The sequence below is a fragment of the Accipiter gentilis genome, chromosome Z (genome assembly GCF_929443795.1).
Source record: "Accipiter gentilis chromosome Z, bAccGen1.1, whole genome shotgun sequence".
NCBI classification, from domain to species: Eukaryota; Metazoa; Chordata; class Aves; order Accipitriformes; family Accipitridae; genus Astur; species Astur gentilis.
The window spans coordinates 5,712,618-5,856,796 of NC_064919.1; the positions used below are offsets into that span (position 1 = coordinate 5,712,618).

General features: G+C 38.7%; 2 protein-coding genes across 6 annotated transcripts; one reads left to right on the top strand and one right to left on the bottom strand.

The window, feature by feature from the left end:
- Nucleotides 1-21,390: 21,390 nt before the first annotated feature.
- Nucleotides 21,391-33,536, top strand: CCNH (cyclin H). Of its 3 annotated transcripts, none has more exons than XM_049796525.1 (9): nucleotides 21,391-21,681; nucleotides 21,865-21,987; nucleotides 23,356-23,429; nucleotides 23,691-23,901; nucleotides 24,204-24,367; nucleotides 26,640-26,710; nucleotides 29,412-29,523; nucleotides 30,109-30,169; nucleotides 33,194-33,536. In XM_049796525.1, the coding sequence occupies exons 1-9, from the start codon at nucleotides 21,565-21,567 to the stop codon at nucleotides 33,230-33,232; spliced, it is 972 nt and encodes a 323-aa protein (XP_049652482.1). In that variant the 5' UTR covers nucleotides 21,391-21,564; the 3' UTR covers nucleotides 33,233-33,536. The 3 variants fall into 3 exon arrangements, with proteins under 3 accessions (XP_049652482.1, XP_049652484.1, XP_049652483.1); XM_049796527.1 differs by having other exon boundaries at nucleotides 32,484-33,306; XM_049796526.1 differs by lacking the exon at nucleotides 30,109-30,169.
- Nucleotides 33,537-34,433: 897 nt separating this feature from the next.
- Nucleotides 34,434-101,234, bottom strand: RASA1 (RAS p21 protein activator 1). 3 transcript variants are annotated; one of them, XM_049796520.1, is made up of 25 exons: nucleotides 100,750-101,234; nucleotides 84,201-84,350; nucleotides 80,435-80,570; nucleotides 79,505-79,575; nucleotides 76,733-76,850; nucleotides 75,623-75,654; nucleotides 73,936-73,988; nucleotides 73,067-73,217; nucleotides 65,971-66,049; nucleotides 62,902-63,022; nucleotides 61,572-61,728; nucleotides 59,124-59,211; nucleotides 56,395-56,472; nucleotides 54,943-55,100; nucleotides 54,569-54,645; nucleotides 49,550-49,722; nucleotides 49,183-49,342; nucleotides 48,866-49,008; nucleotides 47,995-48,110; nucleotides 46,732-46,818; nucleotides 42,984-43,051; nucleotides 39,932-40,020; nucleotides 38,242-38,319; nucleotides 36,833-36,967; nucleotides 34,434-34,471 (listed from the first exon to the last, which is right to left on the bottom strand). In XM_049796520.1, exons 1-25 carry the CDS (start codon nucleotides 101,232-101,234, stop codon nucleotides 34,463-34,465), a joined length of 3,012 nt encoding a protein of 1,003 aa, XP_049652477.1. In that variant the 3' UTR covers nucleotides 34,434-34,462. The 3 variants fall into 3 exon arrangements, with proteins under 3 accessions (XP_049652477.1, XP_049652475.1, XP_049652476.1); XM_049796518.1 differs by lacking the exon at nucleotides 34,434-34,471 and adding an exon at nucleotides 34,922-36,090; XM_049796519.1 differs by lacking the exon at nucleotides 34,434-34,471 and adding an exon at nucleotides 36,126-36,590.
- Between the last annotated feature and the right edge of the window lie 42,945 nt (nucleotides 101,235-144,179).

Genomic DNA, 144,179 nt, shown 5'->3' on the forward strand with positions numbered 1-144,179 from the left:
AAGAAGAGGAGGAGAAGGAGGAGCATTTATGTAAAATAGCTTTCTACATCCAGGTCGACTCTGCAGCCCTCTGCAGTTGAGTAGCACACACAGCACAACTACATTGTTCTTGGATTTGTATATTTGCATACAAAATTTAGTAACTTCCTTCTATTTTGTTTAAATTTTGCATTATATAATTTCAGAAATGTATATCATATATATATATGCTGTATATTATACGTTATACAATATTAATGAATATAACGCATAATATATTACATGAATGGTACATTACATGAAATCACTCTACTTTTCATTCTTTAAATAAAACTGTTGCTTGACCTAAGCTCAGAGCATAATTTATTGAGTGACAACAGCTGCATAATTACACATTTAGTGTGAGCAGAAAATTGTTTTCCTGTTCTGTATTGCAATTTTTCCTTAATGCATTATAACAAAACCAACACCTTTTGGAATACTGCAGATTTACAACTTGCACCTCAAATAATCCATGTTCCTTTAAAAATAGTGGGTATTTTGAGTAAATCCTGAGGTATCCCACACAAACCAGAGGCAGAAACAGAGCAAACTTATGGTCAAGGTGGCAGCTAGGAAAGAAGGGTTTTGAAAAATATTTTTCCACTTCACCACAGCACTGATTTTTGAGCAATTAACACCAGGATTATAACATGAAAATATCTCAGAAACTCCATTGTTGAGCTGGTTTTAGGGTGTAGAAAATACTGTGGGAGGCAGTTGGACCCGTAATCCTATACGGACAAGCAACACTCATTGAATAACTGACTTCTGATACCAAACCTCTCCCTCCAAAACACTGGTTCATACCTTATTTTTCCTACATGTACTTACAGATCAAGTACCTCCCCATCACCATCTTCCTACATGTGTAGTATAGAGATTGTTTCAGAATGCCCATAATGAAACGCGTAGGCAATGGTGTGGGTTGTTGTATCTGAGCAATGTTGCCAGGAATGCCAATAATCCCTCAGGGCAAGGAGCTGAGGGCCTGTATTACTCTGTCAATTCTCATCTCTCAGGGCTGTACCAAGAAACATTCAATGCCATGAAGTCAGAGAACAGAGTACTGTAATTAGTTCATGCTGTTAACCCAATGATAAGCAGGATACACGCAGAAGACTCTTCCAGAGAAGAACCTTCTGCATTCAGACCTCTCTGAAAAGACTTTGTGTCTTTTAGGATTGTGTTGTACCAAACAAGTCTGGCAATCTCAGACACCAACTGTTTGATACAGGCATCTTACTGTATTTCAGTGATACAGTACTCAACATCCCTGATACCGTGGAATGGAATGGTTGGCTACAGACTTCACCTGGCGTTTCCTGCATATATTAATATATACACTCTTCCCCCCCACCCTCCTCAAATCTATATCAGCTAAATGTGTATTATCAGAAAGATTAACATATATACCTTTCTGATAATATTGTGACTGTGAAAGGACCAAGTGAAATACTATTAAGTAAGGAGATCAAACTACATTACGCAACTTTAGGAAGCAACATAGATATTTAATCCCCCGCTGAGGCTGAACTAAGGAAGAGAAACACAGTAAAGGTTCTGTTTTGACTAGAGTGTGACTAGAGTGGATTTTTTGAGGAAAATTATCAGTGTAACCTTTAAGAGGTTTAAAATCCAGGCCAATATCCTAGAGTCTTTCAGCATGTTTTTTTTTCTTTACTCAGGAAATTAGTTAATGGTTGTGTTTCTTGTGTGTTTCTGAAAATAATCTCTCGAGCAGCAAGTTTAGCTTACTCATCATGGTTCAAGAAGGGCAGCTCTCAGTCTTCAAATATAACACCATTCCTAGCTCTGAATGTCATAACTGAAAAGTACTATGACCTGCCAAATTAGAAAGAAGTTCTGCTCTTTCAGAAGGGTCTCATTGGTATCCAATGTAGCTCTGGAAAGCTGCAACAGTTGACTACAAAGCAGAGACGTTTAAGTTAATGACATTTAGTACAGACATACTTTAACACATACTATGCAATGGTCCTCTTTCAGTTTTTGGTGAACACAGTTACAGGGAATACACTTCAGGGGCAGACATCCAACAGGATGGTAATTACTACCAGGCAGACTCTGTGGGGCTGTATGGGGCTCAACAATTCTCCAATAAAACGACCTCCTTACTCACTAGGGAGTGATGTGATCTAAAAGTATCTGGGCAGGTAATATATGCACAATTTCACACCATCATTTTCAGAACATTTGTAGAAGTACCAGTCTTGGAGATTTTATGCGGACCACTCAAAGATATGGCCTCAGGGCAGGGTAATGGTGGAGTCTCTGATGCTGCTCTTTCAGGTACCCAGATGGAGTGGCGAAGCAACAGGCTGAAAAAATACAAGCGCTAGACAACCGGAGAGCACTTGGTAGCTGTCACCTAAGAACCTTGATGACTCAGCTAGCTCAAGCAAAAAGGATTGCCATCTCTGAGATTTTCTGTATACAGACATAATTCAAATTAAGCACAAACCTTGCATCATAACTTGAGCTAAAGCTGTAGTCAGTAAACACTTGGTGAGACAGCAGCTGAAAAATGGATTGGGGCTCATATTCCAGGCCCTTCCATAAGACTTGGGACGGTTAGATCCAGACACTGTAGCTCAGCCAAAATTGGAGGATGCAGGTAGGTCAAACCACATTGATTGGTTTGGCATTACAGTAACGTATTCCATTTGCTACACAGTCATTGACTGAATGAATAATAAACCGATGGAAAGGCATTTCTAAACATGGAGAAAGACAAAAACACCAAAAATAATCAGAGCGATTACAGAATATTTGTGGGATTTTTGTTTATGAAAACCTCTCTCTCAAATGTATACTAAGCTGTAACATAAAAATGGAATCATTGCAAAATGCCAACGATTATTCTGCAAATTGTGCTTCTCCCTGGCATGAAGCTGCAGCTGATTTACATACAGCATAGCTGGAAATGAAACAATGTGATACACAGGACTTCACAAACATCAGACATTCCTGCTACAAATTCTACCAGCTCCAACAAATAAATACTGCCACTTATAGATCAAAGGCAGCGTTGCAACTGTTATGTGTTCACTGTAAAATTCTAAAAATACTTCTTTTTCTTTAATGAGATTAGGACTAGGAACTTCGAGATCACAAGACAATAGTTTCTCAAATAAACTAACGGAACACCTTTTTAAGTTTATTACAGTTAGAAATCTATATTTTCAATCAGACTGCCAGGATTTTATGGAATGAGAAATTGTGCAGTAAAAGGATAAAAGTCTTCAGGGACTTGATACTCTGAGCAAACAATATGTACATGAAGCTTATTTTGTTAAACAACATTAACACAATAACATCCTCTGCTTGCACTGAAACACAGAGAAGAAATTATTTCCATGTCTTTGTACAGAAACATCCTGTTTGAAACCTGCTGCTATTTTTTTACCAAACACTGGCTATTTCAAATCATGTTTTAGGAAAGTGGTCAAGTACCCTTGGATGCTGTAACACCAATGCTGTAACACCAATAAAAAAGACATAAAATCTACCTCTTAAAATATGAGATTAAATCCACGGTAGATGCAGAAGTTACTCTATTATTTCTAAGGTAATTTCCAGGGAGATAAACTAAACAGATGAAATGGGAGCATGATCCTGGATTCCAAGGGCACAGAAATCTGAGATGTAATGTATTATTTTGGCACTGGATGCTAGATGATATTTGTTGTTCTATATTTGATAGCAAACAAGTGGTATCATGATTTCTTGTTAGTATTAGCATATATAACTCAGACTACAGAGATCACTAATTCTGCTTCTAGCAGTAGTCAAGAAAGATAAATTTAAAAATTACTTCTAGATTTTGCAAGTGCCAAATCTTTCTAATTTCCCAAGTAAATAAGCGAGGTTCCCCCAGCTACTAAATATTCACAGTCTCATGATTTATCACCAGGCATGAAAGCAGTAAGGACAGAGTGAGAAGAGTCCTTTGAGAAGGAAGAACAAACGTGGCAAGCATGACCAAGCCCTTCTGGCTGCTGCCATCATTGATGCTGCTGAACAAGGTAGTATTTAGGCAACAGTGTATGTATGGTAGGAGCCCAGCAAAAATTACAGAACACAGTCATTTTCAGCCTGAGGATCCCAACAGCACTTCAGGGACATGTGCTTTTTCCTCCAGGATAAATTCAACATAATTGTGCTGACTAAAATTTATTCCTCCTGGATTATCCAGTATACTACCTGCTTTGGCAATGAGTCTTCCCAGTTCCACATTTCAGGGGTTAATTTTGAATACAGAGATGGAAATGTGCAGCATCTATCACAGCTCTCTATCAAAGAATGCTATTCCTTAGAGTATCTCCTGAATATTACTGATTAACATGCACATAACTCTACATTGAAGAGGGATGACCAATAACACTGAAGTCCTGTCTTTCAACATGTAAAAAGTAACCCTGTGCTTTCATTTCACATAAGTCTGTTTTATGATTCTATGATAACGAACAGTAGCTACAATAAAAGCAGCCTCTAATGCCATAAACACAATTCAGACAGTGTCACTTCTATCCGAGGGAGAAACAGGTCTTCCCTTTTCTTGTTTTATGGATTTTGAAGGGTGTGTTGTTTGTTTGTTTTCAAACAACATCTTAACAGAGATGTGACACTGATTAATCGTATCAATACTCCTGATTCCAGCCGCTCCAAATGACGACACCAGCATGGACTGGTGGGGGTAAAAGGAAGCCAGTGCATGTTAAATTACGCAACCACAAAATAATGGACAACTGAGAGGGGATTTGGTTGAAAAGGAGTAGTAAAATATAAATTCCATAACAAACCATTGCAGAACACAGCTTTTTAAAATCCTCCATGTCACAGACATCTATATGTGAGAAACAGAATAACTCTCACATTTTTCTTTTGAAAAGATCATAAGAAGAGTGGAAGACAGTAGAATTTTAACCAAATGAGAAAACATGAAGAGAAATTTTCTGAAATCTGTGACTATGCTCCAACATATTTGGTAACGTAACTGCCTCTTAACCAGTTTCTGCTGATTTTCAGTAACACACAGTGGCTGGAATCTCCTCAGGTCTCCAACAGCTCAGATTTCTGCAGTAAGTCTATTTTGGAAAGTCAATTTCCTCTTTGAGAAAATCTTATCTCACTGTTCTGTGGATGCACTAAAAGATTTGCAGCAAGGGCAGAAGATCGAGAGAATACTCCTAAGGCCATAGAATCACAGAATTATTTTGGTTGGAAAAGACCTCTAAGATCATCAAGTCCAACCGTAAACCTAACACTGCCAAGTCCACCACTAAGTCTAAATCAATCAGTCTACAGTGCTTGTCCAAGACAATAAAAGGAGTGCATAATTTATGAAATTCCAGTGTAAAGACAAACTTATTCATATGCCAATTTACTAATAACCCATACCCAAATCACAGATATCTTCCCATTAGAAAAGAAACAAATCACTAGTTTCAGCAAGATGATATAACTTGATTAAAAGGAGAAAGAAATACCAGTTTTATGACTTCAGTCTCATCTCTCTACATTTTTTTCTGTTTTCTTTCTGCTTTTGTAATTAAGACAGCTGCCAAATAACTTTCATTCCTCCAGCTGCCTAAAAATAGTGCATCTGACTTTCGCTTGCAATAACAAAGCATGATGCTGCCATGATGTAAGAGAGAGTGAGTGGTGGTGCAGTAGCAGTGGCACATCTTGTGTTACAAGAAGACTGGATTTCGTTTTCTCCTTTCTCCAGTAAAGACACACCCCAAGACAGTAAATCAGTGTTCATGCAGAATCTGAATGAATTATGCCCATTTTAAGATCACATGCAATAAGAGTGTCATAAAGTAATCCTGATGGAAACCAGAAATCCAGAATGAATCTAGAGGAAAGAGAGACATGAGGATCTCCTCATACCTGGGAGAAAGATATGCAAATTTAGTTTACATCTAAGCCTCCCAAAAGCTTCAGGTCATTCTTTCATATAACAGTGTGGACAAGGAGTTGTGAGTTAGTGGTCTTTTTAAGGACTGCTCTTTCTACAGGTTATATATTATTTCTGCAGGCCTTTCATTAAACGTGTAAAGAGGGCACATTAGGCAGAATACAGTATATACAGCAGTACACAATAGAAGACTAGACAAACCTGACAGATTAATATATTTGTAAAGCAATTTTATTACATTTTCAGCATTTTAAAAAATGCATAAGAAATATCATATTTTTAACAGGTACTATATGCTATCACATGCGAAGTATTTGAAGGGGAAATCCATGTTCGCAGGGCAAACAAGTAGAATAAAAAAAGGGCTTGGAAAAGAGAATGTCAAATAGGTGCTGAATACAGAGAAAGAAAATGAAATCAAAACAATCCTTCTTGCCAGAATCATTATGCTTGTGCAAAGGCAAGCAAAACAAGCCCATCACACCTCATACAGAAGACCCACATTAAAAAAAAAAAAAAATTCCAGACTAAAAAGATTAAAGTAGTATCTTTCCCTCTTTCAAAATCTCATCTTAAAAGGTAGGTATGATCCCAACAGAAGCCTTACTGATTTCCATTTCTTTCTAAAGATCCTGTTTTGAAGAAAGGAAAGCTCTCTGTGAATAGTATGCTATAAATTTTTGCCACTATACTTTGTCTACTTCCCATCTTCTCTGAAATTCAGTTGCTCAACCACAATTTTTGTGTCCAATTGACAAAAATCACAGCAAACAACGAAAAAATACCCAATGCTGAAGGAATCAAAAGTAAATTTCAGCTAGAAAATAGTTTCCCTTCCTGCCACTACTTTCAGGATCTTCTCTTCCCCCTCCCCCCTGCACCAAAACAGCTAGGCAGATGAACTCAGGGTTATAACAGAAATTATTAAACAGCCTTGGCTCTGAAATCACTCCCATGGCTCCAGAATACAATACTAAACCTAAGCTTAACCAATCTGCATGCACCAGCAGCAGATGCATCTGCAGCTAGTGCACCTTGCACGGAGTAGCAATCTCACAGCAACCAGCATTGATAGCCTTTTAAGACCTTACAAAAAGTACTTTTCAGAAGACAGGGTGTGACAGTGATGAAATCCCATTTGGATTTAATCCAGACACATCCGTACAGACACAGAAATCTTCTTTCCAGAAAAAAATGCCTGGGAAGAAAGGTAAGTGGGATAAAGATTTAGGTAAGAAACGTTAACGTCAGACAAAACTATTTTAAAGCATTCTACTTAATTCTTATTTTCTTAACTTTCTTCGTATTGCCAATATTGCTGTTTATTGAATGAAGTTTTCCAGAGATCACAACTTGCAGAAGGAGGTTCCTAAGACACAAGTGATGAGTGCCACCTATCTACATACAGTACCATCACCTTTCCTTCTATTCAAAGGCAAAACCTCCTAGCTATTGCTTTACATTTTTTCTGCCTGCTGAGCTGCAGACCGTACAATAGAAAGTAGTTGTAGGACATTCAATAAAATGAAAAGGAAAAAAATACCTGTGGAAGTTCCAGGGTTGCAGAGAGTTTTACATTACATACTGGTATTAACCTCTATAAAGTAAAACAGCCTTCTAGGCTTTCAAGGGAAAAATACCCTTTTATTTGTGAAATACTTTTATTTGTGAAATCTGCACACAGGTCATAACAATCTGTCTTTCAACTATTCATTTGTAAACAACAGGCAAAGAGAAATACATTGAATAGTATAAGGTTTTGCTACAATTATTCTTGAAATTGGTGTCTTAATGTGTGTGCACTAAATGAGAAAATCTGATTTACTTCCTTAACCATTCAGTGGTTCCTGCATTGCCAGGGATAAGGCATTGGACTGTCCCGCACCTGAGGAGTACAGTGTATCACTTTCCTGGACAGCAGAAGCGTAAAGACTAATTCAGTGCTGGGAAGAGTTGGGTTACTTCTGCTTTGGTATAGTTTGCACATGCTCTTATAAGCCTAAATACTGCCTACATGATTCCTTACAACTATATAAAGGGAAATAAACCCACCTGGATGAAATGCAAAAATTTAGTGGCCAAAAAGCAGCAGAAAGCACAAGAATGAGATTGCAGCTGCAAATCTGTCTGTCAGTCCAGCTCCTAGGCTTGGGTTTTGGAGAGATCCTAATGTTACCATCCTACAGCAACTCCCTGGGTAGGATTTGTGCTCAAGGCAACAAGAAATGTGCCAGCAGAGGCATATTAATTTTTTCATTGCCATCTAATACTAAAGAAGCTTAAGTGACCTTAGAAAAATATGTGAAAATGGTAAAAACCACTGCAATAAAATCTTATGAAAATAAAAAATACAGCACTACCACTGAAGCTTTTCCATTGCCTCAATGAATAGTTTTTTTCTCACTAGAATTTTGCTACCTGTTTACAGAAATGTTGTTAGTATCCTTAAAAAGCATTTTTTCATTCAGTAATTGTTCCTTCCTTCCAACACCCTTGGTAACTATAATTATTACCAAGAAAATCACAGTCACTGAAAAAAATTAACCCTATAACAGTGCATATACCTACACAGTAGTCACCATACCTGCTGTGCCCAAAATGTTCAGTGTCTAAGAGGTCAGCCATGAGGATCAGTTAGTTGCCTGTGTGAAAGAAATTGTGCAATTGGAGGTTTGTTTAATGTGTTTTTGTTTTTGAGAACAGAAAAAACATTATCCTCTATATGCAAAATACACAAAGAAATCGGAAGAGCCCAAATTCAATTTTTCATTACTTAATTCTCTGAGTTACTGAATTGTATACATTCTTTGCATGTTATGGGAAACCAAAGTGGGAAAGGCATGTTATTTTTCAAGTTGGAAAGGATGGGTCTTGAAGTAACTAGAGAGTACCGTTTTGAGTAAACCACTTTTTTACATACCATTTTTTTCTACCTATACAATGTCTCTCAAGATCAGATGTAGTCTTTATCTAAATGATGGGTTAATAAATCTGCATTTCCGCATGATGTGACTTGACAGGATTAGCCTTTCCTTCCTCACCTAGCTCTCCTGCCTCCAGAACAAATGTACACTTTATCAGTCTGTAAAATTGCTGAGACACAAACCCCTACTTTCCTACTGTATTTTTTCCTTTTGTAGTATTGTCCTTGTACAGCTGCACCATCCTAGTTTTATGCCCCTTATGTACAGACTTGGCCATCAGAAAGGAAGAACCATCAGAAGCAAAGATGGATCTCAAAGCAAGACCTTTACAACCCTAGGTTTAGTAGTGGAAGTCCCAGTGATGTAGTGATGCAAACCTTTTTAGGATGAGAGTTCTTCTGGGCGGGAACAGCCTTCATTCGGCATGCCCAGTACTGAGTGCAACTATGGCCTTTTTTAAAAATTATTAATAGCTGTTCCTAAACACAGTTCAGAGCAATAGTGAATAGCTCACCACCTCTCATTGCATTTATAGTTTGCTACACTTGAATTATCATAGTTCAGTGCATCGTGTATGGCAGCACTACTCTACTGAAATGCATACTACTAGAGAATAGTAATACATGCTGTACAAACATTATAATACACATTTTTAGTTGCTTGGTCCTAATTTTAAGCAGCAATTCAAAAGCTCTGACAAACAGGCAAAACCAAATATGTAGGAAATACAAGGTTACTCATTATCACTGTTGTCATATACATTAAAAGATATGTATATTAATAATAGTTTATTGTTCTCTGGCATGAGATGCAAAGTCTCATTTAGCTCTGCCTGCTATGAAAATACTGTAGAATGTCACTTATGTAAAAGCTATAGACAAACATATCAGCTAGAAACTGATCAAACTCAGTTGTACAAAGTATAATGCTTCCTGTTGCCTTGATCAGTAGTTTTGAGATGGCACACATTTTGCAGTCACTGACTACCTATTAAAAAACTTTAGAACCATTTGTATAAGCTAGAAAAATGCCATGGAGTATCTATATTATTAATTATTTTTCTTAGACTAGTTTTGATTTGGTGCCACTTTGTAGGAACAAAAAGAATAAGAATTTCTGCTTTTCCATAACTCCCGCCACTAAAGGATATTTAGCCCAAAATATTTACACAGACGATCAGGGTAGAATTGCGTTTTACCATTTCTGCACTTAGTCTATCTAAAGGAATGCTATCATTGGTTAGTTTTTAGAGGTTTACATTGGGTTTTGCTCCTTATCTATAACATACATTTTTATTTTCCTATCACTGATGTCACTTTTTTTTTTTTTTTTTTTTTTAATTTAACAAACACTGAAATGTCTGTGTCATATCTCTCTGTTCTATTTATTTACTTAGATTATGGAGCAAGTATTATCTATGGGTTAACACACAGGACAGAGTTTAAGTTCAATTCTTGAAACCATCTACAGATTTTTACATGACCTTGGATAAGCCATTCAGTGATCATGTCTTAGTGCTTTAGTTCCTACCTAATACAGAAAGATGTAACATATCCCAATTTTATTGCAATGTTTTGAGGATAAATTCATTAATACTTGTGAATTTCTCAACTGTTGTTTGACCTAGGCATCAGCAGTGACAGTCACTGCAATACCAAATGCAAATGCAAATGAAATAGCAAATGACCTGGCAATTACCTTCTTGACATTATCATTGCTAGTGATGTCATGCACTTCTAAAAAAGAAAATTCTTAGGAATATAGTTCAGCTTGTGGCACTATCTTGTCTAAGTAATTGCTAAACGTGTACTATAACATAGTTTTAGAAAAACATTTCTCTACAGAAAGTTTTCTTAGAAGGGAAGTAAACCAGATCTCGACATCCTAGATCTCATGACTAGCATGATCTCATGCAGATGCATATCCACCATTTTTCCTGTCCACTGAAATTTCTCAAGATTTCCTCATTTTACATGAAGGCAAATACAAGTTTGAGATGGGAAAGAAACTGAAGGCAGTTTAAGTATGACCCCAAATCTAAACAAGTCTTGAGTTTTCAGTAAGATTGATGAAGTCTAGCATGAGAACGAAGACAGGAAAGTAGTTACTACGTATAGAATAGACGTAAAATTAAAATAACTTTCCATGCTAAAACTTGCATATATCTCATTCCCAAAAGAACTGATATATAAAACTTAAAGTTCAGTTGCAAGGATTTTTTTTTTAATTAATCTATTGAAACAAGGACAGAAACCTGACAAGAGGACAGAAAGGTTAGCACAAATACTTATGAAAATATGAGTGCATGTATTATATCCTCTGGAAGGCAAGTGGATAAAATGTAACATAAGATTATCTAATATATATTACAGTGAAATAACCTCCTCCCCTAATAATCAGTTACCGAGACAAAGGAATTGATCCCAGTGAAGCACCTCTTTCTCAGTAAAGCATTTGATATGATATCAAATGGGAGCTTAAAATGGAAAAGATGAGGATTAATACCAAGATAGTTAATGAACCATAGATTAGTAACAAAAGGGTGTCAGAAATGAATTTATTAGTGGACTTCCTTAGGATTAATCTTTTCTAATATTTCCATTAGTGACCTTGTCACAAAAAAATCAGAGCATGTCAAGCACACTTGCTAAGGACACAGGTTTAGAGTGTGAAGAGGAATATTCACATCATTCGGCATAAGAATCACAATGATTTAATATCCCTTCACAGACAATGGAGGAAATCAGAGAGGATTTTTAAAAAGACAGTCCAGAGTGGGATTTCACCTTACATGTTCTTTAACATCTCTTGTCTGAGATGATTAACATGATTTGTCTGAGAAAATGAAGCTTCTTAACCTAGCACCTAAGGTGGATGACATTACATTGTTGAGGTTGAAGAGGGTCAGAATATCATACAGGAATAACCAGGTGACCTTGAGGGAGAGAATAAGACAGGAAGGATGACATTTAATAGCTTGAAATACAAAGTCATATGTTTTGCTGTTAACCAGAATTTGTGCTAGGAATTTTGAGTCCACATTGAAAATGATAAGAGACAAAGGCAAAGTCCAAAACCAACACTTGAGGCCTTTGTTGATCATAGGATGACTGTGACATAATGAAGCCATAACAACAGCCCTCACCCCACAACCTCCCCAAACCCCACAATATAAAAACAAAACAAAGAAGAAAAAAAAAAAATTACTATAAGTGTCAGGAATACTCCTAGCACAGACAGGGAAGTGTTAATGCCATCACCCAAAGCAATGATAAGATGTTTGCCAGGACATACAGTTCTGATCAAAACAAATTTGAACTGGACTCAGTGAAGAGAAAGTATATTTGCATGACCTGAGAAATAGAAAGTCTGTCTTACAGGACACTAAAAATGTTAAGCCTGACAAATTGTGGGCTAAGGGTGAAGGAGAAGATCTGCTTAAGCCAATGAACTGTGCTGCTACAAAACCCAATACATTTAACATGGCCATGAATACATGTAGACTGAAAAGTGTGTTAATGACTTCTAGGACAATATATTCTACGACTACCTTCTACTCAGAATACTGGGTCCAAACAATCTACCAAGTTTAAGATGGAGAAGCTTATGAATGAGCTTTATGAATGGCAACCATAAAGCTCCCAGGATATGGCTCAGGGCTGTGATGGAACCATAAATAACTTTTTGAAAGGCATTCTGAAATCATCAGATAAAAGGTTTTGCATAATGTGTAAAATACTTTATAATTAAATATATCTATTCTTTCCTTATTAAAAAAAAATGCCAAACAACCCTTACACCTTTGTTATAAGAGGAGGAAAATGAATACAGTGTAACACTGTAAGAATCAGAATTGCTGCATGGATGGATTCACATGGGTAGTAGAAGCCAATTAGTCACAAATTTTAGGTACTCTCTATAACAACATTCCATAGGATCTATGGATTACAGAAGTCTTATTTCTCTAACCTCTATAGCAGCACAGGAAGATGCCTGCCAGGCTACATTTAGACATTTTGTCACTGGATGCTTTCAGTATGCAGCGCACAGAAAGTGTACAGTACTTTGGCTAATAAAGTAACTGTTCTTAATGGGATGTTGTGAGCAGTAAATGAGAGCTACGGACAGAGAAGATGTTCCCGGCACCCAGAGACTAAGTGTTTTTGTGGCATAATTTTACAGTCACCCCTGATAACAAGTACTGGTCCTGTTCTGCTTTCCAATGCTGCTTTACACATGCGGAACAGCTGAGCAGCATTTAAAAAGAAGAATTAGGATGGACTGGTTAGGGTTCTGACCTCTCTGTTTACTTCTCTTTATCTGTCTAATCCTTCTACACTATGGTCACTTAGAATACACCTCAGAAACTAAACTGCTGTAGCTTGACATGGTTTGTATAGCTAACAGAAAGGTCCACATACTGCAGCCTTTGTCACATTTTTGTCACCATCTTGAATTTACAGATTTAAGTCAGGAAGATGTGAGAGAAGGAAAACCAGTTGTGTGCCATTTCTCTGCTTTAATTATTGAATTTACTGTGTGATGGCAGGAAAAATAAACTGAAATATATCCCTGGACACACCCCAGAATAGCAATGCCTTTTTTTTTCTTAAAAGTTCAAGAGGGGTAACTTGGAGACATGTATCTGCTCTGTGCTTGTAATTTCCAGTAGAGTCCACAACTCACAGCTTGTTTAATGGAAACACAGCACATAATAAGCTGAAAAGTATTTTGGAAATATGAATCTTGAAGATAACATCCAAAAGCACTCAGGGAATAATGGGTTCAGAGGGGCTTCTCCAAGCATAAACTGATCTCCAAATCTTTTCTTGTTGGATCTGATGACACGGCTCACCTCTCAGAAATATTTATTACTTTAGAAGTAATAAAGGAAAGAATAAATTCAATAGGGTTTTATATTTAATTTATTGAAAATAATATACCTATGAGCACATTGAAAAATGATGGAATCTTGTGAATGATATGGTTTGTTTTCCTTCAGAGAAAAGAGCAACACATTATTGTGAGAATAAAAAGATCTTCAGCTGTGCAAGTTCTCTGTCATCATCATTTTCCTTTTACCGCTTTGCATGAGTACCACAGCGGTTTACACTGGCAGCATTGAGACTGCTGTGCCACTGTAAATAGCTCTACAAAAAATTCCTGCTGTTTCTATTCTTTGATTCAGCAACATGACTTTTTTTTGTAAACGAAAATGAGGACTGGTTCTGAACCATAGCTGAGATGAAGAACAACCTGCTCTACCAATTAAGCTGTCACATAAAGAATGGGTCATATCCCCCACAGTTTTGGGGGTGGCTTCAGTATGACACCTGTAATATTTTTCCCCCAAGAATCCTTTCTGATCACTTTCAAGTTACTTTCCAGTGAGTCCACAGACCACATAGTTTGAAACATGACTACAGTATTCTGATAAATGAGGCTCTTTAGGCACAAAATTTGGGGCCTGCCAGAAGTGGTAACTCCTATCCAGAACTTACTGATGAGATCTGGTACTGGTTTTGAACAAATAGAAAGCGGTTGCCTTTATTGGCCTGACACCTGATTTTACTGGGAAAAATTTTCTTGTAGGTGACACTTTTCCTCCTATAAATAAGCAGTTATACATTACATGCTTAGAGTTAATTTATGACTATCTCCTATTATTGGAAGAACTTGTCAGCCTGAAGTCACCTCAGCCCTCTGTCACCTTGCGAGGGAACATCTCTTCTACAGCAAACCTGTTTTTGCTAGCACCTAAACTGTTGTCCTTTCTTCTGTTTCAGCCCCATGACCTCTCCTTCAAAGACATACGATATTTCTGTCTATGACAATTTTTCTCCTCATATTTCTTTTCTATTTACTTTAGACAAATCCCATCTTTACAAGACTATCAGAATTTTCAGCTTTTCTTATTGCTTTCCTTCAGACCTTTAAAGCAGCCCCTACTTTTTTATTGGGAGTGCCCCAAACAGGGAACAGGTCCAGCCTTACCTGTGCTAGGCAGAGCAAAAATGTAATATTAATAATGACACAGCCATTTGCAGCAGCCTGATATTAGTTCATATCCACCTTTTCCAAGGTATAGCTATCCCACCAAGGAATAACTATCTAGCCAGATGTTTCACATCACATATTTGTGCAGCTGACTCTGCATAACCATATTTTGCACTTTCACAAAATGTTCTCAAAATCACTTTAAACCTAATCCTCTTTTCCAACGCATTTGCAGAGCATCCCAGGCTGCAGTTTTCTGCAAATGTCTTATCTGTACCCTTACTACATGATCAAGGTGAACCTACTGGAGCATACGAGATGCAGAACAGACTGATACAGAAGCCTACTCAATCCCACTGATGGGTTATTCCCTCTTTTGATCACAAATCATTATTGTGATAATTAAAATAATTTCATTGTTCCTGTTAACAAGAAAACAGGAGTGAACATAGTCAATCCCAAGTGGTAAACTGGCTTTCCACGCATCACAAAGTATTCCTATCCCACATGTTAGGGCTTATGTTCAAGGAAATAATAGGACAATTAATTTGACACTGTCTTTTCTGAACATATGGAATATGTTAGAAGTTTTTGTAGAAATAATTCTGAAACTGTTAATTATTTAATATAAAGGAGAAGAGAAAATACTTAAGAGACTAGTGTCTGTGATCATCAGAATGCCCTACTAGCAATTCAAGGCCATTCAGACATGCAGCCAACTTATCTCTTTCTCCATGGCCAAAAGAATACTGTAAGTACACTTGGGAACCACTTATATTTCTAATAATATTTCTTCTCAATCAGTCTGTTGGGAAAGATAGGGATTTCTTTCCTATGAAAAGTCTAGTTTGAAGAGAATCTATTCCAAAATATTCACTGCAACCCAAGGGTTCTCAAGGCGTGTCAGGGTCCAGGCTGCTGAAACCCTCTGCCCCACTCGCACCCTTAAATCTCTACTCCTCTTTGTCCCCAAAGAAGAGCTTGCCAGTACAAAAGGTGACAGCGAACATGAGGCAGTACAGTGAAATTTCACGATTTGCAAAGGGATTTCCATAAGTCAGGCACCCCACCTCTGCAATCCAAGCCCTATTCCAGCATGGAAGTTGCTTTTGAGTAACAAAAAGGAAGATCTATACCATTACTTGCAACCTCTTATGTTCTCAGGTCAGTGGTTATCAGGCCAGGAATCCTCATACATGCAGCTAGAAGTTATTTAGCCCTCAGAAAATTGCTCCCTGATGGGCTCAAGTTCATAGTGTATTTTGACTAATGGGCCAGAACAGTACTTTATATATATGAGGTTTCATATTATCCAATTTGCTTGACAATTTTGGTGCATCTATTTCTCAAATTCCTCATTCATTTTCTTTATATCTTTACAATGAAGCTAAAAAAGCATTTCCCAGCCTTCATCAGATTCCTTTATGTTACAGTTATTTCAGGCACTTTAGTTTAACAGGGATCCAGTTCCTTCATTTCAGCATATCCTACAGAAAAGAAGAAAATGTTTTCTTGCCAAATTTAATGCAATAAAGAAGTTAAATGGAAGAAAAAAACAGCTAAACCCACTTAAACAACACTGAGCTCTGTGAAGAGCTACTTCCGTTAAGTCCAGCAAAGGACAACTTTCAGAATGCTGTACACCATGAGGCATACGGGAGATGCTGACATGGCAATGCAGATGACATAGTGCACCAGCACGTGGGACCAACCATTGCTCAAAATGGTATTCTCTCTTCTGGCACCATGAGCAAGCGAAACAGGGAGAACACCCCACTTAAAACACGCTTATGGCAAAGATGGAGAAGAGAAAGAATGATTTAATCCTTGCTATTTCATGGACCACGAGGGGCTGGGTGGGAGCAAATATCTTAATTTCTTGTCCTGAATTTTACAAATCTTGTTATATTTCTATTCTCTTTTCTTCATTTTAAGAGAAAAAAAAAAAGACCAATGGCTAATAAGTGCCTTATTTCCAGTGAAAGACAGTCATCTCATCTCCTCTCTCCTTTTGCAGAAACACCTGCCCTTTAATAAAGAAGATGCAAGAGAAGGAGGGAGGAGGGAGAAAGCCAAGAAAACAAGTAACACAACACATCTCTAAAGTAGTAGAGAAAATGAGGATCTTTACTATCAAGTCTTCCAAGCAACTACACAGGACAGGTCAGGTTAGTCTCTCAGTAAAGGATTCTGGGTAAGATGAGACAGAAAACAACAAATACGGGAAAATATTTTAATTTAGAAGTCTACTTTCATCCATGAACACAGCTATGAATAGAAATTATGTAATTCCCACACAACATACAGATGACATAGGTAATACGGAACAATGTAAAAAGAGTAAATATCACAAACTATAAAGTACAAACTGCCAAACTCTATTAACTATATGCATTTAAGAAAGGAGTTTTGATTCCCCTGGGTCTGCTGTCAGCATTGAGCAGTTTCTCATCTCTACATAATTTTATTTCATTTATTTAAAGATATAAAGAATATCTTTCCTCCATTATAACTGCGACTGGTCATGTCACTGTCATGATCTGTAGAAGAGATAATGAATTCTCAACCTTGTCTCTCAGTCCGCTTTGTCTCAACAACATAGTGAAAGCAGTGACTTCTTCACAGGAAAAAGAGAACTTTCCTTATTATGGTCTAAAGGCCATTTGTCAATTTTCAGATGCTTTCAGCTCCTGTGGCTTGCTGCAATTCCATCAGGTACTAAAGATTCAGAATCAGATGCATAGCATTCAACTCCATTATCTGCGGCATTTAGACCAGAGGGCAAAAACTCATGATGAGCGCAGAAGTAGTTCTGTCTGCTTCCATGTGGCCATTGTTGCCAGGGCAACTATATCCTCCGAAATCCTTGTGTGCTCCACATCTGTCTGGCTTCCCACTGCCTCACCGAAAGACAACATCACAGCATGGCAGAAGCGCGGGGAAAAGGATGAGACTGGCACATCTCCCTTTCATATACGAGGTGCTCACATGTAAAGGCTTCTTAGAATGCCATGGCCAGAAGCACATGAAGTAATCACATAAAGTAACTTTAATTTTCAGTATTTTTATGCCTTAGGTCAGGAAAGAGAGCTCATGGATCTCTGCAGGCTGTACCTGCAGGGTCAACACAAGTGACAGATCTTTAATAAAAGTAACCTATCTTTATCCTTTCCAATCACCGTGCAATCACATAGCAATTTGAAGTAAGGTCTCAGAAAGAACTCCAGCAGCAAATAACACTGAAATTTAGGGGAGTTCACATCAAACCTTACCTTTGTAACAACTTTTTTCCTTTATGTTAAAGTGAACCAAAGCCCCAGCTCTGAGCACTACATTCTGGTACAATTCCTGGATCTCATGTTGTAGCTCAGATTTATTTCCAAAAGTGGTATCTGCCTGGGCTAACTACACCCAAAATTACTGATCCACATACTATCTTGGCTTTTCATGATCATAAACCTTAAAGTGTTTGAAATGCTGAAAAACCTAACCCAGAGATGTTCAACAGACATCTTCTAGGCTGGAAGTGGCCTACATGTCTTATTTATGTGGTCTTCAAGAAATTTGCTTATTCTGCAGTGTCTAAGTGCTCTCACTTTTAAAGTAAATTTCAAGTGCAGTTGGTTCCAAAGAAATCTTTGCAAACATGCCACAACAGTGCTTTCTGAATATGAAGACAGTTGCAGTGAATGACTCAGAGATCCACATCCTCGGTTTCTTACCTTCAGAGTACCATCAGTCCAGAAATCCAGTGATGACTTCTCAGCATCAGTATCAATAATTATATTCATGTGAGATGACATAATGGGAATGAAGTGGGTGGGAAGAATGGAATTGTGAAGAAATTAAAAAGAAAGGCCAAGAACACCAAGGCAAGGTCCGGAAGGGGAAGGGAGAAATAAGAGAAGGAAAAATAAGAAACAAGGGATGAAAGCAACAGAACTTTCTCCATGAATGATTCAGGACATGTCAGTGAAGAACGGCAAAAATAACCACTCTCCTCCATAAAAGCCAGCTTTGGCTCTTGGTCTTCAGGCAAATCTTCCACTGACCTCAACAGATGCCCTGCATGGTATCAAAAGGAGCATACAATTCTGATCGCCCTGAAGGAACTCAGCCCTCACTGCTGAATGAATGTGATGCCTTCACTTTAAGAATAAACAAACATCTCTGCCTCAGCATATTTAAGCTTTGGTCCCATGATTTGTGATTTCTTTGAGACTGTACATTTAATATGCTTTTGAAGTTGTACATTATTAAATGCAAAAGGTTTTCCTTAATATTTAAAAAATGCAAAGCTCAGGAATTGCAAACTGTTGGTTTTGGTCCTTTTTTGCTTATTTAAAGTCTGTGTTTTTGCTGAGAATCCTCAGATTTATGTCCCTATATTGCATATTCAATGTAAGTGAATTATAGCTATATACATATACATTTTTATACTGGTTTGAATGACCAGTACATTTGCCAATATAGTATAGTGCTCCTTCAACAGGATAATCTCACTGGTATCAGTAAGACCAAATAAAAAATAAAGTACTACACAGCATAAGCAAGAAAGGCAAGAATCTGATTTTAACTAGCTTCAGTGTTAGGAAAATTGATAGTCAAACACTGCAAAGTCAAGTAGAAGTCCCTATGATATTATATCCATATATTCAACAAAGTGAGGACTAAAACACAGTATTTCAAATATTAAATTTGGGACTACTGACAAATCCTCAGTAGCATTAAATACAGCAAATATTAAAATCATGTGGTAACAAATTGATGTGTTTTCCCCTCTCAGGCTTTTAATCCTCTCCAGGACCATCAACAAGGTTAACCCTTTGAATGTATCACCACCATGATTTTAGGCTAGTTAGTATCGCAGTTAGGCATAATAATAATAATTAATAATAATAATAATTTGATTATCCTTATACTCAGCTGAATTATGGGAAAAATGAAATATAACTCTCTAAAATTTCTAGAAATTGTGTCATTGATTTGAATGAGAACAGAATTAGCCCCTTGGATTCAAACTGAGGCACCTGTAAAGAACGTGAGATGAGGAAAACACACACAATGACATCAGTCTGATGGGGTCAACCCACACTGTGGCAGAAGCAGAATGTGTGGCCAGAACCACAGTCATCTGGTAACTCATTTTTTAACTTTCTCTTTTAAACAATAGTGTGGAAAAAGAGTAAGAAATAAGAATGGCAAAAGGTTTGCAAAGTAAGACCAGTATAAAGAAAGTACGGACAACTGGTGTCCTGGTTTCAGCTGTGATAGTTAACTGTCTGTGCTGTTTAGAAAAAGAGACTGAATAGAAACTCAAGTGTCTGTATCTAAATGTCAGTGCCATTGGCCTGCCTATATAAAAGAAGTGGAATAATTATCAAAAATGAAAGTGGCAACAGGCACAATATGCAAATTACTGGGGGAACCACACCACTGTTGAAGTGATGGGACAAGCTACTGCGACAAGTTGTTATATCACCTTCATAGAGACATTCATGGAAACCATGTATCAACTTGCGGGACATGAACAATAACTGAATCAACCCTGACATGAGACAGGACTACAGACTAGAAGAGCTGCTAGAGGACTGTTTTTTCTCACATACTTCTTTGAAAACCCACCAAGACCGATTTCGTTTGGTGTAACATAAAGGATTCCCTTCTTACTTTTTTTTCCTAACAGTATTGATGTTGACAAATTACACGGTTTCATAGCTACACGGGTGGAAACTGAACAGTGAATTTCTTTTTTTCATGTCAGCATGCTTCGCGCTATTTTGTAAAAGCCTGAAAAAAAGGTGAAGCAGCGTTTTACAGCCATGCACTATTGTAACCCGACGTACCCAGGGCCACTGTCAGCTAAAACCTCCCCACCCTCGGTGGACCCGGGCGGCCACGGTGCTCCCCAGAAGATTTTTGGAGGGGAGGTTTTGTCTCTGCTGGCACCGCCGTGCTGCGACACGGGGCTCTCCACGCCACGCAGAGCTTCGGTGCCGGGCAACAAGTCCTCTTGCTACACCATTTTCACGAGAATAAAAAAAAAAAAAAAAAAAAAGTATTCCTCGTTTTCAGGGTTTCCTACGCTGTAACGCATTCCACCGCGTATCCCCCCGGCCCCCATCCCACCTCCCTTACTCGCACAAGCTCGACTTTTACTCCATGAGACGACCCGGCGTGACAGACGAACGACGCCTTTTGTGCGGGTGTTTCGCAGCTCGGCCTCCCAGGAGAAGTCCCTCGCTCCGGCCAACTCCCGCTGCTCCCTGCCCCCAGCGGCGGCCAGGGCCTTTCCCGTCGCCTCCCTCAGGGCTCCATACCTTCACACGCAACCCCCTCAGCGCTGCCTCCCAGCTCCCTCAGCCCACGGCTGCCCGCCCCAGGCAGCCCTCAGTCAGCTCCCCGCCGCCTCCTTGGGCCCTCCCGCCAAAACTACAACTCCCGGCAGGCCCCGCGCACGCCATGAGGCAGCTGCCGCCGCCGCCGCCGTCCTCCTCCTCCTCCTCCTCCTCCTCCTCCTCCTCCTCCTCCTCCTTCTCCTCCTTCTCCTCCTTCTCCTCCTCCTCCTCCTTCTCCTCATCCTCCTCTTCTTCCTCCTCTTCTTCCTCCTCTTCTTCCTCCTCTTCTTCCTCCTCTTCTTCCTCCTCTTCTTCCTCCTCCTCCTCTTCCTCCTCGATCGTCATGTACCACAGCAGCACGCAGCGGCGGCACTGGACTTTCCGCAGCGAGGAGGAGCTGGCGCGGTGCCGGGCCGAGGCCAACCGCAAGTTCCGCGGAAAAGCGGTGACGAGCGGGAAGGTGCGGGAGCGTGAGGAGAGTTGGGGGGGTGGGGGGAGCGAGGGTGGCGGCGGGGAGAAGCACCGCGGCCTCCTCCCGGCCGGCGCTCCCTGCGCCTCTGAGGGGAGGAGGAGGAGGAGGAGGAGCGGGGGGGGGAAAGCGGTCGTGCCGGAGCGCAGCCCCTCAGTCAGGCTCCTCTTCTAGGTCCAGCAGACCGACCCTGTCCTTCTGGAGCCCCAGGAGGAGCTGGCGATATGCAAGTACTACGAGAAGAGGTTGCTGGAGTTCTGCGCCGTCTTCAAGCCTGCCATGCCGAGATCCGTGGTGGTAAGCAGCACTGCCTGCTCGGTGCGGCTTTGGTCCGCTGAGGGTCTGCGGTGTGGTGGGTGACGGAGCTCCAGGCCTTCCCCCCCCCCCCCCCCCGCCGTGACTCTGGTTCCTTCGCTTGCTGCTTGCTTGTCTTGTTCTTGGGAGCACCGATGGCTTTCAGGGTTTTTTTGCCTTCCAGTGCCGCAGTTTGTGTTTCAGACCTCTTTTTATCTCTTTCTGTTCTCTGGGCAGTGCAGCCGTTTCAAAAACAGAGGGTTATTTCTCAGTTTCATCCATTTCACACTTGCCTGGATGACTGCTGTTTTCGTTCCTCTCCTTTAAGCAAAGAGGAGAAGCAAACCTAACGATACATGGACTGGAGGATACAATGAAATGATCCTGCTGTAGCTAAAGGAGGCAGTCCCAAAGTTGGGCTGTTGTCCAGTTGTTTCTCAAGCATTGGTGCTTGTCTGACCACAAAATAAGCTGGCTCAAGCATCAGTACCGGCTGTAAACTAACCTACAAAGAAAAAAAACCCAAACCCAATCTTATCTCTGAACTGACTTACCTTGAAAGCAGAAGAGTGCATTTCAGAAGAGAGTGGGGACTTACAGCTGAAGCAGGGAATGAAATTGTGCTTCTTTTGTTACCTAGCCATTAAGATGTATAACCTATATTGCCCCCTGTCAGTCCTCCTGTTTTCTGACCGGTGTGGTGAATAACAAAGATGAAGAGTGTCTTGTCTGAAGATGCGTTTGACACATAGCAGTAGGCTGTGATTACATGCTCTGTGGAGCCAGACCTTATATTTCAGAAGTCGCCCCTGTAGAGTATGTGTGCTGGATCAGACTATCCAAGTAATGGTTTTGGAAAACATCTGCTTTCATGCCTATGGCGTTCAGATCAGCTCAGAAATTTGGCATTGACTGCAGTGCTTCTAGACACACAGAGAAGCATAAATGTTAAACATGTTGGGAAATTTACTGATCTGAAAAGTCACATGTCTTGGCTGGGATTACTCACAACTTTCAGGATAATTTTTTCAGTCTTCAGTTTTTAAGTTTCATTTAAGTACCAGATTTTTCTCATGAAGATATATTAGGCTTTTTGAGCATTGCCTTCCTAAATATGTCTAAAAATGGAGGAAGAGATAATCAAGCTGCCATTTTGCAAGGCTCTTGCAGGCATAAATGTATTAGACTTTGAAATATTTAATGACGTTAATTACATTGTGTGCATCTTGGTGCCTTAGTGTATCCTGTATGTCTATAGTATATATTCAAACTTGCCTGTTCTGTTTTGTAATTAATTTTTTAAATTTTTTTTTTTCTTAATCCATTTTGGCTTCTATACTTACTTTTCCCTCCTTTTATTTTTTAATTTAGGGAACAGCTAGCATGTATTTCAAGCGCTTTTACCTCAATAACTCGGTGATGGAGTATCATCCTCGGATAATCATGTGAGTTATCAACACATCCTGTCAAGCAGAACATTGTGGATATACTCTTTATATCTGTAAAGACCTGAAAAAATGAGAAAGGAAATCTGAGAGCTTAAATATGAGTAAAGACAAAGTATGGTCACTTTCAGTTTCCATTTGGAAAAGTTTGCTGTGTTCAGAATGTGGTGTTTAAATGATAAAAATTTTCTGAACAGAACTCTTGATAAAAAGATGGATGCTGCATCTGTGAATTGTTTGCTTTTTTTTTCCCTCCTCAAGGCTAACATGTGCGTTTTTGGCCTGTAAAGTAGATGAATTTAATGTGTCCAGTGCACAGTTTGTTGGTAATCTTCGAGAAAGCCCTCTTGGACAGGAGAAAGCCCTTGAACAAATACTGGAATATGAACTACTGCTTATTCAGCAACTGAACTTCCATCTTATTGTCCACAATCCATACAGGCCTTTTGAGGGATTTCTAATTGATTTAAAGGTAGTATTTTTTTATATGCTACATACTCTATTTACTAACATAATATAAATCTGTTGTGGGTTGTGTTAGAAAACCTTATTTCCTTTTGTGCCTGTGATCTGAAAAGATCTCATTTCTAAAGTGGTTGGCAAATATCTGAAAGGAAGTCAGTTTAGTTGTTGTCTTTAAGCACTTTATTTTTGGAATAAGAAGATGACCTGCTACTTTTTAGCTTTACCAAATATTGTTGAATTGTGTGTTCTGAGCTCATGAACCAGAAGATGAGGAACAGCTACTCACTTTCCTAAATACTTATTTTTTAGACTCGCTATCCAATGCTGGAGAATCCTGAAGTTTTGCGGAAAGCAGCCGATGACTTCCTCAATCGAGTGGCTCTGACAGATGCATATCTGCTCTTTCCTCCCTCTCAGATAGCTCTCACTGCCATATTATCTAGTGGTTCAAGAGCAGGAATTAATATGGAAAGGTAGTCTCTTTTTTTTTTTTTTTTTTTTTTTTTGCTATAGGTATGATTTAAACATTTTATTTGCTTCATGTATAAATTTGTTTTGGTTTAGACATTCTTAACTAGTAGAAGTGTGTGTTTACTGATTGTTAACACTCTGGTATATTCTTTAAGTATGTTTCAAAACTGAGATGGTACTGGTTTGGGGTTTTTTTCCATTTTCAAAAAGTAGGTGATAAATGCCATTAGCTGGTGTCTGCTTTTTATGTTCCTTTGCAAGAAGGAAAAAAAAGTCAAACTGATGACTATGCCCTAATTAGAACAGCATAAGATTTTCAGACTTACCTTGAAGATTAGAGTGAATGAAGTGGAAATACAGTAGAAACTAAGAGTATGAAACACTTAAAGAATCACTTACCTTAAAAATCTTACTTTTTTTTTATCTAAGGTTACAGAGTCAAATGAAATTACACTGAACTGACAGCTGCTAGGCCTGTGCAGCTGAGTGCTGTATTTGGCTGGTGGAACTGTTCACTTTCTGTGGAAGTGGACTAATGATAAGGTGCTGTTTGAAATCAGTCCCTTCTTTCCTTTGTGTGGTCTAGCCACTGGTGTTTGCAAAGGCATTGTCAAACACTTTGATGTCATTGCTGAAATTTATGGTTTGTTTGGTTTTGTCCTTTTTAAGGACAAAACATACTCTTCCTCAAAAAACAAGTGAGGTAGTTGCTGTAAGTAGCTGTATCTGGGAGTGTTTTAATCATGTGATGCTCTATGTGAGCATTTTGTATCTAGAGTGTAAAGCTTGCAAGCACAAGGGCTGATGCTAAATTCAAACAGTTCTTTTTAAAGAAGCTTTCCTTCTGCCTGCTCTAAATGAATCTCAAATCTCTCTTGTTCTAAAAGAGCGAGATGGTGTGGGAGCATCCTCTACAGGGTTTACCGTCCTTTCAGAATAGTGTAAAAACGTTCAGGTGCTGACTATAACTTGAAACTTGTTGATGTCATTCCTGAATTTATATTCCGTACTACTTGTGCCAAATTTCAGAAAAGCATGCTTACAAAAAGAACTACAATAATTTGCAGATAGTGTGTGCATCAAGGTATGTGAACTTTTATCTTTGCGTATTCATGAAGAACTCAAGTCTTCATTACCTGTCTGCACCATACAGTTGCTGTAACCTTGTCATTTGTTGTTTTATGTGAGTTTGAGCTGGTGGACATGAGAGAAGCTAATGCTGCAGCTTGGGTCTTGTGGACCTGTGAGTAGGTGTGCCTGCAGAAGAGGGACGGAACATGGAAGGTTTGGAAACCTGTTGCTTTCATGATGTCCGTGTATAGGTCAGTCTTGAAAAGAGCTCCAGGAAAAAAGAGGTGCCACAGTGCTCTGGCTAATAGGTGGCTCCAAATTAATCTTCAGTTCTGGTAACAGCACAAGGTTAAATAATACTCTACAAGAGCAATGATGCTAATGGAGCCGCTATCAGCTTATAGCAATTACTGTCTTCATGGTGGCTGATGCCTCAGTCTGGGAGCTGCAGGTGATACAGCTGTGTATGTCTATGAAGTAAGTTTGAAGTTAACACAGACTGAACAGATTGAAATACTTTGGACTCTTTAGATTTTTGTAATTTATCCATAAGTGCCCTTCCCAGGAAGGGATAAAGCTATTTGGTTGTTGTGGATCTTGGTGAGGATTGTTGCTCCTGTGTGTTGGGGTTTTAACCAGGTGATGTGTGTATGTATTAATGTTCTTACTAAAAGGAGGTTTGAATCTCTGAGGGAAGAGGAAGGGACCTGCCAGACTCTTACAAGACAGCATTTAGGATTTGCTTTCAGCTGCCAAAAGCAGCAGTCCCATCTTAAAAGCTTTGCTGTCTGTCTGTTGGTCTGTCTGAAGACTATTCCTCTGTAGTATTTGCTTTTCCTGCAGTCATATTGTGCAATAGTGTGATGTTAGCATGACACTTCATAGAATCTTAAATGTAAGTTGATTTAACTCAGTGAGGTTTACTTACTTACAAATGTTTTAATTCTGCAATGTTGGAACTTTGGTTCTTTACATGGCCGGGGAATACTTTTGTCACATTCTTATGGAAGAACATTGCAAGTGACAGATAAGCTTTTTATCATGTTATAGCACATATGTAACCGAAGTGTTCTTACTAAGTCTAATCATAAAGCTCTACCAGATGTAAATAATAAATAGTATAAGTTTTATTAACTAATCATAGCTGCCACAAATAATTATGACAAATAATTTAAGAACTTATTCTTCCTTGTATCTTTGCAGTTACTTGTCAGAAAGTCTTATGCTGAAAGAAAACCGAATATCCTTAGCCAAGCTACTAGATGGCATGAAATGTAAGTAAACACTAGAAAAATATGATAAACAGTACCTTTAAAAGAAGAAAAAACAGCTTTTCCCAAACAACAAAAGCTTTAAGCAGAAAGGTGTGCTTCCAGTGGTTTTCTTCACCTCGGAGCATGCGTAAGGTAAGTAAAACATGGGCAGTAGAGTGAGCTACCTTGCATGTGGATGCAAGGGAGGAAACATCAAGACCTTCCTATGGTATGAACAAATGAGATTAAAAGGCAAAAAGGGCCTGATGCTTCTCAGAACATAAGTCAATTAAGTGATAGCAACTGACACAAAAGAGAGAAATCTATTTGGGGAACTAGATAATGTTTTTTGTAACTCAGGATGAAATTACAGTTTTCAGTCAGTGTGTCTTAAATTACAGCTTCAGGCAAAAGCCTGCACATAACTGCTTCTACCACCAGAGGGTACCTTTTCTAAGCTAAATGATTAATGTTAAGTGATATGCCAGGATTTATTCTTTACTTCCGTTTTGCAGCTATAAAGGTGTTTCAAAAGATGTTTAGGTTTGCTAGTGTGAGAAGTGTATATGTATATGCACACACATATACATATTAAAAATACCAAGAATGCTAGCATGGTTTAGCTAAGATAACGGGGAATGTAGTACACTGATTATTACCTTTTTTTAATGAAATGAAAAGGCGGGGATAAGAAATCAGTAAGTAATCAGTTATTTAATGCTTTAAGGTAATGCACACATTTAAAATGGGAGAGTGGTAGCATAAAAAATGCAGTCCTTTGACTGAGCTGACTTGAGTAGTGAATGCATAATACAAGTCACCGGGGTCTAAAAATTCAATTTAAATTGAATTTATAAAACTTAAGCTGCTCTTCCCTTTCTCTTCCTGCTAACAAATCCAATCTTCAGGTTTTCATTGCTGAGATGCAAAGGGAATGCTGGGATCACTTATTCTTCACTTGCGTTATTCTGGACAGTAGCTTTACCCCAAAGGCAGCCCTTCTGTAAACATATGATGGCTGGAAGGACATTTTGAAGCATCTGTAAATTACTAGTTTTACAGAGAACTGGTGGTAGAGGAAAAAATCTTGTTTCTTGCAGTGTAGCTGTAAATTTAATTTGCATTCTTAACAAGACTGGGACCAATCTTTTCTTTTTTTTTTAAGACTGAGGTACAATGCTGAATACAAAAAAAATATCCGTATATTTTGATGATTGTTAGCAGAGTAATATGAACTCTGTATTATTGTAATTTCCCTTGAGGAAATCCAGAATCAACAATAACAACTTGTTTCAGTGTAGTACTTAGTGCTCAGCTTCTCCTGTACCTTGATGTTGTTTAGAATTAATCTTCAGATGTAAGAAGGTAGTTAAGTCTTACATATGCAGTCTTTGATCCTCTGAAATTTGAGTGCTATGTGGGATGAGAAGTTATGTAAGCAAGCAGTTTGAGAGGAGTTAATATTTTGAATGTCTAATGCTTGCTTTGACAAGGATTTTACTTGATAAGCTTTCTGTCTCAACTATTAGCAGTATGTTGCCTGTTGCCTTTTTGAGTCTGTTTAAAAACTAGACAGAATGCTTTCAAAACCTTACAGAGGTGTGGACTTCAGAACTTCTTGATTCTCCTTTTTCTCTATGTACCATTTTGATTTTTTTGGGTGTAGGGTGGTTTGGTTGTTTTTTTTTTTTTCCCCTAGTAGAAGCTGCTTGAAAATGTATACTGTGCTCCTGTTACAATGAGGGAAGGGAGGGTAAACTGTTGGCTGAAGCTTACCTATGAGGGATAAGCCATACTACTGATTGATAAACTTGAGTAATTCACACGTGTGGTGGGTTGACCCTGGCTGGAGGCCAGGCGCCAACCAAAGCTGCTCTATCACTCCCCTCTTCAGCTGGACAGGGGAGAGAAAATATAACAAAAGGCTCGTGGGTTGAGATAAGGACAGGGAAAGATCACTCAACTGATTACCCTGATGGGCAAAACAGATTCAACTTGGGGATATGACTTTGGTTTGTTACCAATCCAGTCATAGTAGGGTAATGAGAAATAAACCCAAATCTTAAAACACCTTCTGCCACCCCTCCCTCCTTCCTGGGCTCAACTCCACTCACCATTTTTTCCATCTTCTCCCTGCCCAGCAGCGTGGGTTGGGGTCAGTTCAGCACATGTTGTCTATGCTGCTCCTTCCTCCTCAGGGGCAGGACTCATCACACTCTTCCCCTGCTCCAGCGTGGGTTCCTCCGCGGGCTGCAGGTGGAGATCTGCTCCACCGTGGACCTCCATGGGCTGCAGGGGGAACAGCCTGCCTCACCATGGTCTTCCCCACGGGCTGCAGGGGAATCTCTGCTCTGGTGCCCGGATCACCCCCTCCCCACCTTCTTCACTGACCTTGAGGTCTGTAGGGTTGTTGCTTTCACATGTTCTCACCCCTCTCTCTGGCTGCAGTTTTTTGTGGTGGAACTTTTTCCCCCTTCCTTCTTAAATACATCCTCCCAGAGGTGCTGCTACCATCACTGATGGGCTCAGCCTTGGCCAGCAGCGGGTCCATTTTAGAGCCAGCTGGCATTGGCTCTGTTGGACATGGGGGGAAGCTTCCAGCAGCTTATCACAGAAGCCACCCCTGTAACCCCCCCGCTACCAAAACCTCGCCACACAGACACAATACAAGGTAGAGTAGAAATTATTTAATGTGCTTAGTGCTCTGTTGTTTCCACTGTAGGCATGAAAAATCTCATAAAGAAATATGAACTGCCAAGGCCTGAGGAGGTTGCTGCTCTAAAACAGAAATTAGAGAAGTGTCACAGCTTGGAGCTTTCACTTAATACAAACCCGTAAGTAGATACTTACTCTTTGATGTTTTAAACTTTTGCCTTTTTTATTGCTACAGAAACATTAATTTTTGGTGATCTGAGTGATTGAAAATGAAAACATCTAAATGTACACAGAAGGATGTCTGTTCACATGCTTACCATGTGAGTCTCTACTCAAAGCTGAGTACCAAGACTCAGTAGTGCTTTCAGTAATATGTAAATATGGCCTTTTGTGCTAATTTGCACTGCAAGCTGTAAATAATTATTTTGTACCATGGAACTGGAATCCTGGGTGGCTTCTAAGATCTGGCCACTTGGTGTCATATGTAATGACAATCAAGGGCTTTAACATCACATGATTAAAACAAGAATTGTGTAAAGGGTTAATGTTTTCTTAAGACTTATGTGGATGGCAAAGGACTTCCTGATTTTTCTTTTCTGCCGCTTTCACTTTACTACCCACTAGGAACTTCCAGCAAGTTGGTAGTTGAGGCTTTGGTATTTTTTTTGTGACAGATACATTCATAATCTAATCTTGTGGCCAAATAGAGAGACTGATTTAGAAAAATACCTAAACATTTCACTTTTTCTCTGGATGGGTGTTAGGAAGAAGAGGAAAGGTTATGAAGATGATGAGTATGTCACAAAGAAACCTAAAACGGATGAGGTCAGTAAACCTATTGTACAAGTACTTGTCTTTCCACTCTAACTGCCAAGACAAAAGTGACACAGTTACTGAGACAGACTTCTGGGAGTGTTCTTAAATACCCCAGTCTTTTGTGGGGAGGGGGAAGAACACACAGGCCATCCTTCCTGCTCTTTCCTGTGCTTTGAAAGTCTTTTGACAAACCATAGACAACATCAAGCTGAGTACTTTCAGCACGTCGCACTCAATGATCCCAGTGTGGGGAAATAGCTGTGAAGTTGAAATTTGGAATATTGCAATGAAAGGAGGTTTTGGAAGGCCAGGAACTGAACACTTGAGGAGAAATCCAACCTCTACAGGTGGAAACTCGCTCCTCAGGATGAAATAAATGAGTAGATGCTGAAATATACTCAGACAGGCTTTTTTCATGGAAGTTTTATGTGATGTTTTTTCTGCTGGCCCGTGTTTCTGAAACTGTTTCCATTTACTTTATTTAGCTTCTTGCACAAACCAGAAGTCAGCTGCTGAACTAAATTTCTACGTCAGCCCATTTGCTAGCGCGGCTTGCATAAATTACAGATGGGTAGCTAGTACCTCAGGTTATAAGACCAAGTATAAATAAGGTAGAGATAGACTGAGGAGGGTGACTCAACAAATGAAAACAGAACTAAGGTAATCCTTCAGATCTAATCTGAAGACCTTTTAGGGCTTCCTTTGTAATGTGACTGGAAGTTGGAGAGAATACAATCTGGTGGAAGAATAGCTTTGTGAAGAACCCTTTTTAACTGGACTCCTTGATACTGAAAACATTCTACATCCTGATAGTGTATGACACCTGAAGTATGGTGTTTAGAAAAACTTGCTAACAGCTAAAGAGAGTTGTCCATCAAAATCTTAACACAAAATGCAGGCTGTGTCTTTTTATCATTAAAGGAGTCTTGCTATTATAAATTATCATGATGCTATAATGTCAAACTAGAACCTAAATGATTTGAACAAGATTATGGTAAAATCATCATTGAAAGTATGCTGTAACAAAATGTGGAACCTCAAGCATATTTTACGGTAACTATTTAATGTGGTAAAAAATTTGACTAGTGTTTACTCCAAATGCCAGTCTTAAAAACCATATTGAAACTGGCAATTCTGTAAAACTACCACTTCCGTAACTTTTCACTTTCTCACAAAATGACTTGGAGAACAGTGCCAACTAAGCTCTGGAGACTTGCTTCTTGCCTGCCCCAGTTTAATTTGAAGGGGGTATTATTTTAGTTATGCTGCCATGGTTTAAGGCAATGTTGATTTGGGGGTTTCTTATTAAATTATATTCACAGTTCTTTTTCCAAATTAATAAACTCAATGAATTCACATAGTGTACAACATTTCACAATAAGCTCTTGCACAGTTTTAACAGCTCCTGAAACTTAGGATTTTTCAATACTGATTTATGTGAACTGCCAAGGGTTTGTACTTGTATAGTTATTTCTCAGTAATTATCACATGCAAGAGCAGATCTGAGCTGCCCGGACATAAGGGAGAAAGGGCGTTTTAAGTTTTTGAAAGCTTACAGTATGTGCCCACAGTTAGCTGATAGTAAGGATATTTATATCTGTAAGTAATCAGGCTGTAGTAGACAAGTGCACCATCAGTTCTAATGCATTTGTAAGATTTTGTTTCTTGACTGAATAGTTTACAGCTGAAGCTAATACAATAGCAGGCTGTAACTGGTATGGAGAGGTCATCAATTTGAAATGATAGAAGAAACACAGAGAGTACTGGTTAAACACTGATGACTCAGCTGCCAAAGTGATGAAGCCATAAAAAGCACAAGATACTAATGAAAGGTTGCAATATGTGCTCTTGTGGAGATCTCTACGTGGTTGTCCATAATGAAGAAGCACGAGCTAAACCTCAAACAGGGGTTAAAAAGGGGCTGATAAAATGACTGTCTCCATGACTTTAAGAGTAGGCATGGATAACTAGTTTTAAGGTTAAAGGCCTTAGTCACCAGCAGTTAAATTTTTAATTTTTTTTTTATTTTTATTTTTTTTTTAGTTTTTCTTCTGTTCATGGAATACTTATGTATGTTAGGTACTAAAGCCTGGCTATAAAGAGCACAGCTTTTTTTGGTGTGCGTTTGGTGGGGGAGGGTGGTGGTGTTCTTGGTAAGTATTGTGGCATGCTTGCAGAAGCAAGAAGTAGGGCTGAGTCCCAGCAGGCTTTCAATCCTGTGTTCTGGGATTAGCCCCTATTAGCTAGAACAAATAAATATATCAAAGGGAAGATTTTTTTATATATACTTGACTAAGTTATTTCTGTTTTATTCCCTGCACAGGACACTGAGCACGCTGGGTAATATTACCTGGGAGGGGCGCGCAAGAAACATTTCAAGTAAACCCAGGAATCAAAACTTAATTGGAGTCTCACAACAGACTAGGGCATACCTAAAGTAACTCCTGTAACTGTGCTCGTGTTTAGCAGTGGGAGCAGGTCTGAGCAGAAGTCCAGATCATGACGAGTCTCAGGAAAGGAAATACTCTTTCATGTTGTTCAGCAGTTCTTGGCCATGACCTTGGGTCAGGCATGTGATGAGAATCTGAAGGGGAACTTAAACACATTTTGTCAAGTAACTGCTCTGTAGGCCTTGGCATGAATTCTTATTTCCAGTTTGAGCTAGTCTTGTAATTTAACCAGGTCTGACAATTGCTACTGGTTGTCAGAAGTAGAGTGGAATGTACAAGATAAGCATGGTTGAGCATCCTGGCAGAAATGTTCATCTCTCACATAATGTGGCCAAGCACTGTGTTTAAAATCAGTTTAAACTTACTATTTAAGTCTATTACTGATGGCAGACACAGTTCAGAGATGTGAAAAGTTATCTGTGTTACTTAAATTCTCTTTGCCTGGCATACATAGCAGAAGTTACTGTGACAGCAGGTGCAGTAGTGTCATGTACTTACAGTTAGGTAGTGCCTGGCCCACCTTACTGTAAAATACACCAAATTCACCTGTTGCTCAAGGCATTGCTTTTTTCCCTTCCATTAGGAAGAGTGGACTGATGATGATCTTGCGGACTCACTGTAACCTCAAAGGAAGATGGAATTCTACCACTGTAGAAACTACTGTTTGGTGTCAAATGTGAACCTCTCTGCCCCAGGTTCCTTAATCTGTGGCATGGGGTATTTATTATGTCAGTTTTTGGTATCTTTGCAATAAAGCACTTGACCTTGCTAAAATAATTAGTTGCAGTTCCATTAAACCCTCATCCATTCAAGGTCAAACATTAGTAAGAAATGTTTGCTTTAAGACACATTACTCAGGGAAGAGTTTTGGTTCAGGAACAGTTAGAGATGTGACTAAGTGTAGGATTACAGCATGGCAGTTGCTAATGTCAAACTGGATATTTAGTGAACTGGATAATGCAAGCAGGAGACAGATCTGGTAACAACCCCTGTGTGGTTTGGATGTGCTCCCCTTTTCCCAAGCTTGTCATTGAAGCAGCTAAAAGAATACAGCTGTGCCCATTACACTTGGTACCTTTGGTGAGCTCCTCACAAATGTACTAAGCAGCTGCAGTGATGTATTTTACAACATGGAAAGCAATAATCATACCTTTGTGACTTACTCTGCAGCAGTGAGCTCCGATTAGGTTACTGAGACTAACTTATTTGGGGGCAACTGAGAAAAGTATTATTTCTAAAATCTTCCTAAGTAGTGAGATGTCTTCCAACTCTGGAGCAAAGTCTACTTCCTTTTCATACAGTGTTTTAGAACATAAGCAGTTCTACAGTACACCCACCTAAATGCAACTTTGGGAGTTTCCTAGTTTCATTCTCACCACTGCATTTTGTATGTATGTAATAGGTAAATAGGCAGCCAGATCTGTTCTCCAAAGTTTCTGGGTTTTACCATGTTATACTACCTGCACCCAGCCAACTAAATCTACAAAATAACTCATCCACTCTGGTTCTGACAAATCCTTCTATACCACCATCATCAGCTGACTAGTCAGGTAAGAAAACCAGCTATCGCAACTTGACATCAGAAAGCCTGACACCATTTACACACCCTCTTCAAAATCAGGTGAAGAAGTGTGACTTAGTAGAGTTTAATCATGTACTGAGATTCTGAACTGGTTGGAAGCTATAAGTTCTTCACAGAAAAAAATGTTACAGACTGGGGCTGTGACTTGTGCAACCTAACAGTATATAGAGAGAACAAAGTAGGGCAGAAAAAAAGACTGATAATTACCTTTTCCTCTGAGATGCAGTTTAATACAGGCTCCTGACAGTGGTAAGTCAAGCCGTGGTTTTATCAGACGATCTAAAAAAGAATTCAGTAGAACCAAGGTCTTGCAAACAGAGGTCTGCCTTCACTAGGCTGTATTAAGAGCCCCACCTGTCTACCACATGTAGTTAGTACTCATGACACTCGGGCGTGCTCAGCTACAGCACTGGGCACCTGCCTGCACAGAATTTGCCCCATCTGGAGCAAGAGCCAACTGCAAACCTAGAAGACGTTCACTAATGTTACACCAAAGAAACTCTACACAATTTAGCATGACAGTGAATGGACAAAGCAGTTCTAAGAGATAGGAGGTACAGTGCAGTTGTTCAGTGGTGTAACAACTGTGTTTGTATTACACAGTTATTTATATGATTATCTTATTAGTCTTTTCAGTGAATCTCAGCATCCTTTTATTCCTTATTAGATCGCTGCCTAAAAAAGTTACAAATGGTGATGCCAAAATACCTTCCAAATCAACTGCATATTTGACTTTTAATTTTTTTTAAACAGTTTTAACATCTGCTTTCTCGCCCTGTGAGAGATATGTACAAATTAAGGCATATGGACAGGGTAATGCTGTTCTGAGGATTCATGCTTAAAATGACACTGCATGAACATTTCAAAGTACATCATGTGCAGACACTGTAAAAAACTTCCAGAGCAGCCAAAGTTAGCCAGTTTCCATAAAGAGTTGATCTGCAGCTCGATTTATTTTAAAAACTTACTTTTCACTTATAAAAATAGTATTTATGCTAGACTTACAGTACACAAAAGACCAACCAATACATATTTTATAAAATGGTTTAATGGATGCATGCATGTCTGATACAATGATCAATAAATTTACTGAAGTAAAATTATTTACTGTTGTAAACATTTTACAAAAGCATTGTGATTTATCTGGCTATATAGTTCTTGATGGAAGAACTATTCAGACTGAATCAGTGGCACATCAAAAAATAAAGCTGACAAGACCCACTCTGCATATTCTCTCTCAACATGATTCCAGCAAGAGAAACAGCATGGTATAAAAAGTGTAGAGTAAAGATTGTTCCTACCATAACATCAAATTCTGGAAACTGTAAATACAAGTTAAAGTGGTTGAAACAGTCAAAAGTCATAATTATTGTAACCAGTCAGAAATTACAGTAAGAAATGTTATCCAGTTATATGCGGCTGTCAAAACAACACACTTCTTTTCATGTCAGTTGATCATCCTTTTCCAACAAGACAGCAAAACTTTGGCAATCGGAGGTGCTGAAAATAATTTTCCAAGTTCAAGATACAGTCACAGCATTTTCTTTGCGGAAGGTGAACTGTACACCAAGGCTCAGAGGTTGTGAAAACTGTTTCCAAGTGGAAAAAAGTGCAAATGTCCTGCACAGATAGCTTAAAAAGCTGCTGGTACAATCATTCACCAACAGAATCTTTGTTTTCTTTTTGCATAGTTCACACATCACTGGGAATGTGACAGGGTGTGCTATTTTTGGCAAGAGCAAGAAGAAAGTGATACTGGTGTGAGTCGCCATGTTGGGCATGCTGGATCCATGCAGAATTCAGGTAGAGGGCTGCTACCTGATGTTATTAGACAATGAATACTGATTTTGTTTTTGTTGAAGCAGTTCAGTAATAGCCAAAAGCTTCTTAAGAACATGCTGTGGAGAGTCAGTGAAACATACATTAGCTACTGGAAACAGAACAGTCTGGCTTGAGAAGCATTTTCAGCATCAGCCTATCAGATGTGCTACTAGATAGTTTAAAATATATTTTAAAAAAACAAACCCCCCAAAACCCCATCTAATCCCCTAGTCAATAAGACATTACCTTCAAAAGGGGAAGTCTAAAACAGCTTTATGAACTCTGCCTCTCCACCCATGCCATCTTTTTGCTACGTTGTTGTTTAACAGGGAGGCTAAAAAAGTGTACTGCTAACACACTGGTGGGCTTTGGTAGAAAAGTTTGTCATGTTTGTTTATGAATGTACTGGCAAATTAGAAAGCAGAAATGAGGTATCAATAGAAAGCTAACAAAAGTAAATTTAGTTCTCAACTGAAAAAAAACCAAAATCCTAAAACTAACAACCTGGAGAGCCTGTCAGGAGACAGTAATTTTGTGGCTTTAGGCTTCCTTTAGAAACTGAAGCATCCTCTGGAAGCTTTAAAAAAAAAAAAAAAAAAAAAAAATCAAAACCCAAACCTCTGGTTTTGTTGCATGAACAAACAAAACTATGGACTTAGTATTTACAGCTAATAACCTCCTGGCGGAATGCACATGTTTTAAAATATTTATCAGTCATACACCTAGCCAGAAATACTGTACAAGAATCCCAATATGAAGGAGTAACTTGAGACGTACTGTCTGTACCTGCAAATTGTTTTGTTAACTTTTGTCGCTTACCTGCATTACACCTCGCTCGTTACTGAGCGTCCGGAGTTCATCTGAGTGTGCCACACATATCTCATGCAAGGCTGCCAGATCACGAGATAGGTCAGTTCTAGAGTGTTCTGTAGTGTCTGGAAGCTCAGGAACATTCTTCAACAAAAAAGATGAGGGCAGATTTAAGACACCGAGTACCCGGGCACACAGGAAGATGAATTAAGCTCTACAGCTCTGCTGATGCAGTTGTTTTATACTGCAAGCAAGTGCTGCAATGTTAGTCTTTCCAGCTAAGTCTCCAGTCCATCTTTCTACTATGAATTATGGACTTCCTCCTCTCCACAAGCTCACAATGCGTTTTATGAGTATACTCCAATTTCTACTCCTGCTAGAAGGGTTCTTACTAAAAGATCTGGTAGTGCTACACTACACTGCGCTGACCAGAAAGCTACTGCATAGACTCATAACCTTCCCCCCTAAATGAGGGGGAATCCATCCACTAGGTGCTTTTTTTTCCAACCTAAATGAGAGAACAGCAGTAACAAGAATTCAGCAAAATCTGTAACTATCAAGTAACTCATTAAACTGGTCATAACAATGTAATTAAAACAGTAGATTAATTCAACAGTTATTTTCAAACCAACAGTTTTCAGACATCTCATGCAAAATCTGTCATTTAAAGGAAAGTGATGTATCATCGTATGCATAAGGTGCAATTTAACCAGAAAAAGGTGACGTATGGCAACCTATGCAAATGCCACACTCATTTTTATATCTTATCAAAATATTCTGAGATGTCTTCTAGGTTACTTTTAAGGCATCAATTCAGGAAGCTTGGCACAACTTTTCATCTTGTTATTTACAATTAATTCTTCGTTTAAAAATACACATACGTAACATGAGGTCCTAACTCCTGTTATAGCTATCATTCACAAAACAGTAACAGTTTAAAAGAATACAGTAACTACAGTTCACTTTCAAACTACAGTATCTAGAATGCATGCGGTGACATATCTGGTAATGCGTAACTGAAATTCAACCTACTATTTTTTTAAAGCAAAAAAATAATTTCAATCTCCAGTGAAAACAATATGACAAATTATATGTAAGAGGTTTTGTTATAAAACATATTTTTAAAGATTTGTACTTTGGGCCAAAATTCCTAATCCTCATAGCTATAAAATCTATTTGAGCTTCTCACATCTACAGAGACACCAAATGAATAAAGTCTAAGATGACACTTGACAGTTTTAATTCTATATGACAGGCCAGCAATCTGCAGTTTCTAAACATGCGTAAGAAACATTTATTCAGTTACATGCGTTCAAAATTGGGTGGGAACTGATGCATTTTTGAGCTAGTTAATAAGAAGCATAAAGAATTTTAATTTACAATGTAACTTCTACTAAAGATTTTTTTTAACCACTTACCCCAAGTTCATCCAAAAACATGATCATGCGATGTTTGTTGCTCTTGATGAATGGATTTACCCCTTCCATATATGGCTCCTAGTAATTTTTAAAAGTATTCATTAGAACAAATCAATGCCAAGATAATTGTCATACCTGAAGTGAACACAGTGCAGTCAGACAAATGACACTGCAGAACAACTATGTTATCTGGAGTGATTTTATTTTCTTCAAGTGATTTTCCAATGTCTGGTGTGCAGCCAGTCAAAAGACTACAGAATTTGGTATGTTCTTATATTCATAAGATTCAGGATCTCTGATTCAAAAGTTTTCTTACACATGCATACTGACAGGAATTTGCATTAAGATACAATAGTACCTAGCTGCAAAGGACAAATGCTCTACTTTCAAAGGTATGATTGGGAGTAAGTGCCCTCTTTCTTGTTCTTTCATTAACACTTACATTCCAAGTTATGTGCGTCAGAGAAATAACTTTATAATGCTAGCCTGAAGTCACTTTCATTATGCTTAAGTCAACAGATTTATTTTTCAACCACATTTCAGCCTGGGAACTGAAGACACAGCAATTGTTCCTGGCATTCTCTTATGTGTTATAATAGAAACTTTACTGAAAGCTGGGGCTTTTTAGTGCAGTATGTACACTCGATTTACAACATTAATTATGTCTAGCAACATGAAAGTGAGTACAAATAGAAGGGGTGGTTTGAAGTGCTTTACCACAGAAAACACCAATCTAGGGAGTAAGTAAAATGCAGGGTGAAAGTGGGGGAAGGGGAAGAGTCAGAGGTTGGCAGCTCTTAATTTGTTTCAATTTAGGCCCGATTAGCCTCAATCTGAAATGTAATTACTATGTATAGATAGACCGTGTGTGTGGAATGCATTTCAAGGTTGTGTACAAAAGCAAATCAATATTACTGAAAGATGCCTCCCCTTTGACATCAAATAATCAATCGAAATGCAAAAAAAGCTCCCATCATCTATTTAAGGCAAAATATTTATCCTTCAGATTCTTTCCCATCACAGATTACTGCTCTAGCAATTCTCAGTTGTCTTTTTGATATAGACATTCCAGAGAAAATGTGCCCATTTACCATTTTACCCAGGTGGGATGGCTGCCTGCCTGCCTTTCCTCTCCCACTTCTCCTCTCTAATGCAGGAAATACTGGAGTATGACTGCTACCTTTTCTGTGGCAAACGGAAAAAAGAATGCCCCACATACTTCCGCTGGTGTCTTTGGAACAAATGCCTGCTGAGTTCATCTGTGTTCTCACAGCATCAGTATATGGCTGCATCACACTCTGCAATACCTGCTGGTGTGGTCACTCATTCATCAATTTTTGTAACAGACCATTGCGGCTGTTCCTACCACCAGACTTCAAATCTTCATGGGATGTACCAAGCCATTAATCTGAGTTTCTAGGTCACTTCCTCTCAAATGATTATGGCTCCTCTTCCCAATTTGACCAGACTTTATGCTACTGCTCTCAGATCAACACCCTCTTTAGCTCTAAATTGAAGGGGGAAGAAGAAATTGCAGTAACAAGGCCTCCTTGCTGATAAGGACAAACAGGTCATGTGTCAGGCTTTGCACAAGAAAACAGCAACAGATTTTTGCATGTATTACACAGGAACATTGAAATGTACTAGAAACATAGTTCCAGGCTGTCTGTGTGTGTTAAATTATATTCACCTTAGCTCCAAATTCAACCAGATTTGCTAAATTCTGCACAGACTTGGCGACCAGCGTCAGTGTTCTTGCAGCAGTGGGCGAAGGAGAATCTGACAGGAATACAGAGCAGAGAGTTACTGGCCATTCCACTTAGAAATAACAGCAGTCACATGAAATTAAAGCTTTTCTCCAATTCATATTTTTTCATGGAATAAAATATTTTTAATATTGTAACAGAAATGCGTGTGGAAGATGTCACTTGGTGAAGTAAAACTTAAGTTGCTTCAGTAATGCCCACAAAAATTTATTAATATGAACATCTGATTTTCTGTAATAGTTGCATACAGAACAAGTATGCAAAATAAAGTTGTGTTAGTAAGAGGTGAAGCAAGAACCATTTTCACAGAAACGAAGCAGTTCTGTTGAAAGGAGGATTACTTGTTAGAATAAAAAAAAAAACCAAACTAATTTACCTTTATAATTTATAAAAAAAAAAAAAAAGGGCAAGTTGACCTCTTTCCTTGCTTGTGTATACCCACATAAGTGGGCTCTGACAAGTTACACAAATAATACTTTTAGGTTACTGGCATCAGGAGAACAGAGTAAACATTACACACAATCATGGCTTGTATTTCCAGGAAATTAACATCACTCGCTGTACTTAACTTTACACTTAGCACTTTACATTAACCATTCAGTGAGTTAAAACTTCCTTTTCCAACAAGTGATATTACCCAGTAGTATCTTACATAATTATTTTTCCCTCCAGTTATGGTAAATGGCCTGGTTGAAAGCCAGGTTTGAAGGGTTCCAAAGTTGACATGGTTATTATATAAGCCTAAATTTTGTAATTCTTTGTAAGAATGCTACACAATCTTCATTGTCTACCTGCATCTTTTGTTGTTCTGTCTTCCCCTCCCCCTAAAAAATCCATTGAAAACCAAGTTCTAATTTTTCTTGCATAGCTGGAGCTATGCAACTAATGTCAGTTTTTCATCATATCTAGTGCTTTGTACAATACAAGCCTTTGAAGCAGCAATGCTGGAAAACATTACTAGCCTTGGAATGTGGAACTGCAGGTTAGGAGAACAGATCTAAGGAAGTGAACTACTATAAAAAACTCAAAGATGCTTGAAACCAAAGATTTAAGTTTTGAAGCAAAGAAAATTTTTTTTCATTCACAGCTGTTGAGGTGATAGGATTGCTGCTGATACTGAGCCGTACCTATACACCCAGCCTTCAAAATGCTTTTTTCCCCTATTACAGGAAGAAGGTATGTTAAAAGCTTTGCTCCAAAACGACTGCCTCATCCCTTTTTTTTTGTTGAGTGTTTTTGTTTTTTGTTTGTATTGGGTTTTGTTTGTTTGTTTTTTTTGTTTTGTTTTGTTTTTTTAACAGCTGTAAAAGCCCTACACGGAGTCTGCAAGTTTACCTTAGCAGCAGTCAAGAATATCAGCTGGATGTACATGAGCAGGACTTTTAACACTGACAGACGAGCTTAAAGGATTACTCAAATTTATAGGTAACTTTTTACACCGGTCAGAGTCCAACCCAAGTTAGGAGGCACCTAACATGCAAATTACCTGAAGATGATAAAATCCTAAACAAAGGATCACTGTATACCAGGCCATGTTTGTCAAATGCTTTCTCCAAAGCATGTATAGAAATGATTACTGGGTAAGAGAAAGGAACTTCCTGTTCAACACAGACCTTCTCATTTTGGACAGCTTAAAGAGAGATGATAGAAAACATGCTACACTGTCTTAAAAACTGTCTATGAATAAAGAAAAAAGCTTTTCTGAATCAGATTTCTGACTTCCTCCGATTTCCAAATCTGCATTTTACTGGTAAAAATCAAGAAACTGCTAGGGAGTGAAGAAGGAAGAGCAGTGGCTAGTGCAAACTAAATGCCTTCTGGCTTGGGGTGATCTTTGCCACAGTAAAAAAAAAACAGAAACAAAGATGAAACATACGCAAACTTTTAAAACTAAGCAACTCAGATGTCTGAATATTTTAACTTCAGTAATACAAGTTTTCAGTAGTTTATGCCCTTCCTTTTTTCCTCCCACAGAAGTTAAAAATGCCCATTTTTAGGTGCTTAGGGCAATTGCCATGGGATAATCCATACCCTCCCTCACCATTAAAGCTTCACACAACAGGAAAGCCCACGCCAACAGCATGTCAGATGTGGTCCCTGGTGTGTGCCACCATCCCAAGCAGCCCTACCAGCTGTTTGGGAGAATGCTGTCTGACACTGGCCAGCACTCGGCCAACAGGCTTGTACAGCAGATCTGCAATGCTGGTGGTGCCAACAGCAATGTTGCCTGTTGCTGTTTTAGTTAACTACTATAGAGGCACTCTACCAAGACAGCATCAACAACCAGGGTAAGACTACGCAGTGAGAACATTCACTTAGGCAAGGCCATGGGAACTGTCCTATATATGGCCTTTAAGTCAACCGAGATCACCATCTCAAGTCTGCACAACCCACCCTTTCTAAATGCAGCCACCCCTCTCATCTTTAACATTCTGTATTTGAGATTGACTGTTATTAATGAGTCAAAGTAAAGACTTCTCTAGTGGCTAGAAGCTATCTAAGCAGGACATTTGAACAAGTTACTCAAGCATAATTTTCCAGGTGCACAAATGTATTCCAAGCTCTGCAGATGCTTTTTTAACTTCATAAATCTTGTTCATTTAAGAGATACCATTGAATTTCAGCCATTAACTTTCACATTGCATTGTATTCAAAGTGACATCTTAAGATCACACACATTTTTTACACAGCTAGAATATATTCCATGCTGCTAGACTAACTCAAATTGTATTATTAAATACCACAATGCATGTTTTTCTGGACTTTAAAATGACATTGGGGATAACGACAATCTAACCTTTAAGGGTGAAAAGCATATGTTGTCTGCCTTATTGGAGAAGTCAGTCAAGTGACATGGATAACATGTCTCTGGACACAGCATTCAAAAAAACTTTTTATTTTGCTACGCTAGACACTACAATAATTTCATGCCTACTACTGTATAAAGTAGGAATTGAAACTGAAGCATATAGTCACCTGAGATGATATTAAACATCCTTGGGTTCAGGATAGCAGGACAAATCAGTCGAAGAAAAACAAAGCCACTGAAATTGGAAGAAAATTATATTTTGTTCAATAAAATTAGAGAATTAATGAATAAAGCCACTGAAATGGGAAAAAAATTATATTTTGTTCAATAAAATTAGAGAATTAATGTAACATTGTGTAGTCTTTAAGGATTCAAGTTAGCCTGGTATCTTTTTGAGATAGACACCAACCAACCAGCCTGTGCTCTGTGAATATGTTAAGAAATCAAGAATATCATGCTATGACTTCAACTATGGTAAAAGCTGAAAGAATAGGCATATTGATTTCCCAATTAAGGTGAACTGTTGAAACCAGATGGGAAGAACTTAACTGTAAAGTCATACTGAAGCCAATCTCAGACCACACTGGCTTCAAAAAGGAGAAGCCCCTGTCTCTGACCTCCCAAACGTTTTCCATTGTCTGCTACTGCAAGGCATCCATCCCGCAGCCACCTGCTCCCCCAAGACAATGTAAGGAGTAGCATAGGAGCGGGTGGGCAAAGGGAACCTCTCTTTTGGTAGCAACGCAGCCTGAAGCCAGCTTAAGCCGATCCATATCCTGATGACAGTATGCAACAGCAGAAAAATAGTAAGAGATCTGCTACTTTCCTCCACGAAGCAATTGCTGCCATCTAGAAAGGCAGGAAACAAGTGCTCTGTTTTGACTGCAGAACTAGGAACTCATTCAACAGAAACCCAGAATAGCCTTCAGTAGCATGAGAAAAATCTAACTTTCTGCTAATAGCAGAAATAAAAAACATTCACCTCAGGTTAACCTCAATTCCAGCTCATTACTATACAATGAAGTGACACATGGACCAACTAGAGCAATCTAAGCCATCTTTACTTTTGTTTGGAGTGCTCAGACACTACCAGCACACTGGTTTTCACTACAGCGATACCAAAGCCTGACCACTTACAAAAGAAGGAAGGGGACCTTATACTACCTAGCCTGCTGATAAGTACACAGTGATGCTAATATCCATATTACTTGAAAATGACACACATAGTAGTGAGGTTAACGCACCTTCCATATGACCAAGACACCTAATATATACGTTAACGCACCTTCCATATGACCAGGACACCTAATATATACTGTTATAGATGTTTCTTACTTCTCCAGGAACCATGAATTATGGGCTGGTAAGACAACAACTCTCTGGCCATATGTGAAGCTAAAATATTTTCTATGGTGTGAATTTAAAGCTATGAGGAAGTAGTTAATTTTTAAGTCATGGCATATATACCAATTCCTCTTTCAAAGTGCCCGAAGTTGAAGGCCAATGAGGTGTGAATCTACCACAGACCTTGCTGATACAGAAGATGTGGTGCTTCTTACCCTGGTCAACCTGCTTAAATTAAGAATGAGTCAATATCTACATGGGGGTTTTACAACCAGAGAGAAATGGCAGCACCTTCTGGCACCACTGAAGGCTGTGAAACTCTGTACTCTAGAGAGAAATCCCTAGCATCCACTTGTGAAGACTAACATCACAAGAGTAAGGGATCCAATATTTATAGCATCCGGTGGAGACCTCTGGAAAACCCTGAATGTGAGCTGTGTCCACTAAGGAAAGCGACATGGCTCTCCCTGGAGCTGGGAAGGAACAGAAAGAGATATGGTATACACTGCTGAGTGTAAGAGACTGAAAGAGTTAATGTCTCAAACGTTGCGGTGGGGCAAGTTCTGCTTAAAGACAAGCCCTGCACAGCAAGGAACCAAGGTGAAAAGCCCATCAGCTCAGACACCAGCAACAGGAGGGGGAGGGCGTGCTGGAGGGTGCGCAGCTCCCCGTTCTGATAAACTGTTCTGATACAAAGATCAAACAATGGCTGTTGCTGCAGGGAAGAAGTTACTCCACAAACGACCCCCAAGCCCAAAGTCTCACAAACTGGTCATAAACTGAGGAGTTTGGGTGCCCACCCGAAGGAGGGGCAAGGATGATAAAAGGACAAAAACTGAAGCCCCGGGTGCGCAAGCCCACCGGGACCGGACCCCTCGGCTGACTGAACACCTAATGCTGAACCCAGGACCGGTGAAATCTTTCTCTCTTCCTTTCTCTCTCTGTGTCTTCCTCTCTCTTTCCTTTTTTTTCCACAATCCCTACACCTCATCCATTTCAAGATATAAACCGTTGACCAAGTCTGAGACTAAGAGTGGATCCAGCTGCTCCTAGGCTCTTCTCTGAGAAGGAGTCTAGAGAGCAAGGGGGTCTGCTCTGAACCTCGTGACCCAACAGGAGGGATCTCCTTATTCCCTGAACTGATGTATATGGTTACCCTAGGTTACACTTTTTACAGAAGTAGTCTTATGCCTGTTCCTGCTGTGAGAAACCCTGCCACCTAGTACCATGCCTCCGCAGTTCAGTTTACTTCTGTCATGAATAAAATCTTGAACCGATCGTTTGGTGTCATTTCACCTTAATTTAGCCTGACGGAATTTCAAATTAAACATGACTCCCTGGTCTGTCCAGTCATGACACTGAGCTCTACAGCCTTCCAGTAGGTTAGCCCCTCAAAGTGGGACTCTCACAATAAGAACAGCCTCCATTTGAAGGCAATGCCGCTGCATGGTACCCTGGATGACATAAGGCTTCTGGTGTCACAATGATAAACACATGCCAAAGACTCCCTGCATGAGAAATTGCCCTCGGCAAATTATATGACTGCCAGGCACTGCGAAAACGGAAAGATGTGGCTCCAATACCCTTAAAACCCCCAGCAGCGTTTAGAAAAAGTGTCAAGACCACATCTTTGTCAAAGATTTTTGTTTGACCTGCACTGGCAATGGACAGTGTTAGAGGAAGAACTTGCATAATTGCATTGGTTTATGAATGTACATTGGAGCTTTTGTGGCTGGTGTGAGTTCAGAGGAGCCAGGTTCAGTAACCTCCTGCAGCATTTTCAGAGGAGCTCTGCAATGTTTCAACATGATTGGGGTGAAGCAGAGAAATGAAACAGAATTGGGACAGCACAGAGTTACCTTTTTCTGGAAACCAACACAGTGTTGATTCAGAGTGATCAGAACCAGCAGCCCAACACCAGCAACCAGGAGCCTTCTCCAATGCGGAAAACTACATATCCCAATGCAGACAGCACCTCAGCAAAATCTAACAACAGTCCAATTATCTTTATGAGAAGGTATTAGGTTCCTTACAGTGCTGGGTCTGCTTTTTAAAGGGCATGGTTCTTAAACCATCTGAGATTTCTCCAGCAATTAACACATGCTACATAGAGTCCCTGGGTAAGGCACAGTCCTCCCAGATGGCATATGACAGGAACATGATCTTCAGAGATCACTGTTCTCTACCGGTATCACAAAGATTAACTATTGCTTTGAGAGGAGTTTTTCTTTCCCAGCATGAAAAAAGAAATTGCTATCTTAGATTAGTTTGTGAAACTGGACAAAACGCAAGTAAATTCCAAGGTAAAACTATTAAGTAAAGCTATACTGACCTCTATATTACATCATCTTATTCTGGCAAGGGTCTAAGAACACAATTAAGAGTCTAGCAAGCTCATAATCCTTAATTGGGCTATCATGCCTCAGCATTATGAATGTCTTAAATATTGCTGTAATCTATGTAAGTACTATACGGTTCTGTCACTGAAAGAAACATATATAAGCACACTTAAGTGTGCCTTCAACAAGACTTGAAAAGATTATTTTCAGAATAAAGTGCCAAGTAACTTACCTAACAACTCTGGTTCTCATAGTGGTATTAGCTGGCCACTTGTTTTGAACAGACTTCTGTAGGCATCCATAAATATACCTCAATGTCCTGCAAAAATAGTAGCTAATTACTTATTTCATTAAACTCGCAGAATCAAAAAAGCCTATTCAGAAAGGATCTAGACCAACCTCTTACTTGATACAGAACTATTATCCATTCTATGTTTATAATTTAGACATAAGCTTTAAATTAACTTTAACCAAGAGTTAATTTTTAAGTTAATAAATTTATAATAAGTCAATATCTAAATTTATAAATTTATAGTAAGATAAATTTATAAGTGGCAAGGAAAAAAACTTCATCCTTCATTAATACACAATTCTATATGAAATTCAGTGACTATTCAGACATGCATTAAGCGTTTTCTGTTCTTAACTAAACAACTATTCTTTCCATAAGTGAGTGTTAGGTGTTTAAAAGTTAAGCAACCCCAGCAATAATCCTCTCCCATAAAAAAAAATGGGAAAATTGTGGTTTATTTCAGAAAATGTTGAGAGCTGCATCATATACTTAAAAGGAGTTCAACTTTTAATGCTAACCTTGCCAGCACTAACGCAACACTTCGGTGCTACTTTGCCATCTCAAAATTGAGGATTTTGTATGCTTTAAAAGTTAATGACACAGTGAAAGGAAACTGTTAGTACTGTCCACCTTTTATTAGATGGTTCAAATCTAAACTATGAAACCACATTATTTTAGCAATGGAAAAAAAAAAAGCTGGGGGGGCAGGGCAGACCCTCTGCACTTCCCTAGCAGACAGAAGCAATCGCAGCATGGTATTGTTTTACTGCTACCTGCTTGTATTTTTAATATACTGTTAATAATTCCATCTCAGAGGGGGAGGAGGACTGGAAAGAATTTGTAATCACCTTAAATATATATAACTGTCCGCTAACTACTACTGTATTCTACCATTTTGTGGAAATATGATATTGATTATTTTTATTCTTCTTCTTTCCCTGACCTCTTGGGTCTATTAGCTTCTCCTTCAAAGAAAAGCAGGTGTGCTAGCCAGAGGCTTTTGCAAAAAGCCCTATTTATTCCTGAAAGTGGGGGTTTTTTCCCTGTCTGTATTTCTCTATGTGCATACAGCAACCCTAAAGACATTAGTCTTATGACTGATTAGCAGAAGATGAACCAGTAAGAACATCATTTTAAGGTGCAATGTAATTCACACAAACAGGCCTTTTCAAACACAAATCTGAACAGAAAGTGCAAACTTACGGAGGCAGTATCTCTGCAGCCATGAATATTTTCTCCACCAGTTCTGAAAGTATACTGAGTAGATGGGCCAAATTAGTGTTTACATCTTCATTTTTTTCTAACTTTGAGGGATTTAACTAAAAAAAAAGAGGAAAAAAAATATGTTTCTTCTTCTAACTAGAACTACATATATAGTTTCATAATACTACACACGGAATACTACTTCAAAGTAAATTAAATATTCTGCTGCTGTACAAGTCTCTCACAGAACTCACAAGTCTGTTTCAATGGCTAGTCAGGAAATGTGAAGAAGCAATGGTTTTAAGTTCTAATATACTAGGCTTTTAACAGCTCAGATACTCAGCACTATCCATCTGCATAATCTTTTTCTGTCTCTCAATCCAAGTTTCTGAGGACTCCCATCCTTTCCACAATTAAGTTATAGTGAAACAGAAGTTAGCGGGATCACTTTAAAAACAGTTTCAGGATCAGTAACAATCATTTACTACCCGGAAGCTTTAAATTAAAACTAATATTCAGACATTGACTTCTACAATATCTTGAGTTTACTAGAAGTTACTTAGGTTAGGACATTCAGTAACTGCTACAGAACAGCCTACAATTACCTAAGAATAAATAGATAATTTAAAGAAACTTTAATTAAAAAACTTTAAAAGTTCTACTATGAATATTGTTCAAAGCCAAAATCTAGGAAACAAAAAAAATCTCGTAATGAATTAAGTTTCTGTATTTCTCATGTACACGACTTTTAGTTCTGAGCTATTAATGAATGTCTCTGAAGCTAGTGTTTAATGCAAACATAAAACATAACCACCAGTAGATAATTGTGTCAACAAACGAAAATATTTGAAAACATAGTTCAAGGTACCACCTCACAGGACTGCTTGCTCTCCATTATCTTTAATATAGAGTCTTTCAGTGCATGGTGAACAAAACTTGTGGCTGTGGCTTTCATATACTGTTCCATAAGTGTACTTGCTAAAGTGGTCGCACGAAACAAGGTAGTAGCTTCATCTGGAAAATAAAGACAGTAAAGTTGAGAAAAGGAGACAACAAAAAGTGAAGGAAAAATGTGCTGTGTTTACACTTTGATGTATGTTTTAACTAAAGGAGGAAAAAAAAGGCAGGTGCCAGAGCCCTCCACCTGTCCACAGTTCCCATAAACGTTAGTGTAATTTAGCACAGTACCTTCCATGCTTATCTCCCTGTCATTTAGTGTTCGTAACAACAACGACTCAAGCTTTTCATGAAGAAAAATCTTCAATAAAATGCCAGCCAACAGTGTTCTGTCCTGTCCGCAAACATGTGATAAGGCATAGACAACATGAAGTTCTTTCTGGAGTATAAGCTGAAAGAAAAGCAGAATTTAAAAATATTCAGAAGCTTCTCCTAACATATAACAGTCTTGGAAAAACTAATATACATATGCAGTGATATACAGATGTCACTATAAATATTATTTAATGATGTCAAACAGTGTTACTGAGATCCAACACAAACAACCAACAAAATGATTTTTGACAGATAAACCAAGGAAAGTTAAACAACTTCATACCTCTTTAAACTCACTGTACTCCTCTTCTGGCATGATCTTCTCCATAGAATATCGTGCTCGAACACGCAAAGATCCTGGCTCAATACCCTTTAATGGTACATGGGAACTGAGTTGAAACCACTCATCTGTTGCATGTCCTTTTTGTAATCGGCTTAATTGGCAACGCATAAACACTTAAGGGAAAAAAGCATTGTTCAAGTGAGTTATCTCCAGCAAAACAGTGCTACTGTTGAATAAAAAAAACAGTTTATTTTGAGCATGCCATCTTGTTTCAGGAAAAGAAATTATTAATATGAATTAATAAAGTATTAATATGAGTAATCAAGATTTTTGCCATCAAAATACTGACAGATTCTCTCTTCAATGGGTTAACACTCCTGTAAACTGAAGAAGAAATATAAAGCATTCTGTAATGAATGGATACACTTACATTCAAAAATGCCACATGGATATTGACACCGTTTTTTTGTAACACCCAAGCAGTGAGTAAAAAAGCGTGCTACCTTGCAAATCCACGTAGCAGTCGGAAACTAAAAACAGATAAAATGTTCAGAATTCACTGTACTTTTTCCAGCTTTGGGCTGATACCACCATCAAGTCTGCTCCTTGACCACATTTTTACTTCTTACTATTTATTATTATAATGTTGCTATGGCTTTCTCAAACACTGCCATACGTATTTCTTTTATACTAACTCCCAGGATAAGGCTGTTAACAGTTTATGCAAATTATGTAATAAAGTGTTCCCAAGCAACTTGCCGCCTTGATAGTGATGAAAGTTAACTCAAAACCAGCCAAATCATTAATTCACCTTTCAGTGGTGTTGGTACCTTGAAATTGCCCACCAATGGCCTGGGCTGCAGGTGCAGTGGCGAGCTGCAGCAGTGGGAGCACGGGCCCATCTAGAGCAGGAACAAGCGCTCCTGAAGGGAGTTATTTCGCACAGAAAGGGCCCAGGCACTTGCAGAGGCAACACTGTGCCTGTGAAACACCCACCACGCTCCAGGAGGGGTCCACAGTTAAAGCTTCCCATTTAGCCTGGACCTTTCGAGAAAACACCCTCTCTTTCCATGCCTCTCAATGAGATCATCTTTTAAATTCCTTACATTAAACAACAAACAAACAAAAACAAATTAAGGCGGTTTTTTACCCCCACATTTCTGCAAAACCCATACACCACACTGCCTTGCAGAAATTGTCAACAGTTCCAGTTGACTTCCCATTGCCCCAGTGTTGCAATACATAGCAGGAAATCATCTGATACTGGAATAGAAAACCATCACATTTATAATTAATGCTCACTTCAGGCCATTCCTGTTGCCTACTTCATATTCTCTGGAGCTGATAAACAGATATCAAGCTAATGCATTCAAATCAGTCAAGTGGCATGAAAAACAATCATCACCTCCAACTTATCACCAGTGTGGCTGGGACTATGCCTTTAGATCAGATAATCAATTGACTTTCCTACAATATTTCTCCCCAACATCAGAGCTCCTGTACGCACACCTAAGCAATGTGCTTATCTTCTTATTTTGCTTGCACACGTAAGGCGTGTGTATCTCAGTGAGAAGAACGGTGAATGAAATACAGGACCTAGAATAATCTGACGATTTCATTTTTCCATGTGGTTATAGTAGCACTTCATAGCTATAATATAAATACTATAATCTTGATTTGATTTAAAAAAAAAAAAGTCGAAGACTACAGAACAGTTGGCACCATAATTTATATTCAATAACTTTAAAGGAACAAGACTTTTTCCTGTTTAGCAGCTTACACTGAATTAGTAGGCTACCTTCAGTGAGAGACTGCTACTAGTTCAAAAATTCAGGATATTTATACTTTGCAATTTAGCACATTTTAAAAGAGAAACAAATATACAGAATATCATCAAAACAAACATAGTTGATCTCTTCTCTCTGGACACAGATCAGAATTCTCTTGACAACAGTCTTGATCCAAAAAGAATCATGATATTTTACATGATAAACACTACTACAAAAAACCTCTGGGGTTTCATAATGGTTTATTTGTTAATGACACTTCGGGAATAATATTCAGTAACAAGATTGTATTTTGATTGGTAGTAATTATAACCTGGGAATCAAAGTAAGAAGTGGTTCAAACTTTGGTTTGTTCCAGTCCTCAGACTGGAAATGAACGTGAATTTACTATGAAGCCTTTGTCTAACCCTGCCAGGAAAATACAGAAGCATCAAATAGAAAAACCTAAAAAAAAAATCTAATTACAGATTGAGAATAAAAGCCATTTGAAATCTTGAGAAAGAGGAAATTGCTCAATACGTGGACATACTAAATCCTGCTTTTCGCAGCCACAAGTCACTGCCACGTTAGCACAGCCCATTCTCCTATAATCTGAGCTATCAGTTTCAAAACCAAGCTTTGGCACTACTGTCAATAATCAGTGTGCCTGAAAAGAACGAGATTGGCTAATACTTTGCTCTGTGGACTTGCCTGTATGAGGTGACTGCCTCCATTATAAACACGTTTCTTTTTCAACATGAACTAATTTGAAATTAACAAACTATCATGCTGCAAAACCAAACCAAAACTTCTACTCCAGTTCAACACTGTGTGGTATTGTTCTGAGAGACTTACTAATTCAACTGTCTGATCATACCCAAGCACCCTGGTCTGCAGTAGCAGCAGGTCAAGCCTACTAATACATTTTAGGGCTTTATTTTTTCAAGCCATAGTATATGTATTTATTTGAATAAATCCTTATGCAATCCACCATTAGAGAAACAATGAAATATTTAAATTGAATTGATACTAAACTGTTTAGTATCATTTCTGACTATCTGAAATACTTTTTAAAAACAAAAATACTACAGTAATTAAGGAATACTCATAATAGGAAAACTTCAAAGTTAAAGACTTGAAAAACCCAGGAAATATTTTAAAATACTAAAAAAATAGCCTTTATGTTAGTATCGTTTTGGTATTTAACTTCTCTGAGTTATCATGAAAGAAATAAAGCAGTGAGACCAATAACAGAGTTTTGGGCCTTCAATCTGCATTACATGGTGGGAAAAGCAAGAAGAAAAGCTGACTTAACCTAGTTAACTGGGAAGATGAACAGTACCAGCTTCAGATGACTCCCACTTCATAGCAGTCCACATTTAGCAGCTATGGCTGAAAATTAGAATATTCAGAAAAGGAACCAATTCTCTAGCTTTTGAAGAGTTCAAGGGTTATTCAGGCAACACTGCTCATAAGATAACGTCTTGTTTAGCTCAATTCCCCACACACACACGTCACCTATTTGGTAGGGCTGAGGATGTAAGCAGAGATATGAGTTAATTTGAGTTGACTTAGTCTAATCCTTATTCCAAAATGAAAGGACTGTTGGGTTATGCTGTAAGAGTATACTTAAGTGCAGTCAAGAACTCAGCCGATCCTGCTCCTGACCTAGCAAGAACACCTTCCATCTCCTCCCGTCAGCTGGATGCAACCAAAGCCAACACAACCTCCTCAATCTGGACAGAGAGACGGAAAACTACAAAAACACTTTTAAAGAAGTTACTGAAGTATCCCATTCAAGAATTAGCCTTCTAAATATTCTTTTACTAACCAGAGCTTTGTTGTACATAGATTTTGAGTTTTCTAGCTCAAATGACTAAAGGAACAGTGCAAGAACTTGATATCATCTGCAATTAGAGCCCTTTTGTCTGTCAGAGGGAATATATCTTTTTTCCTCCTGCTATGCATAAAGTTTTCTAGTCAGAGGAAGGAGAAAAAGAGTTGAAATTTGATTAGGTTCTGCAAGACCATTCAAGATGAGTAGTAATTCTTCTATTTTGGTCAAGGTTTCTCTACAAATATCAAAAAAAGAAAAAAAAAAGAAAAAAGAAAAATCAAGAGATTAGCACTGAGGCAAGCATATGTAACAGGCCAGTAACACAATATATGCAAACTGAAAAACAACTGCAATAGGTTATAAATACTCTGACAGCCTTTCAAAGAGACAGCTCTGTATACAGTGGAAAATAAAAAAATCTTGGGACAAATTTGAAGTGGGTGTGGAGGGTATTCTGCCCTACAGGCAGCAAAGAAGAGGCAAGGGGCTGAAGCTGCTCCAGAACAAGTATGGTGGGAAACTCTAGAATAAGAGTGTCCTGAAAAAACAAACAAATAAAAACCAAAAAAACACCCCCACATTGTATGTGGAAATGCACTAAACTTAAAAAAAAAAAATCCTATCTAAGAGCTCAGAATCCATGTTCTTCAAACACTTTCTTTTCTACAAAGCTGTCAGATCTTACCAGCTTGCTGTTGATTTGCTGTAACAGAAACAAAACCACAGTTGAAGAAGCAGTTGCCTGGTTAACACAAGGAAAATAAATTCCTGGGAACTTCTGTAAAAGGCAGAAGAAAATTTGGATCCTTTCCCATTCAAAGTGATACTGAGGTAACTTAGGTTTAAGCCCAAGACTGGTAAAAGAAAAGCAGACAGATGGGGCAAAACAGAAAGAAAACAAGCCAAGTTTTGTTCAGAGCCTGCCACGATTTTATTTTTTTTATTTTTTTTTATTTTTTTTTTAATGATGAAAGTAATACACAGTTCCTCCCTTTCTCTTTCTCAATGGAAGCAACAAAAAACCTGAAAAGGAATTCCATGCAATCAGACTTAAAACTCCATGGAACTTAGCATTTTATGGAGCAGACTAATACTAACAGCTTCTCTTTCTTCTTGCTTTTTGGTAAGCACAGCCATGGCGTAACACAATGGCTACTCTACAGCAGAGCTAGGAGAGCCATCAGATACACAGGGCTGGATTACTGTGCATTTTATTACCAAAAACCATGCAAGTTCTCACTATAAAAACATTAATGGAAATCCAGTACCAGACATCCAAAACATACAAACACAGCACTATGGTGAGCATAAAAACATACTTAATTCTCTTGTGACGACATTTGACAAGAGTAATAAAAACCACAAAAAGTATCCGTTGCTGCAATATATATGCATCTTTTACAGAAAAATACTTACATATATCTGGATCTTTACTTTTCTTTGTTTTGTTACTAAGACTTATCTCAAATCTATTAATATCAGATGAAAGATCACTAGGAGAAAAGACAGAAAGCCTCAATTAATACTATACTTGGCTGGCATTTAAGCTTATTCTAAACTCATTTCAATCCTGAGTTCTCATTATCAGCCAAAGACACTTAATTAACAAAGATATTTAGGTGCCTGCAGAAAATTCTGCCCACGCAGAATTTGGCTGAAAGGTTGCTGCTGTATAAACACATATACAGTATTTTTAAAAAGCATATGCAAAACAGTACACAGTGTTAAGAATCTTAAATGCAATGCAACTTACAAGTGAAATTCAGTAAATCAAGAAGATTAAGACTTACTCAAAGACAAACTCCTCTGACCACACAGGGTTCTGCCCTTCCCTGATGTGTGTTTTTGCTACCTGGACACTGTTCAGGTAGATGTTACAATATGGATTAGTAAAATGCTTTACTGGGAGCGTATGAGCTTCTTCTACATGCAAAATAAGACTGCTGACCTGAAAAAAAAAAAAAATACACAAAATTTACTTTTTGTTGCTAAAATAGAAATACAAAACACATTAATGATTTTTTTATCCTCTGTGTGGAGGCTTAATGTTAATACACGAATACTGAATACAAACTAAAATTTCCTAATAGGAAGAGCAAGGAACAGAAGTAATGGAACAACATTTTAAGAGGCACCAGTGACAAAGTAAGAGTAACTCTAATAATTACTGAAAACAAATCTCCGGCCCCATGGTTTTAAAACATTGTGTTTTCTTCTTTTAAAATTATCTTCGAGGCATTAGGATTTCCAAATACTAACTTTTCTATGCACAAAAATTTTACTGAAATCAAAGACTGGCACCCTGATTTAGATCCAAGGAAGATTCCAAACACAATGGCTTATTTAGTGTTTTCTTAAGAGATTACATAAAGTTCCATTGTGCAACACATTACATTCTATTCCTGTACATAGGTGAGCTTTTTCTTCGTTTTTTGAAGTAAAGAATTATTTTAGATTGTCACTCCTTCTGCTATGCTTTTGCAGCTTGAGGCCCCCAATTTCACCTGCTACTTTATCTGTGAATTCACCTAATTTAGTTCATTTATTCAGAAGCATCCAAATTTCTTTAATGTTAAATACAGAATAGTTGTGTGTCTTGAAAAACATCCGATTTTATTCCTTTCTCCACTGTCCGTTAAACAACTACATCCAGTGTTTCTAACATCAAAAGTATCAGGGCTTCTTGAAGTATTTTCCTGTTATTCTCCAATCATTACAGACTTTGCCATTTATGACTATCTATCCTCTACCTCTGAGGAAATTCTGGCAAATACAGCACTTTCACGAGGCCAAGAGAAATTAAGTCACAAGCATGGCTCCGTGTGTATTTGTTACTGAAAATGAGTAATATTAGTTAAACAAGTGTTTTGTTTACATATCACATGAGGTTGTCAAATTTTTAAAGTTTCCTATACGTGGTAAATTTTAAAAGTTAAGACAACACAAATGCTGACTTCTTTACACTTTTACTTAAATGCAGTCAGAAAACAATACCTAGCAAAGCACGTGCAAATTGCCTAAAACCATTTTGGTTTTTTACATATATGTAGATATTATAACAAAGTGTAAGCCATTCTGCCTGGTTTAGCAAGGGTACTGCGTAACTCCAAAAAGTAAAGTAAGTACATGCAGAATTTACTACTGTTGAAAGGAAAATTCTGAGATTTATCAGTTATTATTTTGCAACGAGGTGACCAAACACTGCTCCACATGCACTGCCAACCCCGTATCATCAGCTTCACCTGACGCAGACGTTTATTTGATGTTCCTGGACTGGTTTTTCTTAAACTGCAAAACATCTGCAGAGCTTTCATCCAGTCCTACGGGAGAAGATGCAGAATAGTGTAATAACACAGTCAGATACAGCTTCTTGCAGCGCGACAGAGTTATCTAAAAGGAGTATCTAAAGTTTTCCTTTTAGTTTGGCAAAATGTAAGTTTTCTGTAATGCCAAAGTATGCAAGCTTGAATATTAAAGCAGAATTCTTATCTTTACTGAGCAAAACCTAATAAAGAATCTGAACCATTTTCTCTTTTATAAATATAAAGCATTACTAATGAATATACAGCGTGACCTCTAGCAATTTTCCAGTCAAGTAATATTACATGGAATTACAAATGGTACATAAAATGAAGCAAAACTTGTTTGCTTCTGAGAAAACTACAGTTAACAAGCCAAACTGTTCTGATTATTCTCTCCAATACTTCTGTATGGCAGTCATAATACTGTGTATACTTCAAACAAAATAAAACAACATTAACAGGGAAACATAGAACATATATCCAACATTCCCCACTTTGCTCACCGATGTGTACAGCAGAGTGGATGGATGGATTCCATTTTGATCAAGAAAATGAAGAGGTTGTCTAACACCAAACTGACTCTAGAACCTTTGTGCATATTTTTTTTTAAACAAATAAGCTGCTAGAGGCACTGCCAACTCACCAGGTCACTTCTGAAAAAGTCACTGCAGCGTGAGAAAGTTGCTAAGAGAGGAGCTTTGCAAGGGTGCTTTGGAAGGTGGAAGGTATGTTATAGCCTCATTCTCTAGCTTTTGTCCCCCAACATCAAATTTTGTATAACTCTTGCAAAGCACAAAGTTTAGGGTTTGACCAACAGCCTTCTTAAGTCTGTAGCTCAAGGAATCACCATCTGTTCTTAAAGTACCATTTCAAAGTGTCATTAAAAAACCTACAACACTGTTTCAATCTTACCCTTCACAGTATCTTCCACATTTAAAAAATACAGGAACATGTACTGCAGCTATTCTCAGCTAGACCAGTTTGCAAGTCAGGTGTCAGCTTTCAAAACCTTCTACAGAAGGAAAAGCTTTCAGCTATGCACCATCAAGTTTCAGTAGCTTCTTCCCTTATTCTCGGGAGTAGCAATGGAACAAATGCCTCCTAAATACTCTAACAGAAATATTTCGTGGATGCATAGTACTCCTCTATACTCAATCATAGCAGAAGAACCTTTCCCCTTAAATGCCAAATCTTACAGCAGTGACAATGCGCAATGTGCCACAGTAAGCACAGTGGCAGTAGCATGTAAGGCTACATTTTATATCTGCTTCTGTTTTGTACAAACCATAAAGACAACATGCAGTCCATAGGATGGCTTTGATATTTATTTACCACATTATAAGAGAACCTAAATATGCAGATAAAACTATTCTTCTACGAGATGTTACGGAGTAAGAAAGCTGAACTTTCTCAAGAGAAATTTCTTAAACTTTCCTGGGCCAAAGCCATATTATTTAAAAAAAAAACCCTCACAACTGTATTCTGTATAAATGCAGTGAACAGCCTGTTAAGCAGATCAAAACCAAAAGCAGATTATACCAAATGTTCATGGAACAAGACAGGATATTCTGTCTTCTACACATTCTTAGTTCTTTTAATTTCTAGAACACAAAAGACATTGCTGATGTGACAAAAAATGAATGTACAGTAATGAGTGTGGCAACTAATGTATATTTTCTCGATTACTATACAGCACTCTGCTTCTTAAAGACAGTACGTTAAGAGTTGTGTGACAAATGCCACTACATCATTCTGATGTCATCTCAGAAACTTTCATAAATTTGTTAACAGGAAACTTTGTGCTTTCCTTTATATACAGCACAAGAAGAATACTAAATTTATACAGCCTTCATACTCTGGTGAATAGCAATGTGAGTGCTCTAAACAGCTTTAATTCCATTCAAATAAAATCAAATGCAAAGCTTAACTTTTGTTGCAACAGGTATATTTCAGAGCTGTGGACTTCAGAGCTCTAAACTTAACAAATAAGCACGTTGTCTCATCTTAGATATGCTCTCCTGCTGGAGACTGAATTTCAGAGAATTAGGCTCCTATCCTACAATTCTTAATTAGCAAACATAACTGCTAGAGAACTAGTAACTAAAGGATACCAACCAAAACCAGAAAACCTTACTTTCTGTGCATTATCAGGGCCCAAGACTATGAATAACCACCGATTTACGGACATGACAAGTTACTGCAAAAGGCAGCTGTTCAATGTACTTTGGGCACTGGGCATGCATATGTGCACTAGCATTTTAATTCATATCAGGAATATGCCTTTGAAGGCAAACTCCCACTTACCATGCTCTGGTTTATAACATGGAAAAGTCCTGGAGAGTAAATTATTCTTCTGAATTGAACTATGACAAAAAAATTACATTCTCCAGAAACAGACAATGGAAAATAATGGAAATTCAATCCATGGGACCCAACTGGAACTTGTCCAAAGTGAAACCCCCAAGTGCAGGTAATGCAGGTGCTGGGTTCTCAGCACCAACCGTTCCCCCTACAGATCCGCTACTACTCCATTGTAACACCTGCTAATATAGACATAGCCACTAACTATTTGTAATACACTCGCTTCCTGTTTCAGGAGGGTAATATCATTAAACACCGCATGACAAAAAAGTACTTCTTAAATTATATTTACCAACAAAAGCTCTCACCTGTGCTTGTTCTGGAGTTTCGCCTGCAAAGTAAAAGATGTAATGCTCTTCACTAAAGTGCTGAACTACTATCTGAAAACAGTTTGGCCTTAAAAATAAACAAAACAAAAAATGTAAGTTTTATTAATCTTCATAATATTAATGGACACCTTCACTTGTTGATCTGTGCCAAAACAAAGTTTACACCGAACTAATACATTTCTGCTCTTTGTCTGTAAGGACCATTGAACATTGCATCAATTTTTGTTTGTACATACAAAGCATAATCACACAGAAAGAGGAAGAACTCAACTAGAAAATTTCTCAGGTCCTTCAAAATTGCATTTTGATTTGAATGTATTATGTCGTTTTAAGAAAACCACGAGCTGGTTTGTTTCAGAATATTGAGAAACTTTTAGAATAGTCTGTACTGAACAGGCATGCATGCTGACTTACAGTCAAGGCAAAAAAGAGCCATCTGGTAATGGGAAAAGACTTGTCAATGAGAACTACTCCTAAAGACTTTAAAAGGAGCAGAGGTTCAGCATTGGTTGCCAACCAATTAATCATACAATAAGGATTTGTTCTTTCAGGAGTTCAGGAAACAATATTAACATATGGAATACCCTCTCTGGATGCGTCCCATGGCCCTCGCCACCAATAAAACCAATAAAATTGGATCACATACTAATTGTTGAATGTATGTGACATAAACCTCTACAACCTTAAAGGCAATTATAGTGTCTTTGACTTCTTGGCATATGAGTAGAGGTACACAAAATGGCAATCAAAAATGCTTTGTTTTGTTAAATTACAAGCTACTTAAAGTGCACACTTCACTCATGATCTTCCACACTGTGCTCAGGGAAATTTAGCTCTCCCAAAACCAGAGTTACACGAAGGATCCTACTTCACTTGCAAAGCAGTTTCAGTCTTCAGTTCCCCCATCCATTTCACTGCCTGGAGAAACACTGACACAGCACTCTGTGGCCATGCTGCAGAAGGGTGGGGGAGAACAGCAAGTAGCCAGGTCTGGGGCTAGTTAAATCACTGCCACCGAAGAACCATGCAAAGCTACAGACTTCACTGTACTTCTAAGAAAAGGGCAAAGGCAGTTTTTACCAGCTACTTAAAAGTGCAGGAGGAACTTTGTCTCAGCTACAGTTCCTCACTAACAGCTTCCTAAGCTAGTGCAACCATGCCTCTCCTCATACCCACATTCAGTACCACTTACTGTCTAACTACACTTTAACCCACAGCACACTGTTGCTTAAAAGCTGTTTAAGAGACAGTTGCTGTTAACCAAAATGTTCCTTGTTTATAATATACACCAAAGCTTCCTGCATAATTGCCAACTTACATAAGGAACATTTCAGTAATTTATTACTGTTACAGTACTCTTCATCTATGTCTATGCTCCACATTCCATTAGTTTAATGCATTTTTTCAAAATTATTACAAAGATTAAAAGAAAAGATCAAACAAAAGCACTAGTCTTTGCAGTTTAAGAAATACCACTAGTTTTAAGCACTTGTCTTCCCCCCCCCCCCCCAAAATAACTAGAAGTTGACTATGTATTGCTTTTTAATAAATATTAAGATCCATAGGATAACCAGAATTTGTACCTAACACATGTAGGAATAAGTGTATTTATTTCTTCTATATGACATTATAATACAGGACAGCAGAGGTTTTTCTGTAACTTCCAATGAACAAATATATAAACTCTTCCTTGTTAATGATATCCAAAAGACTTGATTCTCAGCTTCTTTGCTGATAATCACATCCCTTGCAGTTGGTGTATTTTTAATATCAAAATATTATAATAAATGGTTAGATGTGAAAATTATCTCTGAATATAGCAACTACGCAAAAACAATTTCTGAGGATGTTGACTTATATGAACTAGTTTACCCCTAAATGGGTCTAATCCAACAACAGGACTTGTTCTTAAATAAAAAAGCACTTACAGACATTGTTTAACCAAGTTAGCTTTCAAATACCTATCAAAACAATGTAGATCTTTTGTAATTGACAAAATTGTCTTGTCAATTCTTGGTTCAAAAGGATTAAAACCCTAAATTCATAATCTCTAACGTCTATAAAACGAAACATGGAACATTTAATGCACTCAATATTAAAAAATGGCAATGCAAAAAAGCTCGACTCATCATCACATCTTATTTCAAAATAAAACTTTTACACTAAACTCTAAAATTTCTAACTAGAAATTGTTTATGTACAGTTGCTAGCAATCGAGTTGCCACTGCTAAGCAAGTTACTATTCATCAGCTGCATCTGTCTACATACGCTCTTGCAATCTACACTGACTGCAGACTCTTGGAAGAGCCACAATGCAAGCCAGGGCTACTTGTTCACCAGTGATGTATTTCCCGTATCTTGTACATGCCTCAAACTAGCAGTCAACAATCCTGCTGCAAAAACAAGAATTAAAAGCCAGCGTCCTACCTGCCAAACAAACTGTCATGTACTCCATAGACGGAACACACGCTAAGGTCTATTAGTCCTTTGGGTTTTGTGGCTCGTTTTTCACTTTCAAAATAAATAAGCTGGGCATCATTTCCCTCTAATATAAAGTACAAGTTTTTCCATCTCTTTCCTTTACCTGTAGAACAGTCAAGTAAGAAGTTATGATACTGTTTAAAAGAATGTGTGAATTTTGCAAAAGAAGAAAACAAAAGAGGGCAGTAAAGTTTTAGTCAAATTGCAAATAGCAGAACAACGTATAGGTAATCACACTCAAGTTATAAGAACAATATACATACTCAATTTTATGCAACATGTGGTTAAAACCAGACCCTTTTCACAGATGCATATAGAGTGGCAAAAGGTTCTCTAAACATTTTCACTAATTTCAACAGGATTAAGCAAGGGCATATGAGCTGCCTGGACACTGGGTTCCTGTCAGTGTTAAGAATGTATCTACACAGTTTGCAAATACTGATGCTGTGGATCCCATTAATTACATTTTTAATTAAGAAATAGACTCTTGACATGAGAAAGTTACTCCTAAACTTGACCAACATTTAACAGATTGCATTACAGTATCTTAAAACAGTATGGCTGAAGAAAAGAAATGAGAATAAGTTATATGCAAACTTAAATCAGAACCATATCCCAAACACAACCACATCTAAGAATTTGGCAGGTTCCACTGGTTTCAGAGAAAACATTCTCTGAACTACAATTGATTAGGAACTTTCTGCAACTAATTAATGCATGTCACAGTACCGTTTAGAAAAAACTTTTAGCCTTAATTTTATACTTTGATAATCATAAATACACCATGGACCTCAAAAGACTACTAGCACTGTTTTGAAGAGACAAATCTAACATCTACTTATTACACTCTGTCTCCTAGATGGAAGAGTGATTTTATTGGATTTGTTCTCTATGCAGCCATGTGCATCTCTCTACACCTACTCAGTTCTCCAGTTTGCACATTTAAAGTATCTCATTATCTCTTTCAGCTAAAGGTTTTCAATGCATTCTTATTTGATTCCTCACTCTACAACATCCCTTTAGACCTTCTCTCAGAATCAGCCTTTGCAATAGAAGAGCTACTTTCCTTATTCTGATCAGAGAACCTACAGTTTGGGGTGTTGGGTTTTTTTTAACATCTCTTTTATATTTGCCTATATGTAAAATCATAGCCTCTCTCCATAAGGACTCAATGATGCTTATGGGTCCCTTCCAACTTGAGATATCCTATGATGCTATGATCCGTATCTGCATTTCTTTTTTAGAAAAAAGTTTCACAGAAGTAAACATAACTCACTTTTTTTCAGAAGATAACCTTTTTTGACAATATTTTTATAAAAAGCATCCTTTGTTTTCCGACGAATTGTATTGTAGATTTCTTTTCCATCCACTGTATCATTAAGCACTTGTTCTTGGTGCTGGTAAACATGTAAGAAAAACCATATTTTAAGCTCAAAAATTGCCATTAAAATATTGCATACTATGAAGCTGCAGCTGGGATCATATTACTTAATGCTACTAACTCACTACTATTGCTCTCTGCTCTCTCATGCATTTTAATAAAGCAATATAATTTTTGATACAATACCTTTGTTAGAAATGTTATCTAGCTATTTCCGTATTTCCAGAATTATGATACAAGTAACAAGTTTTCAATACAGACCAACTTCTACAAAGTAACATTGTGTCTTTCTCGTATTAAACAAAACGCAGCATCTTTCACCATGATTTCACTTACATTTATGCAAGTCTTTAAAGATTTATCTAGCTTCTAACTGTCTTCTACCAAAGCTTTTGGGACCAAGTACTCATGGATAAACTCTGAAGCAGCAAGAATGGTACAGATCACAATTAAAACTGGCTCATTCAAAGTTGCACAGTCCCTCATTAATCTCATTAGAACTCACATGTCGTAATTGACTAGAACTCAAGACAAGAGAAGAAAGCAGGAACAGGAAACAGAAAAAGGATAAATTCACGCAGAAAACTGTAGGATCTGGAAACGCAAGTAATAAATGAGAATGGCCAAAAGGCAAGCCAAGTTTAACCTTACCGAGTAAGCTGATCAACAAAAGTTCTTTAGCCTTAAGAAAACATGGAAAGCAAGACTGTCAAGCAGCGAGAACAGCATTGAGATGAAAAGTGACACAGGAACTAGCTCACACTAAATATTCTACTTTTTTTCTTGCCCATATATCTACAAGAATTATGATTGGGAACAACATGACAAAAGCAAGATGTAAAATATTTTGGTAATACTAACAGGAATTACAGGACCTACAATGGAAGCAACATCCAGATTTTTATGAGCTCAAGATAATCTCCATAACTACACAAGGAACAGTGCACAAAACAACAGATCTAGTGACAAATATTTTAAAGTAAATTTCATATCAGATACAGGAAGTCAATCAGGCTGACCCTAAAGGTATGCAAGACTTTTTAATTTTTTTCCCCTCAAAATCTTAGAGCAGCATGTAGTATGTAGAAGGGAGATTACACAAAGCTGAGCATAAATTGCACCAGTGACCTCTGAATTTTTAAACAAAGAAAATCACAAATAAATCTGAGTAGTTTAAAAGAATCTGAAGTAGTCTCACATGGAAAATTAGTCAATGCAGAGAAGATTATTAATACAGGAACTTTAAGTGCATATGCAAAAAGGTAAAATGAAGACAATTACTGTCGTGATTCAAGAGGAATGATGCAGCATGAGGGAAGTTAGTATTGAAGCCTTTCAAGGAACAGTCTCAGGATTTGTATTTGCTTTTTGTCCCAATCACATTATCAAGCCTGAGTTAACAGCAGCAAACAACTGGGAAGCACTGATGACACAACACAGTTAGCAGTATAGGGAAGATCAGAATAACAAGGTGTAAGCCTACTAGTAAAACATAAAAGTTACGCCTGTTGATACTTACCACTCGAAAAGAGAAAAAGAGAAACTTTAACAGCCGAGTCATTCACAGGAGGACTAAACTATGATATAACGTGGCTACAACAATATAGTGGGTCTGGCAGGGATGAAGTTAACTTGAAGCAGCCCCTATGGTACTGTGTTTTGGTTTTGTGACCAGAGTATGCACAGCCTCAAGACTTTCTCCATTTCTCACTCCATCCCACTCCTCAATGAGACAGCTTGTGTGGGCAAGATGTTGGGCGTGGACACAGCCAGGACAGCTGACACCAACTGATGAAAGGGATATTCCCTGCCATATAACATCACGATCAGCAATAAAACTGTGTGTGTGGCAGGGGCTTGTCTTCCTGGGTGACCACTGCTCAGAGACCGGCTGGTCATCAGTCTGCTTGTGGGAGGTGGTAAGTAATTTCCTTTGCATCACCCCCACCATCCCTTCCTTTGCTTATTAAACTGTATTTATCTCAACCCAAGAGATTTTTTGCTTTAACCTCCATCCCACAGTAGAGGGGAGTAAGCAAACAAAGGTATGGGTCCTTACCTGCTCACTGGGGTCAACCCACCACAGAAAATGGCACCTATTCTAGGATATTTCTGTTAAGTATTTTCCAAAGAGAAAGGGAATTACCCATGACATGGTACTCTAAACTGTTCTGGTCCACCACATTCAAGAAAGGTGAGCTCGCACCAAAATTGGTGGCAGCAGGGCAACTACAAGAACATTACAAAGGGACAGGATCAGTTTTGGTATGCTGAAGTGAGCTGACTAAGGGAGAATAGAAGAAATGTTCTCATATTAATACAACAGATGTCACAAAGGGGTATGAACTGACTGTAACTCTATTTAGGGAGGAAATTAAAGGCAAATTTCTAACCACTGAAACAGCAAAGGGTGGGAACAGAGAGGGAACAAAATATACACGTATACTTTATCTATAAGCTTATGAAAAGCTAGATGATATGGTGTGCTTATTGCAGGTGGTCTTTCAGGATGAACTTCTGCTACAGGTCAAGAGCACTCCCTAACAAACCCTGCAATCCCAGCCCTGCAATCACCCCTGAAGTTTTTCTGTGCCTACAGATTTGCTGTGGCAGAAGAAAAACCCCAGACACAGAAGACAGGAGGGCAGCCTGGTTCCCTCTAACATGAGACTAAGGCACAGCATGGTTGAGCAACGGACCAGAACCAGTGGCACACAGCAGAGGATGAACACCTCAGAGGACAGACAGAGCTTACTGTTATTTTCTGTTGACTACAAGCCAACCTTTGGTAAGTGAATGCATGTGAGGATAAAAAAAAAGAAGCACACAAGCTGAAAATATTAAAATCGGAGATGATGCCATTTAACTACCATTGGTATCTCTGCTGTAATTCAGTTCATAAATTGTTCTGATGACGATGAGGTCTCTGTCTTCAACAACAAATGCTCAGAGATGATATCTTACCTGCATTGGAACAGGATCTTTAAGGTAATATCCTTCAACAATCTGTTCTTTTCTATAGTGCTCAATGATGTCAGCAATACTGTTCCAATAAGAAAAAGAGGATTCAAATGTTAAACAGGTTAGTTTTTCCCTTGCTTGAGATTTTGTTTTTCTATACAACCACAGAAAACTTTCTCACAAAGTTTTAACAAAATCAAGTATTAAACATCATAATCTCATTTGTAGCAATGAGAATTTACTAATACACTGAAGTCAAGAAAGTTCACAAAACTGTATTCAGAATGTATTAATTCTAAACTCTGCAAAATATTTTAATTAGTTCTTAAAATGCCAATTGAGGACACTGCTTTTTCCACATTCAAACAGCACATGTGCATTACCAGCTCTCCAACCAGGCTGAAAATTGCTATTTCATTGGCAATAATTTTCAAAGTCCTAGAGTAACTACGGAAAGGGAATGGGAGATAGAGCAAGTGCAGAGCAATTTCTTTCTAGGAGGACAGGAATAGAAAACAGAAAAGGTTTGTAGCAGAGCTTATACAGATTATACTTGGAAATCACTGAGCTATCCTATTAAATTAAATACTCAATCGGTAGCAGTCCTCTACAGGGTAGCATTCATTCTAATCACCAGATTCAGACTGCAATTGTGTTTGGAAGGCTCAGGAGACAAGTGACAGATACAACCTGAAATTCAAGACATTTCAGTTGGTCTAACTGATTTTTGCAGTTACTGAAATTTACATTGTAATAAAGAACAGCAACATGAACATCAATAGAAATTAATCATTTGTATGCAAAATATCAACATAAGAAAAGAACTTAAATAGAAAACAAAAATATACTGTGTCTTCTCCCTTCATTCATGCATACTTAGCCACTCATGCAATGATAATCAACAAGGCATGCAGCAGTGAAATCTTTGATCTGTTACAATTGGATACAGTTGTGTCCAACACAGGAACAGTATCTGATACTACAAAAATAATCTCAAAAATATTTAAATAAAGCTATGGCAAGACATCTTTGTTCACTTTTCATTCTCTCATTCTAAAGCTATGAATTAGTGTATGCTTGATCAAATAATTAATCTTCCCACAAATATTTTTTTTTTCAGGTATGTAGAATTACTTGAATTTCTCCTTCAGTATTACTGAAATAAAATCATTTCAATTTTTACTGAGATGCAATCTGCATATGCCATTTTCTGCATAAAAATTTAAACTTTGCCGCACTATAGAAAATAATGACTCAGTCATTATATTTTGCATGTTGAATAGCTGCTGCCAACATCCTGTAGCAAGTAAAACAGTATCATATAACTTTTCTCACTCATCAAATCAAGAATACCTTGACTGTCAATGCCTCTTCTCCTTCCTTGGTTAAAAATGCCAGCAGGAGTTCCTGAATATAAGGAAGAGGTGCCCAATTTCTTCCAATTTTTTAAAATGGGCTGAAGAATAAACTCAGTTTTATTTCTAAACTCCTTTTGTAGTTAGAGTATTATATAGACTAGGAGTTTATGCCTTGATGGAGCGACTAAGCACTTGGCTCTGCAGCCCTCTCCTCCTGCAAGTGAACTTGACTCAGATCATCACTTATATGTTGCCTTATGTCCTGGTTTCAGCTGGGATAGAGTTAACTGTCTTCCTAGTAGCTGGTCCAGTGCTACGTTTTGAGTTCAGTATGAGAAGAATGTTGATAACACACTGACATTTTCAGTTGTTGCTCAGTAGTGTTTAGACTAAAGTCAAGGATTTTTCAGCTTCTGATGCCCAGACAGCGAGAAAGCCGGAGGGGCACAAGAAGTTGGCACAGGACACAACCAGGGCACCTGACCCAAAGTGGCCAACGGTGTATTCCATACCATGGGACGTCCCATCTAGTTTAGGAACTGGGACGTGGGGGCAGGGAATCGCCGCTGGGGGACCAACGGGGCATCGATCGGCAGGTGGTGAGCAATTGCCCTGCGCACCATTTGTACATTCCAATCCTTTTATTACTACTGTTGTCATTTTATTAGTGTTATCATTATTAGTTTCTTCTTTTCTGTTCTATTAAACCGTTCTTATCTCAACCCACGAGTTTTACTTCTTTTTCCCGATTTTCTCCCCCATCCCACTGGATGGGGGGAGCGAGTGAGCAGCTGCGTGGTGCTTAGCTGCTGGCTGGGGTTAAACCACGACACCTTACCACTACGACAGTCAAAATGCCTGACACACTAACACTGCAAACAAAGATACCAGGTATCTCCAGACAAGTACACTTGGAGATTCACACTCTATAGTGATCAGTTATCTAACAAGTAAAACGTCAAGTGTGAAATCAGACTGACCACAAAACGTATCTAGGGGACACAAAAATAAAACACAGCCTTCCTCAATGTCTGACAGCAAAACAATCCTAGTTACAAAAAAAAGCACCAAAGAAGATATAAATAAACATGGATTATTTTTTTTTTAAAAAAAAAAAGGTTAAACCTGGTTTGATATATAGAAATAAAGATGGATCTCAATACTACATTACAGTTACTTTAGTAATTTTGAAATGCTTAGCACAGGGCTTGTTAAGCTACCCAGGTCTCAGCTACTTGCATGATTTTAAAAGAATCTCACCACCATGAGCAGCATCATTTTTTTAATACTTAAAAAAGTGAATTAAGACTTATTCTAACAGCTGACATTTCAAATAAGAGAATCCAGAAAGCAGAACTAAGCAACACCATTCTATACACTGTTGAATTATAAAGACAAAGAATTAGCATTAAACCCATATTGTTCAGCCCATCACAATACAGATTAAGCTACCAGTTGAAACAAAATTATCTTCCAATCGTCTAAGTTTTCAAATTGTGCTGTCTCAGATTCAAGATAACTCGAAAGCTTGCTCACTCTATAAACTACTGGGCCAACATTTCTTGTCTTCTCCTTTGACATAGAATCATGAGAAGCAAAGAAGAATCCCTAATTTTACAGGTTTTCCGAATGCTACCTGTTATGTAGGTTGAATTTTGGAAAGAAGGCAGACAGAAGGACAGAGAAATGGCCTGGTATGCTTGTCCTACCACATGTTCTAAAATCAGAATGAAACATTACTACATGCTATTTTACATAAAAACACTGTGAAACACACATGGAAGTTATTCACTGATAGGTTGAGCACAAAAGGTACTTCTGGAGAGCACCAAGCCCAAGCCCTCAACTCAAAGCAGTGTCAACAACGGCAGGTTGCTCTGGCCCTTTTTCAGTCCCATCCTGAGACTCCATACCTTGCTGGGTATCTTGTTCCAATGTTCAATCACCCTCATAGTAAGAGCCATACACCAGTAATTGCACATTTTCGGACCGAGATCTCATGACAGAGTCCGTAAAATCATGACTGTGCAAGGTCTGCCTGGGATGGAGTTGATTTTCTTCACAGCAGCCCATGCAGTGCTGCGTTTTAGATGTGCGACTGAAATGCCGTGTTGATAGCACACCAGTGTTTTGACTATTGCCGAGCCACACTTGCAGTGTTGAGACTTTCCTTTTTTCCCACTCTGCTCCCCTGTGCCCACCCCGCAAGTAGAACAAGGGTGGACAAGGAGATGGGAGCAGACACAGCAGGACAGCTGGCCTGAATCAGCCAAAGGGGTATTTCCTGCCAAAGGGATATTCCCTGCCCCATCATGTCACGCTGAGCAATAAAAGCTCAAGAAAAAGAGGAGGAAGAGGGGGATGTTAAAAGGCCTGTGGAGGGGTGACCCCAGCCAGCAGCTAAACACCCTGCAATGCTTGCTCATTCCCTGCCCTCAGGACAGGAGAGAAAACAGGAAAAACAAAAGTGGCAGAATTCATGGGTCAAGATAAAGACAGTATAATAACCAAAGCAGGCGGGGGCGGGGAGGGGCGAAGGGCAGCAGTGATGCAAAAGCAATCACTCACCACCTCTCACAAGCAGACTGATTCCCACATGGTCGGCGCAACACCTACCTTGGAAGACAAAACATCCCTTCTCGTTTTTATTGCTGAGCACATCTCTTTGGTCAATTTGGTTCTCCGGAAAACAAGAGAAAGCCTCACCACTGTGCAAGCACTGCTCAGCAAGAGCCAAAAAACTGGTGTAAGCCAAAACACTTGTATGTTATCGACACAGTTTTAGCTGCAAATCTGAATCATGGCACCATAGTGGCCGCTGTAAAGAAAATTAACTCCACAGCCAGACTTGGTAAAACAACCAAGAAATGGCTTTGACAATTTTTCCATGAAAAAGTAAAAGATGATTAGTGGAGTAGTTTGTTATCCATGGAATAAACAGAAAGATCCACAAAAGTTATGTGCTTTACTAAACTCCATGGGAAAATACTCCTTTATTATACAACCAACGTAATTTCTGCAACATGTATGCAATATCGGTGCTATATTTTGGGACCTTCAAGTGGACAGCTAAGAGACTACAGGTTAGCTGTTCTGCAGAGCTGATAGAAGAGAACAAAATAATGAAAGCAGACCTCTGTATGACTGACTGCAAACACAGCCTGTCGGTCATACTCATCAACAAAAATTTTAAGCAATTTACATACAGAGTGGTGGGAGCACACGCAAAAGGAACAGGTTGGTGGAAAAAAGTAAGTCTTCCTACGCAGCACAGAATACGACATTCCTGAGATGTACCCGGGACCTCCTTCCCCATGATCACCCAGAATAACTTCTTCTGGAATACAAGCAGACATACTGTTGCTTATTCCAGTCCCACGTCTGGATATTCAAAATACCCAAGAAATGAAACAAACTTCTTTCATTTTCTATTTCCTTACTATTCTTCACCTTCTTACTTTTTTATGGAAAATCTTGGTCTACAATTTATTGAGACTGTAACTGTAATCAATACTCTGCAAACAAAGAGCAGATTGCTTTCATTTTATCTTTTACCCCAATTACAATCAAAAAAACTGCAAGAAAATATTAAAAATACTCTACTACGAAGGATGATTTTGCAAAGATCCAGTCTAATGCTAGTATCAGATTTCAAAGGAAATACCTTGAGAGCATTTATGGAAACAGCTTAATATATTAAAAGCTTATAGTTAATGGGAACTGTCAAACAGCTGCATTTAAACAAGCAGCAGCACTTCTTAAATATGAAGTTTTCACCTTGAAGACAAACACTACATTTTTAGATAAGCCACAAAGGCAGAACTCTCTATAATAAGAAATGCTTACAAATAGGTTCATTATCCTGCATAACTTTATGCTTTGTATATTTCTCTTCCGGATTCAATACCCTGTTTGTTGTTTTTCAGTCAGTTCCAATTACTCCATACAACAAAACCACATATTTAAAGGTTTCTTTCTTACAGTGTCCCCATTAAATGAACTAATAAAAGAATTAAAAAGCCCACAAAGTTATTCCCTCTTTCCTGGTCTTTATTTATTGCCCTCTGGAGTAGATACTACATTACTGAATTTGGGCAGTTAGCATCTTTATTTTGCAGCCTTATTATCTTGCATTGCATACTTCATTCTGTGTCTGAACTTCCAGTGAGTCTGAACTTCCAGTAAGTCTACCAACCTGCAGCACACACTAAGTTAGACTGAATGTGAGCTTAGGAGTATAGTAGTATTTCTCCAAAACATGCAACAAAAATGAAGCCTTTTAAAGCTATGCACATTCTTTTTCACATTGAGGAAGATCTCTGCAAACTATGTACTAAAATATTAAAAAAAATTCTAAAAGCATTTTGTCGTAACTTAGTGCTACTTAACTTTATAATCATGTTTTCCGTTCAACACTGTAGGAAGAATCTTCTTCAGATAAATTAACTTATACACACGCCTCAAGTGAATCCAGCACTGTATTCTAAAGTAGTAACTAACTTGGTATACTATTTAATGCTGCAAAACCGCTTGAGACTAGTAAGAGTTCCACTAATTTGCTAATTAGTTTGACATCACCTCAGGTGGGGCTCCTAGTCCATCATCCTCCTAATATACCATGTAACTAGAGAATGGGCAAAAGAGCATTTACCTTCATGAAAGGCTGACACTGCAGCTAGCTTGGTTTTCAATGAGGATGCCTGGAGGCCAGACTGATTAATGTAGAAGGTATTCAAGCAGCCTGGGTGTGGAATATGCATAGGTTCATAAGGTTCCAATTGTTTAGCCTCACACCATCGTCCATTTGAAGTCTTAAGAAAAAGTCCAATGAACTTCTTAGATAGGAGACCTCGACATTTTCTCAGACACACCAGCTGCTGGATCTCTAACCACTCAGAAGCCAAGCTGGAAGTGAGAGAAATTCTCTATTGGGATGAAGAATGCCCTGGTTCTAAGTGAGCAAGTCTGGAAAAGTGTTGATTTTGTGAGGCAGGCAACAGCCTCGTTAAGAGGGAGGCGAGTTTTCACTACTGAGAACTCTTGCATCTACAATAACTCTAAAACCAAGATTATCAAGGATGGAGCTGTATTGATAGCTTCTCCCACAGAAGGGGAAACATATGTCTTGTCATTTCTTTTTCTTTTTGTACAAATTACTATATTTTTGTACCAATGGCAAATCAAATGCCTCCCAAGTTTCATCACTCTACGTGAGGTGATCTGTACTTCTGACCCAAGTATCACGCCCATATTACAATGCAATTTAATGACTTCTTCCAACAATGAAGGTATTTTTCCCCTTTTTTGGTAAATACCCATTTATTTTATTTGAAAACCCTACTAAATGTCTCAGATAAAATTAACATTTGTATTTTCCCTTTTCAAATAGACAAGAGCACCAACAGCAGCTTCCAAGACAACACAGCATTCTCTTAGTTACAGATCCACAATTAATGGATCCACATGATCCATACAATCCACAATTTATAGCATGAAGAAAATGGTTTGCAGAAGAAGGACAAATACTTCAAAAAAACCAAGCCACACTTAGGCTTCTGCAAGCTTTGAGAACTTGCTCAGTTACAAGTAACTACTAAGCAAGTTAGGGAAAATAGTTAGTATACTATTAAGAAAACTACAGTCTTTCAAATCATAGCAGTAAATAATTATGAGGAACAAGTTATAAAAACTCTTTACACAAGCATAAAATATGCACAATTCCCTTTACCATTAAAACTTACCTATTATAGTATCTGCCTCCCATCATAAACTGATTGTTTGATGTTGGACATATTTTAAAACGCTGAATATTCTCACTGGTCCGAAAATAAAGTGAATAATCACCAGGTGTATTATCTGAAGGCCTCACAAGAAAACTGCACACCTGACCAACTGAAGAGATATCACAATAGTGTTACTTTTCTTAGTGTTATATATGAGCCCTTACCAAATCTATTTGCACATAAATTAGCAAGAATTGCACACTTGAAGAAACACGAAGTCTATAAGGTAAGTTCCAACAGTGATCTCAAACCAGATGACCTAGTACTAAACTGCCAAAATTAATGCAAAATGATTTAGCTGTAGCTGGCAACCTAGCCACATCTTTGCCACCTCTTTACAAGAGCATACAAAAAAAAAAGTTTGACAAGTTTCCAAAAGTTAGCAATTTCTGTTCTAATATTTAAAGTATGCTATTTAACAATATGGGTCAGAAATCTTGATATATTCCTTTAAAGAAATATTTGCTCTATAAAAGGGCTAAAAGACTTCGTAATGTATTTTCCTTTAGGTATATAAAAGCATATTCTCCACAGCATTTGATGAAGCCATCAATAAGTGAAATAATTCATTACACATGTATTAATTAAAAAATTATTTCAATCAAAAATTATTACATTAACTATACTTGAGAACATACTCAATACTCATAGGCACGACAGCTCTCCTCCAGTGTAGTATTCTACCAAGGTAACAACCACAGGGGCTAGTCAGACTAAGACACTCATATGTATGTTCACACATAAAAGGAAGTTTTCCCGCAGTTTAATACAAATAGGACCACTGTGCCATTTCACTAACACTGTCTTTCAATCAGAAACACAAGTACCTGTCATCAGCAAATTGTAAGCCTCTTGTTTGGAGATCTTCCCATGGAACCATCTTAACAAAGATGAAGAGAAAAATTAGAAAGCAAGACTACCAGCTCTCTTTTTTGGCTGTGGGGACATCCAAGGCTCTGGTACCTATGAATTGATCTTTATTTAAAAAGACCTAATATATATATAGATGAGATAAGCAATGATTATGCTACTTAATGATTCTGTTCTACCAACAGCATGAAAAAAATAACATTAACAGGTATATAAATGAATTAATTTCAATAAAAATGTCTAACACTTGGAGCTGACATTCAAATCAAACTGTGTTTAGAGATAAAAATGAGTTGTCTAAATGGTAGATAATTTGATAGGCATTATTTGAAGTCAGATTCATATAGCAATTTACTTGAATCGTGAAATCCAAAGCTCCAACAAGGAGGTTAAACACTGTACAGAAAAACTCAAACTGAATTTTGCCAGAAGCTGTGGAAATAAAACCTAGCTTTGTTAGACTATTGAATACAAACTGCTTTGATCTCTCATCTTATACCTTCCCAGAATCCTGTGTCAGAGCAGTTTTCTTAAAAAGTTCATCAGCCTCTATGCAGTCTCAGCCCGATACTTAGGACTATACAGAACAGCTTGACATACTACAACTTATATTGTCCTTTAAAGGAAAGCTAAAGATAAGGCCTTTTCACATATCAGAAAATAGCTCTTATTCTAACTATCTTTCTGTGCTACCTTTGGAGCATAATTTCTGGCTACTGGAATGTTCAAAGGAATCACTGCCTCCCCAGGATTCCTCTGAGTGGCACAAACAACTGTGGACAGACAGTATCAGAGCTCCAAGCATCTGCTACAAACTACTTTGCAAATAAATAAATAATCCTACACTTGAAGGCATCTCTACTGCCAAATTGACTAGCAGAACACTAGCAAACAGTAAACAAATAACAAATACACCAGTGATTTTTTTCTCCTATTAAGATAACAAGAAATGCTTACTTCAGCCATCAGCCTTTTGGAGACAGCAAACTGGGCAACGGAGAAAAAGCAGCAGGTGCAAATATGGCAAGCAAATGTAGAACAGATAAAATAATCAAGCCACTATACGTTTTTTGGAACTTTATTTTGCCACTCATCTTTACTGCTGAAAATAATCCATCAACAGCTTGACATATCAATTCATTGTTGACCCTCAACTGTATTCAATCTTTAAAAAATTTTAAGTATTTAAGCAAACAGAACAAATCTTACAGTCCTCTGGCTTTCTCTTTAAAGCTTAAGTGTCATTACATGACAGTAACAGAGAAGAGACAAGCTGTAACTATCACACTATCGTTTTTTCTCATAGTACTTTGCTCCAGCATTTAGAGTTGTGCAGATCTGAAAAAAAGTTACCTCTAAGGCAAATGCTATGTTCAAGAAATACACCATTGTGCATATTTTGTCTGAAATCATACATGGACTCATCTAAGATTTTAATACTGCAAAACCCATTAGCAATAGGCATACCTATTATAGGACTCTTTCATGTTAATTATTCATGCATCTTCAGCAGCTAGTACAGAAAAAAGTCTTGAGATGAAAAAATAAATCTCTTTTGTTCACTTTCCCAAAAGTTGGGAAATCTCATAGCTGAAGTTTACAAACAGTTATGATTGTTTTTAATAACAAAACAAAAATCCTTACATTTTGCCTTCATGTGGATCTTCTTCTCTTCCCTAATGAGAAAATTAACATATTAAGTGCATGACAACAGAACAGCTCAGTTTAAAAAAAATAAACTTCATAGGTTAAGACCTTCTGTAGAAAAAACCATTAAGAAGTCAGAAACATTTTTGACCTAAAGGGCTTATTGCAGTTCTATGAAAAGAAGTTTTCCTCTTCATTCACTAAGTGGAAATTCAGCCAAAATATGTTATTTCAGAGGATTGGTTCTGTCATGTTTCAAGTTCTTCTTTAGGGGTGGTAAAATCTCAGTTTTCCTAAGGTTAACTTAACCATTGATATATCAGTCTACAGTTCAACAGCCTAGTACTGCCAATTCAATTTAGCCATTCATGTCCTGACAGAGATCTGTGAGAAGCATCTCTAGGTAACACTGCTATTAGCAAAACACATGTACCATGCAGGAAAATATTATCAAAAATATTTGATAATATTTGACTCCAAAGCAATGCTGAGCTTGGTAAAAAAAAAAAATTTTTTTTTTTTCTTCCCTTCTGAAGTATATTAAACCACCTGTTCCCCTACAGTAATTGAATTCTCTGCAGGTTAACTGGTTAGCTTCCTGAGACCACACAAGCCCTTCTAGGTATAATTAACTCATCGATACATTTTTAACCCACACTTCATCCTTAAAAAAAGAGAAAGACCTACCAGAAAAATTACATTCTGTACAGTTTGTGAACATTTCATGGCAAATACAAAAAAAAAAAAAAAAAAAAAAAAAAAAAACAAAACACCAAAAAACCCCCCAAAACCCCACAACAATTAAAAAGCAATTAAATGACTAGCAGATTCTTTACCAGGACAGTCGAGTTTAGGAAACTGCCTTGTGAATATACAGTACCATTCATTTGTACTTCTCTTTGGACAACATGTAAATAAGCACTTTTTTGATGCTGAATTAGGCTTAAAGGTTTGTTACGCTATTTTAAAATTAGTAGATCCAATTACTAGGTTTAGAAAATTACATACCTAGAAAAGAAGCAAATAAATGCCACTAGTTTGCATTTATTTCAATATTATTTTACAAAAAAATCTCATTCAAGAAATTTTAATATAAAAATGACTTACCACTTCTTCTACCAGGTCTTCTACAATAAGACCTTGCTCATCTGTCCGTAGATTTGTAACCCACATCCAACCATCTTCCAATTCGTTATGGACGATAAACATGTCTCCTTTAAGGAAACTGAAGAGGGTTACAGCAAGATTTAAATCAGAGATACAATCATAATATAAAGATTAATGAACACAATGAAGTCTTGAGTATAATTTCCACAAAATATTTGAGAAAACCTGTTTGTGAAAAATGCATTAATTGATACCACAAGCACAACATCACATGTATTTTTCCTCACAACTAAGCAGCTACTAAATATTGAGTATTTATACTTTTGATTTACTTTTAGTATCTAATACATACTTCAGTTCTGTCAACTTCACAAGTGTACTAAGGATTAAGGATGTGTAAAACAAAATTAAAACCACAACAATTACTAGAAGATAGTAATATTGTTCTTTCATCAAGAGGGATCAAATACTAAACACAAGTAAAATAACAAGAGATACCCTTAATAGTCTATAAGAAAATAATACTCCTTTCACCTTGTATAATAAAAGCCTGTGGAATATCTATTCTTTATGTTCTCACATATGAAGACAAGTGCTACAAAGAAGAGTACAGAACAGTTAACAGCCATGCAATGAGCTACAAGGAAAGCATAAATAAGAAGTATTAACATGTCTAAGTGAGTTTCATTTCTGGAATGTTAGTATATGTTACTCCTCAAGTGTTATCCCAAACTCAGATTGTATGAAAACCTTTCACTGTAGCACAGGAAGACTTCTCAATCAAGTTTGATGATGCATCAGGGTACAGGAAATAGCAATAAAGTATTGACACTCACTAACTACTATTTCAGTCCAAAATTACGCAGCAAATTTCTATATGGCATTTCTCTCATTTGAAGTAAGCTAATTAACTCAAGCACAAAGCAAACAGCAAGAATTAAAGAAAAAAAAACCAACAAACAACTATCGAAAACAGCATAAATTCAGCTACTAATGAACCTAAATCCTAAGGAATGGGGACAGACAGCAAGAGCACCCTCTATCAGCTCTATTAAGAAGAACTACAGATTAAGTTACTGCGTGGAACACAGGCTGAAATTAATCCTGTAATACTTTAAACTTTCTAAATATTAACTATGATGCTAAAATTTTAAGTCAAGATTCTCTGAAATGCATAAAGTGTTCAAGAGCATATTAATTTGACCTAGACAAACTTATACTTCATCCCAGCTATGCCACAAACAGAATTATTTTAGCTGTGTGGATCTCAACACGCAAGCACATAACTTCGCATTTTAGCTGTATCCTAAAAGGGAGAAAAGGTATAATTTTCTACAGTTTTTGTTATGATAGCAAAGTAATAAAATTATTTTTCCTCTTAAGTTTGTAGGTGCAATAAGGCACTTAATGGACTCAGTCTTTCTATTCTTACACATGGGAGGAAGCCTTACTTGCAATATAAAATTAGAGAGTCCCTTCCCTGTCCTACCACCCTCTTCTCATCTGTTTAGAAAAACATAATCTCAAAGACAAATACCCTCATAGCATTCTTTAAAGAGGTCAGATAGGACTGGACTGTGAGCCTTGGGATAATTTTCCATCCCAATTAGGATATAAAGCTCTCATATACCTTTCTCTGTATCTTAGGCTAATACTTCCAAACCCAAGCCAATTTCCAATTAACTTACGCAACTGAGACTGTCTCATTAGAGAGATTAGAAGTCACTATAGACCTCTTCCAAATCCTCCTTTTCCCTCTAACAAAAAAAAAACCACCATAAAACAGAAAACAAACAATCCCCTCCCCCCCCCCCAAAAAAAAACCCTGACATCTCAAGAAAGCAGTATCACTTCTAAGCAACAAGCCCATGCTCTTCTATTGGATATGGGACTGCTGGTTTTGTTTCCTTTCCACATAGCATCTCATGAAAATGCAGGAAAGGCGGGGAGTACAGACAATCCCTAAGAAATTATTGAGATACCAATATTAGAAAGGAAGTGAGGGTATGAGAATATGAGAGATAGGCCTGCAATTTGGTAATTTAAGATCTTAGAATTACAGATTTAAAAGTATCATTTGTTCAATACAGACTCTCTCCAAAAAGAGGGAGGGATGAGAATGAAAGGGAGAATAATTCTTGCTCCATTTTGTGGATAGAGAAGTAAAGAGAACTTAAAAAATTTAGTCACCAAGTTTCTAAGCACAGGTAAGAAAAAGCATACTAAAACATTAAAGGTAAAGCTTTTTCTAACATTGCTCCTTTTTTCTGATTTCAAAGGTGGCATTAAATACTCTATTCTTCCACTTAGGAGTAGTCAATGTTCACATTCTCTTTCTAGTGGTCAGAACTGGTTTGGCTTTAACTATTTATCTGCTCTAAGTTAGTTCTGCGGCAGTTCAGGAAAAAAAGCCTAGCTCTTATTTCACACACTCACATGAGGCATTTCTGCACAGAATTCTTTCATACACAAAGAATTTCTTCCTCTTGGAGAAAAATGTAGAGCTTTATAAAATGTACTTCAAAACTGTAACATTACTAAGTTTTAATTCTATAAAACTAATGTAATTTCCCTTACAATTAATACTAACAAATGGAACAAAAAGTCTTACTATTTCCAACAAAAAAAACCCAGACAGGCATAATCCTTTAACCTAATCTTGTTATGTTTAAGATGCAACTGGACAGTATTTGCGTATGAACACTACTTAAATCATCAGTATTTATAAATACTCTTGAGAATTTCACAACTGGTACAATTATTAAAACATACCTTATTTCATCAGTTTCTGGCACTTTGGTGTAAGGTAGAATTGCTCGAACTCTCCTTCTGTCCTCCACAGGCTACAATTTAAGAGAAGAGAGCAAAGATGATACTTTCCCTCTTTCTAGTGTAGAATCCTTCTCCCCAGCATTACGCTATTCTGAAGCAAAGGACTGTTAACCGCCACTTATATCCTTCTCGGCAGTTTTAAATTTTAAAGCTAAAAACTGCTGAGAGCTAGAAAAGCATAATTCATACAGTTAGCTCCAAGAGCTCTCATTTTGTTTCATCTTCTAGCATGACAGATAATGTATATAATCTTCGAAATAACTTACTAGTAAGATAATTCCCATAAACTTTCTTCCACTTAGAAGAATTTCCTAGAGTGGAAATTTCCAGTTTAACAAATCAGAATCATCTTTATTTAGGTTTGGGGTATTGTTTCGGTGGCAGGGGCATTATGCAGTGTTTTGTTCCGTTTTGATTACTTATATTGTAATGGGCATGTGAAAGAAGCCCCGTTTTCAGAAATCTTGGTTATTTCCAGGATGAATATGTTGAAACTGTTGTTAGATACACAAAATATCACAGAACAGTAGAGGTTACATTACTACGGTGCTCTTTACTAGCCAAGAACTGCACATTTTCTTGTTTATCTCTGTTTGTTTACAAGGCCGTTACTACATTTGGAGACAACTGCCAACACCTGACACCTAGCTTTCTCATTACACATTCTCATTAAATAGCAATATTTCTTTTTTCTAATCATTACTTTGTATCAGTAGGAATGCATTTTTACATTCCTTATACTTCAACATATGCTGAGCCCATGTAGAACTACACAAAACTTTCTACAATGCTTTGTCCAAAGGAAACTATGAAAGGTGATTAAAGTTATTAACATTTAAGTAAATGACACTTAAAAATTTTAGTACTCACCTCTGGAGGTGCTACTGGAAATAAGAGCTTTTCCCCTTTCAGCAAACAGGACACATGACTGTAATAACCGATTAGGTCTGAGAGTGAAGCAAAACGGCGTCCACCAATGTAATAGTCTCCACACATGGCAATAATCCTGTTAATAAAAAAAAAAAGCTTGACAGAAATTTTTTGTTACCGATATTTTTTTTTAAAGAAAAATGAGATAATGGTTAATTTTTAAAGCAATGTAATACTGCATTTTGCTGAATGTAGACAAGGTCTCTTGTAAGTAAGTAAATCTTAGCTAATGAGTATTCCATTAAAAATTGCAGATACATATTGCATGATACACCAGTATTTTAAGGCTCTAAAGGAAATGCTGATTCACAAAAAAAGCCAGTATATTTGTCAGAACTAAATGAAATTAAACAGAAAAATGTAATTGTGAGTGTCCTGGAAAACTGAAATAATGCGCTGGTAGACACAACAGGATTATTACTTGTATCAGGCAGGATATACATCTTTTATGACAAGCTTATATAAATTTAATAAAATATTAAAATATTTTAACAACAAATAACTGCACTTGATTATACAATGCAGAAAACAAACACCTTCAGAAATTAGTCACTTTCTTACAGTTACTTTAGCATCCATATTAAAAGTTAAGAAATTACTTTGGAACAATCAAAATATCTCCTTATACTCAATTTAAAAGTTTGCTAATTAATGGGAAAAAAAGCTTACAAAACCATTTCAGTAATTTAACACAACAAAGAATTCTTATAAAACTGTTCATTTTGTTCTTAAAGGGTTGTGTTTTTCTGAAAGCACAGAGATTCGTTAATGCATTGTCATATAAAAAATGGGAAGTATCGTGTCTGTTCACATTGCTGGTCAATACAAATTCTAAAAGCAGTCGGAAATAATTTATTTAGGTAAAATAGTTAACAGTATTTAAAACATTCCTGTTACACTCAAGAGTCATTTGGAAAAGTCAAATAGTACTTAATCTGAAAAAACTTTAAGATGAACACACAATCCAAAGAAAATTATCACATTATGCATATCAATGGCATCAAGAAGACCTGAATTTTTCCAGCAACACAGAGATCAGACAGGAATCCCAAGTAGCAGCTCACCTGCATTCTTATGAAATGTTAAGAAATTGAGAAACAAATTATTACCAAGCAAAGCAAATTTTGCTGTCACAAAAAAAATTAAAAATCTAAAGTTCTTGTTAATTGTCTCTCCAGTTTCCAGAAGAGAGACAAATTATCTTAAGGATATTTCAAAATAAATTACAGTACCAAGAATAAACATATTTGAATCTTCCTAGTATTCTACTTCATGTTTGAGCTATTCACAAAGCTTGCGAACAGCTCAAAAACAGAAGGGGGGAGGGGCAAACCCCAAATGAAACATTCAGTTGACAAGGAACTTCATCCTTCATCCCAAATGAGTACACTATTTATTGGTTTCTTCCATTTTTACTCTTATCCTTTAGCAGGTCACTATTCTCATACATTCCTGCCCAAAAATCTTCCTTCTTCAGGCCGTCCTTTGAACTAAATTATTTCTCCCAAACAGTGATGTAACATGTATACAAAGATGGATCTTCAGAGATGAAATCTAAAGTTTTTAAAAATATAGCACTGCAAGGGGAGTCACAAAACAATCTAACTTTAAGGACATAGGCTAGAACTTTTGGCATCTTTTCGGTAAGATTCCTTGGTAAAGTATTCAACGGGGATTAGGTTCTAAATGAAATTTAGTGTTTCAGATTATTATTTCATCAAGCTTAAAAACCTTTCTTCAGAATACTGAGCTAGGAAATACATAAAGACTTCTGTAATCACAGAAAATTCTGAAGGACGTGATTAAAAGATAAAATATTTTCCTTCAAAATATTTTGTATCACTCTGACTCACCAAAAAAAGGTAACTCTTCAGTGAAAAAAAGATTTAGTTTCAACAGATTCATATGCTATAAATCAATCATATGCTACATAAGCATATATGTCTGTATGCAATTTTCAAGAGGCACCAAAAGAATTAAGAGTTTAAGAAGCTTTAATTTAAAATGTTGTGATTTCAGTTGCACAGAATTCTAAGAGGAGTTTAATGTGAAAAATAACCTTTTAGGAAATAAAATATGAAGGACATTTTTTACAACGGAAGTTTCACCCATTCCTGGTAGGCTGCAATTGGCAAAGATCAAGCTTTGGTGGAAACAGCACTTCTACTTTGCGGGGCATAGGAGATCCATCCCTGTATTTGCCTGAAATTACTTTAAGGCTGCCATTCTTTAAGTTGACAATGCTCTTGAGTGTAACACTTGCCTATCTAATAACAAACAAAAAAATACACTTGGCAGTCAAAGAACAAAACTGAAAACATGTCCGATCTCCGAAGAACAGTATTAACAAATTAATTCCCTTTGAATATTTACCTTTGTGTGTTTTATGGACCTCAGAATGAAAGATTCTTTAAGGTTTGAGAATATTGTAAGGACCCTTTCCTTAGGAAATCAGAAAACGTTAGACTATTTTTCTATCTGAGATGCCAGAAACACTTACGGTGGGCATTAACCAATAGTCAATTGCCTGCTACTGGCTTCAAAAAGAGCAAGCTATTAAAAATAATCCAGGACTCAAACAGCACTAGAAAACAAGTATTAGCAGAGTTTCCTTTTCTGCTATTGCTACACAGTAACTAGTTCCCAAACCAGTATCAGTACAGATGAGAAGCTGAAACTGATAGCTCAGATGGCAAGATGTAAACATGAGATACAATTTGTGTGCTATATCATCTGCACTTAAGAGAATTATGCCTTCATGTCAATGGTAGATCAGGACCTATGAGCCATACTTCATCACACAGCAGATGCAACCAAAAACTTCCTACATTTGCAAACCATGGACACAGTGGCTCATAAGTTGGTGTTGTGGGTAATTCCCACTTTCAGAAGTTGAAGAATTTGCTTTGAATTTGTTTGATGCTATCCAGACAACTGACAGATATTTCTTTTGTCTGCTGAAGAAACATTTGCTTTCCTATTTCGTAAAGATGAACACTACACTGCAGGACTCCACTTGCTGACTAACCTTCAAGCTCTTCTCAGAATACATCTCATTTACACTAAAGACAATGAACTCACTAACGTACAGTTTGGTAATGGTAAAATAACTCTAGTTACAACTTTGGATAAAGAGCTACTTGTATTTTGATCAACTAATTCTAACACATACCGAAAGCTGTTTCCAGCAAACCTTCAGATTATTAAACAGATAATCTCTTTGTTTCTTATTGGGTTTTCTCTTTTTTTTTTCTTTTCTTTTTTTTTTTTTTTTTTTGGGGGGGGGGGGGGGGAAAGAGGGGGAGGGGAGACTGTCCCTCAAAATTAAGGATGCAACCAGATGTGCTGGCACTTTAAGTATGTCCTGTGACCTACGATGGCTACTAGGAACAAACTCAAAACAATCTCCTGGACTGACTCATGAAACCTGCATGTTGCTTTAAGTCTATTCACAACTGCTTTAGACAGGCTTCTCTATCCAGATGTTGTTGGTTTCCTCACATTTTTGTTCCTTAGCCTATGAAGTCATTTTTAAGCAGCATATTTTAGAACAATTAAACACAAGTAAAAAGCTGTACAATGCAAGAATAAAGAGTCAAAAATATTCAATTATAATACCATGATTGTTTTCTGTTTGTACTCTATTGTGTTCTAAAACCAAAAATAAACAGATTATAGTATTTTAAAAAAAACATTTAATTCTCACCTAAAATGATTGACATTTGTTTTACTAAGGAATGAAAGCACAAATGAACCTGGTCTCCGATCACTCTCTCGAATAAGGTAACTTCCAGGTTTTCCTGCTTGTCGAAGACGTTCTTCTGCAATTGTTCTGTCAAGTTTTCCATGATACCATCTGAAAAAAACCCCAACAATTGGTGTCCTTAGAACTCAAGGTTTTTGTTTATTTTCACAGAATAGTCCTATGAAACTAACAAAAGCTTTCAGTCAAAACTGATCTAACTCCAAACCCTTGTTTCAAACTTATCACACTTTTACATGTTCAACTTCCCAGTTTACTTATTTCCAATAAACAATATTTAAGACAGCATAGTTTTTCAGATAACCTGCTTCTCCCAATGGACCATTCCAAGGGGCAGAGGCTCTATACGTATCATCAGCTTTTCTCTCCTTCCTAATTTGCTTATTTTAAACAAACAGAACCAGAGGTAACTGATCTCACTTGGAAGACTGTTTTAAGCCTACATGGGCTTCAGTTCAGGCTGGATTTTCCAAAAGCATAAATTGAGAAGTTAATTGTAACAACCTGTTTCTTAGCTGACACAGGTACTGCTGTAGCAAAGCCTGCATTGAATTGGAGTGACAGCAGTCACCAGACCACCATCCGGCCCCAAAACAGTCTTTCCTCATCACAATGCGTACCCTATCAATTAAGAAGAACTGCAGATGCCTGGCAAATCACAGACTGCAAAATATGACAAAGGAACACTTCAGTCTAAAGGAAAGTTTAGATTGTTACCATTCAAGCATTCATTCGCCTTACCTCAGTTTGTTTACACAGCTCTTGTGAGAACACTCGTTCTACTCAAAATCATCAAGTATTAGGTTTAAAAAAAAAAAAAAGCAAGCAGCAGTGGAGAGTGCCATTCAAATATAAAGCCAAGCATTGTTCTCATCACGTTCACAAAGCCACAGCATGTTCCAGAGCTACATACTGTAAAAATTTATTAGCTCTTCATCCATCAACTAACTATGCTTAATTCAACCTTTAATTTCTACACTTGAGAAAACATGAGCTTCCATACAGCCACTGTTTTAGACAATTTAAATCCTTCACCATGCCAGATGATTTGCCTTTGAGTTCTAATAGTTCACATATGTCTTGCAAGAATCACAAAAATGCATTTTGGGAGAGATATGTAAATGACCTTTTGAACTAATATATGCAAGAATACCAGAAATTGCACTGATTACACTTCCAAAAAACATGAATAGCTGGGCTGTTCATAAAATCTGACTGGAAGCATTTTATTTTTTTTTTTAATATGAAATGGAAGCAAAAGTTTTGAGAGCTTTTATCAGACTGAAAATCAGATAAACTAAACCAATAAACATCATGTATACCGGCAGAAGCCGCACCAGCACAGGTACTGTCTACCCTGGCAAAGCTATGTGCTTGGTAGTATAGCTCTCCTTCACTTCTCTTCCTCATCCTGGTCAAAACAAGTTAAACCAGAAAAAGCACTGTTGTGTCTGTACTACATACAGCACTTAAGGCTGCTACAGGCAGAGTTACATTGGTGAGATCCTGTCTCATCCCACTGCAGAGCAATGGAGCCTCGTGGTCAGAAACCTGGCGCTAAAAGAAGGCCTGCAAAAAAGTGGATCACACTACTCCTACCAGGAGGGTCCTTTAGGAAAGGAAACAAAATCAAGACCGTCTGTTTTTAAGTACCTAGGACGAAATATTCTGCTTGTCAGTGTGCACAGCATAGCTGAAACCCAAGTTTGTTCATTCATAGCACATGTCACAACAAATGGGCTTTGCTATTCTGGATAGACCGACTTTCACAAAGAAAGAAACTCCCCAGAGACTCAAGAAACTTTCCTGATCAAAGAAATTCTTTGAAACCAACATTCCGTGAAGCCTATTTTAAACTAACAGGTTCACTAAGCTTTGTTTAATTTATTCCTATTTATCATCTACTTGAGAAGAATAATCTTAACTCTATTGAGAGACACATTGCCTTACAATGCCAAACTTAAAGGCACACTTTTGAAATAGGGAAGGTGGGAGTGTTAATAAGAATACAAACTACTAATAAAAAATACACTAGGAAAACAAAAAGGCAGGATTACTTGCAAACAAGACATTCAATTTTTTTTCTGTAAGGGACTGGGATTTCTTACAATGATAGCATAAACTTGGATGCTCCAATTTTACAACCAGAACCTTTGAACAAAGAGGACACCCTCCTTGCCAGTGACAGCAATATATATATTGCTATATCCCACATACTGGAGATCACCTCCTCTAACACTGAAGAGGCTATACATATTCTCTCTCATTCAACAGTGTTATATCAAGCCTAACAGAAGACATTTATTACCTGGTAAAGTAGAAGCAGGGTTAAAATTTATTTGCTCCCCCATTTCAGAAAAGGTTTGTTTTCTGAAATAAAAACATCTAGTTAACTTCTGAGTGCAATTAAATTCAGTGTCACTATGCACATATTTGAAATATTAACACCTGGTAGAAAATACACTGTATTTTACAGCTTGCTATGCATTAGCGTAATGCACAAATTACTCTATACCACTAGCTACAGAAATAAGTATTAACACTGAATTTAACTACCAACTGATATGAAGGTACAAATGGCAGTAAAGTAGTCAATATTGAGCAATGGTAGCAGAAAACAGCTCCAGTGATATCCTCAGGAAGCCTCTGTAGATAGCACACATCTTTAAAAAACAGGATACACACTTAAGAACAACCTTTTAAGATACCATTAAGAGGATGCAAAATGCTTGTTGAGAAATATCTGCATTTTTCCAGAGAGCAGAATTTCATGACTAGACAGATCCACTATATCCAAGCAATATATAGTGTAAGAGTGTTGAAAGACTTCATTTTTAGAAGTGCACATCTTGTATTTCATCCAGCTATCACCCTTTTTCAATATTATATGAAGATGCACTCTGCAATGTTGCATTGTTATCTTCAAGTAGTTTGATAGCAAACTGTAAAGATTATTTTACAAAATTGCAGTACTCGATCCGATTTAAAGATATCAAGTGCTCAATTAAGGAGTGGCATTATCTTTTTAATACTTCTGTTAAAAGGTTGTAGGATTTTGCTTTGAAATACAGCCATAGATCAATTTTTCTGTGAATATTGGTTAATGTACTGAGCAAAAATTCATACATGCACAGTCAGTGAAAAATGTTAAGATCACTTATGCTGTACTATCAGTTATAAAGGTAGATCCCTCCAATTCTCAATGCTATCCAAAGAAAATACAACGGAAATGACTAAACTACAGAACCTGTCCTACTTGTTGTAATTTCATAAGAGAATAAAGAGTGCAGAACACTCTGAAGGAGAGGACCAGGCCATCATACATTCCAAAATAAAATAAATCCCAGATCCTCTGGCTTTAACCCTCAATCAGGTATCTCAATGAAGCTTGAGTTCAGTGTTTCTGCAAAAATACATCACAAGAAACTACCCTTCCCCTTTTGGAGGCTCTGCACCATTTAAAGTTTTATAGGTCAAGATCAACAACTTTGGCATTTTGCAACCATAACAGCTTGATGTTTAATATGTTCACAGTCAGAAGCAACACTTAACCAGATCTCTTGATTTATATCAAATACAGCTTCTGAACAGATGTAAAAGGGACTCCTATCTACACTGCACTAGGAGTCTGATAAAAGGAATTCAGGTTTGGATAGAAAGGTATCAAATAAAAAGCCTGCCTAGCTGTTCATAAATACAGACTTGCCCCTGTGGCTGTGACTTATCAAATGTGTGCACTCAAAACCGTAACTTAGATTTATATCCTCCATCATTGCCAAAGACAAGATCGCTATCATTTCTAGTCAAGTCTCCTCTGCTTGCTTGCCTAGTCCTACCTATGAACACTTCTGTATTTCTAACATTAACTTTGCAAATTTTTAAATGTTGACAATCCACTCTTTTCACGGTGTTTTGAGCAAACATAATTAAATGACATTCTGAATCACAGCTAGTGCCCTTACAATACAATAGCTATTAAGACATGCATTAAAAGAGAAAGCGCAAGTAGCCTTGCAACAGAATGTTATGGAGTGATTGAACCATAAAATGTCTTACTAACTAGAGATTACAATTTAGGTGGTTGTTTCCATGACCACCTGTCTAACTGCTGGAACAAACTTGTAAAATTGTTACCTAAATTGCGACCTTTATTTTTCTGCTAAGAGAATACCGATAATATTCTTCCATGTTTCACAAACTAGTCAGAAGCTGTGCAAGAAAATACTCCCATCTGCCAGTTTAAATCGAAAACAGCATGTTCAAAACTCCAACCCTATGTATCACAATCTTAATTACAGCAAACAGACAGAATGCAGACACAACATCACAGACAGCTTATATAGCCACACGAGCAACATACAGCTGCGCAGAAGAATTGTCCCTACACTACAGCCACAGCCACGTTGTGTGGCTGACAGCCGTAAGCTCTAAGTCGTGAACCTCGTGAAAGGAGTTGCACTGCAGTTAGAGCCGTTACCTCCGGCCTGCAAACAAGAGCTCCTTAATTTTCCTTCGCTCCATGGAACATGCTGGGTACCAGACACCCAGTCACACCAGCCTCACTGGGCACAGCCAGCACTGTTTACTGTGAGCAGGAATGCAACTACACTGCATTCCTTTAGCAAGCTCATGGTACAGCAACAGGCCTTTCGGCCCTCAACATGGACACTACACAAGATCCATGCAAGGCACAGACTGTTCACAGAGAGGTAACAGATGGCGAATTTGCCATCTGGAAGAAGGCGGCAGCTGCTATTGTGTGTGGAAGCACGTCACATTGTTCGACCAAATCCTTTTATTTACATATTTCCTTTTTACATGTGGGAAAAGCAAATATTACGAAGCTTTGTTGTTCCACTAAAGGATTCTGCCGTTACAGTATGCTGCAATTTTTAGTTAGGAACACAGTAGGTTTGGGAGGAGGGAATGCAGGAGAAAGTGCTGAAAGGGAGTAAAAGTGTTTTTCAGCAACTTAGTACAAATGTACATGTTGATAATAGCTGCAGGCCTCTCTACTACTGTCTAGAAAAAGTTATGGTGTACAGGAAAAAGGGTCATCAAATGCCAATATCCACTTCACTCAAGGCTCTTAGCCATACCATGCTGCTTCAACAAAACGTGTAAGAGGAATGGAGAACTTCTAGCAGTCATGGTCAGAGCTCCCCTCCATCAATTCAGTCACTGCCTTAGTACCTTTCACACGTTACAGATTCTAGTTATCAACCCCTGAGGCTATGCAAGCTCTGTTCCCATTAGAGGCAAAAGAGAGCAAAGATGATTACCATGAACTGGGAAAATCCTCACTTTCAAATGGCACACAGGAATCTCAAGCACAGTTTCATAAAGACAGAGGAGAAAAAAAAAAAACAACCACAACAAAATATCCTGTATTCTTACTTGTTTCTTCGTATCCTGTTAACACCAACCACTCCCTCTCAAGCCTTCCATGTGAGGACTGGATGTTCCTATTCACTGTTTAACTTTGATTTCTGTCTTACAATTTCTCTCAGCATTCTTAGTTTTACCATCTTTTATCCAGACTCTGCCTTCTAACACTTTACCCCCTTCTCTGTCAGATTTGTAAGGCTGCACTACTTCCTTTATGCACATTATTTGTAGAGATTAAATTAAGTTTCACTCAAACTTTAGTAAATTCACATCCTTCTTCTGTCCTACTAGTTACTATTCAGTAGTTACCAATTTTTGACCAAGTCTTTGCCGTTCTCCACATCACAACGAACTTCCTGTCAGAAAAAGCTCTGAAAATACCTATCAACTACTACACTGGATGCACCTTTAAGATAACAAAACAAGAGTTGAAACTAACTTGGAGCCAAGTATGTGAGTGTTACATACTCTTCTAGGGAATGGAGGGAGGGGGTTTTATCCCTTTTGCATCCCTATACATTTTTCTAAGAGGCTGTACAATGCATGTAGGCATACCCATGTAAGCCTAATGAAGAATAATTCTGCTTTTCTCATTTGACTGTTCGAAAACCTCTTAGAAACAGCATGTGGAAAACTGAACCGTGCTGCACTTCAAGACTAGGAACCAGCCAACTACTGTGGAAAGTCATTACCGTAGGCACTCGTCAGTACAGCAGCTGTGACAACCTGTTAACCATGGGACTCACACACACCCCCAAAAGAAGCCATCAGAATACTTTCAGCAGAGTTTACATCAACTCCAGGCTAAAACAAAACAGATTAACCAAAAACATCAGTACATCTTAACAAAAAGACTATGCAAAGATTAAAGAGCAAGATAAGCATACAGTTATAAAGGAATACATTTAAATGACTTCACTAGGGAAAGAAAGGTTCTAAAAGTTTCAACTGCTGTAACAAAAAATGCTATAAGCTTTAAAAGAGACAGAGATGTGACAACAGTGTAATATCCATCATAGCCAAAAGATCTCTTCCAATCCTACCTGATACATATTTACTGAAACAAAGACTGATAGCCTATCTCATTTTTGCAAGAGCCACCAATAAGCAGGTAAAATGTAGCTAAACTGGCTGAAAAATAGCTCCTGAAACAGCTTGCATTTTCTTCCTGAAGGATCAGCTTAGGAAGCGAGTTCTGGAAGTCATTAAAACTTTTAGCAAGTAACTTACCATTTTCACATGCTTCCTACTTGGGCCCTCAAGTAAAAAAATATGCCTTTTTCTGTTAGAACTAAGAGTAACTACTACAGAAACAATACTGCTACACAAATCAGCAGATACTCTTTGGCAATAATTGAGAAATTTCTAAGACATTCATCTTGTCTGCCATTAACTTCACTAAATGTACCAGAGGCTCCTTCACCTTCCTTCTCCTCCTCCTTTCACCTCACCGTCTCTAACCAAGCATAGGTTTTTGTTCTGTGCTTCAAGCTCACCTCCTCTTGCAAGCTGGAAGGCCTCTCTAAAAAAGTGCATTGCACCCATGGATAGATAACTGTTTCTATAACGAGAAAACCCTGACAGTTATACACTAGAAATCAAAGACAGATACAATGCCTGGATTAAAAGATGTCCAATTCTTCCTACATGCACTAGGAACAACAGTGAGGGAATATAACCTGGAGAGTACAATCTATACACAACAAATCCAACAGTGCAACATAAAAACACTGTGTGTACAACTAAGGCAGGAAAAAAAAACCCTATTTCTATACTTTAACATAGAACGGGATGATTACTACAGAGGCATGGTAACATTTTGCTTTTGGAAGAATAAATAACTTTATCTAGCATCCCTTTTATTGCCAAGGAGTAGAAAGAACAGCAACAAAAAAAGTGTCTCCACAGATACTTAGAAAGCACAAAAATCTGTGCAAGAAAAATTCTGGGGAAAAGGTGTGGTTTCAACAAGATAACGCAAGCAATTCCTTAAATGTTCCGGATTAAGCAAGTATCCAGGCTTGCATCTTGTAATGTCTCTAATGTTACTCTACTAACAGATGGCAATATAAAAGAGGAATTGATTGATTTATGGTTACTCTTAAATTTTATGTATAGAAAAAGATGATGCAATTTATCTGTAAAATAACCATACAAAACCCAATGAGTAAGCCACAGACTGAGTATCCTTTTGCGCGTCTCCTACATACAGCTGAACATTTATGTACATACGCATAATTTTATGGAAAGCAAAAGGTAAAATCTTAACAACAACAAAAAGAGAACAACACTTTAGAAAAACTTCTTCCACAAATCTACACAGAATTACCATACAATTCCTGGGCTGATTATCAAAGGCTGGCTAAACCTAGATGGTTTCTGGAAACTACTCCAGAAAAGAAAGCAGTGTACTCTGCAAGGGGAAGTTCACAGAACTTGTCCAAATATCTTTAAGAAGCTATTAATAAGAAAATCACATAGCCACCCCTGCTGAGCCAATGACAGCAATCTTTAACAGAAAACTGTAATGTTTCAAATAGTCCCATGTAGTTACATACTCAACTTCTTCACATATAATTACATATAGTCAGCATCTCAACACTAACATTAACTGGACAAACTGGCAAGATACAGACTGGATGGGTGGTCTGCAAGATTGGAAGGAAATTGGCTCATGGGCTGGGTTCAGAGCATGGTGATCAGTGGTTTGTACTCTGGCTGGCAGCCTGTCACAAGTGGGATCCCCAAGGGATTAACACTTGGCCCCACGTTGTTCAGCATCTTCACAAATGAGCTAGGTGATGGGATTAAAAGCACCCTCACCAAGTTTGTTGATGACACCAAACTGGGTGGTGAGCTAGACACGTCAGATGGGAGAGCCACCCTACAGAGAGACCTGGGCAGGCTGGAAGCGTGGGCTAGCAAGAACTGTATGAAGTTTAACAAAGACAAGTGCAATGTCCCGCACCAGGGATGACAAAACCAAAGAGCCCAGTCCAGGCTGGGATCCGTGTGGCTGGGGAGCAGCCTTGCTGAGAGGGACCTTGGGGTCCTGGTGGACAACAGAATGATCAGAAGTCAGCAGCGTGCCTCTACAGCAGCAAAGGCAGATCGGATCCTGCGCTGCACTCACACGGGCATTGCTAGCAGAGGTAGAGACGTGATCAACCCAATCTACCAGTTTTCAGGCTGCACCCGCAGTACTGTGTCCAGTTCCAGTCCCCACAATTCAAGATAGATGCAGACAGACTGGAGAGGGTCCACAGGAGGGCCACAAGATGACCAAAGGGCTGGAGAACCTGCCCTGTGAGGAAAGACTGAGTTAGGCCTCTTCTCACTGAAGAAGAGAAGGCTCAGGGGGACCTCATCACACTACTCCAGTAGTTAATTATTTTTTTTTTTTACGGTGAGAACAATCATTCACTTGAACAACCTCCCCAGGGACAGAGGAAAACCTCTCTGGAGGTTTTCAAGATGCAACTGGACAGGCTGGCTGCTAGATAATCTCAGCTACATTCCCTTTCCCACAAAAGGCTGGGCTAGATGATCTTTCAAGGTCCCTCCCACCCTGGGCTGTTTTATGGTTCTATGATTCTATATATTCCAACCCTGATGAAACCGTATACTTGGAAAAAAAACCCTAGCACTTGAGGATGAACAACTATTGCAATTTCATTTTAACAAAAGAGAAAACCCTAACAAAAGGAATTGATTTGGTATGAAGTTGGCCACAGAAGCAGCTGCAAATACCAAACATTGAAGGTGAAAAATGACTTTTTCAGGGCCTGATCATCACAAGAATCAGACTGCTAACTTACCAGAACACTGACTGGAGCTTTCAATTTAATTTAGCAACACTGATTTGTATACATTAATTTGTACACATTAATAATTGTAATAAAAACATACTTTAGAAGGAAAAGGTAGATATTCCAAGCAAATTTATTTACTATTTAAGCAGCACTGCTAACTACCTTATAAAGACTTTTTTTTCAACAGGCAAATTCTTGAGCTTTTACAGCAGAAGTTATGAGATCTGCTACATAGAAAATGAAATATTCTGTTTACGATCCTAAGGATTTCTTGTCCTTTCCTTCAAAGTCTTCCCTATTAGCTACTGCCTCTGACATGATTCCTTTCTACTTCAAGTAACAATTTCCAACAAATAGGTCCTGTAACACTGATCCTCAACTATAAATAGTATATTTGGACACATACAGATTCACTCAAGTTGGAAGTGACTGCTGAGGATCATCTAGTCCAACCTTCTCTCCCCACCCTGCTAAAGCAGAGCCAGCTACAGCTGTTGCTCAGGGCCATGTTCACTTGGGTAATGAACATCTTCAATGATGGAGATGCCACAACCTCTCTGGGCAACATCTGCCACTGTTTGACCACTCCCACCATAAAAAAAGGCGCCTTTTTTTTTTTTTTTAATTCGGATAGAATTTCAAATTCTTTAATTTGTTTCCATTGCCTCTTGCCCTATCACTGGGCACCACAGAGGACAGTCTGGCTCCCTCTTCTTCGTTCCCTCCCATCAGGTATTTATACACATGGATAAGACCCACCCGAGCTGCCTCTTCTCCAGGGTGAACAGTCCCAGCTTTCTCAGCCTCTTCTTGTCTGACAGACGATCCATTTCCTTCATCATCTTGGTGGCCCTGCCCCGGGCCCACTTCAGTAAGTCCATGTCTCTCTTGTACTGGCGAGCCCTGCACTGGGCACAGCGCTCCAGATGTGTCTCACCAGGGCTGAGCAGGGGAGAAGGACCACCTCCCACAAGCTGCTGGCAACGCTCCTCCCAGTGCAGCCCAAGATACTGTTAGCCGCCTTTGCCATGAGGGTGCGTTGCTGGCTCTGCCCACTGGGACGCCCACGTCCTTCTCTGCAGGGCTGCCTTCCAGCTGGTCAGCCCCCAGCATATGCTTGGGGTTACTCCTCCCCAGTGCCAGAGCTTTGCATTTCCTTTGTTGACCTTCACGAGATCGCTGGCACCCCCATCTTCCAGCCTGTCCAGGTCACTCTGGGTGGCAGCACACCCACCTGGCGTTTCAGCCACTCCTCTCAGTTTTGCATTGTCTACAAACTTGCTAAGGGTGCACTCTGTCCCAGCATCCAGGTCATTAATCAAAATGTTAAACAGTATTGGCCCTTGGGTACACCCTGGGGAACACCACCAGTAACTTGCCTCCACCTGGACTTTGTGCTGCTGATCACCACCCTCTGGGCCCGGCTGTTCAGCCGGTTTTCAATCCACCTCACTGCCCATTTATCTAACCTGTACGCTGTCAGCTTGTCTATGAGGAGGCTATGGCAGATAGTGTCGAAAGCCTTACTAAAGTTGAGGTAAACTCTCCTCCTTTCTACCTGAGCCGATGACCTCATTGTAGAAGGCTGTTAGGTTGGTTAAGCACGATTTCCCCCTCATAAATCCATGCTGACTACTGCTCACCACCTTCAACACAAAACATAATTTAAAGACAGACTCAACTTTTTTCTGCTCCACAGTGACAGAGCAGATATTTTACATAAAAATAAAAAATACTGAAGACTGCCTGAAGTCTTTATATAGTATATAAAAGTATATAAAATGGGACAAGTATATAAAACTTGTCAAGCACTGGTAACATTTTATTAGTACTGACCGTACTCCAGAAGGACACAGAGAAACGCATCATCATTTCGCTGCAATACTTCCATGCAGCACAAAGAGAATGTTAAAACAACATGCCTTCTCCCCGCTCCTACTGCACCTATCAGTGAGACAAATGCCAAGATATTTTTTGGTTTTGTTAAAGGAGAAAGAAAGATATGTGAGCAACAGGGAAACTACCACAGGAGTCCTAAGAATTTATGTCTGACTCAACAGATGGGGTCTAACACTGAAGAGACCCATGGCCCCACAGATTAAACTTGTGCTCCTCCCCACTCTCCAGCCACAAAACATTAAGACAAGAGAAGGTGAATAAATATGGCACAACACTATGCTTCGCAATAGGGTAGGCCAGTAAATGAAGTGCATAAGTCCCACACTGAAGTTCTGGGAGTCAACATACGACACAAAATAAAAACTAGATAAAGCGCAGATTGAGAGACTCTATTCACTGTTTAAACTAAACTACATCATCTGATGTTAACCAGAAATATTGACTGAACTACTGAAAAATCTTCCTCAAACTTTTTCCGGCATCGAATGCTGTTCTACTTCTGGTTTTCTTCATCTGAAGCTTTCATTTATATATGTACCTAACATACTCTGTTTACTTACTGCTTCACTTCCTATATATGGTTAGGCACGATTTTACTCTGCTTTTAGCCATTCATTTAAGACAGCACTTCTAACACCACACATTCAGCCAGAGCTAAAACCAGATTTCTATTCAGATCTGTTCTGTAAGTGGCCAAATCCGTACACTACCTATCAGCTTTAGAAAAATAAGGTGTTTCGCTTCCGTAGAGAACAGGAATTAATAAAGAAATTCATTATCTACAAAAGTTTAGCTGCTAACCACATTAACTGCTAAACAGAAACCTCATACACTAAAATCAAGTTACACCACATTTCATTTTTGTTTATACAGTACCTAATTGAACATGCCAATATTATTTGCCCTCAGTTTTCAGTGCAACAGATTCATTCATCAGTATGGAAAAGGGCCTGCAGCCGTTATTCAGAAAAAAAATCCTTTTCAGGAGTTACTGAAATAAGTGCTGCAGAACACCAGACTTGCCACCTTTGACAGTCGTGAAAAAAAATAGAACTTCACACTACGTTCAGGTAGGAAAATGTTCTACTTTCATGCAATCCATGCTTATGTAATATTTCTCTATCCATCTCTCTATCTTCAGCTCTTTTTCTCACTATTATGTTGCCTCAACAGGCACCAAGAGTGACTGTAAGAATACATCTGCTTTGGGTAAGATCTGTTTTAAACAGACAGTATTTTGACAGCCTATCTCACTTTGAATGGTTGATAGCTTTTGATTTCAACTATTTCTATATCAAACTGATAACCACTGCTCAAAAAACACTGTAAGAAAAATATGAGTTTTGCTGGAATACAGTGGAACTGCTTTTGCCACCTTAATGGAACACTAGGATCTAAAATAATTTTGTCAACTAAGATTTTTAATCAAATACATAAATAACTGAACTATTACACATACCGCTGGTTTACAACCAAGTTAAATAGCATTCATTCATTAAATATGAAGGTATTTCCTTACCCTATTTCAGCCTCTGTCAGTGAGCTTTGCAAACAGGGCAGAAAGCACAGAAAAAAAATGACCAAAACAAACACAGAGTTGCCCACTTTATCCCTTAGCATCCCACGCCCCCCATCTAGCATTAAGCTACAATATACACACGCTACTGCTGTGCTCCAGAAATATGAAAAACCACACACACAGAATAGACAAGCCTTGAGTCAGTTTCACTTTGGATCAAAGACAAAAATCAAGGCTACTTGGGGATTTTGTGAATAAAGAGAACCTGTTACATGCTAACAATTTCCTCCCAGTGCTAGAAAATTAAAGAAAACACACTAAGAGAAGTCATATTCCCCTTTTCCTTAAGTACATGGAAAAGAGAAGAGGAAATTAAGTGTATTAGGTGCTTGCTAGCAAAGATGAACATATCCTGACTACCCTGAACAAACTATATTTACAGCATCCTGATGGGAAGTGCCGAACTTGCATCTGCTTTACTTCCCATCTCTTCAGGTTAGTTACTGTGAAAGCCAGAATGTCAGCTATACAGTATTTAAGAGCTACTCACGTTTAAAAAAAATGTTTCGTCTGTAACACCTTTACGGCCTAACACTTATAAACTGGGAACTTAGATTTTGTTTGCTTTGTGTTTTGTTTTTGGTTTTGTTTTCTTTTTTAATTTGCAAAACAAGTTAGGAGATGAAAAGGTGATAAATTGGGTCTAAGTTTATGCAGAAAGCTTCATTTTACTTTATACTTAAAAGTCTAATCTAAGATTGGAGTATGAACCTGGAAACACCAGCAGCAACTTTACCAGACACTTTTGTTTGGAGTCAAGTAACCAACCACTCAGTTAACCCTGAAATGCAATGCATGTCCATGGGAAGGAAAAGAAGCCTAGTGAGTCGTTACTGTTGTGAAAGAAATAATGCCTTTTTATTCTTACAGCGGAGAACAGGAATTTTATAATCACATAAAACAAGGCCAGGAGTGAAGAGCACTCTCAATTTTCTGATGTATGCATAACATATTGTAAGCAATTAAGACAAAAAAAACATTTGACAGAATCGTGGAATTATCCATCAAGCCAACCCTGCATGCCTCCTATAAAAACTGAATGAATTAGGAGGAAGTGGGAAAGGGTGGAGCTGGCAGTCATATTTAAACAAATGGAACAACAGTTTTGTAATCACATTCAACTGGAGAAATTTAATCCAAGTTTAAATTGCAAGATCCGTTACTGTTCTTAAAGACTTATATTGGACCTTTCCTTATATAAGACGGTAGATAATACTGATCTTTGTTTTTGGTAATCAATCAGGAGTTCAACTCCATAGAAGCAGATGGTATGCCTACAAAGAAAGGGCACTTCCAAAATAAAACAGCAGGACTGAAAGGATACAATTTACTATCGACATATGGCCAATGTAAATGACTTAACTGAGAATGGTAAAAACTGATGCTGTATAAAATAAATAAGAGATGAATGAAAAGGAAAAAGGCTTCTAATCGTTTTAATCAGCCAACCTAATTTTTTTTATGGAAAAGTCACACACCAAGGATAAAATTGCAAAGTAAAAGATTAAGTATGTGGAGGTATGAACTTCTGATTCTTTTTTTTTAATTTATTTTATTTCTTGGATGTTCCTGTATTGAAGAAACTTAAAGAGAAGAACATTTAGCTACAGAGCTATGCCCTGGTCCCGCAAAAACTTCAATGTCCCCTTTGTCTGACTAAGGTAAGTAGCCTTGCCAACCAAAACAAAATCAGGGCCTCTGCAGTCTTCCCCTAGCATGTACTCTTCGTCAGAAATCTAACATCCTTTCTCATGAAAGTTAGCCATCATGCTTGCACATGACTTACACGACAATATTCTGACTGCAAAATCCACCCAGAATTGTAGACGAGGTAGCAATCATTTAGTATCAAACAGGTGATTATCAATGAAAATTACCTCTTTCTAAAAATAATTCAAAGCAGCCTTCTTTTTGGCTTCTTCCTCAGTTCTATGGGGATCTTAGCCAGGTCTAACAGAAGCAGCAGTCCGATCTTACAGAGAGAAAACCAAATAGCAGGATTCTGTATCTCACTGATTTGGCACCCAATACTGAAGAAGTAACTTTATTTTCCTCCTTATCCTTTGCCAAATCTTCCTAATCCTATTTCTAGCTCATTAGGGAATTCTACAAGCCTAAGACTATTCAAACACCATCTTCACAAAACAAGGCCTTAATGCCTACAAACTTCCACAAGTCCCGAAATGAAAAGAATAAAGGATTACTAGGAAGCCTGTCAAGGTTAGAGAGACTAATTTAAAAGAAAGCCTATAATGTTACCTTTTATGTCCTCCATACAACTGCAATGGCTCCTGAAATCTTGGAAGTACATGAAATAGTGCAGAAGTTAACTCTCTGACAGTGGAGTTACGACAGAACGTAAAAGGAACCCAAATTCAGACGGGTTTGCAGATTAACTTTCTGACCTCTATCTTGAATACATCTGCCACCCTGTACCTCAAAACCCTAAATTATCGACTATACTCACTGTAACTTAAGGAACAACATACTCCTAGGTGCTGACGGAAGCAATTGAATCCTCTGAAGCAACTTAATTTGGGGGGAGAATATGGTACCTGCTCAAGGGCTATTTTCTGTTCCAATACGAGCCTTGCAAGTGCTTTACATAAACCTGCAGACTTTCTACAATTAAATCCAAAGGTTGTGTTTCCAGTACTTACCAATTACACAAACTCTACGTAACATTATCTGATCTTATGTTTCACACAACATAAACACAGAACTGGTCTGCCTCTAGTGCAAGATTCTTTCTATTACCAGCACTGCAGGAGACCCGATTAACCTAATGGATGGATAAGTGTAATAAAACCTAACTGCAGGTTTACGGTTTCTTTTTTTCAACTGCCTCCTCTCTCTGAACATAACCTAACTAAAATCAACTTCAATTTAAATTGGCTGAGCAGTAAATCAGTTAGCCATTATTTATAAAAATAGCCTCTCTGCTAATACTCTAAAAAATAGAATATTAATTCATTTTAAATCCACGTTTCAAGACTGCCTGAATTTAAAAAAGGACCAAACACGTGCGCATTACATTAGCTATGTTTGTGTATGAAATAGAAAAGCTAAACTTTTTATTTTTTTTTTAATAGAAAGCAATGCAATACAAAATGATGACACGGCATACGAGTTATTTTATGCCATGGAAAGCATTTTTGTTAGCTTTTATATAAGAAAAATAAAGCTTATGGCTCTGCTGAGAAAGACTACGGCGCTACCGGAGATTGGAAAAGCCTCCCCAACAGGTAGTTAAACCACAACCGGAATAGCTCACTCTTCCTGGCAGCCTGCAGTATCGCTATGAAAGCTTGCAAAAAAAAAAAAAAAAAAACCAACCAAAAACACCCAACCACCCTAAACCAGAGCGCTTTCCCGCCCCCCCCCCCCCCCCAGGAGCTGACCCCAGTTATTCCCGGAGCACCACCTTCGAGTGAAGGGGAGCTGCTTCACGGCCGGTCCGCCAAGCGGGCAGGCGGAGAAGGGCTGTCCCCTCCGCCGAGCACCAGCCGCCGCCGGGCCGGGCACCGGCTCTGCCCGCCCCGGGACTCCCGTCCCCGGGCACTCTCCCGGCGGAGCAGCCTTCCTGCCGTGCAGCGGAACCGGGGGCGGGGTGGTGGTGTGTGTGTGTGGGGTGGGGGGGGGTGTCACAAAACTTCTGCGGGACTTCCACGCACACTTTCCACCGGGCAAAGGCGGGGGCGCGGCGCGGCGGACCCCGCTCCTCGGAGACCGGTGGGGCGGGGAAGGGGGGTTCGGGTGGGGGGGCGGGGGGGGGGTTAAGGGGGAGCGGCCGGGCGTGGCGGCGGCTACTCACTGGTTGGTGGGGGGCGCGTTGAGCGGGATGGCCACCTCCTCCTCTTCGTACTCCGGCCCGTCCAGCGAGTCCCCTTCGTCCACAGTTCCCAGCCCCCCGGCCAAGGGGGGCGGCGGCGGCGGCAGCGGGGGGAAGGCGGCGGAGGCGGCGGTACCGGGTTCGGTCGTCCGGGCCGCCTCCGGTCCCTGCCCCGGGCCGGCCGCTGCGGTGGTGGTGGCGGAGGCGCCGCCGGCCGCCGGAGGGGCAGGCCCCACGCCCAGCTCCAGCAGCCCCAGCACCGAGCACAAAGCCGGGCCACCCGGGGGGCCGGCGCCCGGGCTGCCGCCGCCGCCGCCGGAGCCGGCCGGGAAGGGACCCTGCGGTCCCGGCCCCCTGCTCGGGCACACGGCGGGGTAGCGCCCCGGTTCCGCGCCCGCGGCGGCTCCCGCCGTCCCGGCTGAGGTAACCGAGCCGCCCTCCTCACCCCCGGCCTCGGCCGCCATCATGTTGAGCCTCGCCCCCCCCCCCCCCCCCGCCGGCCCCCCTCCGCCGGCCGCCGCACGCCGGGGAGGTGGCGACAAAGGGGCCCCGGCCGCCCCCCCCCCCCCCACCACCACCACCACCACCACCCCCCACCCCCGCCCCGCCCCGGCGGGGAGCGGAGCCGGGGACGAGGGCAAAACTTCCCCGGCGGAGACGGGCTGGGAACAATACCCGGCTGGGCGGGGGCTGGGCGCGCAGGGCAGCTCCGCAAAAGAGGCCCCGCCGCGCCTGCCTCGGCCCCCGGCGGCCGCCAGGGGAGCGGCTCCGGCGGACCCGCGCTCCTCGTCCCGCCTCCCGCCCGCCGGTCAGGCCCGGGAGCGCGCGGGAGCCGGGCGGGCCGTGCCGCGCCTGCGCGCTGCGCCCCGCCGCGCGCGCGCACGCACACACACACACCCCACACACCACACCTCCCCCCCCCCCACCTCACAACCTCACCTCACACACGCGTGCGCGGGAGCGTGTGAGGGACCCCGGAGGCGGGGGGAAAGCGGGGTAACCTTGCCGAAATGGGGACACGCACACACAGACAAAAAAAGAAATAAAAAGGGGCCAAGTGTGGGAGGGTGGGCGGCAGGTGCTGGGAGGAGGGGGGAGGTCCTGCCCGGCCCGGCCCGGCCCGGCCCGGCCGTTGTCGGAGGGAGGCGTTCGGGGCGAGGGTCGGCGGCCTTGCTTCGGTCGGGGGAGGTGGGGGGGCCGGCAGCCTCCGAGCGGCCCGACCACCGGCCTGTCGGGGGCCTCGGGGCAAAAACCCGCGGGGTGTGGGAAGATCCACCGTCGGTTGAGCGGCTTTGGGCCTGGCCGCCTTCACGCCGCTGCTCGCTGGGGTGGCTTTTTTCGGGGAAATGCGCCTAAAAAGGACCCTTTCCTTGGCATGTTATTGCAAAGGCATGGTATTCTAGCGACAGGAATTTAAAAAAAACCCACCCGCATCCTCGAGTCTACAGCGTACTGTTTATCTTATGAGTGAGAGTTGCGACTCCATTGCTACTAAGTAGGTATTTACTCTGCACTTTTTTGAAATTGTACTCTTTTTTTTTTTTTTTTCTCGTTACTCAAGCCTGCAAGCTCTCGCACCCCCCAAGCCTAACTTTGTCATTAATAACTTTGCTAACTTAAGTGGGTTTACTTGGCACATCAGCTCCACCTCACACATAGTACTTCTGCAATCAAGAAGACACCGTGTCACAAACACTGCCAGGCAATATAACATGTAGGTATCCTTGATTTTACACCCCCACCCCCATCCCGGTGTTAAAAGAGCTGACAAATAGCAGCACGTTGACACTTGTATGTCTCGAGAGAGTTCTCAGAAGGCATCTAAACATTCAGGTTTTCAAAGCTTTGCATTACCCAAAAGTATTAAGTGAATTTTTCCTGAGGCCACTAAAACAAACTACTACTCCCACTTTCACAGCTCTCCAGCCAACCTCTTTTTATCTGCTGAAATGAAGTTTCATATCTTGCCTTCTAAAGGCAAAATTTTCTTCCAGTTACACCACTAAGATCCGTGGAATTATGCTGGGTTTGTGCCCAGTGTCAGTGAAAGGAGAAGCTGGCTCGAGCCCTCGGTTTACAGCATTGTAATACATTCACTCCCTGCCATTTTTCTGTTTAAGAAATTGCAGTTTCAACGTCAGTCTCCTACAACTTTGATTTTGCATTACCACGTTTCAGTATTATAAATGTGATTTCAAGTAATGTTGTAGCCTGCTGTCTCTGTAGGTTTCTATTTACCGCTGTTTGCTTTCCCTCACAGATTTCTAAATAAAATGATAACACAGCCCTGTCACTGTTGTAGTAGTGATATGCCTAAATACAGAAATGCAGTGTAAGTATTTGTGAGATTCCCTTTATGAGGCAGGCTTTTCTAACTGCTTTCCAGGGCAGGAGCATGCGTATGGATGTGTGGGGACTGGAAGGACAGCTGTGCTAAGAATTTCCTGCAGGAGGGGGTAATGTGGCTGTGGCACCCCTTCAGGAGAGCTATTCTGGGTAGAGCAGTTCTAAATTTGGCAAGGATTCCACAGGAAGAGAGCTTCTAGTAAGATCAGCCAAGCTGTTGCATCTCTGCCCGTGACACGCCATTTCTGTTCACTCTGCAGGCAAAATTGTCTGCCCCAGGTCGCTTGGCGCTGCGGGTAGCACACATCACCCTGCATTTCCTCTTGAGGCTTGCAAGTTGGCTCCCGTTACACAAGCCTTCGTGAGGCTTTATTTACCTGAATATATTTGAATGAAGGAACAAGCGTAACAATATTTTTTCTTGATACTTCTCGTGCATTTGCAAATACATCTTTTTCTGAAATCCCTGGTCTAAGCGATACTAGGATAGTTAGTCCTTCATCCTTGCTGTGTGGATGGCGTCAGGCTAGACTCTCTGAAAAGTCGATGTGCGTGTTCCCTAGAGTCAGTTTGCAGGACGGTGAATCTGGGAATACACACGATTTCTTGTCTGCTGGCTGTTGGGTCTGATATCTCTTAGCTTGGTCCAGTATCAGAGTGTCAGAGCACAGGTAGATTGCGATTTTTCTGACCTCATTTGAAGACCAATCTGTAGAAAGGCCAAAACTGAGTCTGACACATAAAAGTACATTGCTACACATTTGTAAATGCTGCCGTTAAAACCACCTGTTCATTTGTTGATTTATAGTAAATAAAATTCTTAGCACAGGATTCTGCCTGTGGAGGACTAACACAACCTGTGCCTGTGCTTGTAAATAAAACTTGAGTGTTCCCAGGTGCTTGAATACAATTGTCTGCAGAGCCCAGGGCGTAGCGACCTTTTCTGCTGTGCCTCCGAGCATTCCGCCAGCTCGGTGAGGTACGGCGGGCACCCTTCCCAGCTGGTAGTCTGTTTTACTCATTTACTTATTTTACTATATTACTCACCACCCTGCTGTGGAGGCCAGGAGAGCTCCCACCTGGAGTCGCATGGGGGTCTGTGCCACCTGGCCTGAGACCCTGTGCGTGTCCACGGGGACGCTTAATTCAGTGCTGTGGAGTAGATGCAGCCATAATTGCTGTTATTTTGTTAATAGTGACGGCAGGTGTCCTTCATAGATCTAGTTCATGCCGCAAAGGCTCTGGGGTCTGAAGTTATGTCTTCCAGTGGAGTGGGGGGTGAGTTACAGTGGCATTCAGGCCTTTGAACTGCGTTACTAAATCAGAGGCCCTGGTTTATATAGGATACTGTGCCATATCACTCATACACAGTTGGGGCTAATACCGTAGTTCGTACTGTAAGAATGGTGACAGTGGTGAGATGACCCAGGCAGCTGGGTACGTGATTAAGAACTGGAGGTTTCAGGCTGGGTTTGTCACTGATTTGCACGGCCTTGGGCAAGTCATTTGAACAAGGTTACGCTTTCTCCACCAGTAAAGTAAGAAGCTGTTTCACAGATGTGTCAGAGGATTAATTAGGTTTTTTTACAAGATTTGAAAGCTGTTAAACATTGATGCTTATTAGGATGAAAAGCCATGTAAAGTGAATGACCCATTATTTCAGTTATTTATAGAGAAGGTGTTGTGTGGATCATGGATACAAACACCATGTAACCTTCACTTTCACTCCTTATTTCGGCACAAAACCTGTTTTTCTCCTCTGCCTGAGTGCAGTTTATTTCCACTTTTCCAAAGGTGTTAAACTATCTCAGAAATAAATAGCAACAGGGGAATTTTCAATCTTTCTGTCACAGGATGGAGTGCGAAGAAAGCAGCCTTCCTGTAATGAAGAGCCTGGAATGCTCCAGCTGTTCCAGTTGTTCCCCTGTACTCCCACAGCTATATAATAAACTGTTACACAGTGAGTGTTCATTCTTCCTACCTGCATAGCTGTTATAACCCCAAGGGAGGCCATGTGTATTGCTGGGGAGGTGGAAAGGTGGGCAGAGTCTGGGCAAGAACTTGGAATACTGATACTGTTATTTCCTGTAAGTTAAATACTTTACTTCCATCATGTTTATCTTTTATTTTATTTTTATTGAATAAAGCTGACTATGTTCCCAGACTTGTTATCATGAGGTAATCACTGAACAGTCATCACCACTGTCTGCATATTTAATTTTGGGTCTGTGCTGTCAATTCTCCCACATTCATGGTGCAAATTAGAAACTTTTGTTTGCACTGAACATTTTGTTTGTATTGAATCTCTGAATAGATCGTTAATGATAAGCTATTTTTAAAATCTTTCCCTTCATTTTTAAAGATCAACAGTTTTCAAATGTTATTATTGTTTAATGACTTCCTGATTGTTATTGATATACAAGAGCATTTTTGTCACACAAGAAATGATCTATCTCAAACTCCAAACTCTTCCATAACCTTTTGTGCCTACTTATTTTGTTCTTATGTGGTTCAGTATCCTTTCAAATAAATGTTTAAGCTGGAGATTAATTAAACCCAAATGAAGGACTATAATCCCCATACTAATAGAAATTGTATCCTATCTTAGGAGTCACTATGTATACAACTTTAAAATTCATTAAGAAATTACTGCTGGATCAGTACCTTTATTTTTGTCTCTTAAGCAGATGCAAAAATACATGTCAACAACTACCTTGAGGTAATAATTTTTATTAGTCTGTGATACTGTTCTTTTGGTTTCTTTTGTCTGCCTTCCAAAATGTCTTAAAAGCTTTTGTATGGTTGCCTGTAATTGTTCACTTTCTCTTTTCAATTTTAGAACAGCACCATTACATAGAGACATAGGTTTTCACTTGTCTCACTCTACTTCAGGCTGCATCTGGAAAATAAGTCTTATTTTTCCTCTAATTTTGCATATTTCGTGGGTTTGCTGGTGTAAATAGATGTGTGGTGTTTCAGGCCCTTTCCATGAGCCCTCAGCGCACACAGCAAATCTTCCTCCTTTCAGAAACAAATTGATATTAGCACTTCGATACTCAGCCTCAGCACAACATGTCTTTGAGTCTGAAGCCTTATGTTAGTTAGGACATTGAGGCTCAGAATCTTTTCTTCCTGGCAAATCTTGTTCCTTGCTGATCTGAGTCTGGCCATATTTCAATCTAGTTGTTCCAGTCGTGAACACTGATGGAAATACTTTTTCCTACCTTTATTATTTGTACGTCTTGACAGATTTGCTCAGAACCTGTTGCATTGCGGTTTTCTTGAGAATTAGAAAGCGTACGGTTTCTATGCTATATCATTTAAATGTTTTGCACGGCTTACTAGTTTCATCAAAGAGTAATTATTGTACTGTTGATTTTTAAAAACTCCATGTCTTTTTTTTTTTTTTTTTGACTGTAGTACACGGATGTCAGTATATATTTTACTCTAATTATTATCGCATTACCAATGAATTTTCATTGTGTATTTTGTGTATTTTGTACTGCATTTTTCAGTTTGATACATTTCTAGTTTTAGACCATTTGCTGCCTTCCTGAAATTTAACATAGTGTTTTGTGACATGCCCACAGAAACATACTATACAGAAACATACTATCTTCATCTGGATGAATATTCATCTTAGGTCATACAGTATATCAGGAAGTGAATTATTCAGAAGCAACCATTTTAAGCAAGAGTAGCGGTATTCAGTAGCACTCTGGAGGCATTGCACAGCCTCCTGGCCACACCTTGACTTGTACTAACAGAGAGTCAAAAGCTTTGTCTGCTGCTGCGCTTTGCCTGGTAAGTCAGTGCCCAGTTTTTTTTCTTTCAGACCTACAGCAATGAAGCAGACAATGGTTGGGTTTTCTCCATGAATCCTAACCAAGAGCTGTGCAAATGTGCCTGTAAAGGCTAATACCATTAAAAGTACACATAGCGTAAGAAAGTGCAAAAGAATGAAATTGTGTAGAGCAAGACCAATGAAGTAGTGCATCAGAATACACAAATTGTTCTAATTACTGTATTTTCCTGTGGACAAATACATTTCTATCATTTTTGTATGCATCTGAGAAAATGCATGTTCACTGATGCCCCTTGCTACAGCTTTTTACAACGTTGCAGGATTTTGCTTTTTAGAAAAGCCACTGTGGTTTGACTTTGACATCCATTTTACCTGCTAAGTTTAGACTGATGTCCTAGCACTTCACATAAAAATCCTGCAGCAGATGTTTTAAAAATAGGCACAGATAATGAAAATTTTACTGGTTCTTACCTTTAGATTTTCTAGTTGTAATTGTTCTCAATAACTATCAGGTTGTATCTGGCAAAATACATGGACAAAGTGGTGTGTTTGAGAGATCAGGCTTGTTATTTCAGGCATAGCACATTCAGTTCCAGGTGCACCTGTGCTGGCTTGTTCTCAGAGCATTGTACTGTGCGGTATGGTGTTACACAGCCCTGGATTGGTACTAACTTGGAATTGTCAGTGTTGTGATTTAATTTACAGAAAAACCTGAAAATTCAAGAACTAGTCTAGAGACTGGATGAAACAGATCAGTAAGTGGAACCCAAACTGTGGGTCATGTATCTGGCATTCCAGAGAAAGCTATTGTTACATAATGGCCATCTATAAATTTTAAGTGTGTTACAGATGAAAAAACAACAAAGAGGTTTCAGTCACAGAGGTGGTGGCATATTATCTTGGCACACAGGAGGCAAGTGGGAGCGTGCTTTTCATATAATACTGCATGGCAGCTGTAGCTGCCACGATGCGTGTTCTACCTGAAATAGAGCAGCAACTGCAAGGGCATAAGTGCACAAGGGGCCCAGAAAATAGACCAGCCATGCAAATGGGGTATTTTTCCAAAGGAAAATTTGCAAGAAGCAAATCATAACAAACTGCGAAAAAAAAAAATATTTAAAAAAGAACACCTAAGAACATTTATTTTATTTGCTTTGAAAAACTGCTTATGATTTTTTCGTAAGTGATTTTTCATGTGTGTCTTTGTCCTTATCAGTATCCTCTCTGACAGATAGGCTGTCTTTTTTAGTATATAATAGTTAATTAAGCAGCAGCAGCATTTTTCCTCTTTTCTGAGTGCTGAAGCTTATGACCCTGAAAGGCCATGACAAAACACCCCTTTAACTTCAGTAGCATAGGAACAAGTGCTACATGAATGCTTTGTTGGTCTTACTTAAAGACTGTGGTCCTTTTATTTAAATTCCGTATTATTGCCAATATTTGAATGCGAGATAAAACTGTCTATTTATACATATCTGTATTTATAGTTTATGCCTTCACATAAAGCACGTATGGGTTCTGTCCTGAGCCTGTAAGTATTGAGTGACTCCATTTATAGGTACACTGAACAGTTATGTTATTTTTTAAGCAACGCTAAAAGTATCCTCATTTTTGGAAGCTGATTTGTTAGTTATTAAGTTTTTTTCCATGAGAAAAGATGAAAACCTGAGTTTCAAAGGACAAACAACATTTTTTCCCATTTTGGATTTGAAAATATTTTGCATGTAATAATTTTCCCTGCTTCGTTAATTACAGCTAACTTCCGTAAGGGTTCTCAGTAATGAATGATGTTAGGTTTATGCAGCATATCTCTGACTGTTGATGGACAAAAATTTACACGTTGATGAACTTCTTTGTATTTTTGCAGCTGTTTAGATATCCTTTGGATGTTTGTATAGGTGCATTTACAGGAGCTAGGGAAAGGCAAAAAGTCTGATAAGAATGAACAAACAGGAAAATGTGATTACACTTGTAATACCTACAGAACTTCCTCTGAGACCCATGATGTAAACTATGCGGGATAATCCCAGCCGTTGCGTGGAGGACTGTCTTTCATTTCAAGCTCAGGCAATTCTTCATGCTGTTTACCCTGACACTTTTCAACAAACGGCTAATCACACTATGGAGGAGTATGAAATTCTCATTAATTTCAATAAAATAATTTCTCAGTTTGTGGTTATTAGTTGCAATGACTTAATATAAGCTGCCTACCTATATCTTGTATTTAAGTAAAGAATATTTCTCTCAGGCATAGCTAACAAGTGTTCCTGTAGATGAAATTATATGCATAAGCTCTAAAAATCAACAAAAGACTACAATGCACTTATTACTCAGCACACTCACATTCTGCATTGATAGCAGAAATTGAAATCCTTGCTTAATAGCACAATTCAAGAGTAAAACTTAAATAGACTATTTCCAGATGCAGCTATAATATAGGTAGCAAATGGCTGTATATTGATCCTTTCAAGGAATATTGGTATAGCAAAGCTCATGAAATAGTAAGAGTGGAAATTATTTAGTTTTTAATTCTAAAATTTCACATAAGTTTCCAGTTACAGGAAAATAATAATCAACTATTCTTGACCTATATTTTTAAATTAACATCTTCATGAACAGTGTCACTGAAAACTGAAAAATCAGGAAAGGAAATACTGTTTCATGTAACAGATGTGAGTTTAGCTAAGATGTAGATAGTTATAATTTCATGGACATCAGATCTGCACAGAGCCAGTCATTTTTTAAAATGGTTGCTCACACAGGTGCCAGCAAAATTTGTGTATACACTTACTGAGTGTACAGAAACCAGTATTTGCATGTGAGACATATATATTTGCAAAATTGGTAACTGTGTTTGAGGTCATATTTACACATCTAAAGTATCCATTCTGTATATGAAGATTCCTTATGTATATACTCCCATGGAACAAGTTCCTTCAAGTATTACATTGGCATAGTTTGGGTGTCCTGTTCTTCTACTTACAGGTTAGTAGTTCCTATATGGCCTCCATCCTAGGATGAATTTTTCAGCTAAGAAATAGTTCTCAATTAAAAAGAAGGAACAAAATCCAATATGCCAAAACCAATTCTTAGCTATTTTTGTTACAGGATACAAGGACTTGGTTAAGGAACAGTGTATTAACCCAACTGCAAAAATTAATAGGTGAAGTGCTGCAGTTTATATTATATAATTGCCCAGAGTCCTAAACTTCTTGACCTTATAACGTGTTAATCTAAATTTATACTTTTCAAATAGTCCACTTATTGCTCTTTCCATTATTATTCTGTTTATTGCTTATGAGAGTGTTTACTTCTATGAAAGCAATTTGTTTAAGCTAGTTGTATTTCTCTTGTTGACTTTGAAATCAGTTCCACAGTAAGTGACTGCTATGAATAGGAACATAAGTGGTCCATAGATTTAAGGTGTGGTATAACTCATTCCAGAGTAACCTAAATGTAATCACATAGTGATTACTCTACTCAATTTTAACTAATTGTGAATCAAATGCTGAGGTATTAAACAAGAAATTACTAGCTGTCATCCTACTATTCTGTTTGATTTTGTCAGAGATACCTGAGAATCTAATGGTGATAGTGAAATCACTGCTGAACCTAATTACTTTAGAAGGGGTAGAAGTCTGATATGTGTGCTTCAAGATGACATTCTTGATGATTAGGAAGATAGAAGGTTCAAACATTGCATCTGATGTATGGCATCTGCTACATGAGGACAATTATTGTATTTAGTTATAAATAATACTAATTACACTTGACATTTAAATGATTACTTGTGCACACTGTTTATATTTAATCTAAGATTTTCCAAGATTTGCTGGTATATACTTAGTTCATTTGCTGCTTTTGCATCTCCTGTGAATATCTTTGCAACCGTCATTGATATAGTGCAATTTGCAAGGATACCTATTTCCTCATAATCAGCAGTTACACATTGATTTTTTTGGTCTGTAAATATGTAGAACCGTGAAAGGTGCAACTGTTTAGAGAAGTATGTCAATCACAGAGTATATAATAAGAATACACAAAGCTTTGGCTCTATTCTGAAAATTTTACCCTGTGAACAGCAGTATAGGCATAGAATTTATAACAGGCAGGGTCTAGCACAGTAAGTAGAAGATTACGGAAAGCTAAATACTAGTATCCTTCTGTTCTAACTAATGAGAAATTGCAGTGAACATGGTTAGAAGGAGTTTGTGAAACACGGAGCTGCCTTGGCATACATGAGGAATAAGCACACCCAGTCCCAGCATGAGGGGAGCATAGAGCCCATGTGAGGGAGTGTTCCACTGTGAATAACTCTACGAAAGCAAGCAGTTTGACAGTACTTCAAAAAGAAGAGGAAGCAGATGATCTCAGTATACTCTAGTTGTTTTTTCTGAGAAGCTTTGCTTTCTGAGAAAAGCAGCTTGCAACTGAGGTAGTGCTGTGAGCTAAAGGTACCTCTGCATTTGGTGGTTAGTGGTGGGTCAGTTAAGCTTGCAGTGGATGCTCTCCATCTGTCTGATACACAAAGTTGGGCAGCTGGGGATGGGAGGATCTCCTCCAGGGTCTGTGAGACAAGCTCCAGCTGATTTTCAACAGAGCTGCAGTAAATCAGAAGCTATTTTGTCTCTCGGGAACAAAGGGTTCTGGCTTCTGGCTAGATTCGTGCAAGATGATGGTCAGCAATTCCAAGAGGAATAAAGTCAGATTGGCAGATTTCAGGCAAGATTAAAGTTACCTTTCTGATGGAATTAGAGCTGGCTGTGGGAGTGGGTCTTCACTGGTGCATACCTATGTAGGATTTTGAGCCTACTGCTCTGTCATTTAAAATCTGGTTTCCCCTGTAGGAAGAGATGTCTAGCAACAGATTAGCTTGTGTCATGTCTGCACAAAAAAACAGTGTCCCTTCTCACAGACAAAGGATGATTCTTAACATTTGTGCTTCTGGGGGTTTGTGTATGAGTAGGGCAATTGTAGACTGACAGATCACCTCCTACAGTTACCTCCTACCTTTAATTGTCTTGCCTTTAAGTGTCTGGCAATTCCATGCCTCAAGTTAAAGCAGATGCTAATTGAAACCCTTAGGGGCTTGTGTAAGTGAGAGATTTACAGCAGTGCACATGATACTCTTCCAGTCTACGACTTCAGTATAACTCACATTTCTGTAACTCGAATTTCCTCTGTAGAATTTATTCTTGTGGGAATGAAAAGTAATTTGCATCGGCATAAATTAGTTAGATCTCTGCCAAACTTTCTAGCAATTCAGCATTTGCCTTCATGCTCTGCTTCCTCACTCTTCCAACCACTTTACTGTCCTAACCAGCCAATCCACCTATTGGTATCACCTCTGTTTCCCAGGGAATAGAGTACCTGGACAACATGAATGCCTGACATGACCTCCTTGTCTGAATGCCAGGGTCTGGCTATATTCTGCCTTTTTCTATCCCACCATTTTGATATCAGCATGGCTAGAAAATACACTGTTTTAGTTAGACCTTTACCATACCTCTTCACCTAAGCTAAGATCATGGTTTGTATCAGAGTCTAGGAAGACATTAAAACAAATCCCACCTATCAGGTACAGAAAATATGGCATATTTGAGAGTAGTACAGTGGGAGTGGAGAAGCAAGGTCTCAGATGAATTGCTATGCAGTGCTGTAGTGAAAGTAGGGTGCCGGCAAGAAAGTTAAAAACAACCAAGCAATTCCATAAGCAGCAATTTCTTATGAATCTTTGCTGCACATGTCTATGCATCTGTGCATCCTGCATCTTCCCACATCATCACCATCTCTTCTTTTCTTCTCTAAATACTGCTGGAGGAGGAGAAAGCATAAGAAGTAGCTGGTTCTGAACCACTTGTGGACCGTTTGATTGAAAGCCATATGGAGACCTGGTAAAGACTGGGTCAACTTTGGGCCACTAGGTTCAAAGGCTGTTGACGGAGTTTCGCATGTGCATTCAGCATGATCACATATTAGAAAGCAAAGCTAGAAAAGATGACCTTAGGAATGATGTTTATTGAATGCTGCAGATACTACTAATTGCTTATGCGGTACATGCATGTTTTTAATCATGTAAGGAACTACTTCAGTTGATTGCTCTAACTTATCTAAAAAATTTTATCAATCAGTAAAATCTCAGTAAGCTGCTTTTTATTAACATCAAATTTAGGCTATTTTAATCAACAAAAATTCCCATCTGTATTTCTTCAGCTCACTAAAAAACTATTGTAGCAATATGAAAACTACATATTGGTGTTGTGTCACATGAAGTATTTTACAAGTTACAAACTGCTTAAGCTCCGATAGTGCTGAAACTCATTGAAAAGCAGCAATCATGGTAACATAAACTTTAAGACAGCCACACGGTACAAGAGACTGTATTTTAGATGCAAAAAATGCCATGTTAGAGTTGTAGGAACTGCCTATCTCCATCTCCCTTTCCTAAATATGTGAGTATACCTCCCAGCAACCCAGAACAACAGCATTCTGTTGGGTGATAGCAATTCATATGAAGGGCCAAGATAGACCCAGGCCTGGAAGGAAGCTTGCTCATCTGTGTCATGAAACCCATTCGCACGTTGGTCAGTGCCAACAGAGGGTGAAAAAGGGAGATAGGAACCATTGTCCTCTTAGTTTTATTTTTTGTAACTTTGCTTGTATTTTTTGTCATGTCTTCCTTAGCCTTCCAAGAAGAGCTACTTGTTTCCTTTGCTGATTCATTGCATGGAATGGCAAAATATCTTTCAACTTTAAGAATCATGTGGAATCATGAATTAAACCAGCCTCAGAAGAAAAACCACCCTTAACTCTATGCCACACTCTTATTATCTTTTAATTCAAAGATAGCCCCCAAGACCTGTGCCACCTTTGTGTTTTCCTTATTTGAAATGAAGAACAGCACATCTGTAATCAAATGTGTCCTGTATTGCAGACAGTCTGTACCTTGCTAATGGCAATCCCTCTGAGATAGGTGGTGCCACAGCATGTTTTTAAAGTATACAGAAAGAAAGGTAGAAAGGGATATACCTCCAATATTTAAAAAAAACCAACCAACCAACGAAACCAAGCAACCCAGAAGAGGTTCTGGGAAGACAGAAGTTGTACTAACATTCTCCTGCGTCTTTATTGTTATGGAAATTTAATATTGTAGACTAACACCCCAGTGTCCAGATCCCGAAAAGCACTGATGTTAACTGCTGCTCACTTTCTTATTTTGTTTTAAAAAGGCAACAGCATAAGAGAAAAGGCTAATAGAACTACTGCAAACTTACAAGAATGTGGAAAATTGGCTTAGCAGTTCAGTATATTTCTGAAGTAAGAGAAGGAATAGAGGAAAAGGAGAAAGAAATGGTCGGAAACATGGTGAAGGAAGGCATCTCAGGTAGCCAGAGTGCTGGCAGGGATGTCATTTACAGTGACAAAATGGAGCCTTGTAGCCAAGAAAATCAGACACAGAGGCAATCGATGGAGATACTGAGCAGGTGTCACCCAACACTGAGGGGACAGACGGGTTCTTTCAGGGATCCTTGGCAGAATGATGACAGCATGAAATCACAGCTACAATCAGAACTCTATTTTCTTAGCAGGATATTACGATTAGTATAGCCCAGAATTTACGATTAGAACGGCAGGGGATTTCTACAGGCAGAGTCAATGTAGCACAGCCTATAAGCAGTGCTGTACAGAATTTAGAACACAATTTGCTTTATGATTCCTAATCACCTGGACCCTCCGCAGCCGGGATCAGAACTTACTGCATGGTTTGCTGTATGAAGACGACAACCACAGTCTAGACTCGAAAATCACAAAGCAGCGGTCGCGTCGCTCCCTCCGTCCCCAGAGGCAGCAGAGGACGGTGGGGACGTCCCTGGCCACGCGGGTCCCGGGTCTCACCGTCCAGCGGCGCTTCGGGCCCACGTTGCCCCTTGGGACTCGTGACGGCTTGATTTTGTGGACGGTGCCCTGTGGTGTTGGGCTTCCCTCCCCTGTTTTGGGGCCATCCCCACCGCCGGGCTGGCTGGGTGCCTGGGACCTTCAAGGCCAGCGAGGAGGAGAAGTCATCGGCCCGGCGGCCGGGAACCTTGAGGCTGGCAGGGAGGGGAAGAAGAAATCTGTTTGGTTTGTCTGGTTGGTGCACAGGACCCTCAGGGGCTGAAAATGAGGGGAAGGGAAGGAATACGTGACCACCTTGGTCACAGAAAATGGCCGCTTGCCTCATCAAATGGCATTAGTTACGCTAACCCCGTCACCGGGGCTGGGAGCAGCAGGTAAATACCATTGTTGGTGCTTATGGTCCATATGGTCACTTTCCACCATTGTCCTCGCTGGAATCCTGCTTCAGTCACAGCAGCCTGTTAGGCATGCTAACTCTACGGAAAATCTTCATAGAAAATAAATGCCATAAATGCCCATCACAGTGTAACTCCGTGGAGACATATGAAGAAACACACTTGTTTTTCAAAGCAGGTACACAGACATGCCCCTGGCAGGCCAAGAGCGAGCTGCCTCATAAAGCATCTTCTCAGCTCCCCAAAATTTCCTCCTTTGCTTCTCAGATGTCATGCGGTACTGAGAATGCACACACTTGCAATTCAAGGCAGGTATTGCTTGCTGCCTTGAGACTCCTGATTACACTTAACTGTTTACCCATTAGTTTCCCAAGAGCATACCCCTCTATCATCCTGCATCCCCTTTTGTGACAGTCAATTCTTTTCTAATCTGATAAAAGGTTTCGTCAGCCATACTGATAGAGGACAGGCAAAGTCTTCTGGAATAGCGGAGAGATGCCAACATCATTCATTTCTAAAGCACAACTTTCTCTAACAAGCCAGTCTTCTTCCATTACAACAAACAGGTGAGAATGCATGGAGATTCCAGATTACAGGGTTTTAGGCTAACCTGCAACAATGCTAATGGAAGTTATAAAAGCAATCAGACTTTAGAACACATTGAAGAAATGCACCTTAGTATATATGAGCTGCTATATAAATTCCTACAGGAACTGCTAGTATATACGAACTCCATATAAACACACACTGGTATATATGAGGATTTGGATAGATTATAAATAGAGTGTGGGTTCTGTTAGTTGCATGAATGTGACTGGAGGACTGTATATTTGCAAATTATTTTTGACAACTAGAAGTTGTTAAAAGCCTTGCAACAGAAAACTACATCTTTAGTGGCTGCACCCTACTCTACCACAACAGTCACAGAAATAGAACTGCCCGTGTCAAATCGGCTAGTACCTATTGGGTAGCAGCAGTGATCAGGGACGGAGCACTAATAGTTTTGAGTCAATAAATGACTCACATCGGTTTCTTATCTGTGCTAAAATTTATGCAGGTCTTCAGGAAGATGCTTTTTATAATGATTTTAGAATTTGACATGCGGTTACATGATAAATAAGACTGCTGGCTAGATTGTGCTAGGTATTCCCGCACAGATAGTAGAAGCAATCATCATGAGATATCCAGTCATGACATTTATGTGTACTTAGGGGAAAAACGCTGCATGTGGAAGCAATGACTCTTAGCAGCTGTTTGCTTGGACTGGTCCAGCTAGGATTAAATGCTGACATTAATACTCCCATTTTTAAATACCCTTCCAAGTATAGTAAGACCATCAGTTGAAGAAACGATAGAGAGAAAAAAGAAAGAAGGAAAAAAAAAAAGACTGAAGTTTTTACTGCATAGAAATGCTACAAAAGTTTTACTTGTTAGTAGTGTAATTTACTATAATGCCGTATCTGATATATATCTGTAATCTCTCACCAATTCTCAGATTGAAAAATAGACAGTTAGAGTAATTTCACTCAGCCTGTAATGCAGTTGGATAGAGTATTAAGATTTCTTTACCCTGGATTATCTGGTATAATGCTGAATATGTAGGCAGAATTCACACCATTACTTAAAAATGACTGCAACGCTTCAGATCTATGCACAATGCATTCAATAAAGCTCTTTCAGTGTGCAAAGGAACTGATTCAAATAATGCACACACCATCAGCCTCAACTGTTTCTCCAAGTTCTCAGAAGTACAGAAAACATGTACAAAAAACAATCTTCAGTTATCTTTTCAGGTCACATGTAATTCCACATAACTCCTACTGCAACAGGAGAAGCAATCACTGTCAAAGAGCTATACTGCAGTTCTTAGAGATAGAATAATTCGGTTCCTCTAATTTAGAATTTAGTGTATTAATTACTTAATGATCAAAAGATAATTCTTATAATACTATGTATAATATTTATCAGATGTTAATACACAGAAAACTGGAATATGTAAATTTTAAATATGAACTAATACAAAATGATATGAGCATAATAATTACTTTTAAAAGCTTCTTGCACTTTCAAGTCTTATTTTTCAAATATGATTTATTTTTTCACTGGTATAACCAATACTTAATTTACAGATACACAAACCAGTGAAGAGTATACAGTGTTCCCTTATGCACTTCTGTCAGTTTTAAATGTCACCAAAATTTGTATATATGCCATTGAGTGAAAGATAAAAGATAAAATTCCTGGTAACATGTATAAGAAACTCATATGGGATAAAGCCAAATCAGCTATGAGAAAACAGCTCACCCCAATCATATACTTGATGTGGGATTAAACCATAGGTGTTTCCATTTGAACAAGTTTCTAGACTATCTCAGCATTTTTAAGATGTAAATTTTTTGACCTATTCTAAGCAATCTTTTTTAGAATCTCTCTCTAGAACTGTGTGTTTCACTCCACTCATAGCAATGGAAGATGAAGGGTGACTGTCTAAGAGATACAGGTGGGGTGTATCGTTCCTTAACACATAGTTAGATAAGATAAGGAACAAAGTCTGCTAACAGTGTTTCAGGACAGATCCAATAGATTTAAAAGAGTCATTTCAGTGGAACATCAGGGTTAAGCAAAATGGTCAATACTGAAGCATTTTAAAAGCTTCTGGGAGCACTTTCATATCTTTATGCTCTGTAACGGAGGATGGATACTGACTTGTCCTGGATTTGATTGCTCAGGATTCGATTGCTCAGGATTCTGTTGCTTTTGGAAAGAAATGTTTGTGTTCATTTGAAATAGTTCGGTTCTGGTTTGATTTTCATATTGCATAGCAATATAATATGCTGTTAGAACAAAAGGGTTTGATCAGTCCCAAGCTTGTTATCCTTGAGTTTTATTTCCCAGAGAATTTGAAAAAGCCAGGTTTTCATTCTGACTCGGAGTGGAGCAAAATGTCAAAGCCTGTATGTATTTTAGGAAACATTTCCAACCTTTGCAGACTTCCACTCAGTATAGATAAAAATGGTATTATAGCCCCATACTTATATAAGCTGGTTTCAAAATTGTGTGTTCAAATGGGGTCTGATCCACTACATGCTTTTCTGTCTGCGGTAGTGAGAACCACATATAATTTGGCTCATAGTTACAGAGAATGTGTGTTACACAATTGCTCATGCTCTCTGAATGTGTAACTATGCAGTTGTTTTTTTTTGAAAATGAAGATCAGTGTGTCTCTCATTCAAAGAATATAAACTGCTTGGTAGTATGCCATGAATATTTCTTCACACATGTCAAATTGGCTGACATTTACATAGAAACAAAAGAAAAGAAGGTTGTGAGAGCAGGGATTGAAACAACCCAAAATACTGTCTGAAAGAAAAACTGTACAAATGCTCCATCTGAACTACCACATTACGGTCTTTCCTTCAAAAAATGGAGTGCTAACACCTATATGTATGTAGTCACTTGTCAGATAGATGTATATCTGAACTACAAAAAAATAGCAAAACAACTTACGTGAAAACACTCAAATCCTGTGCAGTGAAACACAACACTAAAGTCTATCAAAATGTGCATCTAAGGGCAGGTTAAATTGCCTAAAATCAATAGGTGAGAACACTTGAATAGCAATGGGTTTAGATTATCAGAAAAGGAAAGAAACACACGTATCCTGGACTTCTGGGGAAACTGCTCTGAAGAATATTCAGATCCTTTTGAATCTTACTATCCAGTTCAGAAGAAAAGAATTAACCATCCATTCATCAGGTATTTCTTATAATGATGCCAGGAATTCTAACAGTAGGCTACAAGAATAAAATATTCAATATTTTGGGATTGCAGATTAGCTGAGAGAAATTTGGAAAGAATAAGCAATGAATACATTTTGATCACAGGGGATGAGAAAGTACATAAAAAGGAGATAACTTAGGAGGAGAAAAAGGAGACAGGATAAACTACTTTCAATATGTATGCTACTATTAGCACAAAAAATTTTGATTTTATATACATTGGCTGATTAATGTCAAAATAATTTTCTTGTTTTGGCAGTTAAAACTTAATTCTGGTTTTGTAAGAGAAACAATATTTCATGTTTAATCAATGTGAAAAATGGGAATATTTTTTAAAATTAATAAATGTTGCTGAAATTATTTAATGTATGTTATAATAGACACCTGTATTTGTATTTTTAAGCATGATCACTCAGGGACAATCGCACTACACCAAAGGAAGAGGAGCCTTCTGTATCTGTTTTCTCTTTAGATCTCAGCTATACAATGAATAGGTTTCAATACAGCTGTCCCATTGGCTGCAGAGTATTTGTATTTTTACTGCAGTGAAACTCTGCTGAGGAAACTATCTCCCCTGCAAAGCAGAGGTGCCACATCGAGAAACCCGAGTTAGATCTGGACAATCTGCTTCTGCTTGTGTGGTACGTCTCAGCACTGTCCAAAAAATGCAAGCTCCAGTGCTGGGGTTTATCCTACCTCTGTCCCAGTATGTATAACCTTACCGAGAGGGACTGAGTCAGGAACAAAATGCGTGAGGCAGGTGAAGCTTTCTCGTTTAGAAGGTGGGTTGGCTGATACTAAAAAATGGCAGAGACCTGTGTGAAGGTATTTGTTTTAAGATATTTTTTTTTTTCTGCTGACCTTCTGACATTTTTCCGACAGAATCTTATCCCATACTGTCCATCTATAGTTTTAGAGGAAGCTGTTGCTGAAGCGACTGTATTAGCTGATTTCTTTATTTGGGAATGATCTTAAATCAGCTTTGTAATTCTCAGTAAAAACTCACAAGCCTTGGTGACGTTATGCATTGCCTTCATTTATCAGCTATTATGCCCTTGAACAAAAGCATTATTTGTCACTGAAAACCTCAGTAATTTATTTTTTTTGTTATGCTTATCTTCCAGAAGAATACCACTGTGTCTCGCCGATGACAGAATTAGTGTTCTTTGTATTCAGAGCATGCTAAAAGTTTTCTCTTGGACTCAAACTCAGATGTGGTGTTATTCACACAGTTTTAAAGGTAACTGTAAAGGTTTTACATTTACAGATGAAAGACTGTACCTTTTACCGTTTCATTTGTTTATTCTTAACGTTTACTATGGTACTGGTTTATTGTCATTATTTACTATTCCATTTGTCCAGTAAGATCTAGTGCTATAGAAAAGGGAGAGGTTTGTTCAGACACATCCTTCTTAAAGTAACTGTTTGATTGCTAATCAAACAATACAGTGATTTTTTTCTTTCCACTCTGTGTTTCATGGGTTTGGTTTGGTCTATCTTGTTGCTCTTTAGTAGAAAATCAAAACAGAAGGCAAAAAAAGTGTCCTTTCTTTCCTCTTTCAGTTCTTTATGATATGAGTGACATTTATTTTCCCAAGTATGTGTCTTAATCTTGAGTTTTATTCTGCAATATCAGATTGAAATATCAGTTCCTACACAGAAGAGCAAATCTAGCCATTCAAAGGGTGAAATAGACTCAGCTTTTAACATACGCAAGGGAAAACATAATGCTTCTAGTGGAAAACAGAAAGAACCCACTTCTCTGGCTATTTTGGGAGACAAAGATGAAAGGGAAAAAAGCTGACAAGGTAATAAAAAATGAAAAAGTGCAGTAGCATTTAGGGAGGTTATGTTTATTCTGTTTACAAGAGGAATTCTACAATTTCTTGTATTCTGACCTATGTATTTAAAATTGTTCATTGAAAACATTTCCTTCTTCCAAATTTTACCAGCAGATTTTACAAGTAGGAGCAAAATACTCCAATGTAATTTTCATATATAAAGTCTCAGAAGGAGTGGGGAAGAAACTGTATGATGTATTTAATAACCAGTCTCATAACGCATGTACACACACACAAAAAATGTGGACCATTAATCTTAATTCTGCCATATTATGCCTCTTGGTGCTTACTTTAACAACCTTGCTGTCCTCTTGCTGTATGTTTCATATGTGATACGAAAAGGCGAATACCAGTAATTAATTTTGGTGGTTTTTTATTCCTTCATCTACATCAGTGTGCAAATAGCTCATGCATAATCCTTCATTAGCATATCCAGTGTCCTTTGTCATGTGCATTCACTCAATCACAAAATTGATGAGGTGGGAAGGGACCTCTGGAGGTCATCTTGATCAATGCCCCGCTCGAGTAGGGCCACCCAGACCCAGTTGCCCAGGACCATGTCCAAGCGACTTTTGAATATCTCTGCGGATGGAGACTCCATGACTTCCCTGGGCAAGCTGTTCCAGTGCTCGGTCACCCTTGCAGTGAAAAAGTGTTTCCTGATGCCCACTTGGAGCCTCCTGTGTTGTAGTTTGTGCCTGTTGCCTCTGGTCTTGTCACTGGGCACTGCTGAACAGACCCTGGCTCTGTTGTCTTTGCAGCCTCCCTGCTGGTATTTATATGCACTGATGAGTTCCATACCCCTGAGCCTTCTTCTCTCCAGGCTCAACAGTCCCAGCTCTCAGCCTTTCCCCAGGAGACATACTCCAGTCCATTCGTCATCTTAGTGGCCCCTCACTGGACTCTCTCCGGTATGTCCATGTCTCTCTCATACTGGGGAGCCCAGAATTGGGCAAAGGACTCCAGGTGTGGCCTCACCAGTGCTGGGTAGAGGGGAAGCATCACCTCCCTCAACCTCTGGCAACAGTCCTCCTGATGCAGCCCCGGATAACATTCGCTTTCTTTGCTGGAAGACTGTGTTGCTGGCTGATGTTCAACTTCTAGTCAACCAAACCCCTAGGTCCTTTACTGCAGAGCTGCTTTTCAGCTGGGTGACCCCCAGCATATACTGGTGCCTGAGGTTGTTGTTTCCAGGTGCAGGACTTTGCATTTGTTGAACTACATGGTCTTCCTATCAGCCCGTTCCTGCAGCCTGTTGAGGTTCCCTCTGGATGACAGCACAACCCTCTGGCATACCAGCCACTCCTCCCAGTATCAGCCACTCCTCCCAGTTTGGTATCATCAGCAAATAGAGGGTGCACTCTGCCCCACCGTCCAGATCATTTAGAGAGATGTTAACTCCACTTACGTGATGAGAGTGGGCAAGTACTGAATTAATGAGTTATTACCTGTTCTTATAAGAAGTCAGCTATAAAAATGCAATCTCAAAAGACCAATAATAAATTGTTGGTTTGACGTTTCACTTTGAGGTTAAAGTTAAAGCAAGATGTTTGTGTCATATGAAATTCTATAATGTTAGCTTACTGTGGTCTTCCTGCAGAGTCTAGTGCATCTCTGAATGATGGAGAATGAGTGCATGACTTTCCTTCTCCAAAACTACGTTCAAGAGAGACTTTGGCAAGGCCTCCATCAAGGTCAAAGCTATGAGCTCTAATACTTGAAAACCCACGAGGCTGGAGGTTCAACTAAAATAAGGTAAACTCAGTCCCATTGCTATTTCCATTGATCCTGTTTCTGTTTAAATAAATGAATAGTTAGAGGGAAGAATCATCTCTCATCATAAGAGCCTGGCACTTCCCCTTTAAAGTCAGAACTTTCTCACTTTAAGGGCTAATGCCAGACAAACCAGAGAAGATATAACTTTTTGTTGCAGGAGAACTAAGATTAGGGTTATGTTTAGGATTAAGAGGATTTGTGTAGGAATGAGAAAGACACATCCTCAGTTGTGTCAAGTTCCTGGTTGATGCAATTGCTGAAGGTTAACAAAGGCACTAAATGCTGGACAACCAAACTGGTTACCAGTGTGTCTTGACTTACGTTGAATACAATGGTTCATGTTTATTGGCTGTGTGCATCTCGCTTCCATTCTCATTCTTGGGCAGCTCTGTCTTTTGTCCATCTATACTCTGGCAGTCCTGCTGCTGACAGGAAACACTGAAAACTAGATTCTGCCTGCGTAACACGACTGTAGGGTCTGTTCTCCCACTCTTGTGATGGCAATTTTGAGAAATGTGTACCTTGTGCATTTTTTGGCAATAATAGGTGATTTTGGTAGAGCACTGAGTGCAAATAAAGTGAACTGTCATGTGACAGTTGATATCCTTTCCCCCCATACAGAAATAACCACTTCCTTTTGAAAAGTAATTCAGAATATCTGAGTCACTAAGGGTCTGTCTCAGAAGGTAATTTCCATCACGTTGCTGTTTTTGTGGTTTGCTTACCATGTGAGTTATCTACAGCAGCCTTTTTTCTGTTTCAGATCCATGCCCTTGCTGTCTCTAGGGGAAAAAAAATAATTTTGAAGCAAAATGTGATATTTTATGAATTATTGTAGGTTTTTGTTCTTTGTTTTTTTTCCCCAGTATTGTTACCTGACTTACTAAAGTTATGTCAGTGATGGAATTGGCACTCTCTGTCCAATGGTTTGACAGGGAGAGGCTGTTGCAATAGTAATATACTTTTACTATAGCAATAGTAAAAGTAATCTTAAATAAGCCAAGAAACCTGTTGAGTAAATCAGGTAGGGTAATTTCAGGTTAAATTGATTTAACTAGCACTACTAGTTAAAATTCTTTACTACTAATACTGCTACTATTTAAAAAAAAAAAAAGTAAAAGAAACTGAAAATGGCAGGAATGACAGTAGTACTGAACTTCTTTCCATTTCCTCCAGTGTCCCTTCTCTCCCTTCTCTTGTAGTTTTTTCAGTGTCTTAGCTGCCTTTTTATATCAAAGGCCCAAGACTATTAACCAAACAAGTAGTGTAGTCTTTGAATCGTCCTTCTGATTAACCTCCCTCCCAACCTTCCATTTAGATATATAATTTCCTCTTCTAGGAAAGTATTTCATGCTTTCTTACCTACCTCAACTGCTTAACATCTGATCCTTATCTTGCCTTTTACTTACACATTTGCCGTCTTCCAGTCAAGAGGTGGTAAAGCTGCTTCCTTTCCCATTGTTATTTCAGAGTTTGTGTAAATGTGATTATATTGCCATAGTTTCTGTGCAAAATAACATTACAAGAGGAGATTTTGGAAATTGTAAAAAGGCAGGTAGTCATAGTATTATTTTAAACATTGTAGCCTACAGATATAAGAAGCATAAGTAGAGACTCAGCTGTCATTGAGGTACATATGACATGCGCATGCAGTCACCTTACAGATTTGGGACATGTTTTCTGCAGCTAAACCTAGAAACTTGAGTCAGGATCTGGAAAGTGGACTGATACAGTTTTTTAGATGTGAAAATAATTTTCCAGATTTCTGGGGTTTTCAAGTCCATAGTTCGTTCTTAGGAATAGTTGTACTGTAATCCTGTAACTTTTGTTTTACATATAAAAAGCTTTTTCTGGGAGGTGGAAATCAATATTCTACCTGACCATGCATCTGCTTCTTGATAACTGAATTGAAAGGAGGGAGAAAGAAAGTGGAGGCAGCTTTCAGTTTCTGAAGTAACTGTCTGTCCTCATTATGGCTGGGATAGAGTTAATCGTCTTCCTAGTAGCTGCTACAGTGTTATGTCTTGGATTTAGGATAAGAAGAATGTTGCTAACACACTGATGTTTTCAGTTGTTCCCAAGTAGTGTTTAGACTAAAGTCAAGAGTTTTTCAGCTTCTGATGCCCAGCCAGCGAGAAGGCTGGAGGGGCACAAGAGGTTGGGAGGGGACACAGCCAGGGCAGCTGACCCCAACTGGCCAAAGGGGTATTCCAGACCATGGGATGTCATGTCTAGTATAGGAACTGGAGGGAGTTGGGCTGGGGGGATCGCTGCTCGGGAACTAACTGGGCATCAGTCGGTGGGTGGTGAGCAGTTGCATTGTGCATCAATTGTTTTGTATACTCCAATGCTTTTATTATTATTATTGTAATTTTATTATTGTTATTATTATCATCACTAGTTTCTTGCTTTCTGTTCTATTAAACTTCTCTTATCTCAACCCATGAGTTTTACCTTTTTTTTTTTTTTTTTTTCAATTCTCTCTCCCATCCCACTGGCTGCAGGGGGAAGTGAGCGAGCAGCTGTGTGGTGCTTAGTTGCTGGCTGGGGTTAAACCACAACACTGCTTTCAAAAGACTTCTGAAGGCAATGGACCCTGTGGTACACTGTATTAAACAGCAAAATTATAATTTCATTGTGAAACAAACAAAGTATTAGATCTCCATTCAGGGGTAAGCCTCATCAAGAAACAAAGGTGCATTCACTGCTTCTCATCTTACTTTCTCCACAAAAAGTCCTGTATCCCTTAACACAAGGAATTAAGCTTAGAATCTGTGTGTTTTTACATGCTTCAGAATCTGCAGAATTGTGAAAGGGAAGGACTGGATGTTTCCTAGTAGCTTTTTCTTTTTTTTTTTTTTTTTTTTTTTTTTAGTATGCTATTTGTTTCACTGTTAATCTCACTGCTTTTTTTCTTGTAACTGAGGACTGTTTAGATCTCTGGAAGGGTCATTAAACCACTTAACAATGACACCTTCCCTCTGCTGAAAAGCTGTGGAAGCAATTTTCAGAGGCATATGTCCCTCAACACAGATTCCAGGAACGATCCAGAAAAGCTTAATAGAGCAGCTCCTTTCCTTGTGAGTGAGACTCATTTATGAACATTGCATTCTGTTTACCTCTTCATTTATGCTTTCACTTGCAAGCCTCAAATGTAGAAACAGTAGACGAAAGAAGCCATGAAAGCACAGACAAAGAGCTGATACAGCTGCTGTACAATGAAAGCGTATTTGAATCTCTATGCATAGCATTCAGAGAGAAGAAAAAAAATAGCTTGCATAGAATTTAATTGGGTAAAATTAATCTCTGCAGTAACTCCCTGAAATGTAATACTTTTTTTTTGAGCCAAAGGAATATTATTTTTACATTTTAATAAATACAAAATTAGTGATTGGCATAAAGTCTGAGATTTTAGATCAATATAAGTTATGGTATCCATATTTAGCCTTCCCTACAAAGCTACTTTATTAATGGGACTAAATATACCACATAAACAAAAAATAATTCTTGCATAGACTTTTTTTCTTTAAGTTTGTTTAATTGTTCCCCTTCTTGCCACTCTCAGGTCAAGATTTGTAACAGTAACATACACCTGATTGTATTTAATTTTTTTTTTTTAATTATCCATTGATCTGGGATTTTTTGTTGCAACTAATGAGTTAGCACTTAAGCGTTTCTGAAACTGAGAAAAGAAGATATAAAGGAAGAAAAAAGAAAATAAAGTTCTTCCTCACACTTGTGCTGAACAAAATTACCATTTACCCTTTTCCTTTGTATTAAATAATCTAGAAGTTCTGCTCTTTTTGTATTTAGTTATTCCAGGGCTGTATGTAGCGTCACATAGCTTAACATGACCCACCATTTCTTCTCATGTACTTCAGTGATGGTATCTCTCTCCTTGTCCCAGAGAAAAGGAAGTTTTGCTGCTTTTATTCAAATCCCAGTGAGCTGGACAGCCACATGAAATTCCATCAGATGCCTTCAGTTCTTTACCAACTACTCCCAGCTCATTTGAAGCTTTGGTTCAGATTTGACATATGGAACAAAAATATTTTGCTAACTCAAACCTTCAAGCCTTTGTAATGCATGACATTAGTTATCATTAGCATCTCCTCGGCAATAGTTCATGTGCTTTGAGTCAATAGCTGAGAACAGTAAAGCAATTAGATATGTCCTCAGCCTACATGAAAAAAAAGTACGATAACAGGTGCTTTTACTATTCTTCTTTTTACAGACATAGTATTTTGCATCAGTAGTGTATTCAGATATAGCATTGCTCTAGAAAGGCTGATATACATTAAAAGGCTGGTAGAGCAGGTTATTATGTAAACTGAGGACACAGTACCTGGTTCTTATTAATATTACTTGTCCATTTCGTTTTTAGACCTTCAAAAAGCTACTCAGAATGAGTACAGGAAAAAAGGCAAGGGCACCCATGTGGAAAAAAAAAGTGTGCTTTCTTACTTAAGCCTAACAATCAAGGTAATAAATTAACCCTGTCACAGACCGTTAGATACATGGCTCAGTAATAACCGGTGTTTAATTGCTGTGTAAGTATCAAGGAGGATCTGAGAGAAATGGATGTTCATAGCTAAGAATATTGGCTGGAAGAGGATGAAGAATGGGACACTCCTGTACTTAAAAATACTGTTTTATTTGAAGAGATTCCACTAACAAAGGACCAAGAACATTTTTTTTACCTGGAACATCAGAGCTGCTGCACTGTATTTTGTTTGTTTACTTCCTCTTTCACAGCTCTTATCTCATCTCAATGCATTGTACCTGAAGGTGTACTTCTCTGATGTCTTCCTTCCCCTCTTGCTGTCTTTTATGTAGAAATCAATGTGAAAGGAGCACAAGGCAGCACTGTTACTTGAAGTCAAATGAAGCCATGTGCTCAACAAAAAGGCATTAACTCTGTAGGTGGGAAGGACACCTGAGTGTGTTCTTGCTTATCTGCTTTATGGCCTTCTTTCAGCCACTTCATCTGCTGGGACTCTTTGAACTCTTCAAGACTCATTCTCCTTTCATCTCTTGATTATTTGGACTGAATTCCTTCTGGATGGGGCTGCACCTCTTGCTGTCCTTGTGCAATGTCTCACACAATGCAGATCGACCTCGGTTCCGTCACAAAGCAAGATTAAAATAATGCCACTTTCTCCGTCATTTGAAGGTGATTCATCCTTGTGGAGAATTGTTTGCCGTGCAAGCATCCTTCACTGTTTGGCATGGGTACGGCAACCACAATCAAACTCTGTTTATTGTTGTTGATCCTTTGCCACTTTGTAACAGTCTTCTCTGATCTCTCACCTAATTACATTAGTGTCTGTTGTCTTACATTTTCTAGATATATATGTTGATAATATTTGACCTTTGCTTCAGAGAGCATACTTCCGTACAAAAATGATAAAAGTAAGAAGGTATGCATGAAAGGTGGGTATTCTGATGTAGCATATGGGATGAATAAAACCTGGACACTGCCCGCAAGTACTTTGGGAATGTTCCTCTGGCCACTGTGAAGCAAATAATTCTGCATATCTTCTTGCAAGTTTTTAACTGATGGTATACTTTTAAATCTTTCAGCATACACTGTACATTTGGGCTTCAGTGACTTAAAATATGTAGATAGAAACAGCTGCATAAAGGACATCAGAGAAACATCAACCGTGAGAACTTTGCTGCATAAGAATGAAGTATACTAAGGACACAGATTTTTCTATTATTAATGAAATGGATTGTTTTGAACAAACCCAAGTAGACAAGAGTAATAACAAAGTCATGAATTAAATAGTGGCTTGAAAGAAAAAAAGTCACATAGCACTGCTGCAGAAGAGACCTTTCCACTAAAGTTTATTCAGTTGGGAACTAAAAGAGGATGATCCCGGTTTTGAAGAGAAGAAATCATGAATGGTCTAGAAAAGTTACTTCATTCTCATATTAAAGGGAAGTCACATCATGCACACATTGCTTCAGTTTTCAGATATTTTCTTCCCAAAAGAATTTGATCATATCTTCTTGCATTGGTATAATAGCACCTGATTTACTCAGAAATTCTTAATTGATAAGTGATAGATGGGTGGATCATAACAAGCTCATTTCAGATGAATACATGGTCACGCTTATAACTGGTTGCTGTTACTCACAGAAAATCTCTGTGAGTGCTAACTCCATAATGAAAAAGAGGAAGCAATAAAAATAAATCAATGCAGTCTTTTTGCTGAAAATGGCACAAATCTAAATCAGCATATCTGGTCTCTCAGTAATGCCTTTGAAGGCAGCTGAGGACAGAGACCGTCGTTCCGTTAGGACTGTCTGAACTGGCTGATGTACGGGAAATCAGAAGCTGAATGGGATACTAGCTTGAAGCTTGCATGTATCTACAAGTGACTGAAACATGAGCTCTATCACAGGAAGAACTGCATTTCTGAAAGCTGCTAAAATAGATTCCTAGATTCAAATGAAGGGACTTCCCTTCGAGGTCTATTAGATATGGTTGGCCTCAATGATATATCATGATAGATGTGTGTATACTTCATGTATACATGTATATATATTATGTATGTATATATAATGTATACACACACACACACACACACACACACAGAGTAGCATTCATCTCATTTAGCTGTAGCTGTTTATCACAAGTGTCCTGTGCACTGAAGTTGAGTGAACTCATTGGAAGCACATAAAGACCTCCAGTGTGTCATAAGACAGATGTTAAAGAGGGGGTGAATCACCCTCTGGAGGTTATCTGTTGACTATACAGGGCACCCACCCTAATTTAAAATAAACATTCAAGTTCTGGCCAGCTAGAACAAGGTGAAGTGATTCTCACCTACTGTCCCCCACAGTTCCAGCTAGGCTGTCCTCACCGTTAAAAAAGTACATGTTTTTTTCCTGTGGCTCTGCCTTCAATTTTGAGCCATTGTGTACTATGTGGAAGATCTCTCTCCTACCAAATTTTGGTTCAGATCAACAGATCATGGTGAAAGTCTCATTGGTTAAATGAAGTAAGTGGGTTGTAGTCCTGTAATCAGCCACATGGGTTTTCTTTGAAGTGTCTTGCTTTTTCCATACCACAAACTCTACCAGTGTCACCGCCGGCAAATACAACATTACCGTAAACTTCGAAGTTTACGTTTTCTTGTTTAAACACCTAGGAATCACAGCACATTTTTCACTTTATAGCAACATCCTGGGAAGTCCTCTTTGGATTATTTATCTGTCATGACCAGCAGGTCTGGCTGCCGAAGGCTGGGGCTGGCAGCTCCCAACAACAGCTGCTGCTCTGCTGCCCGCAGCAGTAAAATCTGTCTGTTGGGACAGGAGGGTGACAGCTGGTAGCCTTATTTGCCACCCACACAGATGTGTGGTAACTACCCGGCACTCTGTGGCAAGTACAGGAAGACGGGTTTGGCTTTTGCTGAAAGTCTGGGGAAGCGTGCCTGGGTGTTTGCTCGCATTCTCGTGAGCGTTGGGGTGGGCTGTCTCTGTATGGGATGGAAGAAGTTGCCTGACACCTGGATATGGCCGCAGGGATTGACACACTTGAAGTCCCCTCCTGGGTATTGTCAGAGAAGACAGAGTTCATGGTAAAGGAAGAAAATCCAGTTAAATGGGGAAAGAAATACAGCTGAAACTTGAGAGCAGGCTTCAGGTGGGTGATACAGTACAGGTTTTTAGTCAAGAGGTGCTAGGTATTTCTTAGTACCTTTAAAAAAATACCTAGCTTTTCCTCAGACTGTGGTACATTTTAATGATAAAGTTTTGGGCCTGTACCTAATAGTGTGACATTAGAATTGACGTGTCATTTGCCCCAGCTTTACAAAATCTCATAAGACAATTTGTAGTTATTTTTAACACACTCAGACTCACCATGCTGGTAGAAATCAGAGTTTCAGCTGATAGAGCTACATGTTAGAATTCCCCTTTCACTGATGAAGTGACAAATGTGTTTTATCTCATTGCCTGAATACTACATTGAAGTGATTTTAAAAATAAAATCTGTTGTTTGATCTAATATGAATTTTATTTCTTTTCTTCCAGAGGCTCTGAACTGCCTATTGGCATGATGTTTTGATGATAGGGAAAGAGAGGAAGTAACTTTTTTTTTTTTTTTTTTTTTTAACAATGAATTAGGATTTTGTAGCTGCAACAAACTGCAGAGCACCAAGCAATACAAGTGTAATTGAAACTTAGCTAACAAAGTGATTAGTCTGCACAGAAAGTGGCATCAGTATTGTATTAATCTTCCCATTAAGGATCTGGGTTTCAGATTTTGTTTCAAGGTACATGTTTTCTGCAGTAATCCAAGCTGAATCGCTGAATTTAAGTCTTCTGGTTTTGACATGACTTGTAAATAAGTCGAAGCAGTATAGGTCATCTCCACACATCAAATGTAGCCTTCCAGAATTTGATGCAAATCTTGTTGAAATTACTAAAAAACCTGTTCATTGACTTCAATAGGCTTTGGATCTTGCCTTCAGATGTTAGCAAGAGACAGCTTACCACCTAGATAGATTTATTACCAGTGTCAAGTACTAGCACTCTCTATACAAGATTGGTGAAAGCTTCATATCATAAGATCGTTTGTCTTTGAGACTTTATGTTTTGAGGATTGTAAGCTTGCTTGAACATTAGAATGTCATATTCTAGCAAATGAGAAAATACTCCTGTGGGTGAGGGTGAATCAAATCATGTGTCTGTGTTAGTCACTGAGGAGCTGTCTGTGTGCAGTACAGTCAGCTCTTCACATTTAGAAAAGAAACCAGTAATAAATGTAAAGCAGGTCATCTTTCCCCTATTTGTTTTGTAAAGATAGCACAAATACTTAAAGAGAACAAAAGCCAAGAAGCAGAAGCTAACCTCCCCATAGGAATGCTGTCCATTTTCTTCAGATTTGTTTAATCTTCTAAAATTAAATTGTTTTTGTTTGCTCCAAGAATGATGTGTAGCATTAGGTACCTTTTAGTAATACTGTTAGTTTCCATCTCTTGTATTCAGTGTCTTCTGCGATGTAGAACTGTGCTTTTTATTTTTTTTTTATTTTATACTAACTGCAACTCTGACTTTTTTTCCTTGCACATTTGTTAACACATATACACATTGCCTTTAACTCATTTACCCCTTTGCTTCTTCAGCCTGGGTGAACCAGATACTGGTCTAATATATGTGTTGCTTGTAACTATTCTGATTCATAATTATCTGCCAATCCTGTAAATCTTGTGTTATTTTTGTTTTCTGTAGAAGTACCAGCAATATTCTCTAGACTAGCTCTATTAGAAGAGTGATAATGAAAAAAAAACCCCATCTTGTTTCTCCTCTGTGATGCTACTCTTCTTGTGAAATTGGTTTATCAATCATTTACCACCTACTTGTCAACCAAACTCTGAATTTTGTAAAAGATTTATCTGGATAGGAACTCTGGGGTAGTTGGTTTAGATCCTGATGTTTGTTTTTGTGGCAATTGATCAGCTGTTTCTAGGGTAAAGATTGCCCATTGGGCTTATTACAGCAGTGCTTCTGGAGTCAGCTGGAAGTCGCAGCTCTCATCGCTCCTCACATTTCTGTTGTTTGGGTTCTGTCTTCAAAACAATGTATGAAGGCTTGAGTTGTAATGTAATGGACGTTCATGTGGCTGTACATTCCTTAGTTCCTGTCAGCTGTGCAGCAAGTCTTCATTTCTCCACCTTGTTCAGTGAAGCAGTTAGAGGAAGAGACAGAGAGTAGAGGCGAGACCCTCACGTTGATTTACAATACCATTGGTTTTCAAGGACTGGCAGCAAGTAACATCTTGGCATTTAAATTCCCTGCCTGAGTGCAGCAATGCCAAAACAAGTCACAGATTTATCATATCTTATTTTTTGCTTTCAAAGACAAGTACGTCTGGAATTATTTGCTGTAATCAGCTAGGAAAAAAAAATTCCACAAGCTCTTCAGATGGTGGCTGACCTTTTGGGCATTTTCTTCACTGTTCAGTGTTATTTAGCAGTTATTGAGATTAAGTGTTCTTCCTTTAGGCACTCTTTTCTTTCCTCGATATTTCAGCTATCGTTTTTTCTCTCAGGCTTTGGCTTGAACTGTTCATTTATTAACCTCAGGTAATATCTGGCTCTGATAGTGGGTTCTCTGATGTCATGCTTATGCTCTAGGGATGCCACTGAAAACATTCCTGAGGCTATCAAACAGACACCAGCTAAAAATGAATTCTTGCAGCTAACATGGTGTTCTTCTTCTTAATAAGAGACCTACAATGCTGACTGATGGGCATTATCCTCCACATCTTAACACTTTTCAGTGTAACAGCTCTGTCTTTCTTTAGTTTCCTTCCTTCTATATTTCTTCCTTGAAAATATTAAGAAAAAAAAAAATCAGTGAAGTAATGAATTGCTAGATCCAAGTGTCTGTTAACCCTCTGTCTTTTCTTCTATGAAATGTTTGTTTCAAGGGATTCAGTAGGACTAACTGATTGTTGGGATCAGCCATAAGTCTTTCCAGAGATGCAGTTATCTTGTAAAATCTATTGACCTTTGTTTTACAGCAGCTTTTCTAGTAACCACAGATAGAATCTCGTTGGGAAAGTGAAAAGAAATAAATTATCAAAACCAACACAAACCTTTATCTAAGCAAAATATCAGTGTCATTTATTGCACTGTAGCTGTTATGTTGCCACTGCTTAGTTGGAAAGTACCCAGAAGCACCCATTAGAGGAATCTTCTGTTATAACATGTAGTGATTTGAAACTTTCAATTGGAATAGTCCATCCCACCCACACTTTTCAATGTCTCCTGCTCAGAATTGAACTAAAAATGCAAGTATCATTGCAGTATTCGAGGCCTGCTGCCTATTCTTATGGTGTCAGAAATCAAATTTGTTATTACTTCTAATGAAAATAGTTCAAGTGCTAAAACCACTCGTGTGTTAAAGCAGTGTGGTGGGCCAGCAGCTAAGCACCACACAACTGCTTGTTACTGCATCCCCTGTGGGATGGGGGAGAGAAGAGGAAGAGCAAAAGCAAGAAAACTCATGAATTCAAATAGTTTAATGAGTGAAGAAGATGAAAAAGGCTTGACAAAACAGGTGGTGCAAAAGCAATCCCTCACCACCTCCCACGAGTAGACTGATGCCCAGACAGTGTCCAAGCAATGGCTTCCTCCCCCAAAACCCCCTTCGCTCAGTTTTTAATGCTGTCATGATGTCATATGGCAGGGGGTATCCTTTTGGTCAGTTTGGGTCATCTGTCCTGGCTGTGTCCCCTCCAAACCTGCTTGTTGTAGGGGCAGAGTGGGAAACAGAGAAAGCCTGGGTATGGTGCAAGCACTGCCCAAACCACTGGTTTGCTATCAGCTCTGTTTTAGCCACAAATCCAAAACACAGCACCTTATGGTCTACTTGTTGAAGATAATGATGTCCACCCCAGGCAGACCTGGTCCACTCAGTAATAACTGAAAAATTGCTTATCATGACGGGAGAAGAGGAAAGCCTATTTAGAGTCATAAAGTGCCTTTTTTAATGATGTGCAATTAAAAAAATTCTTCTGTTTTTTAATAACCAAAATGTTTCAATCCAGTTTGTGTTAGGGAACTGTCAGCAATATTTCTTTGTGGAAGATGTTCTCACCAAATCTATATTTCTTTAAATATGAAGTCATTTTCTTAATAGTGTTTGAGTAGAAATAAATTGCAAAGCAAGTTCATTCATTTTGCAAGAGGATACTCACAAAATTACTTGTCTTAGATTCAAGGTGAGCTAGAAGCAATGTGGTCTTTTAAGGGGAACAGCTCTAAACAAAAATGCATCCCAAGCACTACACAAATAGCATAGAGGGGAAAAGTTTAGGTTAGGGTCTAATTTATTCAGTGTAACTTTAAATTATAGCTTTATGATGTAATCAGATTTAAATTTTGTGCAGGGTCAGCATGTGGCTGAAGTCAGAGTTGGAGGATGTTATAACAACAACATCCTGATTGCTGACCTAGTCACAATTTATAACTTAAAATCTTAAGCTTTTGTTAAACTGATTAGATTTGGCTTTACTAAGGTTATGTATACTTAAGTTTATTCCAGCTAGCAGTATTATGGCTACTCAGTGGAAGGTAAACATATGTGAGTGCTGAATGTAAGAAATTTGAAGAATTGGGTTCAAGGCGATAGAAAATAAAGAAAAACATAAGTCAAAGATCTGAAAGCCACTTCTAACCCCCTATGTACAATGTGTTATTTGATATAGCAGCACTAGTTTAATATAGATGGATCTCATAAGAAAATACTGAAAATGTCTGTTTTCTAAAATTGATTTGCTTTTCCCATTGGCACAAATGTTGAGGGAGAAAATAAACATGTAGTGTACTAAAGGGAAAAATCCATGTGAATACAACAGGTGACATTGAACATATTTTCAAGTCAGGAAAAGGAAATAGTAACATGGAATAATCTGAACAAATTGCCACAGAACAGTGCTGCTCAAACAGCAGGTACTGTTAATTACTACTAATTCAACCTGTAGATTTTCAGGTCTGAACTTACAGTTTCCCTTGCTTGAAGGAGTTGGATATTCTAAATTTGTAGTATTTCTCATCCTTTTTATTTCCTATCTGGAGGCCTGTGAAAACCTCAGGAAAAAAATGAGAGATTTTTCTGTCCTCCTGTTTTTGTCACCCTACTTTTTGCTGATACTGAGGTTGAAGTCAATATGGCCTTTAAGAGAAGCGAAGTTATAACTGCTTTTTATTTACCCTGAGAACTGACAAAACTATAATCTATGACAGATTGCTATAGCATTGTATATCCATATTTGTTACCCCAATAAAAGCACGGTATTTACTAGTAAATTGCAAATAAAACAGAATTTTCAAGTTATATACATTCACATGTATATGTAAAAATTCATAACCTCACTTCCTGCTGTTAAAACAAATTGCAACCATTGAGAAAGAAGTAATTTTTTTTTTTTTTTTTTTTTTTTTTAATATGTGGGCAGAAAGAGCTTATCTTTTCCCAATTTACAAAGCTGTCTTTTAGAGGAATGACAAGTTGAAATATGAATTCAGTATAGACAACTCTGAGTCTTTTTGGAAACATTTGAATTCAAATTCCCTCACAGGATGCAAAAAAACCCCAAAAGAGTTTGTTCAGTTCAGGTCTTTACATAAGAGGTGGAAATAATGTGGTTTCTGATGCTAGATTGGGTGTTACAATTCAGTTGTGCAGTAGGACTTGCTTTCAGAGTTATGTGAACACAGCAGTGCTAGTGTAAGTACTGAATCCACCCATGTGATAAGGGCTGGATTAACAAAGTAATTGGCAAGGAATGCACAAATATCTTCTTAGTTTTTTAAAAAAAATGTGAATATTTTATCTTCTGCACACAGCTTTGAAATGCATTCCTTCATTTTCCCGTGCGCCGTTCTGAAACCTCTACCAGTTGGTAGGTAGGATGTGCCTACATTGTTAAAAGTTACTGCTCAACAAATTTGCACTGAGGATTTGCAGCTTGTAAATATCCATGCACTGAACAGAATCCCTAGAGCCATGTGGTAACAATTCTGGAAACATATTTTGAGGGGAAAGACGAAAACTTCAGAGTTGTACTTACAGCTTGTCTCAGTAATTTTACAGGGGAGGAAAGATGGCAGTCTACTTACATTTAATTTTCAAAGACTTATACCTCAGCTGATGGAACACCTATGATGACAGCCATCTTAATGCCTGGGTTTGCATCCAGTGATGACATTTGTGTTTCTAGCAGAACTGTCCTTCCTTCATCCACCTGGGAAAAATGTGCTAAGCTTGCCTTTACTGTGCTTCTTGGTGCGTACAAGCGAAGCTGGGGGGTATCAAAGGGCTGGAGAAGCTGTCCTGTGAGGAAAGACTGAAGAGTCCCTGTCACTGGAGGTTTTCAAGATGCGGTTGGACAGGGTGCTAGATAATCTCATCGAGGCTCCCTTTCCTATGAAAGGTTGGACGGGGTGATCCTTTGAGGTCCCCTCCAACCCAGGCTGTTCTGTGATTCTGTCATCCTTCATAACATGTAGAGTGGAGCAGCGTCAAAGCTAGCCTGCAGCCGTCTTCCTTCTTTCCAGTGAGCTTATTTAAAGGTGGATATCATTACAGAGTAGCCTTTTACAAGACCTTGAAGGTAAAAGTCAATGTTGTTGTCTGTTTAATTCTGTTAAATATTACATACTCTCTAGTGGGATATTGCAATATTTATGGCCCAGTTGCTTATGTTTCAGAACAGATAGTTGGATGTTGCTCTGGGAATTTCTGTGTTCACAGTGTTCAGATTTAGAGCATACAAACCTCATGAGCCTGGCGTGGTGCATTCCACCACCAACTGTAATATACCTGCTGTACACAATGATATTCAAGGAGAAGGACGTCTAGTATACAGATATCAGGTGGCCATAACAGTTCACAGACTTTCGTCTGAGGGGCAGATGCCTTTGGACTTAGGTAAGGAGTTAGCACAACTGCCCTTGCATTAATATTCAAGAACTGTTAAACAGTGTGGTTTTGGTTCATAGCTAGCCATTTTGATGTGGGCATATAATTTGCTAGGATGATTGTAGTGGGGGCTTGGGGTGCCCTTAGATGTTTATCTGCAGACTGTGGTCGTTGGAAATGTACCTGAAACAATAAATTCTCTCCCCCCCCCCCCGCCCATATGTATCCAAACTGGACTTGGGCATACATGAAGGCAACAGAAGGTCGCAGAATGACAAATTATAATATTTAAATTAAAAATAGTTTGTAAGTTTGAATGGATAGCAGTTTTACATCAATGCTGCATGGGGTTGAAGGTTTACTTATGGTACCAACCAAAGCTTTATACCCATCCATCAGGTTATATAACTCTTTTCAGAAAAAAAAAAAGTCCTTTAAAATTCCTGAGTGGGAAATTGTTTTCAAGCCTTTGAAGATGTCTCCTCAAAGTATATGCTGAGAATTAATGTACCTAAGTAATGTTCTCACTTAGGTTCTGCCCTAAACCTCCCAGAAGCAAAAGTCCTCTCAGCTTCACACCTACTGGTATCCAAATTTCCTTTACTTTAAATATTCTCTATAGACATAATGGCAACAGGCTGCCCTTTCTTTCCTGGGGCTTTGGCTCCAAGGCTTCTTGGATATGGCTTGAAAAGAACTTTGCACTTCTTCCCCATGGCTTGCCTGTGGAAGTATTGCATTTAATGCGGTAGCCTGGGCCATTTGTGTAGTGTAATGGTGCAATGATAGATCTTTTTCTGTGTTTGAGCTGCTGCTTGACAAGTGAAGTCAAGTCAAGGACAGTCATTAATTCACCCTGACTCCTTTCCCAGCCACTCACATCTAGCATGGACAGTACCTACTACTGTTGAATGTCTTTGTGGAGCGTGCAGATCACTGAATTGGAGCGAGTTAATGATTAGTTCAAACTCTGTCATCCTCTAACTTTACAGCAGAACTGTGACCTAAAGAAAGCAGCTAGTAATTCACTTTCTCCAGCTTCAGGGGACTCTTTTTCCATGTAAATTTTATCTGATGGTAGCTCCACCTTGCCTCCAGTGGAGTCAGAGAAACAGTGGAACACAACCTCTTTGCTGAGCTGGAGGTTTTGATTTTGTTGTTTCAAAGGGATTCAGACCCTTACATTAGCACGCTGATTTCTCCCATCTTCCATTTCTCACAGGCCAGGTTTAATTCCAAAGAGTATTTATTCCACTCTTTTTTTATGGTCTTTGGTAGGATATAAGTATATTCAAGAGAACCAGCCAATTATCATTTTGGTTGAGTGTCTGGATTGAAAACTCTACGACCACCATAGGCTGTCTTCAAGATATTGTTTTTGCCTGAAAATGAATACCTTTTCAATGGCTTTTCATCTGGAGTCCTCAATTATACTTCCAGCATGAATAGGAAATTCAGTAATATGAAAAGAATGAAAAAGATACTGAAGACATTAATGCTTAGTATTCTAGTGTTCTGATGTTTTGTTTGGGTGTGGTGCAAATACAAATGCTTTTTTTGAGAAATAATCATCATAAATGTGTCTCTTGCAGATAAGATGAAGATTTTGGGATTTACTCCTATTTGGGGGATCTTCTGTTGAAATATTACCTTTCTGCTGAAATTTGTGTAAGTCTTAAGTGGAAACTAAATTGTCATTGCCCATCATAAAATCAAAATTATACTGGAGAGAAATGAATAATCCACAATTAGCAATAACAAATGTGAGGCATCTTATATATGCATCACAAAAAACTGACAATGTCATTCTCCAGTACACAATGTCAAGAAATCCCAATCCATAGTCATCTCTAGTGTCTAATTATTCTGCACTCAGCTCTTGTTTTTATCTTCTCTGCTAAATGAGTTCCTGCATTGCAGCCAAAGGAAGTGGTGAACCACCCCCACGGAAGACTTTATATTTGGTTTTAAGAATACTTTTATACAAGCTTGCTGTGGTTGCTTCAGCAGCTACTGCTAATATTTTACCTCTTTTTCAAGTGGAAAAAAAAATCTTCAAAGTGAGAAAAGATTAGCAGTCTTGCAAGCATCCAAATTATGCATTAGGCTTGATAGAATTTCCATTAAAAAGGAAGTAATATAGGCAATTATTTGATATGCTCCAAGTTACTGATGTAATATTGCCATACAAAACTCAGTAAAAAATCCTCTGTGTTTCCTGTTGAAGTGTATTTCTAGGTGAAAGGTTCTATGTTACTGCACTGTGGAAGTGTGCATTGTATTGTGTCGTGACCTTTCCTGGTGTATACTCTCCAAGGGCTTCCATTACTGAACTTTTAATTTAACTTGAGAGACCAACCTAATCTCAGACCTTGGTTACTCTCAGCCTAATATGTTGGAAAAATAATACTGTCATGTACCAGCATGGGATGCTTGTCATCTTAGTTTAGAAGAGCTGTCCCTTGACAAGAGAACTGTTTTAGTAATTTTTTGTTTCTTACTACTGCTCTTTCAGTGCTCAGTACAGTTTGCTGGTTCAGGTTGATGGAAAATATTCATAGATTTGGATCAAATTTGCTGAATAGCTTTGGTCACAGAGCACACTTCCTTTGTTCAAAATTCCCCCAAACCTCAAACCACAGAATGATTCAATACTAGTCACAAGTCAAATGAGCAACTCTGAGACTAAAAAACATTGAAATCAATGAGACTCACTTGAGGAGGTTAGAAGCGCTGCTTTCCTGTATGATGAGACAGTTCTTTTTTTGAAGCCCCACTCACAATCCCACACTTACTATGAACAATGTGTCTGAGCTGGGATTGCCCCCAAAGAGACATATGCTGTTTAATAGCTAATAAATGAGCAATCCAATTATTCAAAAATACTTTTAATAGCAGGAAAATACAATAAATGCCTTACATGTATAACAACTGACAACAACCGAATAGGTAAGAGGCTGTCAGTTGGGAAGAGTTTTGCAGCATCCTTCTCCCACAGGCTGAGGCTTATTCCAGTGGTCTGGTTCTGCTGGTTTCACCTTTCTGGGACATCCCATCCTGGAAGCAGACAAATTGTACAAAGACCAGTGCTGAGACCGGTGTTCAGTAACGGAAAATTCTGCTGTGAGACAGTCTCCCCTGGTGCAAACACTGACTGTGGATGGGTCTGACTTCAAGGCACCAAATAGCCTGATCCTCCACAACTGAAACGGAGCAACCCTCCCACTGATGTCAACAACTGTTAATTGGAAAAGAATTGGAGCAGCTCACAGCCATTTGGAGTTCATCTCTGATAGTAGAATATTTCTAATTTCTTAGCAAAGCCTGTTGACACTGGCTAGGACTCAGAATTTACAATGCCACCATTACCTAGACTTCAACGTGAGTGGTCAAGGTAGCACAACAAGTGTTTTTCAGAAATCTGCTGTGACCTGACATTCGCAGCCCCACTCAGGCTATCCAACTTTTACTACCAAGTCACATTTTTACCTTTTACATCAGTTTAAATAGAAAATATGTTCAGACAGACTGGAAAGAGTCCAATCTAGAATTTAAAAAATTGTTATGTTTAAAGCCAATTTCTCTCCATTCATTGAACTCCAGAGCCTTGTCATACACCTTGCTTAGCTGTTAACGCCGCTAGCATTAGTCATATGTGTCAATCTGTCCCATTTGAACCCTAAAGTTTTGGAGATGTGGTAAATAACTAAAAAAACTGTGGTAGCTGTTTTGCAGCTAACGGTTTGAAGTGTATTTCTAAGGTAATGATACCTGTGCTGCGTGGTCCCTGGCAGCACCATCCTAAACATACCTTAAAACATCTTCTAACACAAAAGCTGTTCCTAGCTCACCAACACCTGCTGGGGACCCCAAAACCAACCATGGCTTTAAAATTCGCCTCGTTACTTTTGCCGGCCCTAGGTGGTCTGCTGACTTGCCAAAACTTGCTACCCTGAACCCGAAGCTTAGTTGTCATTTTTAACTGGCACCTGCCAGTTTTGCCACAAGCCTTGCCAGTTCCTCAGGGGCACTGCCTGTCCTAATCTTAGCCTATCCATCCTGTCTAGACACAGCACTAACCCCAATCAATTGAGAAGTCAACTCAATCCTTGGCACCCAACTTCAGTTCTGATTATTAAACACTAATGTAGTTTTTCCAATTTGAATGTAGGCTCATAGAGTAGACTGACCTAACTCTGTCTAGTCAAGACATCAAATAAGTGTACTTATTATTTTTTTTTTATTTATAGCTATGATTGCTTTTAAATTCCAGATCTAGACCCAAATTCAGCCTTTGCTCAAAGACTCTCTCATTTAGCAGAGGTAGTTTCAGATGTTGCCACATCCGTCTCCGCTGCTACGTGTTATCACTTTCATAACTGAAGGAACAAAATGAGATGTGTCCTCACTTCTTTTCATTAACACTTTTTGGTATTTAAAACAAATTAGACTGGAAAGTAGGATAGCTGAAGTTCAGAAATGTTTTTTGCTCCATTGTCACTGCTGTGGGAGCAGTAAAACCCAGTGAATGAGCAGGACAGTCTCCCAAGTGTAAAATGTTAATGTGGCTTTAACCAACAGATCCAGTCTGTCAGACTACAAGAAATGGGTTGGCAGCACTAAGGTTTGGATTAGGACTATGGTTTGCAAGGTCTGTTTATTAGCCTCACAGATTTGTCCAGAAGGAGAAATTTGGATGGGTGGATGGATGGATGGATGGATGTCAGAACTGACACTGGCAAAATATAAGTTAAATTTATCCAGAGTAATTTCCAGCAAAGCTCATGGGGACAACATTGTGAATTATAAGTCCTGCTATACAAATCCACTCTTGTCAAATATACCTGTAGGAAGGCAAAAGAATACAATTTTTGGAATCTGTATAATTACCAACATTTGCAAAAAAATGTTCTTGGGACAATTCTGTTCTTTCAGGAAATGAAGAAGGCCACGAAGAACACAGTAAAACCAGGGCAGGGAAGCAGGTTTGTAGACTGAGTGCCAAGGGTGAGGATGCTAAATCCAGGGATGTAATCTATCAAACCTAGGTAAGGTGTGGTTATGGCAGGTCCTCTTTGGGAAGAAAGAAATACTTATTGCATGTGGTTGGGGAAGATGGAGAAGGGGGAGTTTTCTGCCTAATAGTTTAACAGGTAACCTGAAAAAGGTCAAAGGGGCAAATGTGAGTTAATAATTTCTCTTGGAACGTAATCCTCTGACTTACTGGTCTGTACACATCTGGTATCAACTTGATTTGTTAGCAAGCAAAATATAAGAAACAATGGTGCTTTAATTTGAATCAATTAGTTTTCCCATTTGAATCAATCATCCCCATTTGCTGCACCTTGGCTCATTTTACAGAGTAGTCTTGGAGTGTACGAAGTAGATTTCTTTCAGTTTAAGCTAAACAAAATATACTACTAGAGATCTTTGCTGTGCTGGTACTGATAATGGTTTTAAACTAAAAGAGGGTAGATTCAGTCTAGATATAAGGGAGAAAATTTTTACAATGAAGGTGGTGAAACACTGGCACAGGTTGCTTAGAGAGATGCCCCATCCCTGAAACATTCAAGGTCAGGTTGGATTGGACTCTGAGCAACCTGGTCTGGTTGAAGATGTCCCTGCTCATTGTAGGGGGGTTGGACTAGATGAACTTTAGAGGTCCCCTCCAACCCAAACTATTCTATGGTTCTGTGATTCTACAGTAGATGTTATGTTCAGGTCCCTCTCCCCACCAAGTGTGCACAATGTGACCTTAAGCTCCTCCATTCCAGCTATGTTCCATAGTCTGCTCCTACTGGGCCATGCTCCACTCTAATGTAGATGTAGGCCGGTGTTAGTTTGCCAGAAAACTTGCTTCCTATCCTAAAATGAAAATCCTTTACACAAAAGCAGAGTTCTTTTACCTTTTGACTCAAAAGTCCACTTAATTTGTGATAAAGTAGCCTTTTACAGAAATGAGCTTGTTCTAGGTCAAAAGGAGTGAATATTTAGTCAATCTGGAGTTGACTATATGTCTTTACATATATTTTAAGGTCTCCTGTTTTGCTATATAATTACGAAAGAAGCAGTTTTAGAATAAATTTTCAGCATATCTAAAGTTGCTGTCGGCTCTTACACAGAAGCTGCCTTAACATTTCAACAGCTGTTCAGAAATATATGCTTCCTCTTACTGAAGACTGCTTACTCTTAAGAAAATAAATAACAGATGTGCCTTCCGCTATTTTTTGCAAACAGTTTTTACTTAGAGAAATCTTGATGTTTAAGACACAAAGGATAGGTAAAGCTTTAAATCTATTCGTGCCAAAAATATTTTGATTAGAGGCATTTTGTATATTGGTTGTTGTGGGATTTCAGGGAAAAAAAAAGAAAGTAGATGCTGTTGTGTTATATGTTAAAATATTTTAATGTAAGATAAATGCAGAGTAACATCACTTGGAAGTATCTCTATCCATTCATTAAATTATGGAATAAATCCTGCTTTTATATATATATACCTACATATGTGTACTTATATATATAAAATTTCTTATGAGAGAATATGCAAGTGAGCAATAGAAACCATACAAACTAACACATTTAAGACTGCCAAAATTTACTGTCAGATGATAGATGGGACTGAAAACATGTTTTTAAAAGTATATTGTTTCCCCTGCTGTTCCAAGATGTGATCTCTTATTTCCCTCTCTTATGTTAGGCAATAACAGTATCCCCCAGACACACTGGATTTTAGACTTGGTTCAGCCTTGGATGGAATACTTTCCCAGCTCTTGTTCTGTGTGGATTTCTCTATGCTGCCCATATGTGAAAGAGTGAGCCTTGTACAAGAAATATCTGCTCAGGTTTTGTCACTATTTTGTGATCCAGTGATTATTTTTGTTTGTTTGCTTAGATGAAGGGCGTGTCCACAGCTTTTCTTACCTGCTTATCTCACTCCAGGGCTCTTCCCTTCACAAAGTTTTTAACTAAAGCTCTGCTTGGTGGGTGGCACTACCCATGTGGAGCACGTTGGCTCTGGAAGCATGTTTCTTTGACTCACAGAAATAGTTCTTCTCCCAGAGATGCCACTTTTTTCACTGATGCAGATGAGGACTTTGCTCTGATGTATCCTTGTTACTTTCACTTAGAG

Coding starts and splice junctions, on each gene's coding strand:
- CCNH (XM_049796525.1), top strand. CDS start 21,565: ATGTACCACAGCAGCACGCAGCGGCGGCACTGGACTTTCCGCAGCGAG. Junction 26,711..29,411: donor GCTACTAGATGGCATGAAAT/GTAAGTAAACAC, acceptor TTTCCACTGTAG/GCATGAAAAATCTCATAAAG. Junction 30,170..33,193: donor AGAAACCTAAAACGGATGAG/GTCAGTAAACCT, acceptor CCCTTCCATTAG/GAAGAGTGGACTGATGATGA.
- RASA1 (XM_049796518.1), bottom strand. CDS start 101,234: ATGATGGCGGCCGAGGCCGGGGGTGAGGAGGGCGGCTCGGTTACCTCA. Junction 61,729..62,901: donor AGGTTATCTTCTGAAAAAAA/GTGAGTTATGTT, acceptor ACTGTTCTACAG/GTAAAGGAAAGAGATGGAAA. Junction 49,009..49,182: donor CAGGGAGATAAGCATGGAAG/GTACTGTGCTAA, acceptor TTTATTTTCCAG/ATGAAGCTACTACCTTGTTT.